At 44.6% G+C, this 134,765-nt stretch overlaps 4 protein-coding genes across 9 annotated transcripts; 2 read left to right on the forward strand and 2 right to left on the reverse strand.

Moving 5' to 3' along the window:
- Positions 1–11,200: 11,200 nt before the first annotated feature.
- Positions 11,201–14,609, forward strand: SNRPF (small nuclear ribonucleoprotein polypeptide F). Its single transcript, XM_006118289.5, has 4 exons — positions 11,201–11,334; positions 11,465–11,590; positions 12,381–12,445; positions 14,503–14,609. Exons 1-4 carry the CDS (start codon positions 11,332–11,334, stop codon positions 14,567–14,569), a joined length of 261 nt encoding a protein of 86 aa, XP_006118351.1. The 5' UTR covers positions 11,201–11,331; the 3' UTR covers positions 14,570–14,609.
- A 440-nt stretch (positions 14,610–15,049) lies between these two features.
- Positions 15,050–79,817, reverse strand: CCDC38 (coiled-coil domain containing 38). Of its 2 annotated transcripts, XM_089780423.1 has the most exons (17): positions 79,528–79,817; positions 76,127–76,199; positions 70,858–70,954; positions 70,447–70,541; positions 66,398–66,572; positions 65,450–65,517; positions 63,339–63,502; positions 63,159–63,239; positions 62,083–62,345; positions 60,986–61,069; positions 47,716–47,824; positions 46,146–46,209; positions 45,607–45,758; positions 42,506–42,641; positions 27,286–27,491; positions 18,759–18,852; positions 15,050–15,442 (listed from the first exon to the last, which is right to left on the reverse strand). In XM_089780423.1, the coding sequence occupies exons 3-17, from the start codon at positions 70,922–70,924 to the stop codon at positions 15,335–15,337; spliced, it is 1,866 nt and encodes a 621-aa protein (XP_089636549.1). In that variant the 5' UTR covers positions 70,925–70,954; positions 76,127–76,199; positions 79,528–79,817; the 3' UTR covers positions 15,050–15,334. The 2 variants fall into 2 exon arrangements, with proteins under 2 accessions (XP_089636549.1, XP_089636551.1); XM_089780425.1 differs by lacking the exons at positions 65,450–65,517; positions 66,398–66,572.
- A 136-nt stretch (positions 79,818–79,953) lies between these two features.
- AMDHD1 (amidohydrolase domain containing 1) lies at positions 79,954–94,511 on the forward strand. The gene is made up of 9 exons (XM_075933688.2): positions 79,954–80,198; positions 83,977–84,083; positions 84,730–84,794; positions 87,343–87,620; positions 90,150–90,375; positions 91,341–91,465; positions 93,188–93,281; positions 93,689–93,849; positions 94,235–94,511. Exons 1-9 carry the CDS (start codon positions 80,062–80,064, stop codon positions 94,338–94,340), a joined length of 1,299 nt encoding a protein of 432 aa, XP_075789803.1. The 5' UTR covers positions 79,954–80,061; the 3' UTR covers positions 94,341–94,511.
- An 8,894-nt stretch (positions 94,512–103,405) lies between these two features.
- HAL (histidine ammonia-lyase) lies at positions 103,406–120,930 on the reverse strand. Of its 5 annotated transcripts, XM_006118285.4 has the most exons (20): positions 120,638–120,928; positions 120,175–120,235; positions 119,977–120,004; positions 119,347–119,421; positions 119,186–119,258; positions 119,026–119,092; positions 118,782–118,819; positions 118,581–118,706; positions 117,152–117,291; positions 116,679–116,726; positions 113,879–114,026; positions 113,697–113,792; positions 113,520–113,578; positions 112,777–112,857; positions 111,902–111,967; positions 111,638–111,803; positions 106,683–106,817; positions 105,081–105,189; positions 104,909–104,978; positions 103,410–104,377 (listed from the first exon to the last, which is right to left on the reverse strand). In XM_006118285.4, the coding sequence occupies exons 1-20, from the start codon at positions 120,882–120,884 to the stop codon at positions 104,234–104,236; spliced, it is 1,977 nt and encodes a 658-aa protein (XP_006118347.2). In that variant the 5' UTR covers positions 120,885–120,928; the 3' UTR covers positions 103,410–104,233. The 5 variants fall into 5 exon arrangements, with proteins under 5 accessions (XP_014426574.2, XP_075789828.2, XP_006118347.2 ...); XM_014571088.4 differs by lacking the exon at positions 120,175–120,235 and having other exon boundaries at positions 103,406–104,377; positions 119,977–120,077; XM_014571089.4 differs by lacking the exons at positions 119,977–120,004; positions 120,175–120,235 and having other exon boundaries at positions 103,411–104,377; positions 120,638–120,802.
- Positions 120,931–134,765: the final 13,835 nt, after the last annotated feature.

Raw genomic sequence — 134,765 nt, forward strand, 5'->3', positions numbered from 1 at the left:
TCTCCCTCTTCTTTGATCGGCACAAGAATTCCATTTTACTTTTAATACAGATGATTTTGTTGTCCCCCTCCTATATAATAACAGGTCCAATTCTTTAATGTTAGAACTTAAAAGAAACAACATCATGTAACACAACAAAACTTTTCCAGAGGCAAAAGACAACAGATGATCATTAAAATAGTCCTATTATAACTTGGCACAGTATCAAGGGTTTTCAGAGGCATTTTAAAGGGCCTTCTTTTAGTGCAGCTGTAGCATTTGTGTGCAGACCATTTGCACATACAAGTGAAGGTTTTAAATATTAAATCAATATTTATGCATATTTAGTGTACAATACTCAGAATTCTGTTCCTTTCCTACCACATATACTCACATATGCTTCTTATGTAGAAACATTACTCCTGGAAGAATTCTGCACCATTGTGCGTGCACAGAATTCATGTCCCCCACAGATTTCTTTGCTTTCTGAAAAATGGCTTTCTGAATGGGGAGCAAAGGGAAGCTGTAAGAACAGCCACACACCATTCCCTTGCAGTGTAGGTACACTGTTTCAGACATCTGGGCTACGTCTAGACTGGCATGATTTTCTGGAAATGCTTTTAACGGAAAAGTTTTCTGTTAAAAGCATTTTCGGAAAAGAGCATCTAGATTGGCACGGACACTTTTCCGCAAAAGCACTTTTTGCGGAAAAGCGTCTGCGCCAATCTAGACGTGCTTTTCCACAAAAAAGCCCCGATCGCCATTTTCGCCATCGGGGCTTTTTTGCGGAAAACAAATCTGAGCTGTCTACACTGGCCCTTTTGCGCAAAAGTTTTGCGCAAAAGGACTTTTGCCTGAACGGGAGCAGCATACTATTTCCGCAAGAAGCACTGATTTCGTACAGTAGGAAGTCAGTGCTTTTGCAGAAATTCAAGCGGCCAGTGTAGACAGCTGGCAAGTTTTTCCAGAAAAGCGGCTGATTTTCCGGAAAAACTGGCCAGTCTAGACACAGCCCTGGAGCAGCCAGCAGAGGGATAAATCACTGCACGGCTGGGGACACCTCAACCAGGGACTTATACCCTGAGCTGGGATCAGCTGCTAGTTTGTGTCAGACCCAGCCACAGAAACCCCCCTCAGCTGCATGTAGCTTATCATCCCCCTGCTTTCTGCCTCCATTGCTCCTTAGCTGTGAGGGGATAGGTCATTGGATGGGGACTGCTACACCATCCACCCTGCCCCTATGCATCTGGATTCCCATATCCAGACATCCCTGCCAAGCCTCACCTAGTACATCCAGAAATAACTCCACCCTCTGTACCTGAACCCCATACCACAGAACCTCAACCCTGCATCCAGAGCCCCCCTGAACTCAGACCTCCAGCCTCTCGACATCCCCCCCATATGCTCAAACTACTCTCCAGAGTCTACTGTATACTTGTAGGCATGAGGGAGAACAGTGGGCGACCTTTTTCCCTGAAGTTTTCCAGAGTCTCTCCTGGGAGCTGTAGAGCTAGTGCGCTCTCTCCCAGAACTGCACAGCAACTGTCTGAACTTCCTGCTTTTAACACCTTAGTCCACCCTTGACATGATTGCCAGACCCAGAGGACAGCACCAACCTTGTCCTCAGCAGCTCTTTAACACTTTGTCATGCCTCCACAGCTAAAAATAGCCGTATAGACACAAGAGCATGTGCCCTGCATGGATTGAACAAGTCTGCCTGGAACCCTGTGTATGTACTCATGTTGCTAGCCCACAGGCAGGTCTAACTATGTCACTGCATCTTCACTGGTATTTGTAGCCATGCCGGCTAGATTAAAGCTTGCACAGGCATACATACACAAACTGCAGTCAAACCTTTGATTGCACTGTAGGGCCTACCCTAGGCCTAAAATTTGGTGATGTAGCTTACCTAATGGATGCACAACTTGAGAAACAATTACAAAACAGTACTTTTGCCAATTTAGCTTATATAGATTGAACCTCTCTAGTCCGGCACTTCTCTGGTCCATCAATATCCGTGATCCAGCATGATTCTAGTTAGTTAAATGTATACTAATTATGGGTGTGTCCAAGTTTCCTGCAGTCCCATAAAGTTTGTTTACAGTCACCAGTCTTGGCGCTCAGTGTTCTGTGCTGTTATTTGTCTCTAATTTACCCCCAAATGTCTTCTAAGAGCCCAGTAAGCAGTGGAAGTATAGGTAACACTGCTAGACAATATTGACCTCCCGTGGTCCAGCAAGTTATCTAGTTTGGCACCAGTCAGGTCCGGAGGGTGCTGGATTAGAGAGGTTCAACCCTGTATCAGTTTGGTGAGCAAAATAAGCCATAATGGCAAAAGCACGTATGGTGGCATAACCTTATCTGATGGCTGTTGCAGGTATAGAAATATTGCAAAGGAAAAAAAATCACACTCCTAACTTACACTGCTTGGGTTTTCCTTCATGGAAAGTTCCCTTGTCCAGTATTTTCAAGACCCAGGTTTTGAAACCTGTCAGACTTGCCGGAGGCAGTATTCCCAATTTGTGCCTCACTCTTGAGAAGTCAAAGTTACTTATTTACACTGATGCCCCATGTGAGAAAGGTGCAGGGTTGTTTGAACAATAAAGTTTCAGACCAAGAGTTGAAAAGGGAACTTGGGTGGCACTGAAGTGAGGCCATGGCTGGCAGAATGTGAGTGTTGTTCCTTTCTCAGCAAACACAGTTTCAACCAGGAAATAATACTGGACAGCTCAGCTTTCTCACAGCAGTGAGAGCTGAACAGGAACTAGCCCTCTCTGGCTGAGATTACAGGGTGATGGTGTGTGAGTGATGTCAGTCAGGGGCTTGCACTTGCAGAGATAACACAGTATAATGTATTTCTGCATTGAAGTGTCACTGCCATCGGATGTCCTGCTGCTTCATATGTTTCCTTAGGAACAAAATGTGGGCACTGTGTGTTAGTTTCCCATCCCTGCGCACAGAAATAAAATAGCATCCATCACATACGATTCAAGGGTTTGTATTAATCTAAAACAAAAGTGTGTTCCCAATCATTTCCTGTTGAGTGTTTGCCTAAAATACCATGACCTAAAGGCAGAAAAAAATGCAAGTTTTTACCAAACCAGGGAAAATGCAGGAAAATTCACCCCTTTGCAGAGGGGCTGAGAGAGGCCCACATAAACAAATTGTCCCCAGCTAACAATAATTTTATCCACACAGTAAACAGCAAATTGCTCACTGAGAAAAATGAGTCCAATTCCAGATCAACCAAGCTATCCAGTACTCAGAACAATACAAAGTATGGCATTCTATACAGTGATGCCTTCTATACTTTCAGCCAAACATCTCTTTCCGTCACCTAGGCTATGTCTACACTCGCGGCTTCTTGCGCAAGTACGGCTGTTCTTGCACAAGAATCTGCAGTGTCCACACTGCCCGCTCACTCTTGCGCAAGTAAATTGACAGTACGATGTGGTAAGAGAGGGCTCCTTGCGCAAGAGCTACGCTCTTTTTTAACAGGTGTAAGCCCTCTTGCATAGGAACTCTTGTGCAAGAGGGCAGTGTGGACGTGTGGCAGGGATTTCTTGTGCAAGAAAGCCCTATGGCTAAAATGACCATCAGAGCTTTCTTGTGCAAGAGAGCGTCCACACTGCCATGGGCGCTCTTGTGCAAAAGCACAACTCACACATGGCAGTGTGGACATTTTCTTGCACAGGACTTCTTGCACTAGAACACTTGTTCAAGATGTTCTTGCGCAAGAAGCCGCAAGTGTAGACATAGCCCTAGTGTTTCCATCAACAACACCATCCAAAAAGGCAATAGACTCAAAGTGCAATTAATGAGACTAATGAAATGTATTCTGATTATGAGACTGGGAGCCTACAGACACTGACTTCTATGGCTTGGGCAACTCACATAATTTTTTATCTTTGGTAAAATGGAGCTAACAATAGTTACCTATCTCTCAGAGGCAATGTGAGGCTCAAATGTGAATGTACTTGATCCCGAATTCCTTGCCCTCAAAACTCCTAATGAAATCAATGGGATACATGGGTGCTCAAATGCAGTAAAACCTCAGAGTTCGGCAAATGAGAAATGCTATGTAAGTGTTATTTATTATACTAGTATTAACAGATACATATTTATACTTAGCATTCATATCAGGAAAGAACTAAAGTAGCTTCCACAAAGACAATCTGTCTAAGCAACTGCTCCTGATCTTACAAGTGTTTTGCTACAATGTACTGTGTGGCAAATTCACTGATTTAAGGTAATCTGAAATGTTTGGTTATGTAATATTTTCCCCAATAATGGTCATGTTTACAGAGCTGGCCCAAGGGTTTTTGGTGCCCTGTGTGAACTATGACTTTGGTGCCCTTTCCCACATTCGATATAGAGAACAATTAGAAGTCTAGAATGAAATTTTACTTTTATTTACTTGGCATTAAAAATGAACAATGTAAAAATAAAAATAAATATTTTATTGCTTTTTCTACTTTTCATTAATCCCAACACAATTATACTGTATAGAGTAGACCGCCCAGCAGCTGACACTCATAGTTGTATTTGTTTTGAGTTGTACTTAGTGTTTCTGGTCAGCACTACAAACACGTGCATTTCTGGTTGTGACTGTCTTCCTTTCAAAGGAACTGATTTGTGGGAAGCTATGAAAATCTTTATTCCTTGATACTGAATGAAGCGTGGCGGGGAGAGGAGGGTTACCCTAGGCCCTGGGACAGTGCATGAGGTTGCCACACTCCCCTAGTGACAGCCCTGACTATTGATTACTGTAAACATTTTAAAATTTCCTATTCGTACTTTTGCTTTCACAATTTGGGCAATAAGTTGTTTGAGACAAAGTTTTGAAGCTATTTCATATTCTATCAGGATGGTGGCCAGTCCAACAAGTCTCTCTTTCAGCATGGAAGAATGAAGATATGTCAGTTCTTCATGGATGCAGCATCTTCAGGATCATGGCTCAGGACATGGCAGAACAGCTGTTGGAGGTCGTTGACTGACCTTCACTAAGGGTGTGTCTAGACTACATGGCTCCGTCGACGGAGCCGTGTAGATGAGTTTACTAAACATAGCAAAATGAAGCGGCGATTTAAATAACTGCTGCTTCATTTACATCAAAATGGCCACCGCACTGTGCCGATCAGCTGTTTGTCACCACAGCGCGGTAGTCTAGACAGGGATCAACCGACCCCAGATCCCTTTGTGAAATGAGGCTTACAGGATCTGACAACAAAGGGATCTGGGGTCGGTTGATCCCCATCTAGACTACTGCACTGTGCCGACAAACAGCTGATAGGCATAGTGCGGCGGCCATTTTGATGTAAATGAAGTGGCAATTATTTAAATCGCCGCTTCATTTTGCTATGTCTAGTAAACTCATCTACATGGCTCCGTCGACGGAGCCATGTAGTCTAGACACACCCTAAGTGACAAGCAACACTGACTCACTTGTATAACTGGCCAACACTGGGCTTCTGAGAATGACTGAACGGCCAAATCCCGACCCAGGCAATAAACACACGTGGTGCTCTTTTGAAGTTGTGCCATGAAACATTTTACATACACAGCCATGTTCCACAGCCATGTGAAATAAATATCACTCAACCTCTGAAATAGCAATGAAGCACAGATTTACAAGTACAATATTTGAAATTTTTGTGTTTGAGAGATAACATATTACAGTAGACTTCCGATAATCTGGAACCTATGGGACCGAGGTGGTGCCGGATTATCAGATATGCCGGACTATCAGGAGGTACTATAAGCTGGTTATATATATACTGTATACATTATATACTGTATATAAAGTGTTCCTAGCCCTTTTTATTGTACATACTGTATACAGTATACTGTAATGTTTTAGTTTTTTAAGCCTTTTTTACCCTTTTTGCTCAGTTCAGCTGCTGCTGCTGTTACCTTGTGACTCATTTTTTGCCGAAGCTCACTCACTAGGCTCTTGCCATTTTGATGCCGGACTATCAGGAGTGCCGGACTATTGGATGCCGGACTATTGGAGTTTTACTGTAATACATTTTAAAAAATTCATTTCCATCTAATCTGGAACCCCTTAAAGTCCAGCGACTGCCTATTTTACTTACATGGTTGGGTTGGCCCTCCATGTTCACGTTTTTACTATATAATATTTCTCCTTGTGTTTCCTGCTCTACAATTTATAATCCAATAAGAGTTGCTTTTTCAGTTGCCATGTGTTGAGACTTGTTAATAGAAATGTTAAAAGAATAAACTTGATTTGTCTGATTCTGATATTGCATCTGCTGTTCAATAGACATGGCCCAAGGGGCAATCACGTACATTTTGAGCAGTAACAAAAACAAAGAACTGAGTATGCTTTTGGTAATGCATAAATAAACATAATCAGAATCACACAAATCTTCCATCACCCAAATTCCCAGCAGCTGGGCTTGGCACAGGAGGCGTCCACAGGAGATGGTGGAAGAATACTCAGGGTAGCCATTCCTTGGTCACTACTACAGTCCTTTGAAATTCCAGCAGCCATAGTACACTCCTGTTGCCCCAGACTGTTGGAAGCAATATATAAGGGCATGTCTACACTTGGTAGTTATTTCAAAATAACTCTCTGTATTTCGAAATAACAAGGAGAATATCCACACTGCTGAGCTTGTTTTTTCGAAATAATGGGCTTGTTATTTCGAAATAGTAACTCCTGCTTGTGAAGAAGAATAAGCTTATTTTGAAATAGTTATTTTGGGAGTTATTATTTTGAAATAACTTAATATGAAATAACCTGATAGTGTGGACCTAGCTTCTAAGGCTAGGTCTACCCTACAGCTTTTTCCGATTTTTTTTTCGGAAGAGGCTTTTCTGAAGTTTGGCCCGTCTACACTGGGCCAAATTTTGGAAAATCCCCCTCTTTCGGAAGATCCCTTCTTCCTCATGGAATGAGGAGGACAGGGCTTCTGAAAGTGCGCGTTTGCACTTCCGCAAAAAAAAAAAGAGAAGAGCAAACGTGTTCCTGGACACAGCAGAGTTTTTCTGGGATAACTTCGGTCTCCTGGAAAACCCCCACAGTGTAGTGGGGTACTTAGAGACCCCTCTGTATTCCAGCCACAAACCATTCTATGCGGCATTCCAGAGGAACTGAGCATAGCTGTGCCAAAGGAGTAGAACTGTTGTACACACACTTCCAATCCCAACTGTTCACCTGTACAGTGATGAAGCTTCTGTCTCACTGTATGTAGAGATGTCTGTGGTCAAAGAGAAAGATATGTGATTTAGCTCAGTAATAATTAAATCAGGATTAGTTGTAGTATTTCTTTGAACAGTATGGAGACAGAATGAATTTGCCAATGATTTGAGGGGATATGATGCATAGGGGAATGGACGCTACTTGGAACTATAATTGTTTTCTGAATATACTCATTTTGCACACAAAAAGCTGAATATATTGAATATTAAGTGGAAGAAAATCATACTTACTGTGTACAGTAGCCTCAGTCTCAAAATAACTTATTTATATATTGGGGGAAGTACTTGTCTGATCAAATCCTGCTATGAGACTGCTGTGCTAACACATGGATTACTTAAATGTTACAAACTCAATATTCATTAGGGATGAAAGGAGTTAGGAGTTATAACTGCAGCAATACAGGCAGTCCCTGGGTTACGTACAAGATAGGGACTATAGGTTTGTTCTTAAGTTGAATTTGTATGTAAGTCGGAACTGGCTCCAGATTCAGCTGCTGCCACTGAAACTGACCAGGGGCTGACTACAGGAAGCCGGAGGCAGAGTTGCTCTGCCCCCAGCTTCCTGGAATCAGCCTGATCAGTTTCAACAGCTGCTGAATCTGGAGCCTGGGACAGAACAGCTGGGGCGCCGCCCGGTAGGTTCCCACAGGACCAACCCGGCAGCACCCCAGCTGCTCTACCCGAGGCGTCCCGCAACAAAAGCCTGGTCTGCTGGGGGGGGGGCACACTAGCTGCGCCCCCTCCCCCCCCAGCAGACCAGGGAGACCCGAGCAAAGCCGCACAGGCGGAGGGACCCAGGCGGCGGCTTTGCTCAGGTGTCCCTGGTCTGCTGGGGGGATCCAGCGGCTTTGCTGGACCCCCCCAGCAGACCAGGGGGACAGAAGCAAAGCCGCCCAGGCAGCGGGGGTCCCGCCGCCTGGGCGGCTTTGCGCCCGGGCAAACAAGCAAAGCCGCCCAGGCAGCGGCTTTGCTTGGGTGTCCCTGGTCTGCTGGGGGGGTCCAGCGGCTTTGCTGGACCCCCCCCAGCAGACCAGGGAGACCGGGAGAAGCTTTTCTCACCCCGGAGGACACGGGTGGCGACTCGCCGCCCGTGAGCTCCGGGGCGAGAAAAGCCCCATTCGTAAGTGCGGATCCGACATAAGTCGGATCCGCGTAAGTCGGGGACTGCCTGTATACCTAAAGTTCATTAAGTGTAACCAAGTTAGGAAAGGCATTCTATGAATTCTATTGCCAAGAGAAGTAGTAGTAGTTCTACTGTCTGAGAATTAAAACTTTACTGCAGCTTCTAATCATGCACCAGCACGGACACAGATTAGATGGCTTTTCCCCCAGTTTTAGTTTTTATAATGGTATGCTCATATTAATTAAAACATCCTGCCCTATCAATTACTCTGTTATACAGAAATCCAGGCCACTGTGCTTTGCTGGCTTTATATGAAGAATATAAAAGAGTTTTGTACCAGAAGGCTACCCCGTACATCTCCAGACAGTCCTTGTGCAAGATAAGCAATGCCACCTTGTGGATAAATATATACACTCACACTACATTCACTTCTAGGGGTATGTCTACACTGCAATGCTATTTGGGGGAAATAGCTATCCCCGGGTCTTTTGAATGTGTCCGCTATTGCGAAATATAGCAGACATACTATTTCGGCATCCCTGTAAACCTGTTTGCATGAGAGATAAGGAATGTCTTGAAATAGTGTTTTATTTAGAAATTTGGCACCTGTAGATGTGCCAAATTTTGAAATAGCCTATTTTGAAAAAAAGACTAAATAAGAATCTAAATACGATACGCAAATTGCGTAGCGCAAATTGCATTGCACAAATTGCACATCTTATTTTGAGCTAAGGGTGTAGACGCATCCTAGGATGAGGCTGAATCTGGTTTGCAGATTTGTAACCCTGTGAGTTCCCAGGTTATTACAGACAAGGAGAGTGGGGGGTGGAGGAATATCTTTTAATGTCTGGATCAGTTTCAGTGGACGAATTTCATGTCATCCAGAAATATAAAAAATGAAGTTCTAAGTTGGGGGCAATGACCACTTTACCCCCAATCCTGCAATGACCTTTCATTAAAAAAAATAATTTTTTTTTGCTCAAATGTAACAGGCTCATTCTCAGCTCAGTAATGAATTTATTATTTATTTGGAAATATTTGTAGGCAAAATAGTTCAGTAGTTTTCAAAACCAAAAAGAACAAAATAAATTTAGTACTGTTTGGGAGGCACTTGCCTGCTCTGGCCAGAACTGGAAAAATAATGGGGCATGAAAAAGTCTATGAATAAATCATCAAAGTCACAGGACTGCGTGGAGCAGCTCTGTGCACTGGGTCAGGATGACACTAGGGCTATGTCTACACTGGTGGGTTCTTGCGTAAGAAATATGCAAATGAGGCTAAGCATGGAATATCGCTGAGCCTCATTTGCATACCTAATGAGCCGCCTTTTTTGCGGAAGAGGCTCTTGCGCCAGAAGGAGCTGTCTACACTGCCCCTTCTTGCGCAAGAAAAACCCTCACTCCATCCCTAGCAGCATGGATGCAGCCAGGTGAATGCATTACAGAGGATGACTTCTGAGGTGTCATTAGGCTGCAGTAATGGGGGCCACTGTAAGTACATTAAAGCAGTGGTTCCCAACCACCAGTCCGTGGACCAGTGCCGGGCCATGAACCGTTGGCTGCCAGGCTGTGGCACACTGCCAGGCCATCCCCATGCCTTGACAGGCAGGGGCTACCTGGGGAGAAGAGAACAGGAGGCTGGCTTGCAATACCTCGCCTGCCCCACAGAGCATTAGCTGCCATGGCTCTGCCCCCGCAGCCGAGTGTTTACTTCAGCTCCTCTCCTCTAGTATGGAGCAGCGGCATGGCCAGGGTGGGACGGACCAAACTGTTGCTGGGGAAGCTGCGGAGGGATGGTCAGAGGGCCTTGGCTACTGACAGAGGCTCGCTGTGGGGATGTGAGACCTTCCCACCTGTCCCATGTGCGTCCCCTGGTCCTAGAGGCAGGTGGGAGCATCCTGGCTTCTCATGCTGCAGCAGCTTCTACCTTCTCCAGGGGTGCCAGGTAGGCTGCAGTTGCTCTGCCCAGTTCACATGTGGGACATGGAGACTGGGGGGGGCCTATGTGACTCCCTCTTTCTAGAGGTGGGGACTAGTTCAGTGTGGTGGGGATAGGAGAGAGTTTAGGGTGTCTAACTTCTTTCCCTCTGGGCAGCAGGCAAAACAAAAGGCCTACCTCATGACATTTGCATGTCCAAAAGTTTCAGAGGGGCAGCCAAGTTACACTGTAATAGAAAAAAACTTAAAAAACAACAAATAGTCCTGCAGCACTTTAGAGACTAACAAAAAGTGTAAGTGGTATCATGAGATTTCCTGGGCATAATTACATTTCAAAGAAAGTTTACATAGGTGTTAATCACTCAAGATAAGAAAGGATTCTTTTAGAGAATTTTTAGTGTTGTAGATAACTGCAAACTCTGATCCCTTCCAATGACGTGTATTGTGTGCATGTTTATGCGATGTAAAATAACACATGACCTCTTAAATTAATTAGCATAATAAATATGCAAATAGGCCAATAAAATATTACCAACCCACCAAAAGTTTGTGAACAGGTTTGTGGGTCCGCAGCATTAAAAAGATTGGGAACCACTACACCGGCCCCTGACTCTGCAATGGGCGCCACGTGCTTGGCTCCTCCCTGGGCCCTAGAAGACACTCTGGCTCCCTCCTCTGCTCCCCCATCATAAAGTCCCTAAAAAAGCGCAAATCGAACTCCAGCCCGCGCACACAGAGGATTACGGTAGGGAAAACCAGCTGCTACAAGAAGCCCCTATGCAAGGGAAGGGGCGTGGCCTTCTAGCTCCGCGAGGGTTGCGTCACTAGCCACGCCCCGTCGTTCGGTCTAGCCAATCAGCACCCGACTTTTCCGTTCGCGCGCTAGCCCCCGGGCCCAATGGGATTCAGGCTTTCGTGGGCGGGCAAAAGGCGGGAGGTCAGCGCGCACTCCCGGAAGCGAAGGAGCGGACGTCACTTCCTGGCTTTCTCTCAGACTCCGGCGGGCGCACGTGCGGCCCAGCGAGTAATTTTTGTTTTCAGCGCTGCCTTGTGCCAGGCCGCGTTGCCATGGTGAGGGGGGCCGCGCCGCGAGGCGGGTGGGATTGCCGGGGGGGGGCGCCCTGGGGTGGGTGAGGGGCGGCAGGTGCCGGGGGAGCCCTGGCCGCGCTCGCGCTGACCCCGCTGTTGTGGTGACTCGCAGAGCTTGCCCCTGAACCCCAAGCCCTTCCTGAACGGGCTGACGGGGAAGCCGGTGATGGTGAAGCTGAAGTGGGGGATGGAGTACAAGGGCTACCTGGTGTCCGTCGATGGCTACATGAACATGCAGGTCAGTTGGAGCCGGGACGCGCCCCCCTCCCCCGTTGGCCCCAAGGGCTCCGGGAGACCCGCCCCCCTCGCGCAGCCTGGGCTTGCGGAAGGAGTTCGGGGGGAGACGGGGGCGGCTCAAACGTGGGCGTGTGGGGTTGCCAGCTCTCCCGGACCGGATGCCATTGCCGCAAATGGTGTCCGGTCCTATCTTTCGGGAGAGTTGGCAACTCCGTTCCGTGGGGAGTCGGGGGGTGCCTATGACAAGGTTGTTCAAAAGGGGACACGGGGTCCCCTCTGCGGCGTGAGGGTTGTTCAGGGGCCTCATAGCGGGGTCGAGGGCATCAGAGGTGAGTGACTTGCCTGCTATCAAATAAGACCTGGCAGAAGTAGACCCAGATCTTACTGCTTCTGCACTGCCTAGTTCTATGTGGAGCCACCTACACCCTTGCTCCTGCAGTGCTCTGTGCAAGGCAGCAGCATCTCCAACATGAAGGTATGATTGGCTTGAGAACTGATGAAAAGGATTTACACAAAGTTTGGTTTGTAGACTAGTTCTAAAGCAACAGACCATATTTTGCTATATATGGCACACTCTTCTGGTCAGATTCTTCAATGAAAAGTGAAATATAATGAGCTACATGCATAATAAAAACAAAGAGTTCTAATGAGGTACAAGTTACTATTAAACAGACCCAGTTTCCCAAAGGGCCCAGTAGTCCTTGTAGAATGTCTTTAGCCTGACAATAGTTTATTGATTGCTGGCTGAGAATTTTCTTCAAACAATTGTGCTAATGTTTTGTTCCTTAAAGCTTGCAAACACAGAAGAATACATAGATGGTGCATTGTCTGGACACCTTGGTGAAGTTTTGATAAGGTAATTATCAAAATAGATTATTTAGTAAGTTATGTAGTGGATGTATTACATTTGTAGATGGACAGAACTCTTCAATTCCTTAATAGTCAGCCTAAAACAGTCTGAAAATTTGCAATATTAAATACTTTAGTTGCAGTTTCTAATTCTGTGCTAAGCAATTTCTGGCAGATCATAATAAAAATCATACTGGTTGCACCTCCCAAAACTGGAATTCTCTGGTCCAGCCAGACCATGGAAGTTCCTTCATCAGAGAACTCTGGTAGCCTAGTGGCAGGAGGGTAATCCAGGAGGAGCAGGGCTGAAGCAATGGGATGGGGCAGAGGTTAGGGCTGGCAGCAGCCCACAGCAGTGGAGCTGGAGCCAGCAGTTTCTGATAGCCTGTGGCACTGGGATTGGTCAGGGTAGCACCTGGCAGCGCAAGACTGGGACAGCAGCAGGCAGTCTGGCCGGGGCAGCAGGGCCAGCAACCCAGCAGGCAGCCCTGTCGGGCTGGAGGTAGTCCTCCATACCCGTTCCCCCCCCCACCCCCCCCTAAATCCCCAGCTGGCAGAGTCGGCGGCTGGGGGCTATGGTAGGAAACTTTTCTAGTCTGGCAACCTCCCTAGTTCAGGATTGGTTAGGTCCCAAATGTGCTAGATAAGAGATGTTCAACCTGTATTATCAGGGGAGGGAAGAACCAACTACAATACCCATTTCATAATTTCTCCTTTTTGTAACTTCTTTCATATACATAAATAAGATCCCAGATAACCAATGAATCTTTTGTCAATAGTTGAGAAAAATCTTACCAATAATATCAAGAAGTTAATTAGGCACTGAATAGTTTCACAGAAATGATGGGTCTCTAAATGAGGAGAGGTAGCAGAGACTCCAGTGAGTGTATGTGTCTGAGGAGGTAGAGTGGATTTTCAAAAGAGTATCAACAAATTTTTGCATATATATTAAGGTCCAGCTCCTGCAACTTTATGTGCTTGAATAGGGATGTTAGTGAGTAATTTGAATAGTTGTATAACTACATCAAATTCCAGTGGTTGCATGACTATTTGATAGTCCCCAGGGACTATTAGAGGCAGCAGCACTTGGTGGCAGCAGTCAGTGTTCCCTCTAAGCACAGCTTCATAGGTGATTAATAAGCTCTACCCAGGCTCAGGGAGCTGACTGAATGGGTGGGGATGATTAATCACCTGTAAAGATATGCTGCAGAGCAGATTAGAGGGAACACTGACAGCAGCCCCTGTCTGCAGGGGGGCTGAGCTCTCTTTGTTCACAGAGAGCTTGGACCTCCCGCAGATAGGGGCCACTGCTGCAGAGCAGCCTCCATTTGCAGTGAGCCTAGGTCCACTGTGGAGAGGCTGCTTTGTGGTAGCTTCTTCTGTGACACCCGCTCCTCCAGGTGGCTGAGCAGGTGACTCCACAGAGCGCTGTAGGAGGCAGCAAGAGTGGGAAGAGGCAGATGGGTCTGTGGATAGCCAGCCTAACAGCCTGCTCCCCATGCATACTGGCTCCCCTCTGCCCCCTCACCCTCTGTGCAAGGCAGCAGTGTGGGGGTGGGAGGGAGGAGGCGGATCCAGTGCTCATGAGGTGCCTGCTTAAAGCCAGCTCCCGTTCTCCCCCCCCCCCCCCCCCCATATTCCACTGTCTCTAAAGTGGGGGGAATACATGTAGTCAAAAGGATTAACTAATAAGCCCAGGCTTATTACTTAATCATATAGTCATCTGCTCATCGACATCCCTATGCTTGAAGTTAAGCATGGGCATCTGTTTATAGAATATGGGTGTAAACAAATGGATGTAGAGTATAATGATTTGCCATTCTTCATTTCTGTGTTACAGTAGACAGTTGCAAACTGAACTACTTGGAAAGCCTTTGGAGTGTGGGATCACCAGTAATATATGTTAACTGGTTGGACTGATAAAATTGGTGTTTGGAGGGTTTAAGTAAATGGCCCAAGTTCAATTTAAAAAACACACCACTTAGTTTAAAGCTAGTGCTTATGTGGGGAAAGTCAGAACAAAATATACATTTAAAATTAAAAGAACTTCTGATTTATTTACAGATGTAATAATGTCCTGTATATCCGAGGAGTAGAAGAAGAAGAAGAAGATGGGGAAATGAGAGAATAAGTTTGTATATTTCTGGAAAATAAAGATACATTTTTCACAACTTTTGTTAAGGCATCTTAAGAGTTTTATGGAAATTTGTACAGTAAAACTTAACTCGTTACTATTTAGTGTTTTCTCGCAGAGGGAAACTTAACTATATAAACCTATCTAATTTAAAGTCTAACTTTTTAAATGTTGTTGCAAGATTAATGCTAGAGAGGAAATCTTTTGCTCTGAAACTGAAATAAGATTACATAGATGATATTTTAAAATATTAATGTGTACTATATTCTATCCTTAAAGGTGAATTATTGCATCTAAGTGATTTCCTATGGTACATTTTATAGTTGTGCCACAATCCTGTTGATATGACATTGCTTCACTTTATGTAGCCTATTTCCCTAGTTGTACTGCAGTTATATTATATAGCAGTTCAAAAATGAATCAGGATTTTTTTGTGCACTTGTAAACTACTGTGTTTCTAAGCTGACTACACTGGAGTGTACTGCAGGAATTGCGGGAGTGGTATTTTTGTTAGCTGAATGTAGTAATAGGGTGTTACAGAACAAGCAGTGAAGACATTCTAGGGTTTTTTTTCCACATGTGATGTATTAAGTAGGCTTGCTACATATACTAAGGATCTCTGCATTTTAGTGATAACTCCTTTGTTACTAAGTTGTGTTAACTACAGTACAGAATATTAATCTTTGCTCTAGATGAATTGAATGGGAAGATATAGCTACAACTTGGTATTGCCACCTTTAAGGAAGTATTGCCAGGTTAAACTCAAGTGAAAAATAATATGTCGTCTTGATTTTTTGTGCTGGTCTCCTTCAGGCTTGTCTCCTTTTTGATCTCTGGAGGCTGTGAGCGAAATACCAGTTTTCTTCCCAACTGAAATATTGGAAAAGGGAAATGTTGAACACTGAAAAGTACACATCTATGCAGACTCATAGTTTTATAATAAAGTCTATTAGTAGACTATGAAGGCTGCATTTGAAATACTTCCATAGCTCCATGTTGGGTGTGAAGTTGCATTATTCCACAATAATTCCAGGAGTTGTTTTGCCTTTAATTAGGCAAAGCCTCCTGGATTATGTCTGCTGTGCTACCTATAGGGAAAATACAGTCTATAGATCCCAGTTGCTGAGAATAGTAACACAATAGAGATCATCCTCAGCTGTTGCACCTTTGCATTTTTCCGTGGAAGTCAACAGAGCTATGACACCTTACAGTAGGTGAGGATCTGTTTTAAGGTCTCCTCTTATCCTTAGGTCTGCCATAAGCAGAACTTTAGTTTGGTTTATAGCATCTAGATTGTTGCCTACAAGTAGAGCCTTGTAAATCTGCCAGTGTCTGCAGCTTTTTTTTTTTTTTTTTTTTTTTGCTGATATGGATGAGGATACCCATATTTGCATATATTTGTGGCTCATTTTTGTGGATACAGATGTGGATACAAATTTTGCATTGACGTAGGGTTCTACCAGAAGTATAACTAGATCAGTGGTGGGCAATCTGTGGCCCATTGGGGTTCTCTGTGTGGTCCATAAGACATTTTGTTTACTATTGCCCACACAGGGTTGCCAGATTCCACTCGTTTCCATCCACTTTTTTTTTTAACTGGTATTGCTAAAGTGACACGCATGTAAAGCATGGGCATGTGAAGCATGATGATTGCACAAACATTGACTAAGAGCCATGTGCTCCCTCTGCATCAAAGTGCTGCTGTAGTTCAGTTAGCATACTCCACAAACTCTCTGTACACAAGTGCAGTTAGAAAAACTGCCCCTTCCCAGAATGCCATCTTGATTATGAAAATCTTGCGATCTATTGCGATGGCAGGCTACTCATGCATCTCACTCACTAGCCTAGGTTTCCTCTTGCTGAAGTATATTTTAAAATGCAAAATGAATAAAACTGATAGTTGAGGCAGCTTTTTTTAAATCTAATGTTGTCCTCAACCCTTGCCTTCACTTTTTGGCAGAAGTTCACAGCTGCAGAAGACAATGGCCCTTCTGAAACTGTCATGGCACACTACATCCAAGAGTTAACTACTAGAGGAGAAGGATGTGAGAGTGCTCACACTGCCAGAAAGTACAACACATAACAGGCTATAAGCACCAGCTACTTGCACAATTCCCATGGCAGTAACACGAGTATGTAGTACTTATTTCCCCCTTTGTTGTGGTAGCATACTGCCTTTTATTCTGCCATTTACAAATGCCTTAATGAGTAATTTCCTAGCATGGGTCCCAGCTTCAGGCTACAGAAAGGATCCCTTGCCCACTTTGGCAGAAACACCTCCCAATCCTAGTTTGTCAGCAGGCCTGACGATACAGCTATTACTAATATTAAAGGTACAGAACACCGAGAAACTGGGATCTATAGACTGTATTATTAAAGGCACCCAACTTTAACAATATCCTCTGTCTCTGAAAGTTTTACCTGTTTTTGTTATATGTGCCTTGAAACAATTCCTTGACACATTTAGAAACCGTCTGTTCTTCAGTTTACTCTAATAACTTGTACTGCTATTACAATCAGTTAAGACTGGAGCTTGCAAACACATGTACATCATTTTACTTGTAGATGTTACCCTTGTACACAAGCTTTTGCAGGGCCTTAGTTTGTCCCTGTGAAACTCATTTATCAAAATAAAAAAGTGCCTGTTAAATCCCAAAAAGCAGAAGCACTCACAGCTATTACACCTGTGTAATTAAAAAACAATACTTCAAATTATGTCCCTCTGAGGCTGAAATTTAAATCATGCAATTAGGAAACCACATATTTTTATATATTAACAAAGGGTCACAAAGTCTCTCTCAATTGTAGCAATGTGATACAATGTAACTGAAAATTAATTACTTGTATATCATCTTAGATATGTGATTAGTGTTACTGCATTTGCTTCATTATATAATTAAGATATACAGTGAGAGAAGACTAAGGTTGGGATGGTAATGTTCACTCAGTTTTCTGATTTTACACTGGCTTTTGGCAAATTATATACTGTAATTGAACCCTACATTTACAGACCTACTCAGTTTGTGTAGTCCCAGGATACAGAAAATTCTAACCAGATAATATCTATCTGTCCGTCTATTTAGTTTAGAAGTGTGCTTCTGTGAGTCTGTTTGTTCAAGAACTCCTAAACAGTAAGAACTAGGACCACCAAATTTGGCATGCAGCTTCCTCTTATCCTAACATAAAGCAAGGTCAGGACTTTGTTGTGCCAAGAAAACAGGAAGTGCTGGGATGGTACCGTTTTCCATAACATAGAAAAGGAGAGAGGAGAGATGTGAAAGAGAAAGGCATAGAGAGGAGGGCCATGATACTGAGAGTGGCAGCTGATGGCAGGGAGAGCTTTATGCAGTGGTCAGTGGGGACAGCCACATGACCAAGAGTGGCCGGTATGGCTGGGGCTCTGCCATCTTGCCTGCCACCAGACTGGTTAAGCAGCCCCTTCACCCCTCCAGCTTGGAGGAAGAGAGCCCTGCCAGATGGGTTCCCCTGCCTTGAGCTCCCTCCCTCCAATCCTCACTCTCACATACCTCCATGCCTCCTCTGCCCCCTTGCCCTAGCTCTGCTCTGATTCTTCACCTTACCCTGACTCCTGCACTGTCCATACTGCCAGCCCCCTGCCCTGAGGGACCCAGGCAACTCTGGGTTAGTCTTCTACTATAATTTATATTGCAGTTGTGTTTAAAGCCATGCAAACAGTTCAAGTATCAGCCTCTTGCCTTCTGTGCTGATTTCTGACTACTAATGATGTGACCTCTGGATTATATAGTGAATACCTTAAATTCCCCTCAAACACTTGTAAGTACTATTTTACTGAAATACTCAATTAGTTATTGCTCAAAATAAGGGCTAGATATTTTCACTTAATCCACTAATTGCCTTCTTGCATATTTTAGTGTTTAATATTGAGTTTTCTCCAAATAATAGCTCTTATTCAACAAGGTCTGTCATCAAAAAATGATAGTGAATTAACTATTTTTAGTGATTTACTATTACTGCAAATTTTGTAAATTAATGATAAATAGTGTTTTTTGTTTTAGTTGTAATGACATGCAACTTTCTCTTCTGCACAGGAAAAGTAAAGCTAATACCTATGGGTAACTTTAAATGTGCTATAAAGGAACAGGATTTTTTTTTTTAAATACACATGATCTCGGACTTCTCAGAAAAAAATAAACTAAATGCAAACCTTCTTTTTCGGGGCTGCAGTTGCTCTTTCCATAGAACACTTCAGTCGTTCTTCCTGAAGTTTAATTTCTTCTCTCTTTTTTTCTTCACGTAACCTGCAGTGGTGAAAAGTGAATTTTCTGGTGACTCCGCAGGTGTTGATAGGAAGGAAAAGGCCTGAACCTTTAACACAAACTTTTTGCTTCCTTAAATTTAATTCCAGAGGCAACAAACAATAGTTTGAAACAGTGTGACTAGAGATTTAGTTGCACAAAATACCTCAAAACACTTGAAACTGAAAATTTGCGGAAAAACTTTGGGATGAGATGTAAAGTTTGTAAAAAATTTAAACTGCTCAATCTGAATATCTGTTTATACATCTGAGTCCATTAGTTCAAAAACTCCTAAAAGGTAAGTGCTAGGACAACCAAATTTGGTATGCAGCTTCCTGATAGTATAACAAGGTAAGGGTTTGGTTGTGCCAGGACATTGGGATGTGCCTGGAATTTGATAGTTTCTCTTAAAATGGAAAGGGAGGGGTCTGGTAGGAGGAACAGTTAGGCTATGTCTGCATTGCGCTCTCTTGCACAAGAACATATGCAAATATTGCACCTCATTTGCATACTTAATGAGCTGCCATTTTTGTGCAAGGGCCTTTCTTATTTTCAGGCAGAATGGCTCTTGCGCAAGACTGGATTTTTGTGCAAAAAGGAGCTGTATAGGTGGCTCCTTTTTGCGCAAAAGGCCCTTGTGCAAAATGGTGGCTCTAAGTATGCAAATGAGGCGTGGTGATAGTCACTGTTTTGCCTCATTTGCATATTTTCTTGCGCAAGAGAGCGCAGTATAGCCCTCATATTATAGAATGATCACAAGGAGGTGGTAAGGGGCCAGAAATGGGGACTAGGACAGCTATAACCTCATTGGGTCGGGAGGAAGCAGCTGTCCCTTTCTCCACCCCTGTCTACTATATATTTCAGAGTTTGTCTATTTGTGTATCTGTCCCCCAATTAGGGAACATGCATCCTTTCCCCAGCTGCTTGTCTTGGCTCCTGACTGGATCCTTGAAGCAGGGTGGCAGGTAGCTGTGCATGCTGCTGCCATCTGCAGACACTGCCCCCACAGCTCCCACTGGCTACAGTTCCCTGTTCCTGGCCAAGGGGAGCTCCGGGAGAGGAGGGGGGACGGTGCCTGCAGGCAAGAGCAACACACACAGATTGCAGGCAAGAGCAACACACACAGATTCCCTGTCCTCTCCATTCCCAGGGGTCACAGAGACATTCCAGGAGCAGCATGGGGCCACAGCAGGCAAGGAGCCTGCCTTAGCCCTGCTGTGCTACCAGAATGGTAATCCCACAAACTGGATTAAAAGCTGTGATGGGCTGGATGTGAATCATAGTTTTCCCATTCCCTGCACAGGAGTACATGGGAAATAGGGATGATACAATCAGGAGAGAGGGCTGCATAATTTCATGTACACATGACTTAATTAGCATAATTAATTTCTGGAAGCTGTTAACTGAACTTGAGTGTCATGTCAGTACATGTGAAATAAATTAGCTTATGTTGGGAGCCATACAGCCCAGTAGGTGGCTGCTTTCTGGAGAGGTGGGCTGTGTGCCACAGTGGCCTGGGGATGGTCTAAGGCAGAGGGACTCCACGGCAGGCTAGGGTAGTAGAGGCTGTGCTGCCCGTCCCCGGGGATGGGGTGCTTGCTGCCCCCCTTCATTTGTGAGTATAAATGTCCCTGCTTCCACACCCCTTCCTTTCCACTTTATGCGAAAAATCACATTTCATGCACGTCCTATTGTCCTGGCACAGCCAAACCTTGATTTTGGTTTAATTTATGATACGAGGAAGCCGCATACCAAATGTTGTGGTCCTAATTCTTGCCATTTAGGAGGAGTTCTTGAATAAACATACTCACAGATGCACAAACTCTCTAAAATATATAGCAGATGAGCTACGAACTGTATATAAAGGTGACAACTATCAGGCTAAAACCTTGCCTTAGCCAGGGACCTGAAGGAGAGGGAAATGCTGCAGGACACCTGGGAAGGTCCCGAAGCTGTGGCAACCACACCAGTGGAACTCCACTGGGTAAGAAAGCTAGCTACTGCCTAACAGTGGAAGCATAAGTAAGCTACCTATGATCACATGCTCACAATCATCAACAATGCTCACTGGTCTCAGATCTCCATCATTATTGGCCATCACAAGACAGGAAATGTTTTAACAGGATGACACACACCTCTCTCCATCTAAATTAAACTAATGCCACAGTATGGTAATAAGGGATATTTTGCTGCTGGAATTGCTACTTTTGAAGACATAATGCATGATCACAAGTGGTGAGGACCTTAAAGTTCTATTGCACTTTTTGCAAAACAGAAATGTAGTGAAACACTTACCTGTCCAAATCTGACTTTAGATAATTACACTAGGCTTGCCAGATGCTTTCACCAAAAATCCCAAACATGGCAAGAAAAAAACTTGGTTGAGAGCGGGAGGGAGAGACCAAACTTGTTGAGAAAAAAACACCACCACCCGGGAGAATAAAAAAGGTCGATGCACCTTTTGAATCCTCATGCTCTTCGCTTCCCCACACCAGACGCGGCAGGGAACAATGTCCCCACCAGCCTTCCATCCAAGAAAAACAGAAAATATTGAAGATTTTACATGTCTGGTATTTTCTTTTTTTTTTTTACTGGACAGGGGCCAGAAATAATGGCCGGTCCAGGCAAAACCCAGACATCAGGCAACCCAAAATTACACTGATACTTCAAAAGGCATTTAAGATATGCAGTATTAGTAACCATGTTCCACTCCACAAATGGCTCATTCAGTCTGATTAATTGATAACTCATGTTTAGTTGCGTGTCCCCCTCCTCTTAAGGTGTTTTATCAGGTTTTATGTCAGCCCTTCAGAGTCCTGTATTTTACTTTTACACACACACACACACACACACACACACACACACACGTGTTTTAAAAAATTTCTGTAAATCACTTTGGATATTTTAAATAGAGAGGCAGGGTAAAAATATTGTAAATAAATAAATATACATGTGTATAGATAACAGGCCCAAAATATATTAAATATTTTTTCCACTTCTAGGGTGCAACAGAGTAGCAGTTTCTCAGTGTACAGTGACATTATTTAGATTAGGACAGAAAGCAAACACTAACATATCCTCTTGAAAGATATATTGGGAGGGGATGAGAAGCAGTAGAAGACAGACAGAATGTAACTACTCAAATTGGGCTTTGATTAGAACAAGTTAAATTGAACTCATATTTTTTTTTGAAAGGGCTATAAAATATATATATCATGCTCAGATGTGGGGGTAGTTGGCATATCCACCCAAAAGTACAACCTGTCTCTTCACATAATGCTGAAGTATTAATTAGTAATGACTCAGAATAAAAAATGGGCACCCATCTACATTACCATCCTTGATTTTTTAATGATATTGTTTTGATATGGGTTTTATTTATTCTTTTATGTGGTGGGTGTACAGTAGACTGCAAATTTTAACTTACCAAATGTACAATATTAAGAGAAAACAAAGAGGCTTATCAAAATTCTAGTCAAACTAATGTAGCTAATGAATGAAATGTTTTATATATTAATTAAGTAGCTGATATAATGAACAATTCCATAAGGGGGCAGTACAATACAGCTATTCAAAATATCAGCCATCACACCATAGTGTTAATGCAAAAGTGTCACTTAAACAAGATGGTACTTTGCAACAATGCAGTAGAATTCTTTATCATTGTTAAAAACAGTGAACTCAAGTTTACTCACTTTACAACAGGCTATCATGTAGAGAATCAAAGCTCAAGCTCCGCATTTAAGCACTGGGTTCCTAAACGGGGGGGGGGGGGGCATGAAGAAATTCCAGGGGGTGCATGGGTGAGGCGACCCAACCCCCACTCCAAGTTATGCTGTTATTTTTTTTTCTACACGTTTTACTGCTATTGGGGGTGGGGGAGGGGCGTGAGGGTTTCTCAAAAATCAAAAAGGGAGTGTGATGCCGAAAAGCTTGGGAACCACTGCTTTAAACCCTTATGCATGTCTTATGAAGAAGTTTTTATGTTACCAGATATGAGAATGCAACATATGTGTTCAAAAGGGCAAATCAGCTTTTGAAAAAATGGAAACTGTTTGAAAAAATTACCAAAATAACAAAATGAGCTACTGGAGAAAAACTACTTGCATTACATCAGATATGTTTGTTCTTAACTTTCATACAAAACTCCTTAAATCAGTAATAAATTTTTGATGACTAGACATGATTGTCAAGGCAAGAACATAATATGCCTGCCAGGTCTTTTATCTGTTTTTGTGGGTAATTTAACACAGGGATAAAACATGCTGTAAGTGCTTTGATATTTATATAACTTTGGAATTCAGCTAACATTGATACCAGTTTCTCAGATAGCTATTTCCTTACGGCATCTTATGGTATCACACAATAGTAGTACCTTTATTAACGGATGTATTATCTATATGCCCACAGCCTAAGTCAATGCACTTGCACTGCTGTGGTCACTGCATGAATACTGTGTCTAGTTCTGTTATTCACATTTCAAGAAGGATGTTGAAAAATTGAAGAGGGCTCAGAGAAGAGCCCTGATAATGTTTTAAAGCATTAAAAATCATGCTTTACAGCAATAGACTCAAGGAGCTCAATCAATTTAGTTTAACAAAAAGAAGGTTAAAGCTGATTACAATCTATGTATATCAGAATGGAAAACAAATATTTAATAAATGGGCTCTTCAGTTTAGCAGAGAAAGATATAACATGATCCAATGGCTGGAAATTGAAACTAGACAAATGCAGACTAAAAATGTACATTTTTAACAATGAGAGTAATTTATCATTTGAACAACTTACCAAAGGTCATGGTACAGTATTACATTTTTAAAACCAAAATTCGATGTTTTTCTAAATGATCTGCTCTAAGAATTATTTTGGAGAAGTTTTTATGGGCTGTCACAATAGTCCCTTCTGGACTTGGAATCGATATGACTAGATTCTGAATAAAATGGTACCACTCATATGTGTTTTGGCAGGATCAGCAGGGCCTTAGTCCCTTGGCCCTGGTCTACACTAGGACTTCCATGTTGAAATCATCCCTGCGGAATTCAAAATCTGTACTACTGCTTTTCATCAGGAGTAATGCTAATTTTGAATTAGTTTTTTTTGAAATAACAGTAGTGTGGATGCTCTGGTGCTGCTATTTCAAAATAATTACTCCCCAGAGTAATTCGAAGTAAGTACTTCCTAGTGCTTCCTGAGGCTCTACGTCTGTGGCAGCGTGTCCACATTAATGGAGCCTGCCTCATGCTAATTACAAGGCATCTCCTTAGTGTGGACATACCAGTTTGAGTTTGTTAAATCGGGAGTTATTAAGTCGAATCCTAGTGTAGACATGGCCTTGCTTCTGTGAAAGTAGTGCAGAAAAGTCAACATGCTCAGCCCCTCTCATTAGGAAAAGAATTTCTGCCTTATGGAGCCAGTTCCCCTGCTGATTCATAGCAAGGAGCATATCTCCCTCAAATCCCTTCCATCTGGGTAGAAAGTGCTTTAGAGGTCTGACACATGCTAAAGGTAAAAATTGCATTCTTCCTCTGCTAGAAGAAACTTTAGTGCACCAGGGAGCCTTTGGTGCACTAAAGTTTAGAACAAGTGGAAGCACTGGGATTTGAAGGACATTTCCAGCTGCAAAGAAAAATCTGCTGTTATTTTGAAAAGCCAAATTGTGATTTTGTGTGTGATGTTCTGAATGTAGTTGACACACCCTAAATTATATGGGCTGTTGGTGTTCCCAAATAGCCATCCGGCATGCAGCTGGGGAGTAGCCATAGCTCCACTTTGTTGTTTTTGTAATAGATCATCTAAAATCAACTCATCATCCTGAAACATTTAAATGTAACCTTGTTTCAACAGACACACCTGCTACGTCTACATTGGCACCCTTTTCCGGAAATGCTTAAAACGGAACAGTTTTCCGTTATAAGTATTTCCGGAAAAAGCGCATCTACATTGGCAGGATGCTTTTCCGGAAAAGCACTTTTTCCGGAAAAGCATCCGTGGCCAACGTAGATGCGCTTTTCTGCAAAAAAGCCCCGATCATCATTTTCGCGATCATGGCTTTTTTGTGGAAAAGACTACTGTGCTGTCTACACTGGCCCTTTTCTGGAACAGTTTTTCCGAAAAAGGGACTTTTGCCCGAACAGGAGCAGCATAGTTTTTCCGGAAAAACAATGACGATTTTACATTAGATCGTCATTGCTTTTCCGGAAAAGCAAGCGGCCAGTGTAGACAGCTGGCAAGTTATTCCGGAAAAGCAGCTGCTTTCCCGGAATAAATGGCCAGTGTACACACAGCCCTGGTGTATTAACAGAAAAAAAAACCATTTAGCTGTTTGTATTTTTATTGTAATAATAATATGAAAATGTCAACTATGACATGCCAATATATCATAGTTAAATATTTAACCCTTGACTGAACTTCCTTAACACATAAAATAAAGGAAATGCAACATTCCAGAAATGCTTAGAACATAATAATATAATTGGGGACTTTTATGCTATTGGTGTTTTTCTAAAATAAATATTTCTGAAGGGTTTAGTCTATTAACCAGTTTCTTTTACAGTTTTTGAAAAATATGTGTGTGTTCACATTAAATGAACTGTTTTTCTGACCTGTGGTATACTCAGCTTTGGAACATAGTGACATCTAAAAAAGAAGTGTTTGGCGAGATGTTTGCTCCCTTCTGAATTCCAACTCTGTATTATCTCACGGGCACTATTAGCATAAAACATGCTATCCCTAACACTATGGGCTCGTCTACACTGTCCCCTTTTCCGGAAGGGGCATGTTAATTTCAGCTATCGTAGTAGGGAAATCCGCGGGGGATTTAAATATCCCCCGCGGCATTTAAATAAAAATGTCCACCGCTTTTTTCCGGCTTTTAGAAAAGCCGGAAAAGAGCGTCTACACTGGCCCCGATCCTCTGGAAAAAGCGCCCTTTTCCGGAGGCTCTTATTCCTACTTCGAAGTAGGAATAAGAGCCTCCGGAAAAGGGCGCTTTTTCCGGAGGATCGGGGCCAGTGTAGACGCTTTTTTCCGGCTTTTCTAAAAGCCGGAAAAAAGCGGCAGACATTTTTATTTAAATGCCGCGGGGGATATTTAAATCCCCCGCGGATTTCCCTACTACGATAGCTGAAATTAACATGCCCCTTCCGGAAAAGGGGCCAGTGTAGACGTGGCCTATCTGTTTATAAAAAGGAAGTAACAAGAAAAAAATTGCTGCCAGCATAGACCTAACTTCTTCCCATTGAAGTCAATAGAAATTTTAAGACTGATTTCTACACGAACACAGCTATGCCAACACTGAATGTTTTTGAAAATCCCACCTGTGGTTATGAATGCTAGTCTTTTTCTTTATCATTGCTTTTCTGGGTGAAGTGAGAAATCAACCACTGCTAAAATGTATTGATTATAACCAAGCCTAGGGACAATATATTACATTGCAGACAGAAAAACACATTACAGTGCTTGGAGGCATCTCAAAGGCTTTGTTTTCACTGCAAAATAAAGGTGTGTTCTTAACTCCAGTTAAATGCTAGTGAAGACACAGCAGTTTATAGTATTCACATGAGTTAGCAGGTTGAGGTAAAGACAATTGGGAGTCTAATGTTTAAATCAACCTGCTAATGCATGTGAAAACTACCAACTGCTTTGTTTTCACTATGGTTTTACCTCAAGTTAAAAACTCGTTTATTGGGGGCGAAAGGAGTATTGAAAATAAGGCCTTAGGGCTGTGTCTACACTGCACCCCTTTTCCGGAAAAGGGATGCAGATGAGACAAGTCGGAATTGCAAATGAAGCGGGGGATTTAAATTTTCCCCGCTTCATTTGTATAAACATGGCTGCCGCTTTTTTCTGGCTCGGGGTTTGCTGGAAAAAAGCGCCAGTCTAGACGGGGATCTTTCAGAAAATAAAGCCTTTTCCGAAAGGTCCCTTATTCCTGATTTTAAGAGGAATAAGGGATCTTTCGGAAAAGGCTTTATTTTCCGAAAGATCCCCGTCTAGACTGGCGCTTTTTTCCGGCAAAGCCCCGAGCCGGAAAAAAGCGGCAGCCATGTTTATACAAATGAAGTGGGGAAAATTTAAATCCCCCGCTTCATTTGCAATTCCGACTTGTCTCATCTGCATCCCTTTTCCGGAAAAGGGATGCAGTGTAGACACAGCCTAGATGTCTGATGTTGAAAACACAAAAGGTGCACAAGGCATGACCAGTCATTTTACTACGTTAAAAGTACAAAACATGTTGCTCCTATTGTCATGCTATGTAGGTAAACATCTATTTTATGCACAACCAAAATATGTAGAAACATACGTTGTCAGAACTTCCACATTTTGCAGGATTAAGACCAATATTGCTAGTCAAATACTCTGTCTGTACAAAGATTGTTCAGAATACAAATCAGGAAAGACCTTATTCATTTTAAATATACTTGGCATTTACTTTACCTTTGCCTTCTGTCTTTCAACTTAATTTTCTCAATTGCATCAATATTGTCTTTTGGAACTGACTCCAACAATTCACAGAGTTCTTCAATTCGATTCTCTATTCTTCTCAACATCTGAATGGAGTTAATGCTTGATGCGTCTACTTTTCCAACACTAATTCTGTACACTTCTGCAACCTTTTTAGTAAGTGAATGCAGCAGTTTATCCTGAGGTTAAACACAAGCAATTATGTAAGCACCTAAAAAATATTGTATGAGTGAAATCTGAACATAATAGGATTTCTGAAAATTCCTTGAAAGCAACACACAATAAACATGCACATTTATTATCAATGTGGCACTCAAATGTGATCACATCAGTAAGAGGAAGATTATTGTGTGATGCAGAAGCATTTTAAACATATGAAAAACAACGAATATGTAGCCATGGATTTCAAGGAAATCTCACCATAGGATTTTTGTGATAAATACATCTGTCTATCCTTTCCTAAGTTATGGTTCCGATTCAGCAGAGTACAGGCAGTCCCCGAGTTACGCGGATCCGACTTATGTCGGATCCGCAGTTACGAACGGGGCCATTCCTCTCCCTGGTCTCCAGCAGACCAGGGAGAGGAAGCAAAGCAGCGGAACACGTGGGCAGCGGACAGGGTTGTCCGCTGCCCACGCGCTCCGAGGCTTGGCTCTGCTTTGTCCCCCCCCCCCCGTCCCCCTGGTCTGCAGACCAGGGGGACGGGGGGGGGGCAAAGCAGAGCCAAGCCGCGGAGCGCCCGGCCAGCTGACAGCCCAGACGCGTCTGGGCTGTCAGCTGATCGCGCGCTCCGCGGCTTGGCTCTGTTTGGCTCTGCTTTGCCCCCCCCTTCCCCTGGTCTGCAGACCGGCGGGGGGGGGGGGCAAAGCAGAGCCAAGCCGCGGAGCGCGCGATAAGCTGACAGCCCAGACGCGTCTGGGCTGTCAGCTGGCCGGGCGCTCCGCGGCTTGGCTCTGCTTTGCCCCCCCCCCCATCTCCCTGGTCTGCAGACCAGGGGGACGGGGGGGGGGGCAAAGCAGAGCCAAGCCGCGGAGCACACGGGCAGCGGACAGCCCAGACGCGTCTGGGCTGTCCGCTGCCCGTGTGTTCCGCCGCTTCGCTCCCCGTCCCCCTGGTCTGCAGACGGCGCGTCTGGGCTGTCCCGCTGCCCCCGTGCTCCGTGGCTTTGCTCCGGACACCTGTGGTACAGCAGCTGGGGCGCTGCCAGTTGGTCCCGTAGCGCCTCTCTGGGCGCTACTGGACCAACCGGGCAGCACCCCAGCTGTTCTGCCCCAGGCGTCCTGATTCAGTCACTGCTGGTCAGATTCAGCAGCGGCTGAATCAGGATGCCTGGGGCAGAGCAGCTTGGGTGCTGCTGGGTTGGTCCAGTAGCACCGAGGAGCAGTGGCGCTACTGGACCAACCCAGCAGCACCCCAGCTGCTCTGCCCCAGGCGTCCCCAAGTCAGCCGCTGCTGAAACTGACCAGTGGCTGACTACAGGAAGCCCCTACCTCGGGCTTCCTGGAATCAGCCGCTGATCAGTTTCAGCAGCAGCTGACTTGGGGATGCCTGGAGTTCTTAAGTTGAATCTGTATGTAAGTCAGAACTGGCGTCCAGATTCAGCCGCTGTTGAAACTGATCAGTTTCAGCAGCGGCTGAATCTGGACGCCAGTTCCGACTTACATACAGATTCAACTTAAGAACAAACCTACAGTCCCTATCTTGTACGTAACCCGGGGACTGCCTGTACTTACACCTATGCATAAGTATTAGGAATGTAAAAGTATAACCACTTAAACAGTCAACCAATACGTATGAGCTTATCAATTACTGTAAAGGTTTTACACAAGCTCCTGGCCCTGCTCCTGGGGAGCTGGCTGCCACCTGGTGCTGTGGGCTCTGCAGTATAAAGCTTGTACTGCAGTGCAGCCAGTTTCCCGTTAGTGGGGTTAGCAGCTGGGAGCTGGCTCCCAGTGTACACTGGCTGTGCTCTAGGAGAGCCAGCTATGTTGTGCGCTCTGCAGTAAAAGCTTTATACTGCAAAGCCCACAGTGTGTGACCACTGAAATTTTCAGTGGTTACACGGTTACCTATTTAACTGCTTTTTAACATCCCTAATATGTATGTATCAGTGGGACTTCTCACATGCTTAAAATTGGGCATGTGTTTAAGTCCCTTGCTGAACTATGGCCCCTAAGGGCAGCCCAGGGGTCACTTGCAGCAGCTACACTGAGGTAAAAACTGTAGTTTATCCCATTTGCATTAGGATTTTATAATGTGTTATCTATCTGTTGAAATCTGCCTCATTATAAATCTTTTTTCTGGTGTAGACATAGCCTGGGACCTAAAATGTGGGTTTCTCTCACAAGAGATCAGTAGCAACAACAGCGACAGCCTCATAGTGGAACACCCCATCTGTTTTCTGTTTAAAGGCGGACGCCAAATGCTCTAAAATGTACAGTTACACAAATTGCCTTGAAATATGATGTGCTTCGTGGGGCATGGGATAGTGATCCAAATTTAGGGTTACTGGATCAACTGATTCCTGAAAATGGAAAATACAGCTTTTCTTAAGGTCAGCATATTTTTACCATACTTTTTTTCACCCTCCAGACCTAGGGATCAAACCAGGGCTCTGAGCCGCACCAAAATGATCTCAATCATTGGACATTTATGTTAGCTGGTGCATGGCATCCATAATCTTTGACAGCAAAACTGAAAGCAGTAGTGTTGAGATAGCTAAGCTTTCAAGTTAGGCACATGCCTAATGCACAGGTGCTAAATGGATTACACAGACTATATATGGACATAGTAACCAACAGGGTTTCTAGCTTGCCTGTTTTTTCTGCATGTGGGGAGCTGAATGGAATATACTGTAGCCACTGAACCTGACTTACCCCCCAGCCAGCTTCAGTTTGAGTCCAAGCATGGGCAAAAATCTAAGCAAGATTTTAGCACTGTGCCATCAGACCTTGCTCTGTTGGTGATGCATGAGAATGCTTGCTAGGAGGGAAGCAGTGGTTGGCCTCTAGAATGGTCTGCCAATGATACTATTAAACGGTCCATCTTCCTAAAGTCCCGCATTCTGTCAATGTAGAATGCCAAGGCTTTTCTTACGTCCAGCGCATGCAGTGTCGCTTCTTGCATTGAGGTATGGGGTTTAGGAAAGAAGCATGGTAGAACCAACGGTTCATTGATGTGAAATTCAGAAGAGACCTTTGGAATAAACGCTGGGTGAGCTCTCAACGTCACTGAGATTTAAAAAAAAAAAAAAACTGTATAAGGAGACGAAGCCATGAAAGCTGCTATCTCACTGACCCTACGAGCTGAGGTAAGGGCTAGGAGAAACAAAAGCTTGATGGTAAGTATGTGTAATGGAACCGTGTCTAGAGGCTCAAAGGGAGGATGAGATAAAGTTTTGGGTATTAGAACCACTGGGGGAAAAGTATACAACAGCGACCTTCCCCAGTGAAGAAGGAAGGTGTCTCCTAGTGAATGATGTCCTATTCCAGCTCTTGAACAATAGGTGGGGCATTTTGTGTTGTTTCCCGTCGCAAACAAGTATATTGTCGGAAACCCCCACCGAGCAAATATACGGCTCAAAACCTCCGTGCAGATTTCCCACTTGTGGTCGTGAGGGAAACGCCTGCTAAGTGAGTCCACTATTAAGTTGTTGACACCCAGGAGATAGGATGCTACTAAAATGGTGTTGTTGTGACTACACCAATTCCATAACCGGACGCTCTCCACGCATAGAGAACGAGATCGGGCGCCTCCCTGCCTGTTGATATAAAACACGGTTGCCATGTTGTCCGTCATGATTCTGGTAGTTGTATCCCGTATGTGGGACTGAAAATGCTTGCAAGCATGTCGTACTGCCCGTAACTCAAGTACATTGATATGTAACATCATTTCTTGAGTTGACCAGCGACCTTGAATTGTCAGGTTGTCCATGTGCGCCCCTCAGCCCACAAGGGAGGCATCTGTGGTTATTTGCCTTGTAGGTTGTGGGCAATGAAATGGGATGCCCGTGAGAAGATTGCTCGGCGTGGCCCACCACTGAAGAGACTCTCATACATGTTGAGGTACCACCACTGATCTGTGAACGCTGTGTTTTGCTAGACTGTAAATCATGGCCAACCAATGCTGGAGGCAGTGAAAACGTAACCTTGCGTTCCGCACCATGATGGGGGAAGCTGCCATGTGGCCCATCAGTTGTAAACAGATGCGTGTAGGAATTGTCGGAGCATGCGTCACAGTATGTACAAGGTCTTGGATTGCCACAAAACGTTCCGTCGGTAAGTATGCCTGTGCCACGGTTGAGTCTAGCCATGCACCTATAAAAACCAGGTCTTGAGATGAAATCAATGATGACTTTTTTACATTTATGAGAAGGCCAAGGGATGCAAACTTGCTGGATACTGCCTGCACCATATGACATGCCTCCATATATGTTGTGCCCCTTACAAGACAATCGTTCCAATAAGGGAATATTGTCACTCCTGTCCTGCGTAAATGGGCCGCCACTACTGCTAGGGTTTTGGTGAAAACCCTGGGGGCACATGCCAGTCCGAACGGTAGAACCCTGTATTGAAAATGTTTGTTCCCCAATTGGAATCGAAGAAAACGCCTGTGAGCCACGTCAATAACGACGTGGAAATAAGCGTCCTGCAGGTTGAGGACTGCAAGCCAGTCTCCTTTGTTTAATGATGGAATGATAGTTGCTATGGTCACCATCTTGAATCGGTGTTTTCGAAGGTGGCACTTTAACTTTCGAAGGTCTTAAATGGGTTTCCAGCCTCCCGACTTCTTTGGTGTGAGAAAATATCGGGAGTAAAAACCTTTTCCCCAAAACTGCTTGGGTACTCTCTCTATTGCCCCGATTGCGTGCAAGCGACGAACTTCTTGTCTCAGCAGCTGCTCGTGAAAGGGGTCCCTGAAAAGGGACAGGGTGCGTGGGGTGGGAGGGGGAATGGAGAGAAAGGGAATAGAGAGGCCGGATTGTACCACCTCTAGTACCCATCTGTATGTGGTGATGTTGGACCACGGATGGTGATATGATTTCAGTCGATGGGGAAAGAGATGAAGAGTTTCGTTTTCCGCATTGACTATGGAAGGCAAGCTTGCATCCTCGACAGAGAAGTCAAATCTGCTGATTGGCTGAAGATTGATTGGCTGAACAATTTTGCTGGGGCTGTTTCCACTGAGGACGTTGTCTAGGGCGCTGATTCTCTGAAATACGTGTCTGTTGTCTGGGAAAATTAAAATCATATTTTCGCTGATAAGGGTAATAGCACCTACGCTTAAAGGAAGGCATGTACATCCCCAGTGTATGTAGGGTGGTGCAAGAATCTTTGCCTGAATAGAGGACTTCGTCGGTGTTTGCTGCGAAAAGCTTAAGCTTTTCAAAAGGCAGATCCTCAACTTTGCTTTGCAGCTCCTTTGGTGCTCCTGCAGACGAAAGCCATGACGATCTCCTCATTGAGATACCCGTAGCTGTTGCCCGTGCCGCTGTGTCAGCCACATCCATTGCAATCTGCAATGCAGTGCTACATGCTGAGTATCATTCCTGTACTATTGCTTTTAGGAGTGGTTTCTTAGTGTCTGGAAGATGATGTAATAATTCCACTAGCTTCGAATAATTATCAAAATTGTGGTTTGATAAATGGGCTGAGTAGTTTGCAATGCATAATAGGAGTGTGGCTGAAGAACAGACCTTCCTACCAAATGTATCTAATTTTTTATTGTATTTATCGGGGAGCACACTTTTGTACTGCGGTGCTTTAGCCCTTCATTGTGCAGCGTCAACCAGTAAAGAATTAGGCTGAGGGTGATTGAATAGAAAATCCAACCCTTTTGCCGGCACAAAGTATTTCCTATCGGCCTTTTTACTCGTAGGAGTAGCCGATGTTGACATCTGCCATATCTCATCCACCATTTCCATGATAACTTCGTCAATTGGTAAGGTGATCCACGGAGGTCACTGTCCTAGGATGTGGGACTGTTGACCAGCCACTTATGGAGGAGGCAGTGGTGCAGGGTGAGCACTGGCAGCTGGTTACTTCCGGCAGCAGGCAGTGTTCCACCCCTGCTCCTAACCCTCCCACTGTGTTGTTACATAACCGTTACTCTTTACTTTCAGCAGGAGACAAGGAGTCACCCCCCACAGTGGAGGAGACCAGGCCTTGCACCACCAAGGTTGAGCAGTCTCCTGCCACCACTGCGAGGAGGAAACGTAGAGTAGTGGTGGTTGGAGACTCTCTTCTGAGGGGAACGGAGGCACCCATCTGTCGCCCTGACAGCTCATCTCGAGAGGTATGCTGTCTGCCAGGGGCCCGTATCCGAGATGTTACGGAGGCATTGTCGAGGATTATCCGGCCCTCTGACTACTACCCCATGCTACTCATCCACGTGGGCACAAATGATACTGCCAGGTGTGACACTGAGCGGATCAAGTGTGACTACAGGGCTTTGGGAGTACGGGTGAGGGAGTTTGGAGCGCAGGTGGTATTCTCTTCTATCCTTCCTGTCAAAGGTAGGGGCCCGGGCAGAGAGAGGTGCATCCTGGAGGTGAATGCCTGGCTGCGACGATGGTGTCGCCAGGAGGGATTCGGCTTCCTTGATCACGGGGTGCTCTTCCAGGAAGGACTGCTTGGCGGAGATGGAGTTCACCTTTCCAGGAGCGGGAAGGCCTTGTTTGGACACAGACTGGCTAACCTTGTGAGGAGGGCTTTAAACTAGGTTTGTCGGGGGCAGGTGAGCAAAGCCCACAGGTAAGTGCTGAATGTGCGGGACTGGGAGATGGGTTGGAAATGGGGGGGACTACGGCCTATAATGGCAAGGAGAAAGGAGGGTCAGGGCACAACAGGGAGGCAAGATCCAATCAGTATCTTAGATGCCTATATACAAATGCGAGAAGTATGGGTAATAAGCAGGAAGAACTGGAATTGCTAACCAATAAATACAACTATGATATCATTGGTATTACAGAAACCTGGTGGGATGGGACGCATGATTGGAATATTGGTATGGAAGGGTACGGCTTGCTCAGGAAGGACAGACAGGGAAAAAAGGGAGGAGGGGTTGCCTTGTATATTAAAAATGTACACACTTGGACTGAAGTGGAGATGAACGTAGGAGATAGCTGTGTAGAGAGTCTCTGGGTTAAGCTAAAAGGGGTAAAAAACGAGGGTGATATCATGCTAGGAGTCTACTACAGGCCACCTAGCCAGGTGGAAGAGGTGGATGAGGCCTTTTTTAAACAATTAACAAAACTATCCAAAGCCCAAGATTTGGTGGTGATGGGGGACTTCAACTATCCAGACATATGTTGGGAAACTAACACAGCGAGGCACAGGCTATCCAATAAGTTTCTGGACTGCATTGGAGACAACTTTCTGTTTCAGAAGGTTGAAAAAGCTACCAGAGGAGAAGCTGTTCTGGATTTGGTTTTAACAAATAGGGAGGAACTAGTTGAGAACTTGAAAGTGGAAGACAGTATAGGGGACAGTGATCACGAAATAATAGAGTTCATGATCTTAAGGAAAGGTAGAAGGGAGACCACCACAATTGAGGTTATGGATTTCAGGAAGGCAGATTTTGATAAGCTCAGAGAACTTGTAGGTAAGGTCCCATGGGAAGCAAGACTGAAGGGAAAAACAACTGAGGAGAGTTGGAAGTATTTCAAAGGGACGTTGTTAAGGGCCCAAAAGCAAACAATTCCGCTGTGTAGGAAAGATAGAAAATATGGCAAAAGACCAGCTTGGCTTAACAAGGAGATCTTGCATGATCTCAAAATAAAAAAGGAGTCATATAAAAAATGGAAACTAGGACAACTAACAAAGGATGAATATAGGCAAGCAACACGGGAATGCAGGGGCAAGATTAGAAAGGCAAAGGCACAAAATGAGATCAAACTAGCTACAGGCATAAAAGGGAAACAAGAAGACCTTTTATAAATACATTAAAAGCAAGAGGAAGACCAAGGACAGGGTAGGCCCACTGCTTAGCGAGGAGGGAGAAGCAGTAACAGGGAACTTGGAAATGGCGGAGATGCTCAATGACTTCTTTGTTTCGGTCTTCACCGAGAAGTCTGGAGGTGTGCCTAACGTAGTGAATACAAGCAGAGAGAGGGTAAGTTTAGAAGATAGGATACACAAAGAACAAGTTAAAAATCACTTAGGAAAGTTAGATGTCAGCAAGTCACCAGGTCCTGATGAAATGCATCCCAGGATACTCAAGGAGCTGATAGAGGAGGTATCTGAGCCTTTAGCTATGATCTTTGAAAAATCATGGCAGACAGGGGAGATTCCAGAAGACTGGAAAAGGGCAAATATTGTGCCCATCTATAAAAAGGGGAATAAGAACAACCCAGGAAATTATAGACCGGTCAGTTTAACGTCTGTCCCAGGGAAGATAATGGAGCAGGTAATTAAGGAAATCGTATGCAAACACTTGGAAAGTAATAAAGTGATAGGGAATAGCCAGCATGGGTTTGTGAAGAACAAGTCATGCCAAACTAATCTGATAGCTTTCTTTGAAAAGATAACGAGCCTTGTGGATAAGGGAGAAGCGGTGGATGTCATATACCTAGACTTTAGTAAGGCATTTGATACGGTCTCGCATGATATTCTTATTGATAAACTAGGCAAATATAACTTAGATAGGACCACGATAAGGTGGGTGCATAATTGGCTGGATAACCGTAGTCAGAGAGTTGTTGTTAACGGTTCTAAATCCTGCTGGAAAGGGATAACAAGTGGAGTTCCTCAAGGGTCTGTTTTGGGACCCGTACTATTCAATATCTTCATCAATGATGTAGATATTGGGATAGAGAGTACTCTTATTAAGTTTGCAGATGATACCAAACTGGGTGGGGTTGCAACTTCTTTGGAGGATAGGGACATAATTCAAAATGACCTTAGCAAGTTAGAGAAATGGTCAGAGGTAAACAGGATGAGGTTTAATAAGGAGAAATGCAGAGTGCTCCACTTAGGAAGGAACAATCAGTTCCATACATACAAGATGGGAAGCGACTGTCTAGGAAGGAGCATGGCGGAAAGGGATCTAGGGGTCATAGTGGACCACAAGTTGAATATGAGTCAACAGTGTGATGCTGTTGCAAAAAAAGCAAATATGATTCTAGGTTGTATCAACAGGTGTGTTGTAAGCAAAACTCGTGAAGTCATTCTGCCGCTCTATTCTGCACTAGTTAGGCCTCAGCTGGAGTACTGTGTCCAGTTCTGGGCGCCACATTTCAAGAAAGATGTGGAGAAATTGGAAAGGGTACAGAGAAGAGCGACAAGAATGATTAAAGGTTTAGAGAACATGACCTATGAAGCCAGGCTTCATGAACTGGGCTTGTTTAGTTTGGAAAAAAGAAGATTAAGGGGGGACATGATAGCGGTTTTCAAATATCTAAAAGGGTGTCACAAGGAGGAAGGAGAAAATTTGTTCCTCTTGGTTTCTGACGACAGGACAAGGAGTAATGGGCTTAAAGTGCAGCAGGGGAGGTTTAGATTGGACATTAGGAAAAAATTCCTAACTGTCAGGGTGGTCAAATATTGGAATAAATTGCCAAGGGAGGTGGTGGAATCTCCCTCTCTGGAGATATTTAAGAACAGGTTAGATAGACATCTGTCAGGGATGGTGTAGACGGAGCTTGATCCTGCCTTGAGGGCGGGGGGCTGGACTCGATGACCTCTCGAGGTCCCTTTCAGTCCTATTATTCTATGATTCTATGATTCTATGATTCTATGCTGCTGCGGACGGAGATTCTTTAAGAGGCGGTGCTTTTTAACCGGAACATCTGCCAATTGTATTTCCTGCGTCCCTGCTACTCATTTAAACAGGTCTTGGAATTGTTTTAGGTCATCCGGTGGAGATAATTCACCTGGGCATATTGCCTCATCTGGTGATGAAGATGAGCAGTCCGCCAGAGAAGTTTCTGGCTTGGGGTCCTCTGCTTCAGACAGCTGCCCCTCTTCTAGCTCGGACTGGTCTTGTTGGATAGTTGGACTTATCGATGGAAGAGGTGAGTTTAACTGTTGCGGCTGTTAAGGTAAGTATTGCGCAGTTGGTGATCAGCAGTTGCAGGAAGATCCCCTATGCGATGACAATACATGTTCACGGTGGGGACAATTGTCGTACGAGCTATAGTAGTGCCCATAGTAGCGCTCAGAACGTGACGAGGAAGAATGACGTGATGAGCATGCACTACTGTGTTGAATGTAATAGACACGTCGTGGAGAGCATCTAGAGGACCCGTACCTAGATGACCGGACCTGTACCTAGATGACCGTCTGGGTAAGCGAGATCGTGAGCGGGACTGGCACGCTTCTAAATATACCGTGTCTCTGTAATTGTGCCGTCTGTATGTGACGTGGACCAGAGAGACACTATAGTCACGATACCGTGTACGCCTTGGTGGCGATGGAGATGGACCTGGCGAGAAAACTGGGGAGGCAGACCTCTCCCTTACATGAGTTTTTGAAAGTGCTTTCCTAGGCACTGAGGCACTGTCAGTTTCCATGGCAACTGGAGAGCTCTGCACCGAGTGAAAACAGAGCAATGCCTGGGAGATCAGCTGCAGCTGCTCTGCTGTCGGTGCCGGCAGAATGCCTGGTGCTAGCGTTGCTAAAACTGCTGATGGTGCCATGTCAAGGACCTGCACCCGAGTCCGGTGCCGCCAAAGATAGTGGTCCTGAAGCTGGTGCCGTCACAAGCGGTGCCGCTGGAGCCCGCACCGCTGAAGCCAGTGCCACTGAAACCGGCGTTGGCTGGCTTGTCAGTTGCAGTGTTAGCGCTGTACTGCAAGCCGGGGAAGCTGAAGCCGGTGCCGACTCGCTTGTCAGTTGCAGAGCCGGAGCCGATGCCGGCAACGAAGCAGCCCGAGCCCTCGGCATTTGCGATTCCCTGTCTCTGGGGCTAGTAGAGTGTCAGGACACCGCGGGGGTCACTTTGGAGGCTGCCGAAGCCCTGGAGGCTGCCGGGGGGAGGGAGCGTGTCGGGGACGGCTTCGCCCTCTTTGAAGTCGCCGGTCCCGAAGAAGCCGCTCCCCTTTTACAAACGGAGGTTTTTGCAGTAGCTGAAGAGGGCATCGGGTCAGGCTGCAGTGCCTTGCCAAAGGACATCATTCGGACCTTTATCTCCCGCTCTCTGCGGGCCCTGGATGTGACCTTGCAACAGTGAATGCACTTTTGATGGACGTATGATTCGCCCAGGCACCTTATGCAAGCGTCATGGCCATCAGCTGCCGGCATAGCTTCCCAGCAAACTGAGCATTTTTTAAAACCGGGAGACCCCAGCATTGCTAGGAGCCGGTAAGGGTGGCTGGATGCCAACCATGCTTGATCTCTGTCTTTCACTCTTTGTCAGTTTCAGTTTTTTAGCGCTTAGCCGTAGCGTTTGAAGAAATTGATTTGAAGAGAAAAAAAATTTTTTTTTTAACCGAAGATCAATAGAAACTGTAGAACAGGAACACGACTAACACTAACTTTAACTATTTACAGTGAAAAAAAACTAAGATCGTTACTGAGAGAAGAGATATGAGAACACAGGGAGCTCCGACTGTGACCTGAGGTGGTTGAGAGGAACTGACGGTTGCCAGCCTGCGCGCGGCTGATCAAAGGCGCGAATGGCGCTTTGAAGGAGCCGCGCATGCGCGGGCTGGCAGAGCACGGCTATGAGAATTCTCCGAGCCGCGGCGCCAGGATGGGACCCAACACCTAGAGTGGAGTACCCACGGAGCCTCTCTAACAACAATCGTTACTTCACAGGGTGAGTAACTTATTTTTCCCGGTGCGCACTTTCACTTTCAGAACAGCTGTTCTGAAAGTGAAAGTGCGTTCCGGGAAGCATTAGTTCGAACCAAACCCCTTGGTTCGAACTAACGTTACTCCTCAAAAAATGAGTATGCCATTTGACAGACACCAGAAGAAGTGGACTAAAGGAGTCATGAGGGATGCAATGGGGGCAAGTAATCCAAAGGCACAGGAGGCACTTATTAGTCAGCAGACAACACCCAGAGAGAGCCTACAGAGATCGTTACACAGTGAAGAGACAAAGAACAACCTAGCAGCCAACCCCATGGGGAGGAAGGGGACCCCCCCCTCACCAACACACACAGAAAGATAGCTTACAAGACTCTGTCACAAATGACAGAGACACAGAGATGTTACCAGTTGAGGACACCAATCTATCTCAAAGACTATGTAATCAGCTGAGTCTGCGGTAAAAATGAGACTCTACGTAGGCTACATGCACACCACCTCTGGATAGCAGGGATCTAGGCACCAATTATTTGTTTTTAATGTTTCTATTAAAATATTTGTAAAATAAGAAAGATGCCTGACAATTGGTAGAACCAGAGTCAAAAGGCCCACATTCCCTGGAGGAGCTATTACTGGGGGAACGCAAGGGGAACGGGGAATGTGGGGAGTTAGGCTGGAAGCAACTCTCATGACAAAGAAGTAATCAGGGTTTAACAAAGTTCCAGTTGTTCGACTTAACCTGCATTCAGCTTCCCTCTTTGCTAATGAAACATATCTGGGCTGTGCTCAAACACTTTGCCTTCTCCAGAAAAAGAACACCTCAGCTGCTAAATAGCATAACCCCTTCAACTTCTTGTACAACCACATCACCTTTATGCAGATGATGCCCTCTAACACTACTTTCACTCACCCATGGTAAGGACTGGCAGCAGTAGGACAAGCAGAGCAACAGCCCCAGCTTGCTGCGCTCCTCTGGGCATGTTGCTCAGGGGAGGGATGGGACCAGCCCACACTCAATCACAGGTAGGGGAGCAATGTGGCTGGGGAAGCAAAGCAAGCTAGAGCCACATTGCTTCACTTGACCCACCCCTGCCGGTGAGTGTGTGTGTGGAGCAGCTCCTGCTGCCAGCTCTAGTCCCCTGGCCGCATCACTTAGGAAAGGTAAAGAGGTGGGATGGAGCAAAGCAAAGGTGGGGGAGAAGGCAGAGCGGGAGGCACAGAACAGAGGAATGAAGCAGGGGCAGAGAGGAGCTGGGCTTGAGGTGGAGGGGGGGTGTCCTGGCCCTTCCCTGGGCTGGGGGAGGGGGTGTCACATGACTGGTGGCACCTCTTGCCCTCCTTCACCAATAGCCTCTGTACTTATCCTTCATCAAACCACCTAATTTTTGACAAGCCCCATGGCAAGAAGATTCCTCTTGTGACACAACATACACAGCATTGGGCTGAAATGAGACATACTGATTTCCCAATGTACACATGCATCTCTTTCCTTTGATCACATACATGGGGGTCGCGGAGAAGGGATCACCCTCACAGACTGGTTTCTTCCAAGCTTCTACACCATTCAATGCAGCTGGAGTGCAGGCAGTTAATTCCTAATGTCTAAGGGGGGCAGAGTAAAGGTTACATAGGCCTATAATTTAATACTTCATTCACTGGTTTTCAGAAGTTTAAATTTTGCTTGATGAACTTTCTGAAAGATTATGCTAGATCATTGGCAGGGCTATCGACAGAACTGCTGGGCCCTGGGCAAGGGGTGTGTGTGTGGGGGGGAGGGAGGGATGTTTTCTGAGTCCTCAGAAGGGGCGGGGCCTCATGCAGAAGTAGTAGGGTTAGGGCCAGCCTCCCACAGTTAGTCTTTCAGTGCTGCCTGGCCCGTGCCACTGAGGCTCCAGCAGCGATTTAAAGGGCCAGGAGCTCTAGTCGCTGCCACTCCTGTTATAGCGGCAGTGGCCAGAAGTCCTGGGTCCTTCTAAATCACTGAGCCCCAGAGCAGCTGTCCTCTTTGCCCCCTGTTGGTGGCCCTGATTGCTGGACATCTTTAACTCCGCCTTAAAGTTTTAATTGTTTTTATCAGCCTCTTGTAACTTGAACAATTCACTATCTTTTCTTTCCTTTTTTATCCCCCTTTCCTTCCTCCTCTCCCCCCCTTTTCTTATTTATTCTTGGATCTGTACTTTCTATTCTCCAGTCATCTGAAGAAGTGGGTTGCACCCATGAAAACTCATGATACCATCTACATGTTTTGTTAGACTTTAAGGTGCTACTAGACTATTCGTTGTTTTTTAAGTTTTTTAAATTTTTTGTCAGTTAATTAGCATTATTATCCAAACGTGCATTTATTTACATATGTTCAATTCCTGAAAATAAGCTGTGACCAGAAAGGATTTTGAAAACCAGGTATCACAAATCAGGATTGCACTGAAAATAAAGCTGACATTTCTGTTACTGTGCCTTTTTAATCTCTATGTATATTTCACTACCTATATCATTTTTATTGTACACTCAGACCTCAGTCCAGTAAACATGTCTCATATTTATATGAAGTAATTGCATAATTATATATAATGTATGTTACATTTATCCACATTTGCACTCAAATACTTGAACTACATTGTTTGAATCCCTTTCTCCTGCACAATATCACCTAATCAGATTTACTGTACCACAGCTACAAAGAACTTGCTGACTTCTAAATCAGCAATTTGAATGGTTGCAGGTAGTATAATAAATAAATAAATAATAATTAATAAATGTATTAAACCAGTGGTCCCCAACCATTTGGGGTTGCCGGGCGCCAGGGGGCGTGGCCGTTCGCCCACCGGGCGCCCGGGGGGGGCGGCCCCCCCCCATAGCCGCATTCCGGGGGCCGGCGCTCTCTCCCCATCCCCTCCCCCAAGTGCCGCACACCCGGGGCCGGCGCTCTCTCCTCAAGCGCCGCGCGCCCGGCGCTCTCTTCCTCCCTCCCTCCCCCAAGCGCCGCGCGCCCCGGCCGGCGCTAGCGCTCTCTCCCCAAGCGCCGCGCGCCCGGGGCCGGCGCTAGCGCTTCCTCCCTCCCGCCCCCAAGCGCCGCGTGCCCGGGGCCGGCGCTAGCGCTCTTCCCCCCCCCCCATGCGCCGCGGGGGGTGAATCCGCGGCGCCCCCGGGGCCGGCGCTCACCGTGCGCCACGTGCCCGGGGCCGGCTCCGGCACCGCGCGGGCACCGTGTTGGGGACCACGGTATTAAACACTCCACAACTGATGTTGTTATTTAACAGGAACAGGTTAGGAAAGAGAGGAGGAAAAATATGGAGCACTTTACAGTACTGTTTATTTCAAGGCATAAGAAAATCTGCATCCCAACAGCCTTTTTTTTCCCTCTGAGACAAGAATAAGCATTTTTTTAAAAGATGTAATTGTAAAATATGTCCTCTTAATATAAAACATATTTTAAAAAGAATTACCTGGATTTCTGGATTAAACTCGCCAAAACAAAACATTTTAGCTCTTAGTACCAGATCTGAGTGTTTTTCCTCTTCACTGATGCAGGCAGCTTTAAGGATTTCTTTATGTCCTACAATAACACTTATTTTTTCATGTCTGTGGGGGGAAAAGAAATATAGATCTTACTTGTTTATTCTGTGGATTTATTTTGTTGTGCATTAACCATCACTCAACAGTTTAATTTTTTTTAAGAGAGCTGCTACCATTTTACAAACTGGCTTTTCTAGGCAAAGGAAGAATTCAGAGCTCCAAAAACTAGAGAAAAAAATCAGTTTACCCTTGGATGGTGAAAGAAAATGCTAAGTATCTTTTATTATATGACTTTACAGTTTGAAAATATGCATAGTCCTGAGGCACCTAAGCCCTGGTTGACACTAGGGAGTTATTTCAAAATAACAAGCAAAGCGTCCATATTACAAGCCCATTATTTTGAAATAACGGGCTGATTGTTTTGGAATAATAACTCCTGCTTTCCATGAGGAATAATGCTTATTTCAAAATCATTATTTCAGAAGTTATTATTTCAAAATCATTTCCTAAAGTAGGCATGCCCTTAAAGACTAACAAAAGTGTATATAGTATCATGAGCTTTCTTGGGCAAAACCCCCTTCCTCAGATGAGCTTGAGTGGGAAAAAAAAAGGACCCAAAATTTAAATTAAATTTAAATTTGGAGAGTCTCCCTTTTTTCTCCATTTGAGCTCATCTGAAGAAGTAGGTTTTGCCCACGAAAGCTCATGATACTACATATATTTTTGTAAATTTCTAAGGTGCCACAGGACTACTCATTTTTAAAGTTATAGACTAACATGACAATCCCTCTGAAACAGTTTGAAAATATTCTATGTAACAAGAACAAATTTAGACATTATTTATGACAGTGAGTATCAGCAGCCATCAATTGATACGATTGCAACCAGTCGGACACAGCACCTCCCCTTCCTCTTTACTGGACCAGTAAAGTTGACCAGACATATTCCTCTGCTTTTCCCTTCTTCCTTGACCTTGGCTTTCTTAGTTATAATTTGTTAAGCTTTTTATCATGCCTTTGGTATGTTATCTGTAGTACAATGCAAGATATTGTAGTTTCTTGTACCCAAGACCATGAGGCCTCATTTTGCTTAGAAATCATATTGCTTATGAGTATTTATGCAAACTGTGGAATGTGTGTGTGGTGTGAATAAGAAATATCCAACTAAGGATACTGATTGGATCTGTGACCTTTTAAGGAAGACAAAGACCCTACAAGCAGATAAATTAACTGAGAAGCGGCCAGGAACTTTCTCTTCTCCTTTTAGAAGAGATGTAACAGCATTGTGAAACCTGGGACTGAATCAAAGGCGGTAACCCTCCTGCAGATCCAATGGACTCCAGGGATAGCCATGAGGCTCCTGGTCGGTCTCCGGGAAGCTGATGCCTGGCTAGCTCAAGCTACCTGTGAAATTGGAAGTTTTCTATGCCACGTCTGCAGCCTATCTTCAACTGCCAGTATGAATGTGATGTATGTGTGTGAGTATCATCTTACCCTTAAGAGTCTGTATTAATAAACAAGCTTTAGTGCTGCTCCAGCTCACCCTTTGTCTGAGTTATTTCCTTGGCTGGTCCAGGGACCGGCAACAACTATAAGAGCACTACAGAAATTAGGCAATTAAAAAAATTGAAATTAATTTAAAAATAAAACACGAATAAGCTGTACATTTGTGAAAGGATATTAACAAGGCTCAAGTGTGCCATTTGACAGAAAGCCATAAAGCATCTCTGAAGTAATATCTGCAGGTCAGAGTGTGTCTTTCCTCCCACTTCACCTTGCTATGAGTTGGAACACAATAGCTTTTTAACAGCACTCAGAAATACTGCTCAACCTTGTGGGGCAGGAAGTGAAGAAGAATGTCTTATTCAGCTGAAAATGGGAACGTAAGTACATTAAATTATCCATGTTTAAATTTAGCAAGAATGCCATAATCACTACATTGCCTAAGGGGGATCCTGATTGCAAAATGGGGGCACAGCCCTGATTCCTCCTGCTCTCCTTTTAGGTTGAGATGTATCCCCAGAGACACTTGAATGTGTGTGGCAGGAAAAAAAGCACCTCCTTGTTCCCTTCTGTAAGAATATAGTCCCCTCATTAGATCCGAGCAAACTATAATTTTAAAGTGAGTTGGGATATTAGTATGTACAATAGGCCCAAAGCATGAGTCCAGAAAGAAAGAGATCCTGAAAAAGACTTGTCGTGTTAAACTTGAAGAGAAACATCAAAATATCTGTGTTGTTTTATTTAAGGTTCTGTGCTGAAGTAAGAGAAATAAAACACGGTTAATTGGGTATCAAATTCAAAAATAATTGCCTACATAAGAAACTGTTTCATTTGCCCTTGGCTAAACTCTGAGAATTGACAATGACATCACTTGTTTGTTAAGGGGTATAAAAAAGTAAAATTTGAAGGATTCCTTGCTAATACTTGCCTGACCATGTTGGAGCTGAGAAATGTGTGTCTAAGAACCCATGGGGTCAGCCCAATTATAAGTATCTTGATCAAACACTGGTAAGTGTTCTGATAGCACTTGGATGTAGTAAACTGCTTACTGTTTAGGCTTTTTAGGCATGTTCAGAACAGTTGTATAAATACCATTCTGCCTTTGTATTTCATAAAGGAATTTACGGTCAAATGAGCAATATCCTGGTAATACCCTCCATAAATAATCCCAACACCTTCTCTTCCACTCTACCACATTAGTGCCATGGACTATATAGTCCTTAGTAATTACAAATGGGACATACATATCATGGAGCATATTTTTCTCCTCAGTCTACCTATCAGCAACCCCAAAATGCTAGCATGTGTAGTGAAACTGCTATTTTCTGTTATATTATATATATATATGCCTTTTTCAGAAATTGCACTCCTTCAAAATACTTTATGAACCACACTTACAGCATGACTATATTGAAAATGTCTCTATATTGCTGTTCAGGGAATAGGTCAGGTAATCAAAATATCCAGTGGTGAAGAGGTACCAAATGACTTCTGAACAACTTATTGCTTTCTCTAATTCAGTAACTTACAGTTTTGCCCTTATAATTTTTGCCATGTGTTCAATTTCATCCAAAGTTTCATCTAAGTCTTGGTTATTCTGGATCAATACAAGATTTTGTTCCTCTAGCTCTGTGAACATATGTAGTAACTGTTTTGGATCTGTGAAATATATTTCTGGTACCTATGACAGAGAAAAGAAAGATACACTGCATCCACTGGAAGATAAGCTACACATTTTAGGTAACTTCAGTCTTACTGAAAAGATGTCTTTTTAAAATTTAAAACAACAGAAAAATGGTAATGGCATGAAAGGGGAAACCTGAAGGAGCAGATTAAGAAAGATCTATGGCTGATTTGAGCTGTTATTATAGTGATGCAAAGCAGCTGGAGCAGAGCTGAGAACATGGCCAATGGGTTCAATACGTGCAATCAAGCACACACTATTTGGCCCAGAATTTCTGCAGCTTTTGTATAAGAAAAATAAAGTCATTAAAGTAAAAAAATCCACCCCAGCAAACCCTCATTTTCCAGAAGACACATGTTCAATATAGATGTATAGTTTTATTACCATATCCATGTCCAAATCTTTCAAGGCATCTTCATGCATTGCACAGTCACTCTCGTTTCCCCACCTGATATAAAAAGGAGAGGAAAAAAGATTAAGCCAGTTCCTCATTCTAAGACTAAAATCAGAATCCTATAGGAACTTTTCAGCGGGTGGAAAGGGAACTCCCATCATTGCAATAGATGTTTTCAGCTCTCTGAAGACTTACACCAGTGGTCTCCAACCTTTTTAAGCAGAAGATCACTTTTCCAATTTAAGTCAAGCCAGGATCTACCTCAAACCCAAATACCCTTGCCCCACCTCTTCTCCAAGACCCTGCTTCACCCTATCACCAAGACCCCACCCTCCTCACTCTGTGAAGATGGGGTACAGGGGTGGGGCACAGAGTGGCATCAATGCCCCCCTACCTCTGTCTCCCTCACTCTGCAGAAGCAGGAGGCTCCCAGGGGGTGGCTATGGCCACAAGCAGCAGGGAAGTGGAGGGGAGGGGCAGGTGAAGTGCAGGCACTTGATAGCCTCCCAGTCAAACCAGTCAGGATCACCTGTCAGGAGCTTCAAGATCTATCAGTAAATTCCAATCTACTGGTTGGTGACCACTGACTTACACATTAGTCTTCTCCACATATGAAAAATAGTATTTTTTTTTTTTTGGTCCACAAGAAAGCATGCAAAGGAGAGAAGGGAGGAACTGAAGCTTTTAACTAACAGGATTAAATTGGATTTTACCCTGTAAGGAAACTATTTCAATGCACTGGCCTGTACTACAGAGTATTCAGGAGTCTATCATACCTTCAAGAATAGTTTCTGCCCTTTTCAATAATAGCTGCTGTGTAAGCAATCATTTTGAGCTCAATAGCTCGCACACTGCCTTGGATACATCTATTTTTTAAAATTGTGACAGCCCTTCAGCAGGCTCCAGCACATAATCAAGAGTAGAAACATGGCATAATGGATTGGCAAAACAGAGATGCTTGTCTGCAAAGAACAACATTAACTAAAAGAAGATGAAAAGGATGGTTAATTGTAAGATACTGAATTACAGTTCTCAATTCCCTCCTACACCACTCTTCTTTGTTTGTCCTCTTGTCTTTCCACTCAACCGCTTGGTGAACTCTTGTGGGAGCCCCAAAGTCAAGCCTAACAGAGAACCTTCAGATACAAGAGTGTTACTTTAGCTGTCCCATCACAGGCACTTTCACCTGATACTCATCTGGTTCCAGATATTCACAGATAAAAGTTTTATTCAGTCATCATACTGCTCCTGGTGTTAATTATCACGTCACAACAAACTCTTGGGCCTTCATCCACAAATCACAAAGTTGTTGGTTTATAGTTGCTCTCCCAATGGATTGTTAAATCTTTCTATCTACCAGATGTTAATGGCTTTGGCCATTTGTATCTCTACCAAATCACTACCATTATGGAAGTGGAAGAATTATTGATAAACTCCCTCACTTTGGTATGTAGGTATCTGTTATAATGGCATTTCTTATTTTAATTTGCTCTCTTACTTGATATATTTCCTAATGGCACATTGGCAGATGGAGAAAGCAGATTTTGTCTGATACTGTACCTTGGTGATGTCTTTTTTTTATCAGTCAAGATGGATTTGCACTCACTTAACCTTTTCACTTCACTCAAGTCTGCTTCTGTTAGCTTTCTAGAAAGTCTGCGTTCATTTTCTTCAACACGTGAAGAGATAAAAAGGATAAATTTGCAAGTAAATTTATAGGGAAATTACAATATTATCCAATTATATGAACATGAACTTACACATTATGGGGTATATTCTTATCCCGATCCTTTGAATGTTTTCAGCAATGGTCTCCAGACATTAAGGACATGTATTTTACCACTTTGTCTAGAACTATCATACAGTTTCTTTCTATATATATTTTAGATAAATACAAGGAAATCTTGTTTTCATAATTTAAAAATGAAAGAGGAACCTACTCACCTTGGTGCAGTAATGACGGTTCTTCAAGATGTGTGTCCCTGTGGATGCTCCACTGTTGGTGTTGGATTTGTCCTGGAGCAGCATATTGGAAATTTGCCAGCAGTAGTCTGCCGGACTGTGCATGTGCGTTATGCACCTCGTGCTGTTCGTGCCATTTCTTTAGGCACACAGTCCACCTCCTGCCAGTTCCTACTGATCGCTGAGTGTCTGAAAAACACAAGAGCAGAAACTCCAAACCGGGGAGGAGGGTGGGTAGTGGAGCACCCACAGGGACACACATCTTGAGGGACCGTCGTTACTGCACCAAAGTGAATAACTTCCTCTTCTTCTTTGAGTAGCGTCCCCGTGGGTGCTCCACTGTTGGTGACTTAGTAGCAGTGGCCAGATAAGATGGAAGGTGGGATTTGGAGTTCCCGTTTCACCGCTGTGGATAGTACTGCGAAGGCAACTGCTGACTCACTAATGAAATTGTTAGGAATAGCATAATGCTTAGTGAATGTGTGATTAGAGGACCATGTAGCAGCTTGGCAAATGTCACATTAGGGGTCCCCCTTGAGGAAGGCCGTAAAAGCTGCCACCTGGTAGAGTGGGCTTTTGGTTTCTGGAAGAGGCTTGTTCTGTATTGAGTAGCATCGGACTATACATGAAACAATGAGTTTTGAGATGCTTTGTACAGAGACAGATTCGCCTTTGGAATGGTCAGCCACAGAAAGCAACAGCTGTGATTTGCAGAAAGGCCAAGTTCTATTGATGTAGAAGTGCGCTGCATACATCCAAGGTGTGGAGCATAGCATCCTGTCAGGAAGAGTGTGGTTTCGGGTAGAAACATGTTGGTGGGTGCAGTCCACCAGACCAAGGACTTTACCACTTTTGGTGGCAGAGTTACATGTCTGTGAATGTAGCATGTGCCGGGAGTATAAACAGAGGCCATCCAGTGCTGGAGGCACCGCAGGTGCAGCCATGTGTGAGCCACTACGTATGTGGTAGCCACCATATGCCCCATGAACTGAAGGCAGGTAAGTATGGGAACCATGGGGCTCATAAAAAGGATCTCTATAAGCTCCTGAATGGTTTGGAATCTGTGTGAGGGTAAGTAGGCCTGGGCAGTAGTTGAGTCCAGATGTGCTCCTATGAATTCTAGGAATTGTTGCGGCGTCATAGAAGATTTTTGGAAATTAATTATAAGACCCAGGGCTTCGAAGACTGCTCTCGTTGTATTGATGGATTGGAGCGTGTCTGCAAAGGAATAGACCTTGATCAAGCAATCGTTGAAATAGGGAAATATGATGATCCTGGCTCAATGCAGATATGCTGTGATGACTGCAAGTGTCTTCGAAAACACCCTGGGTGCCGAAGACAGGCTGAAAGGCAAGACTCAGTTCTGTATGCTGGATGAATTGTGACATGAAAGTAAGCATCCTGCAGGTCAAGGGATGCAAACCAGTCCCCACTGTCATGAGCTGGGATAATAGATGCTAAAGTCACTATCTTAAATTTCTGTTTGCGAAGATGTCAGTTGTGTTGACAGATGTCTAGAATAGGCCTCCATCCCCCCGAACTCTTCCAGGTGAGAAAATAATGGGAATAAAAGCCCTTGCCCCTGAACTTTTTGGGTACTCTCTCTACCACTCCAATGTTGAGGAAATGCAGAACTCTTGTTTCAAAAAGGTCTCGTGAGAGGGGTTCCTGAAGAGAGACAGGGAGGGAAGAGGGAGAAAGGTGAAGGGAATCAAGCAGCCAGATGTTACTAGCTCTAGAACTCAGCTATCGGTCATGATGGCAGCCCACTATCGCTGGTATGGTCTTAGACAGTGATGAAATATATAGGTATCTTTTCAGCGGTGACCAGTAAGTGGGATGGCTTGCAGACCCTCGACCAGCATGTCACATTTGCTGCCGGTTATTCTGCTGATTAGATACTCGGGTGTTTTGGGGGCACCACTTTTGTGGACTCTGTCTGGGATGGTGCTGAGGTGCAGAATATGGGAAGGATACGGGACATAGCGTCCGCGCTAGTAAGGAGGCATGTACATGCCTAGTGTTCTTAACATAGTCCTTGAATCTTTACTGGTATGGAGAACCTCATCAGTTTTTTCAGAAAAAGTTTTTGTCTGTGAAATGGGAGGTCTTCCACCTTGGACTGTAGTTCTTTAGGCACCCTTGCTGACTGAAGCCATGAGGCTCTGCACATCACCACTGATGTTGAGGTAGATCGTGCGGCTGTATCCGCAATATCCAATGAAATCTGGAGGGCCGTATGAGAAGATGAGTAGCCCTCCTGAACCACCGATTTCAGTATTTGCCATTTGTTATCTCGGAGGTGTTCCATGAGCGTAGTTAACTTGGCATAATTGTCAAAGTTATGGTTAGCTAAGAGGGCAGCGTAGCTGGCCATCCTAAACGTCAATGTAGCGAAGCCAATGAGTAAACCTTTCTGCAGAAGAGATCAAGCCTTTTGCTGTTCTTATCATTGACATTGTTTTTGTATTGTGGTGCCTTGGCCCTTTGTTGTGCTGCATTGACTACTGGGGAGCTAGGTTGAGGATGGGTGCAAAGAAAATCCATCCCTCTGGCAGGGACAAAATATTTCTTATCTGCCCTCTTGTTGGTCGCAGGGATGGAGGCTGGAGTTTCCCATATTTTGTCCGCTACCTCCAAAATGACCTCGTTGAGGGGTAAGGTGACCCTAGATTTTTGAGAGGGCTGTACATTTTTTAGCAAGCAGTGCTGTTTCTCCTGCAGCTCTGTGAGCTGAATCTCCTGGCTAGCAGCAACTCATTTGAAGAGGTCCTGAAACTGCCTGAGATCGTCGGCTGGTGATGAATCTCCCGGAATTACTGCTTTGTCGGGTGAAGATGAAGATGGATCCGTCAGAGAAACTCCCTGTGGTTGTTCATGGTCGGACAGTTGGCCTTCTTCAGGGTGGGAGTGCTGTGGCGGCTGGGATGTGATTTGTTCGGGAGTAGGAGGGTGCATGTTGGCTGGGGTAGGAGAAGAAACGTGGCATCGTCTAGACCAGGGGTCTCCAAACTACGGCCCGGGGGCCGGATGCGGCCCGCGAGGCCCTCTCATCCGGCCCGTGGAGACCTTTTTGGATTCAAAGGCAGAAGAAGTGAGATTGTTTCAAAACCCATTTGAAGCAGATGTGGCCAGTTGCCCAGATGAACTGCAGCTGGAATTCATTGAGTTGCAAGCAAATGACCTCCTTAGGGACAAGTTCAAAATAGGACTGGTGGGTTTTTACCAGTTTTTGCCCAAGGAAGACTTTCCTAATGTCAAAACTTTTGCATCAAGGTACCTTTCAATCTTTGGAACAACATACCTGTGTGAACAAACATTTTCAAGAATGAAATACGTGAAGAACAATTTGAGAACAAACTTGTCCGATGATAATCTCAGGTCACTGTTGATGTTAGGGACAACAAATCTAAAGCCAGAAATGTCTGCTATTTTGGCATCCAGGAAACAATTTCACCATTCACACTAATACAGGTGTTCATGTGTAGTGTATGAATGTGTTATTAAATAATAACTGAATAAAATAATATTAAATAAATAATTAAAAACAACATCCATGTTTTGATTGTTTTTTATTTGGACCTCAAGTGTGTAGTCGGCCCCCGAACTGCTGTTTGATAGTTAATGCGGCCCTCGGGCTGAAAAGTTTGGAGACCCCTGGTCTAGACTCTGATTGATGACAGCAAGGCGACCAATGCTGAGAATGGCGTGATGAGATAGAGTGATGTGCTGGGCAATGATGTTCGTAGCAGGTGTGGCTGTGGTGGCAGCCACAATAGTATCTTGAAGGCAAGGAGTGCACGGAGGACAAGGTGCTCCTACAATCATCGTGATAGTAGCATACACTGACAGTATTGGGGATTTGAGTGATCTAGACCTGGGTCTTACTGAAAAAGGAGGAGAGGGTGAAGTGCGGGTGAAGTGCATCAGTACTGATAATAAGGATGAGGTGAGAGAGAACGCTGTGCTGTCGAACTATAGTAAGCAGTGCGGTGCCGCGGAGCGTCAGCAGGTAAGGCTGATCGGCACCAGTGAGGGAGAAGGAGATACCGGAGAGAAGGTGATACGTTCTGGGCTGGGGAAGGGGGTAGTGACTCTGTATGTTTTATGCTGGGATTTAGCCAGAGCCGACGTTGGTACTGGTGGTGCCTTGGTTGAACATTGGGCAGCGGGAACTCTGAACGGTGCTGACTAGTGATGCCAGTGCCAACTGTGGTGCCGGTGCAGAGTGGACTGCCGGTGCTGACAGCGGTGCCCGTGCCAATGGTGGTGCTGACGATGACATGGGTGCTGTTGGCGCCATCAGTGCCGCCCCATAGATCAATGGCGATTTCTGTGCCAGGCTTGTTTCTGGTGCCGGCGTACTGCGGCGCGGCTTGGAAGCTTTGGTAGGTGGAAGCTGTGCCCGAAGTGCCTGGCTTGTCACCAATGCTTACACGACCCAGTGGCAGAGATCGTTCCAGGGAGGCCCTCCTCTTTGTTGAAGAGCGATGGCCTGACGATGCAGCCCGCTATGAATCGACTCTTATAGAGACCGAGAGGGGTGAAGAGGGCTCCGTCTGCGAGGGCTGGAGTGCTTTATCAAATAAAAGCATCTGGAGCCTCATCTCCCTGTCTCTTTCAGCTCGAGCTCTTAGCTTCGCGCAATGGGGGCACTTCTCGGGAATATGCCCTTCGCCCAGACACTGAATGCAATGGGAGCGACCATCTCAGGAGGGCATGGGCTCCCAGCAGGAGTCATATTTTTTAAACCCAGAGGATCCCAGCATGGTCGTCTCTGCTTTTTATCTTCCTGTTACTCTTCTCTCTCTTTCTTTTCTTCTTTTTCTTCTTTTTTTTCTAAATGTGAGGTGTGTCCGGCTCCAACGTCTTTTTTTTTTTTACAGTTAGGAACTATCGAACTACTGCTAAAACTAACTATCAACAACAAACAACTAACAAACAGCTAATTCTGTTCTGACAGGATCTGATGAGAGGGAGCTCACTCTGTCTGCGACGGAGGACGGTTAGGAGGAACTGGCAGGAGCCAGACCGCGTGCTGGCAAATCTCTGATTTGGAGCTCTGGGAGAAGCCCAACGCCAACAGTGGAGCACCATGGGGACACTATTCGAAGAAGAACTAATGTTATTTTAAGGCTTTTGAATAATAATGACTTCTTACCCACTTTATAACAGTAATTAGTGATACGTTTTCCTTGTGTTGGACTCAAGGCACCAAGAAATTGTTCCTTTGTACTGTGGTTCAGATTAGGGATGTAAAATCCTGTATAATTAGTTAACCAATTAAATAGGGGGGTGAGGTAGGGGGCTCGTTATACTTATTTTAAAGATGTCCACAGTGAGGAACAAAGTATTTAAGTGATTTGCCCATGACCACATGGCAAATATCCATAGATTTGTAGAGCTCTAACTATGTAAATATGGGTATCCACATCTATGCATGTGGATGCAGAGATCAGCAGCTCATTTTTACGGATGCAGTTACAAATTCTGTATCTAGAACCCTGGAAATATGCAGATATCCTCTTTATGTCCGCAGGTATCAGCATCCGTGGATGTTGCTGCAGATATCCACATCTCACTTTTGTGGCTACAGATACAGATACAAATTTTGTATCCACACTAGGGATGTTAAAAACTGTTTAATACAGTAACCGTGTAACTGCTAAAAAATCTTAGTTAAGCTTTATACGGCAGAGCCCTCAGCAAAGCCTCCTCCCTGGAAGTGGAGCCAGAAGCCCTTGCCCGCCTCCCCGGGACCCTGAGTTTAACCAATACCATTAACTGATAATCATCAGTTTATCAGTTAAACAGTTAATTGGCTAAACTCTAACATCCCTAATCCACACAGGGCTCTACCCATAGTGAATCAGTAGCAGAGCTATGTAACCTAGAGTTCAAAGTTTCTAAGGCCAGAAGAGACCATTAGCCCATCTAGCCCAGAGGTGGGCAATAATTTTTGCAGGGGGGCCACTTCATTAATTTTGGTGGTGATCGTGGGTTGGCTCCCTGCCCCCTGGAATAGGTGGAGCCTGAAGAGGTTAGTTCTCTCTAGTCAGAGCCTGGGGGCGGAGGAGTGCGTGAAGTCCTTTGCTGTTCAAAATGGCTGGTGGCTCCCTCTTGGTGCCACGCTCCCCTGGTGGGAGGAGGGAGCTGCCGACTGCTTTGAACAGCGAATGACTTCATGCACTCCCCTGCCCCCGGGTCTCAATTGACTGGGAGCAGAGGGAGCGGCAGGATGACCACGGGCTGGATCAAACGGCTTGGTGGGCCGGATCTGTCCCGCAGGATGTATCTTGCCCATCCCTGATCTAGCCTGACCTTCTGTATGTCACAGGTCATTGAATTACACTCATTTACCCCTGCATTGAGATCAATTACTTGTGTGGGACTAAACCCTATCTTACAAAAAGATGGCTTTATTCACCAGTTGGTTACTTTAGCCACTAGAGAGCATTATCAATGAACTCCTCCATTATAGTACTTTTAACTAACCAGTTCTAAATTTTCTTCATATTAACTTTGTTATACATTTTATAAAACATAAGACCCTTGAAAAACACATCAGAAAAGATATCTCATCCAAGGTTAATTTCATCATGAAACTTAAGCCGTGTCTGCATAACCTAAGGAAATGTTTTCATATTATTATTTTCCATGATGTTTTACATTATTCTTATTTTCTTTCCCAAGATATGGAAAGACACAAAACTAATTTTTCTGTTAACTTATGTCCGATGCCGAGAATGGCTACTCATGTGCCTAATTAACATTCAGCAGTAGTCCCATGTACATCGGATTACAGGCAGTCCCCGAGTTACGTCGGATCCGCAGTTACGAATGGGGCCCTTCCTCTCCCTGGTCTCCAGCAGACCAGGGAGAGGAAGCAAAGCGGCGGAACACGCGGGCAGTGGACAGCCCAGATGCGTCTGGGCTGTCAGCTGGCCGCGTGTTCCGCCGCTTTGCTCTGCTCTGCTCTGCAGACCAGGGGGACGGGGGAGCAGAGCAGAGCAAAGCCACGGAGCATGCGGCCAGCTGACAGCCCAGACGCGTCTGGGCTGTCAGCTGGCCGCGTGTTCCGCCGCTTTGCTCTGCTCTGCTCTGCTCCCCCTCCCCCTGGTCTGCAGACCAGGGGGAGGGGGAGGAGAGCAGAGCAAAGCCGCGGAGCCCGAGGGCAGCAGGACAGCCACGGCGCGTCTGGGCTGTCCCACTGCCCGCGTGTTCCGCCGCTTTGCTCCCCGTCCCCCTGGTCTGCAGACCAGGGGGACGGGGAGCAAAGCAGAGCAAAGCCACGGAGCCCGAGGGCAGCAGGATAGCCACGGCGCGTCTGGGCTGTCCCGCTGCCCCCGTGCTCCGCGGCTTTGCTCCGGACGCCTGTGGTACAGCAGCTGGGGCGCTGCCGGTTGGTCCCGTAGCGCCGCTCTGGGCGCCACTGGACCAACCCAGCAGCACCCCAGCTGCTCTGCCCCAGGTGTCCCCAAGTCAGCAGCTGCTGAAAATGACCAGTGGCTGACTACAGAAAGCCCCTGCCCCGGGCTTCCTGGAATCAGCCGCTGATCAGTTTCAGCAGCAGCTGACTTGGGGATGCCTGGGGTTCTTAAGTTGAATCTGTATGTAAGTCAGAACTGGCGTCCAGATTCAGCCACTGTTGAAACTGATCAGTTTCAGCAGCGGCTGAATCTGGACGCCAGTTCCGACTTACATACAGATTCAACTTAAGAACAAACCTACAGTCCCTATCTTGTACGTAACCCGGGGACTGCCTGTACTTGCAGATATAAAGTTAAGTACATATTCAAGACTTTACAGGTTTGAGGCCATAAGTTTCAAAACAAGGAGTAGAGGCCATAAGCTGCAAAACCAAAACATGGTCTAAAATACACTTATAGAGTTTCTGATTTCCTATTGTTTGTTTGTATAATTAAGCATCTGATACATATACCATCATGTGTTGTCAATGTAATTTAGGCCTATATTTTGTAAAAGTTAGCTCATAAAAGAAAAAGTCCACTGACATCTCGTTCTACTCTGGGAAAAAAACTTTAAAAACTATCCTGGATATAAGAACAGCCATACCTGGTCAAACCAAAGGTCCATCTAGCCCAATATCCTGCCTTCCAACAGTAGCTAATGCCAGATGCTCCAGAGGAAGTGAACAGAACAGGTAATCATCATGTGATCCCTCTCCTGTCATCCATTTCCAGCCTCTGACAAACGGAGGCTAGGGAAACCATTCCTACCCATCCTGGCTAATAGCCATTGATGGACCTAACCTCTATGATTTGTTTTTTAACTCGGCTACCCCCTAAAGCGTCTGAATTTATCTAGTTCTTTTTTGAACTCTCTTAAAGTCCTGGTCTTCACAACAGCCTCTGGCAAGGAGTTTCACAGGTTGACTGTGTGCTGCGTGAAGAAAAACTTTCTTTTGTTTGTTTAAACCTGCTACCTATTAATTCATTTTGTGACCCCTAGTTCTTTTAGAATGGGTCTACACTGCACCGTAACTCAAAATAAGATACCCAATTTGAGCTATGCAAATGGAATATGTTATTTAAATGCTATTTTGAAATAGCTTATTTCATCATTTGGCTCTGCCTACACAGTGCCAAATTTTGAAATAAAGCGCTATTCCAAAATGTCCCTTACTCCTCGTAGAATGAGGTTTACAGGGACATCGGAACAGCGAGCCCGAAATAATGGGCTTGTTGTGAAGATGCGGGATAGCTATTTCGGGATATGCTAGTATCCCAAAATAGCATTGCAGTGTAGACATATCCTTATTATGGGAACAAGTAAATCATTTTTCCTTATTCGGTTTTTCCACACCAGTCATGATTTTATAGACCTCTATCATATCCCCCTTAATCTCCTCTTTTCTAAGCTAAAAAGTCCCAGTCTTTTTAATCTCTCTTCATATTGAACCCATTGCAAACCCCTAATAATTTTTGTTGCCCTTTTCTGAACCTTTCCAATGCCAATATATCTTTTTTGAGATGAGGCGACCACACCTGTATACAGTATTCAAGATGTGGGCATACCATGGTTTTATAGAGGCAATAAGATATTCTCTGTCTTATTCTCTATCCCTTTTTAAATGATTCCTAATATTCCGTTTGCATTTTTGACTGCCACTGTACATTGAGTCGATGTTTTCAGAGAACTAGCCACAAAGACTCCAAGATCTTTTTCTTGAGTAGTTATAGCTAAATTAGTCCCCATCATATTATATGTATAATTGGGATTATTTTGGATATGCATCTTACTTCTTCCTTTCTAGTTTTTGCTAAAGTTTGGAGTAAAAATGTTTACATGTTTTTGGAGAGAATTCAAAGAAGAGCCACAAGAATGATTAAAAGATTGGAAAACATGTCTTATAGTGACAGACTTAGAGTTCAGTCTGTTTAACTTATGGAAAAGCGGTTATGCAGTGACTTGTTTCCAGTCTGTAAGTGTGATGGACTGACGATATCCTGAACAAACCTTACAAAACTTAGATAAAAGTTACTGAATTAAGTTAAACCTTGTTGAAATTAGAGTTAATACTTTTTGAGTTCACTGCATTACAAGTGCAAATGTGTATGTACTATAGTGAGATTGTATGGAACTTCTTTAATGGAAAGACGAGAGTAATGCAGTCCCTAGAAAGTATGAGGAATTTTAAAGATCTTTTTTAACAATACAACCGAAGTGGATTTCCTTAAGAAATAGCTTGAGGTGAAGGGAATTCAAATTCTCCTCCTTCAAAGCCAATCTTTTGAAGACATCCCCTACGGAGAGAGATTCTTTGTACACTATCTAGTTCTGAAAACTCTAGTTCAAAGACTCAAACCATATAAGAGAACTGAACATGTTATGAAGGTGCTTGTTCTGTGCTGAAGCTCTGATGAACCTGTAACCATAGGGATGTCTCTAGGATGAGTATTAAAAGACTACACTTGCCAGAAGCCATGTGAGTTGGGATGAACACTGGTAAGCTTATTAGCAAGCATACAGATCTTTTGACTGTTTTTTATGTTTTCTCTGTTAGGTTTCTTACCTTATGGAAAAAAATGGGCTTGTATAGAGAACACAATGTGATAACTAATACGTGTAGCAATTACACTGTTATCTGTCTCTGAAAACAAAGCAAGCTAGTGCCTAGGGCATTAGTCTGTGCAGGGAATGACACAGTGAAGGCAGGGAACTGTTTAGTCTTGGAATGCCCTGGTCAGAAGGGAAAGACTTGTGTTTCCATTCAAGAGAGGCAACAAGTGGGGAGCTGAAAGCTGGGAGTGGTTGTCATTGCTGAATTACTGAGAGGAAATACAGGTGCAGCTGGCCTGAACTGTTGGCAGTATGAACTCACAAGGGGAACAGAAATTTGATAACAAGAGGGCTCTTTGACCTAGGGGACATAGTATTACAAGATGCAGTGGCAGAAAGCTGAAACTAAACATAGTCAAACTCAGAAAAAAGTACAAATTTTTAACTCTGAGGGTAATTCACCACTGAAATAACTTACCACGGCTTGCGATGGATTCTCCAACTCAGAAAATTTTAAAAGCAAGGTTGGATGTTTTTTCCAAAAGATGTGCTTTCATTCAAACAGGAATTAATTCAGGAAGTCCTATATTATGCAGGCAGCCAGACTACATGACAACTATGGTTCCTTCTGGCATAGGCACCAATCAAGTGAGTCCCTTAACTACCTTGCTCTTTTGAGTCAGGCTGTTTGAAACTAAGGCCTGGTCTACACTAGAGAGGTAGGTTGCCATAAAGCAGTTGTAAGAGGTAAAATACGCGTTGCTCCTGCTGATGTAAGTCACCCGCTACACCGACTTCATAAGTCCATCTCTGCAAGCAATATAGAACTTAGGGGAAGGTCATCAGGGCAAGGCAGGGCAGTTCTGGCGGAGAGGGGGGTTGCAGGGCCCAGGCCCCCCCTTCCACCTCAGGCCCCTCCCCCAATCCCATCTAACTCCTGCTCCACCCCTGCCAACCCCACTCCTTTTCCCAAGCCCTGCTTATGCTCTACCACAACCCTGCCTCTTCCTGCCCCCTGCTACGCTCCTACCACTCCCATTGCACCCCATCCTCAAAGACCCCTCCTTTGAGCTACGCAACCCTGGAGATTACTGGGGGGCCAGGTGTGGGGTGACAGCAGGAGTCAGGCCACCACACTTACCATGGCAGTAGAAATTACAGAAAGCGGAGGGAACCAACAGCCTGCATAGGCTGGGGCCGGGGCACTCTGCCATGGTGAAGCGGAGCGACCTGGCTGGGAGATGGGTGGCAGAGAGGAGTAGGCTGCTGGGTTGCTCTGCTTCCCATGGCTCCTGCCACTGCAGTGAGTGCATGAGGGAAGGGGGGAACCCCTGCTGCCACCCCACATCAGCACCCCCAGGTAATCCCTCAGGCTGCCCTGGGCTCTGCAGGCTAATCTCAGTATGCGAGACTGTCCCATCCATAGGACAGTTGGGGCAGCTGCCATAGGGCCTCCCAAACAACAAGACCTGGAGTGGCCGCCCCAAAACATCCATGGGTGGGATAGCTCCATATCAGAGTGACGCAGTATCTGTGTAGACACTGCGTTACTTTGCTTCTTTTCCAAAGCCGGCGCCACCTCCACCTCCACCTCCATTCACCCTGGGGCTGACAGTCTGAGCTGTCACAGCGCATGAGGCTCACAGCTGCAGCCCCTACATCCACAGTTAAGTTGGTGAAAGCTCTCCTGGGGTGTGTCTAGACTACATGCCTCCTTCGACGGAGGCATGTAGATTAGCCAGATCGGAAGAGGGAAATGAAGCCGCGATTAAAATAATCGCGGCTTCATTTAAATTTAAATGGCTGCCCCGATCTGCCGATCAGCTGTTTGTCGGCAGATCGGGGGAGTCTGGACGCGATGCCCCGACAAAGAAGCCTTTCTTCATCGACACAGGTAAGCCTCGTGAAACCAGGCTTACCTGTGTCGATGAAGAAAGGCTTCTTTGTCGGGGCATCGCATCCAGACTGCCCCGATCTGCCGACAAACAGCTGATCGGCAGATCGGGGCAGCCATTTAAATTTAAATGAAGCCGCGATTATTTTAATCGCGGCTTCATTTCCCTCTTCCGATCTGGCTAATCTACATGCCTCCGTCGAAGGAGGCATGTAGTCTAGACACACCCCTGGTGAAGACATGCACCACTGTCAGAGGGACTACTAGGCTACGTCTACACTGGCCCCTTTTCCGGAAGGGGCATGTTAATTTCAGAAGCCGTAATAGGGAAATCCGCGGGGGATTTAAATATCCCCCGCGGCATTTAAATAAAAGTGTCCGCCGCTTTTTTCCGGCTTTTAAAAAAGCCGGAAAAGAGCGTCTACACTGGCCCCGATCCTCCAGAAAAAAAGCCCTTTTTCGGAGGATCTTATTTCTACTTTGAATAAGATCCTCCGGAAAAGGGATTTTTTTCTGGAGGATCGGGGCCAGTGTAGACGCTCTTTTCCGGCTTTTTTAAAAGCCGGAAAAAAGCGGCGGACATTTTTATTTAAATGCCGCGGGGGATATTTAAATCCCCCGTGGATTTCCCTATTACGGCTTCTGAAATTAACATGCCCCTTCCGGAAAAGGGGCCAGTGTAGACGTAGCCCTACAGTAATTACTGCATACTGAATTCAACTTAGGTCGACTTGATTTTGTAGTATATACTCACATCTCTGACTGCTTCATCTGTGTACCCTCTGCCCCTGCTCCTCACAGACACAGCTCTACCAAGGAGAAGACTTCATACATATCTGCCAGGACTATGTGAATTTTACCATATGTGAAGAGGAATAGCTTCCCCATCCTATCGCACAGACCTCATGCCTTTGTTATTATGCACCGCTGTTCTCAGGTGAACACTCTCACCTGCAATTGATGTTTTCCTAGTGGATCCAGCACTTTTCTCACTGCTACTGAAGCGCCTGTCTGTATTTGATGCGTAGTTTCTGTCTAAAGATATAAGCAGAACTATAATAGAAGAGCCTTCCTAAAAGAAATGTACCTTGACAGCAGCAGCAAAGTTAACGCTCTGATTTGCTGTAAAAGTGGAGAACATAATGGGATCTAAATAAAGAACAAAGTAAAGGAGCTTTTTAATCTGAAGTACAGCTCAACCAAGAAAGTTATTCCAGTTGCTACACGGAAAAACAAACAGAGATACATAAAATGATCTTTAACAGTAAGGTCTTATCTGCAGAAAAAAACTTGCCCTAGTAAAGCTGAGTTTTCAATTTGATTTAGCTTATCTGGTACAAATCTCTGTGTAGATACCTCTTATACTGATTTAAACCTGATTTATCAGATTCCTTACCAAATTAAGCTACATCAGTGCAAGACAGGTTTAAACTGAGTGTCCACACAGAAGTTTGCACTGCTTTAACTAAATCAATTAATTAAATGTTGAATATAAACAAAGCCTTAGTGAGAGATCTAGAGAAAAATAAATAGTTACTTCAGAAAGCAAGCCTAAATATCAAGCTTCAAAAGACACATCTCACTAATGGGAGCTTATTTGAGCCACGGTAATAACCCTGAATTGCCAACCTTATATGTTCAAAAAATCATGTTAAGACCCCAAAATTATGCAACTGGCTTAAAAATCAAGAGTTCTCAAAAATGAATGTAGGGTACTTTCTATTTGTCTTCTGATTTATGAGTCTTTAAGGTGCATTTAGTTTCATTTGTGTCAAGCTCTTATCTATAACCATGGGGGTCTAGAAATTTAGTTTTAAAAAACTGAAAGCTGAGCTCTCATACAATCTCTGAATTCCGGTGGGGCTTTAAGAAAAATAACACTGATATTGTAAGACTTCTGGTAAAATTATGAGTGATGGCAACATTGTATTGGAGGAAATGAAATCAGCATCTGACCACTTCATTTTTTAAAGTCCTGACTGATGTGTTTAAATTTTCAGTCTTAATCACATTTATATAGATTGCACTTTACATTTCCAAACACATACTTTGCTTTACAAAAATAGAACCATGTCGTGATTGACGTCGAAATGAAGGACTTAGCCTTTCCTTGCGTGCACTTTCTTTTTCTTGTTGCGAAGTTAAAGCACGTGTAATCGTTTCTCTCTGCATGCTTTCTCTCTCTCTGTCTATTTTTGCTTTCAGTTTTTTTGTTCTCTGTTCTTCTTGCCATTCTTTGGGAGAAAGTTTCATCAAAAAATCTTCATAATATAAACTCTGCACAAGAAGGATTTCGGCATTTGCAATTTCACTACAAAAATACATTAAAGCATACAGTTAATATACTAGATATACAAATAAAATGTAAAGTTTAAATTACATCTACTTAAAATGACATTATCTTAGTCACATATTACAATGGCATTTTTCAAAAGGTAGCTTACTAAGAAATCTTCTCATATCTAGGTCAGGAAGTTCCTCCTCACCATATGGGCTCATACTTACTACAGACACTGCGGTGCAGAACTAAAAAAAGGACCAGTTACAATGATAGCCTTTCTATGAAACAATGAACGTAAGTTCTTTCTGTTGATCTCTAAGGAAAGTGAATGAGAAATTTCTTACCTGATAATTTGCTTTCTGCTAGCCAACTCTCTCTACATTTATCCCTAGCAGGAGGAATTTCTCTACATTTATCCCTTGCAGGAGGAATAACGGTAGTTCAAATTAGGAGCTTTAATTCGAACTACCTAGTCCGTGCTGTGTGTAGCTGCAGGCACGTAGTTCGAACTACGGGCATTTAAAAATGGCGCCCGCCCAGAAACATGCAAATGAAGCCCGGGATATTTAAATCCCGGGCTTCATTTGCAAATTCGAATGCTTACTTTAGCCACCCTAGTTTGAACTAGGGTGGCAGTGTAGACATACCCTGACATACTTAACTCACTTCATGGGGGTCAATGGATGTGGGGGACGGACCCAAACTAAGCACCTACACAACAGCTCAATGTGGCAGTGGGTGAACCTCAAAGATGAGTTCCCCCCAGAGTGTTCTTCAGAAGAGGAGAATCGGCACCACTGTTACCATAAAAAGAGGAGTTTATTTGTAACATAAAAGTCTCACCTTTTAATAGCGAAGAGTTCATTAATAGCAGATTTTACATCTGCCACCATTTCCATTTTAGATTTTGTTTCTTGGGCTGCACTAAAAAGTAACATAGAAATATTACAGAGATGTATGTATACAGTTTTTGGTAGAACAAAATATAAACAAACAAACATTAACTATAACAGAAATTCTAACATTTTAAGTGCATCTGTAGAACTCCGGTCATTTTCTTTCAGAAATTCCTCAAATGCAATTGTATCTTCTTCTAGCTTTGCTTCAGCAGAACTGGCCTCTTTCTCTTTTTGCGTTGCTAATTTCTCCAGCTTCTTTATAGTTTGTTTTTTTACTTTTACTGTGTACTAGGAAAACAACAGAGTGGGGAAAAGTTACATACAAAATGCTGTCTGAATTTATTTTGCATCTGTATTTCATTATTTCAGGGAGCAAAGTAAATGCCGTAAGATGTGCTCAGAGAAATAGGAATAGTCATCCAAATTCAGACAAGGAGACACAGCATGAATTCATGTCCAAACTACATTATTTCAATGCTAAGATTTAAACATAATGTTAAGAAATGCAAAATAAAAAATCCCATAATTATATTTTCCACCCCCACTGCATATACCAAGCCTGATTCTCCATTGTTCTAAGATCTTTTTATGCTGTTTTGGCACCAGAACAAGACCTTTGAGGCAGCAGAGCTTTCCCCAGGGACTATCCTCAATGTAAGGAAATTCCTCAGGAAATACAGAGCTGGCAGTGTGACTCTGTACTGGTCCCTAACCCAGGGGGCAGAGCTGAAGTGATACTGGAGGCATGCAGCTAAACATAAGTTAAAAGTGAATGGTATGGAAAAACTTGCACTGTCATAGAATTATAGGACTGGAAGGGACCTCGAGAGGTCATCGAGTCCAGCCCCCCGCCCTCAAGGCAGGACCAAGCTCCGTCTACACCATCCCTGACAGATGTCTATCTAACCTGTTCTTAAATATCTCCAGAGAGGGAGATTCCACCACCTCCCTTAGCAATTTATTCCAATATTTGACCACCCTGACAGTTAGGAATTTTTTCCCAATGTCCAATCTAAACCTCCCTTGCTGCACTTTAAGCCCATTACTCCTTGTCCTGTCGTCAGAAACCAAGAGGAACAAATTTTCTCCTTCCTCCTTGTGACACCCTTTTAGATATTTGAAAACCGCTATCATGTCCCCCCTTAATCTTCTTTTTTCCAAACTAAACAAGCCCAGTTCATGAAGCCTGGCTTCATAGGTCATATTCTCTAGACCTTTAATCATTCTTGTCGCTCTTCTCTGTACCCTTTCCAATTTCTCCACATCTTTCTTGAAATGTGGTGCCCAGAACTGGACACAGTACTCCAGCTGAGGCCTAACTAGTGCAGAGTAGAGCGGCAGAATGACTTCACGAGTTTTGCTTACAACACATCTGTTGATACAACCTAGAATCATATTTGCTTTTTTTGCAACAGCATCACACTGTTGACTCATATTCAACTTGTGGTCCACTATGACCCCTAGATCCCTTTCCGCCATGCTCCTTCCTAGACAGTCGCTTCCCATCTTGTATGTATGGAACTGATTGTTCCTTCCTAAATGAAGCACTTTGCATTTCTCTTTATTAAACTTCATCCTGTTTACCTCTGACCATTTCTCTAACTTGCTAAGGTCATTTTGAATTATGTCCCTATCCTCCAAAGAAGTTGCAACCCCACCCAGTTTGGTATCATCTGCAAACTTAATAAGCGTACTCTCTATCCCAATATCTACATCATTGATGAAGATATTGAACAGTACGGGTCCCAAAACAGACCCTTGCAGAACTCCACTTGTTATCCCTTTCCAGCAGGATTTAGCACCGTTAACAAGCTCTTATCAGCTCTTCAAATGTACTGAAGAATTTATGTCTCTTGTTGGTATCAGTTTGGCAACATTTAAAAACAGCAACCCACCCAAACACTTTTATGAGGATGAATGTAAGTCTTATTCAACTTTTTCCCAAATTCAGGACCAAGTCCTTTAAATACTTACAAAGATGAGTAAAGTTTTACTCATATAAGTATTTCCAGTGACTGAGATGACACAGAATAATCTTACTGTGTTTGCAGGGTCAGACCTGCAGACTAGTGTGGAACTTCAGGCCCAGGTATAATTTTTAAATTATAAAAAGTCAGACTTAGAGATAAACAAACATTCTAGTCTAATTACGTGGACTATTTTTATTTCACTTTGTGCATTTTTATAACTACATTTTTTTTAAATGCCAGCCTTAAGAACAACATTTTAGGGTACCTGCAGCAGAAACAACTCCTTCTGTTCCTTGATATACTCTGTTAATGACTGTTTGTCACTTTGGCAACCTTTCAAGAAAATGTAAATGCTATTAAAATTAATGTTACTATTACTCCTATACATGTTTGTATCTTTTCAGTTTGATATGCAAAAAATGACACAATAAGTCTTACTGGGATTAGTTTAAAAAAATTAATGGATTGAATTTCCCAAAGTTATGATTTTGAAAACAGCACATCAAATAAAACAACAGTTCTTTGCAGCACAGTACTGTGGTCCCCAAACTGTAGGGCACAAGGAATACAGATGACCATTTCAGGGGGAGCACATGGTGGGGCTTAGGTCAGCCCCCAAAGGGGATAGGGAGGGAGTGCCACCCAGCTTCACCCTGTCCTCGCTCCATCCCAGCCCAGCTCTGCCCTCAATCCCTCTCTGCTCTCAGATCAGTTCCACTGTGAACCTCAGCTCCTGCCCCATGCCCAGTTCTGCCCCTTGCTCTGCCTTCAGCCTAAGCTCCTTTGCTGAGGAAGTAATGGGAAGGAGGCACAAACAGATTCCATTACTGGTAAGGGGGGCACAGTAGGAAAAGTTTGGTGACCAGTATATTAGTAACAGTCCATGGTGGTGGCAAGAAGAGGAGCAAAGCAAAGCGATGGTTTATCACAAACATTTGCACTTTCTTCAAAACATGGATGCAAGTCTAAATCCCTATCCAGAATCCTGAAAACTGCCCAGCAGTCAGATTCTGCGCCTAATCCTTTTCCCTATATGGAGCCCCATGGAAATTCATGTGGTTCTATGCAGGTGCCGGGGTCTAGCTACAGGGATCCAATTACAGAATCTGGTCCTAAATGACAGATTTTAGGGTACAATTAGATGAAAATCTGTGTCACGGTGAGCAACTCTGACACTGTTTAACAAAATGTTAAGCTAAAAAAGTGTACTCACATTTTGCAAAAGTAAGAGCCCAGTTGGGACTAGAAGTAATATACCCTTTATCTATTGTAGCCCTGGTCTCTCTTTCAATGACTGAGTCCATCTTTTTCATAGAGTCTCGAGACTTTGCTCGTGATGAAAATGTGCTTTTCTCATGGACCTTCAAATTCTGTTGAGCTATTTTATCCTGCATGTACAGATTTTCATGTAAGTGTGTTTATTAATGACACTAATTAGCTCTTTGAGTATAGGGACCTGTCTTTCTGTAAAATACCATACATCTATGGCACTGTATAAATAATAACTCAGACAGGGCTCTATTCTGCTAACAGTATTCCATTTATTACCAAGTGCCGTAAAGATCTCTGAGTGCATTAACTTTACAACCCTGAGTAGCTCCTTTGATTTAAATGGAGCCACTTATGGTGGAAATGTCTAGTACATGTGTAAGTCTGCAGGCCTGGGGCTTTAGTCTGCAAGTAATCCCTTTGGTCTTAATGGGACTTCAATATATGTAGAATAAGATATTCATTGTGATCAAGGGTAAAAGAATCTGGCCCTTAGCTTATACACAGTAATGATCATAAAATCAAATATTTGAAATAAGCACTTTGCTGAAGCAGTCCAGAAGAACAGAGTTTCTGTGAATATTCATGTACATTAGAGTTGTATTAGATATACATATTAAGAAACAATGTGAATTGGTCTTTGAAGTACATTGCATTAAAATCGCAAAAAGAATATGCTTTTATACATTTTTATTTATTATTAGAAACATAGACATTAGAGATGAAAAATTAGTAGCTCGTTTCATCAGTGCAAGATTATTCCCTACAATATATTATGTACTATATGCTCCTAACAAATAGGACCTTTGATTTAGAAAGTTATATAGTTAATATCCAGTAAAACATAAGAGTTGTATTTGTGTATTTCTTTGTTTTCTCCTGTTTTCCACCCCCCCCCCCCCACTCCCCCCCGGCATCATTGACAATCTATAACCAATCCTGGAAAACGATTCCTCACTGTCACAGAAAACTGGCTAGTCCTCACCTATAATCAGCCCCCAACCTATATAAATACTTACCAGCAGCCACATCATCTCAGAAACACCTATTCAGGGACCTACCCCTGCAACAAACCCCATTGCCAACTCTGTCCACCTATCTATACAAACAACACCATTACAGGATCTAACCACATAAGCCACATTAGAGGCTCATCTCTCTGCACATCCACTAACATGATATTTGCTATCAAGTGCCAGCAATGCCCCTCTGCCATGTATATTGGCTAATTCAGTCAGCCTCTACACCAAAGGATAAATGGACACAAATCATATATCAGGAATGGTAACACATATAAATCTGGAGAGGTACCCTTTAACCACCCTGGACATTCAGTAATGGATGTGAAAGTATCCATCTGTCTACAAACGAATTTGAAAAACCGGTTATGGGGAAACAGCTGAACTGGAATTAATTTGTAAATTCAATGCTATTAACTCAGGTCCAAGTAAGGATCTCAACTGGTTAACGTATTACAAAGTCAATTTCACCCTCTCTAGATATTCACATCTCCACACCAAATGCTGCGAATGACCCACTTCTAACTTGTTTAGCTTCATTACCCTAACTTGTTTAGCTTCATTAACACAAGCAACTTCTTCCTTATACATACCCTGCTTCTGTAACTTCCACTCCAATTCGTCTGATGAAGTAGGATTTACCCACAAAATCATATGCCCTAATAAATCTATTAGGGTACGTCTACACTGCCACCCTAGTTTGAACTAGGGTGGCTAATGTAGGCATTCAAACTTGCAAATGAAACCCGGGATTTAAATATCCTGGGCTTCATTTGTATGTTCCCGGGTGCCGCCATTTTTTAAATGCCGCTTAGTTCGAACTACCTGCCCATGGCTACACGCGGCACGGACTAGGTAGTTCGAATTAAAGCTCCTAATTCGACCTACTGTTATTCCTCCTGCAAGGAGGTTTAACGGTAGTTCGAATTAGGAGCTTTAATTCGAACTACATTGTCCGTCCCGTGTGTAGCCACGGGCAGGTAGTTCGAACTACGGGGCATTTAAAAATGGCGGCGCCCAGGAACATGCAAATGAAACCCGGGATATTTAAATCCCAGGCTTCATTTGCAAGTTCGAATGCCTACATTAGCCACCCTTGTTCAAACTAGGATGGCAGTGTATACATACCCTTAGTCTCTAAGGTGCCACAGGACTTCCCATTGTTTTTGCAGATACAGACTAATATGGCTCCCCCTTTGAACTCATGTTACATCCCACAGTGTTTAGCAAATTTGCATTTGTTCTCTGGATTGGTTCCAGAAATTTAGAAATCAGTTTAGTTAAGTCAATGCAATTTCTGAATCAAGATCAGCCCAAAAGCTGTGGGCAGCCCTGATGGGCCAGTGACTTACAATACCTTTGCAATTAGGACACTAGATTAAATGTACCATTCGACATAACTCAAAAAAACCAATTCTCAGTATTCCTATAGTCTCCTCCTCAATAAGCACATTTCAGATCATTTTGCAAATATTATTGCAGTAAGTCCATGGTGTCCATCATGCTAGCCACTGACCACATGTGGCTATTTGTCCAGTTGAGTGTAGCTAGTTGGTTTGAACAATGTGGCTATTTGGCTGGTCGAGCGTGGTTAGTTCACTATAGCAGTAGCCACTATAGAGCTTCAGAACTGGTTGGATATCATGGCAGAAAGCCAAAGAACAAACAGTACAGGAAGTACTATGAACCCCATTTTACAGATGAAGCAACTGAGGCACAAAGCTATTACATGACTTACTCAAAGTCACACAGGAAGCCTATGACACAGACTAATAACACTTGACCCCTTCTCCCCAGTTCTGTGTCTTTCACATTAGAACAGTGTTTCTCAATCTTTTTAAATAAAGTACCCCTTTAAAAAAATTAAAAGTACCCCCAGTACCTACAGTTTCAGACACACACTTTTTTCTCTATCATTCCAACACATTTGTTTAAACAACTTAATTGTAGCTGGGGGGGGGGGGCAATGACATTTTTGGGTGTAAAAAGTACAAAAATAACAAAGCAAACAAAACAAAAATTCAGTTTTCTCCATATTTCAGTTGTGTTGACGTATCCCCCCCCCCCCCCAGACATCTCTTGAGTACTCCTACTGGTACTCGTACCACTGGCTGAGAAACACAGCACTAGACCATACTTCACCTCCTAAGATGAACATTGTCTACTGGATGACTATGTCTGGGACAGCCTGATTTTTCCACTCTTTTGAAAGCATGTCCTCCTGAAACTATTGCAGAAATATTATATATACACACCCAGCATCAGCAAAGAAATTTAAAATGTGGCATTTACCATCACAAACGTTTTTAACACATTGTACTAAACTGATTTTCTCTCACATTATCCCTAATTTGGTGGGAAACTATTTATCTGCAGACTTTTCACACTTTCATTGTTTTGTTTGGTGAAATGAGTTCCTTTCCCCCATGGGCAGTGGGTATATTAGGTGGGGGAAGGCACTGCCCTCCCAAATCGCCAGCCTGGCCCCACCCATACCTCGCCTCCAGAACACCTACTGTAGGCATACTGAGGGCAGAGTGTTGCTGTCCCCAAGCACCCGCCCTCCCTGTGCTTCAGGGCCTGGGAGGCTGGGACCACACGTCACCCACCCTCCCCTGTGATTCAGGATCATACAGGCTCAGGCTGTGCGCCCTCCACCCTCCCTGTGCTCTGAGGCACATGCTGCCCACCCTTCCTGTGTTTCAGGACTTCATGTGCCACCTGCCCTACCCATGCTCCAGGACTGGGTAGGCGGGGGTCATGCACCCTCCTCCCTCCCCACGATGCTGGGGATAGCTTGGCCCATTGGGGGCGGGTCTGGGAGTTTGCCTCCCGCAGCCCTACCTTCACCTACCACCCATGCTTTCTTCCTAAACAGATGAACATGACAGTTATAGGTAAAGTACAGTAAATTAATAACATATGTAGACTTAGCATGGGGTCCTTGCTAATTAAACTCCACATAAACACATACCTTTTCTTTGGCCCTACACTCAATGTCTCTGTAAAGAAATGGTTTGCAGTCCACAATTGTAAAGGGAGTCCTCTTTTCATGATCAGGATCATAGACTATAAATATGAAAGGAAAAAAATTATATTCTGATACCTTTTAGAACACCACTGTGTAAAATTCAGTCCAAAAAAGCTGGTTTAGGGGAACAATAAGCTTGTAATTCAAACCCACCAAACTCTGGAAAGTAGAGTGTGCACTCCTTTGGCACCCTTCATGCTATATTCTCATGTATATATAATTCATAAGCGCTGTACAGCAAATATTACTATTAGAGCATAACAAACCCCCTCTCACAGTTGTTAAGCATTACACAAAACTCACAATGGTGTTTTTAAATTTATTTTTTAAATCTTAATCAAAACATTTTTTTACCAAAATTAATGCACTGAGATCTAGGAGTCTGGGACTGGGATGCTGAAAATAAGGCTGCTGATGCCATCCTTACTTTCTGAAATTCTTTCTGGAACTGCTGAAATAGACAAAATTAAAGGGAAAGCATTATTGTTAGACTAGAAAAACTGATAAAAGCTTGAGCCCAGCTTGTCATTTGGTCAATGCAGAGCCAGACTGAGTATATGTTGAACCTCTCTAGTCTGACAGCATCCGTGGATCAGAGAGTCCTGGAAGGGAGCAGCTGGCAGCAGAGCCCTGGGGCTGCAGAGTCCCAGGGCTGGCTGCAGAGCCCTGGTAGTCCCAGGGCTGGCCCCAGAGCCCAGTGGCTGCATAGCTGGATGCCTGGTGGCCAGGAGCAGGGGAGCCTGATGATCTGCTGGCAGACCCTAGAAGAGCTCAGAGTTCATCAGCAGAGGGGTCAACCTCCCCATATCTGGCAAACTCCCTCATTTGGACCAGTCAGGTCCCAAGGGCACAGAACCAGGGAGGTCCAACCTGTACTAAGGCACATAATTAAACACTAACATGCAGAATTACTGCTTTGGGTTTTATGCACATACATGGGTATACATGCAAGTTTTCTGTGAGCACACTATGGAGGCCTGTTTAATGCTGGACCCAAAATATCTGTGGACTAACTGAAGCAGCTTTTACAGTACATATGACTGTGGGGTCTCTCATCAATTTCTATTAGTGTCACTTGAGCCTGCTAGAACACCCAATGAGAAATCATGGAACAGATCAGGCACATAGGGTGGCATTCACAAAGTTACTCAGCCCTGGTCTACACTGGGGCTTTATTTCAAAATAAACCCCCCTTCAAATTTTTAAGTGGAGCATCCACACTACCAAGCCCATTATTTCGAAATCTGTACTCCTGCTTTTCTCTGGGAATAACACTAATTTCAAAAGAGTTATTTCAAAACAGCAACAGTGTGGACATTCCGGTGCTGCTATTTCGAAATAACTACTCCCCAGAGTAATTTGAACCAATTACTCCCCAGGGCTTCCTAGAGCTCTAAATTGAAGTAGCGCATCCACATTAATGGAACCTGCCTTCGACTAATTTTGAGGCTCCCCTGTAGTGGGGACATGCTATTTTGATTTTGTAAAATCAGGAGTTATTAAGTCAAATTTAGTTATTTTGAATTGGTTTCCTAGTGTAGATATGGCCTCAAGTTCCTAACCCTCAGGTTAGGCTTTACTGTGATTCACAAAATTCAAACTCACCTAACCTCATATGACCCCAACATTCTTGCCTCTGAACATGAGCACTGCTACCTCACACTAAGGCTATGTCTACACAGCAACGTTATTTTGGAATAATTGACATTATTCTGAAATAACAGTGCACATCTACACTACAAGCCTTTATTTTGAAATAATGTCAAGATGGAGGACTTCTTACTCCAACTCCTGTAAGAGGAGTAAGGGAAGTTGAAGGAAGAGTGTTCTTCCTTTGACTTCCTGTTGTGTTGACAGCACCAAAAGCCGAATTAAGCTATTTCCACTGAAGCTACACAATTGACGTAGCTGAAGTTGTGTAGCTTAATTTGAGTTTTGCCCTGCTGTGCAGATGTGCCCTAAGTGCCCAGGTTCTTCTCCCACCAAAGCCCCAGAGTGATTCTAAAATGCATATCCCCACTTGTCTTGTGTGAAGGACCTAACCTGGTAGGTGTGCTTAGATGCTGCCTACTAGCTTGGGTCACATTCAAAATCCAGCCAGAGGAGAAGGTGATGGTCTTGCCACCCACTTTCTAATTTTTGGCTCAGTGGCTAGAGATTCAAGCAGGTTGGGGGAGACCCAGATTCAACTTTCTCCTCTGCCTGAGGGGAAGAAAGGATTTAAAGGGTGGGGACTCACATCTCAGGAAAGAGTTCTAACCACTGACCTATGGCATAATCCCCGATCTCTCCTGAAGAAGCAGTTTCCCTGTGGATAAACAGAGTCACTGGAGCACCGGGACCTTGGGTCTCCCATGGGGGTGCCCTAGCCACTAGGCTACAGAGTGAGTCTCACTCTCTCTTTTCCAATGACTCTTTAATTATTTAATCTACAGTGGATTGAACAGGGGAGATTTAGGGTACCCCCATCAGAATATCCCATACCTTGGTGGTTTGACCCCTCTCCTGAGAAGTTGGAGACCCCCTTTCAAATCCTTTCTCCTCATCAGACAAGGCAATTGAACCTGGGTCACCCTCATTGGAGGTGAGTGCTCTAACCACTGGGCTACAAGTTAGAAAGCAGCAGCAGTACTTCCTCCTCCTGCCATGCATGTGCAGCTAGGGTGTGTCTAGACTACAGAGTTTTGTCAACAAAAGTGGACTTTTGTCGACAAAACTATACCTGCATCTACACTACCGCTGAGTTCTGTCGACATAACGTTGACAGAACTCAGCAGTTTTGTCGACGCTGGTAAACCTCATTTTACGAGGCATAACGCCTTTTGTCGACAGAGTTCTGTCGACAGAAGGTGTTATTGCATGTAGGGTTGTGTCTATACTACAGGGTTTTGTCGACAAAGCAGCTTGCTTTGTCGAAAACTGAATGTGTCTAGACGCTCTTTGTCGATAGAAGTTTTGTTGACAGATAATGTCAACAAAACTTCTGTCGACAAAAGCCTGTAGTCTAGACGTACCCTTAGGTACCTATCTAACCCAGTCTCACAATGACAGCGGCTTAAAAAGCCTCCCGACTCAGGAGAGAGGTTTTGGTATGTGAATTGCTAGCAAAAATAAGTGCTCAAGTCCAGCTGCAGGGAGTTGCCTATCTTTGAGAGAGGGACAGGGCTTTGGCTTGTTGGCATCACTCATTGGCTGGCTTAGACAGCTTCCTCCTAAGTAAGCTGGCTTTTCTGGCTCACAGTCTAAAGCAGCTCTCTCTCCTTGGCTACGTCTACACTGGCATGATTTTCCGGAAATGCTTTTAACGGAAGAGTTTTCCGTTAAAAGCATTTTCGGAAAAGCGCGTCTAGATTGGCAGGATGCTTTTCCGCAAAAGCACTTTTTGCGGAAAAGCGTCCGGGGCCAATCTAGACGTGATTTTCCGCAAAAAAGTCCCGATCGCCATTTTCGCGATCGGGGCTTTTTTGCAGAAAATAAATCTCTGCTGTCTACACTGGCCCTTTTGCACAAAAGTTTTTCAGAAAAAGACTTTTGCCCGAACGGGAGCAGCATAGTATTTCCGCAAAAGCACTGAAAATCTTACATGAGATCATCAGTGCTTTTGCGGAAATTCAAGCGGCCAGTGTAGACAGCTGGCAAGTTTTTCAGGAAAAGCACCTGCTTTTCCAGAAAAAGTGGCCAGTCTAGACACAGCCCTCGTGTATTGATTAGGGAGACTCAGTGCCTCACTAGGCACCTAAAAAGTAGGCCTTATGACCCTGAGCATCATAATGCTAAAGACCCTTTGTGAATCTAATTCACACTTCTTTAATTCTCAACCAACCCAGCAGCTAATCCTCTTCCTGCTTCATGTGGGAAAGTGTTTACAAAATGTTTGCCCTCACCTCACAGCGTGTCTCATCAGAAGTGTGTTGATATTATAATATCTTAATGTTACAAGAAAAAATTGAGAAACTGGAGGAGTTTAGAGACCAGCAACATAAATACTCAGGATAATGGAAAGACCATTGTATAAAAAAAATTAAAAGAACCAAGCAATAACTAAACAGGAGAATGCAATTGTAGTCTACAAACATTTTATGGGCATGCATAAATGATGCAGTGTGATAAATAAGGGTCTCCCTAAAAGTGAAAGGTTGAAATGAAGAAATGGAATATTTAGGATGAATATCAGGAAAATCTTCCGTACAGCAAGATGTGTTGGGCTGTGAAATAGCATATTTGGGACAGTTGTGAAAGCCCAATTGTTCTGCACTTTTAAAAGACTGGACAAAGCACTAGTGTAGGGTTATATAGAACAATCATGCATTAACAGGGAGGTGGGATGGACTATCTAATAAGCCTTGTCCATCGTTTTGAGAATGTTGTAGAATCTTGGAAGATGATTGGCTTGCAAGAAAATATAGTAGACTTCTGATAATCCGGCACCTTTGGGACCTAGGTGGTGCCGGATTATCAGATATGCTGGAGTATCGGAAGGTACTCTGGCGGGGGGCTGTGACAGGTCTGCCGGGGCCCGCACTGCATCCGGGGGGTGGGTGGAGATGTTGCAGCGAGGGGCGAACCCTCCGCCATTTTGCAGGAAGGCGGAGGAAGCCCTGCGCCGCTGCCGAGAGTTTCCGGGAGGGGAGCAGGCTCCCCACGCCCCAGACTGCAGTAGTTATCGCCGAGCAGGGGGGTGAGGGGCGGCCCTGCAGGACCAACCCGGCACCACCCAAGCTGCTCTGCTCCGCCCCGCCGCTTCCCCAAGTCCGCCGCTCATCAGTTTCAGCAGCGGCAGCAGCGGACTTGGGGAAGCGGCGGGGTGGAGCAGAGCAGCTGGGGTGCTGCTGGGTGCCAAGCAGGGGGGTGAGGGGCGGTGCTGCGGGACCAACCCGACAGCACCTCAGCTGCTCTGCTCTTCAGTTTCAGCAGCGGCAGCGGTGCACTTGGGGAAGCAGCTGAAACTGACGAACGGTGGAGAAGCGGTGGAGCAGAGCAGCTGGGGTGCTGCTGGGTTGGTCCCGCAGTGCCGCTCCTCACCCCCCTGCTCAGCTATAACTACTGCAGTCTGGGGCGTGGGGAGCCCGCTCCTCTCCCGGAAACTCTCAGTGGCAGCACGGGGCTTCCCTTGTCTTCCTGCAAAACAACAGAGGGTTCGCTCCTCGCCACGCCGTTCTCCGCCAGCAGCTCCAATTGTCTGGCTGGCCGGAGCACTTCTGGGTTCCAGTTGGTGCTGGACTATCGGGAGTGCCGGACCACTGGATGCTGGACAATTGGAGTTTTACTGTACATTTTTATTGACCTTTTTGCGGATGGCCTTCTATTGTTTGCTGAGTTCCTTGCCATCCCATTCATGTTGCACTGAACAAGATATAATCATAGCTATATGTCACATGGTTGGAGGCAATCATTTAAGGTCTCTGACTACCAATAGTACCAGTAGAACATGTCCAAAGATTTCAAATTTAAGTACCTAAAGATAGGTTTATAAATCCATATTTTGGCACTTAAATAAAAATTGACAGATTTTCAAAGGTGATGAGCACATACAAAGATCAATGGGTGTTCTGTAGGTGCTTAACTCTTCTGGAAATAAGGCCATTTTCATCTAGGTATTTAAGTACGGAATTAGCAATCTAACCTTAGACACCAAGGTTAGAAGATTTTCACCACCACGTTATACTGTTCTCTTTTCTTTGAAGAGAGGAGAAAACCTAAAGTAATTGAGAGTAAAAATTCCTGTTAAAACTCTCCTGTCTCCGACTCTGTGAGGGCAGTACAAGGTAACATCATTTCTCTGACTTCCAGCAGGGCCGGCTCCAGGCACCAGCACACCAAGCAGGTGCTTGGGGCGGCACATTGGCAGGAGCGGCATTTTGGCCTGTAGGAGGAGCAGGGCGGCAGGGAGCCCCGCGGAGTCCACCCTGAGCTGGGAACCCCGTGCCTCGCAGCTCGAAGCCTGCACCTGGTCTCGGGACACGGCGCTGGGAGGGTGGGGTGGGGCACGGCGGGGTGGGGTGCTAGGAGGGCGGGGCGCCTAGCCCTGGTGCAGGGCAGCAGCAGCTGGTGACGCTGAGCCTGGCAGGGCAGGCCGCGGCCATGGTGGCTGCTCCCGGCTGTCAGCTCACTGAACCGTAGTTCAGGTGCTTGGCGGGGGTTGGGGCTCCGCTGCGGCAGGGCCCCATCCCCCAAGTGGGGAGCCCCGTGCCCGGCTGCTCAGACTCTGCGCCTGGCCTCGGAGTGCTGGGAGCGTTGCGTGGGCAGCTCTGGGTACTTCCTGGGAGGAGACTGATGAGGCTGAGCCCCGGGGGCCTCTTTTTCACCTTTCAGAGTGTGCCCCTCCCTCCGGCCGGCAATCCCCTTCGCGTGCGCCCTTACCGCAACTCTCCCTCCTCCCCGCCTGTGTTCTCTCTCCCGCAACTCTCCTGCCTGTGAACCCCCCTTGACAGGCTGTCCCTCTCCCCCTCCCCTCCGGACTGTGTGCCCCTGCCCGCTATCCTGCGACCCCTTCCTCCCCCCGCTACCGCCCTCCTCTCTTTTCCTCCTCCTCGGCTCGGCCTCTGCCCAGCAACCCCACCTCCTGGCCCACTGCAACCCTGCTGCCAGCGGCGGATATAGGGCAAGGCGAGCGAGGTGGCTGCATTGGGTCCCGTGCTTTAATAGGCCCCACACCAGCACCGGTGTTTTAAACCTCTCATCCACCCTGCTTAGAGCAGGGTCGGCAGCCTGGGGCCCACGAGGGAGCCCGATGTGGCGCTTTGGAAGCTCCCTGCCCCCACCGCAGCAGGCAGCCCACGCAGGTGCTGCAGTGGCCGGAGCAAACCCCGCGCTGGTCGGGTCCGGCCACGAGGCAGCAACAGCCCCACCCCCATGCAGAATAGAGCAGCACGGCAGGGTCCTTTGTGGTGCAGGAGCTGCGAGCCGGCAGGGGAGGGTCCCTTATGGCTGCTTCCGCTCTCCTCTCCCCCACAAGCCCATTGGCCAGACCTGGACAATGGCAGCTGTGGGAACCCACCAATCACCGCTCCCCTCAGGCTTTTAATACCCGAGCACACGGCCAGGCAGCTCTTGTGGGAGAAATGGGCGAGCAGTGCTTCTAGGTAAGTGTCCGGCCCCCCAGCTACTCCCACTCCGATATCTTCACCCACATAACCCTCCTCCCAGACCATGCACCCCAATCCCCTGCCTTGAGGCACAGTCCAAACCCCTGGCCAGACCCACTCCAGGCCTGCTGGTCCCCAGCTCGCTTGCATGGTCCCCAGCTGATTTTTCTGTAGGGTCAGTGTCCCCTAACCCAAGAGAGGTTTCCCACTCCTACCACAAATACAGGAGGCCCCTGCTTTATAACAGCCCGCTTTAAGACCCTCTTCTCCCCACCATTATGACCTTTTTCCAAAGTGGGTAAAGGGCCAAAATCCCCCGACTTACATCCTTGGCCTATTGTAAATGCAGGCTCGAGTTACGACTAGGGTTGCCAGGTGTCTGGTATTGGCCCTGACAGTCCAGTATTTGTGGCTTCTGTTAGGTAAAAAAAAAAAAACCAGAAAATACCAGACCAATAAAATGTCTGGTATTTTCAGTTTTTCTCAGCTGGAAAGCCACTTGGGACATTCTTGCCCTGCCATGAATGGGGATGGGGAGTGTGAGATTTAAAGGTGCCATGATTTTTTTTTTTGGGGGGGGGGGGGGAGGGAAGGGCACTTTTTCTGCTCAACATTTGGACATCCCTCCCCTTTTCATTACTGCAGAATTTTGTTTAAAAATGAATTACAATATAATTAGAATAAAAATTATCCAACTAAATTAAGTTTCTATCAATTTTACCCAATTCAGATTTAATATGAAAATAGCCTTCAATTTGTGCATTTGATGCCTTTTTTCTATTTTTTTCTTCAAAGGGGGACCCGGAGAAATTGTGCTGTCCTGGGCCCCACAAAACTCTCATCCACCCCTGCTTGCTGGGACTCCGTCTCCTCTTCTCCCCCCTCCTCCCACCTGGATCCCCATGTCTGGCTCTCTAAACAATCCCCCCTCCCCCTACTCTCTGGGCCCTGTACTGTTCCCTCCCCCCCCACACACACACACCTTCCCAGGAACCCAGCCCCCTTGTGCTGTGTCCTGACATCACCCCTGCCTGGGACAAAGGTGATTCTCCCTCTCCCAAGCAAGGGGAACTCTGGTGTTCGCAGTGCCCATGTCCCCAAATCCCTCCCTGGACAAAAAGGGGGGGGGGGGGGCAGCCAAAATATTTTTTGCTTGGGGCAGCAAAAAACCTAGAGCTGGCCCTGACTTCCACCAAGATTTAAAATAAACAATTCCCTAACCAAGTTTGGCAAGGGGCATCAGGGTGGGGATGGATTCCTCTGACTAGTGGGCAGGCCCAGAACTTTATGGATCAACATTCTGAATTAAGAAACAAAACATTCCAGGCACCTCAATCTAACTGTAACATGAAAATAAGCAGATGACATCTGCATTTCCACTCACAGCACCAAGCAGGAGTAACTGGCCACTTGGGAGATTTGCCTAGCAAAGAAAAATCTCCAGCTGGCACAGAGCCTGTTCAGGACTTGTGGTCAGAACTGCACCTGCACTCCAGTAAAACCCAAACATGCAGATTGCGCCCCCCGGGATATAACAAGGCAGCCCCATTTGTAGCAATCCTTCTGGTGGTGCTCTAAATTGCAGCAGGTGAGCCCATCCAAACCCAAGCTTGAGAGCGCACAAAAGGGACCAGACACCGTATGCATCCTGGGCAACACCATTAACAATCATCAAGCTCCCTAGGCCACCCCCATCCCCAGCTGGGCCCGGCCACTCCTGAGGACTGGACCCAAGCTTGTTGATGGCGCTGAGGGTGGATTTTCTCTTGCCCGTGTTTAAGAAGGGACGTGTAGCTACCCCACAGGCTGCTGGGCACCAGCGGCTAAGGCAAAACGGGAGAGTCGGAGGGGGACAGCAAGATCCGCCCATGCCTCCGCACAAGCCGTGTGGGCCCTTTACCCCCAGCCCGGGGACACACTCGCCCCGGCGCGCTCTCACCAGGGGGGAGGAGCCAGACCGGGCGCAGCTCCGGGGCAGCAGCACCACGAGCACTGGGCCGGCCGGGAGACTGTTAAGCTTGGAACAAGCAGCAAGCCCCGCCCCCGCCGCGCGTGCCTCAGCGGCCCTCTCCCCGCGCGCTCGGCCCACGCGCCCTCGCGAACCAGGCGGAGCCCGCGCGCCCTTTAGCCAGCGGCCGCCTTTGCACAACGACCGCGCGCGCGCGCGCACAGCCCGGAGGCTTGGCACTGCCAGAGGCTGGCCCTCCTGGACGGTTGCCAACTCTCCCGACCCGGACGGGCCGAACGCAACTCACGACAGTTGTACTCCGTCCCTCCGGTCCGGGAGAGTTGGCAACTCGTAATTCCGCCCCCTCCGCTCGCAGGATGGCAGTGCTGGGGCTGGGCGGCAAAAGTCCAGCCTAGAAACCCCGCGCTCGGCCGCTGCCCAGGGGACTTTGAGCTGATCTCTGGGCTGTTCCCGGCCTTGCTCGCCTCTGGCTGGGGCTGCAGCTGCCCCTGTCCCTGCTCAGGCATGGCTGGCGAGCACCGGCTCTTGCTGCGCAACGCCCAACAGCTGGTGCTGGTCTGCACCGAGGGCGAGAAGTACCTGCTGCAGGCGGGCATGCACAGCCTGGCCGTGCTCAGTAACGCCAGCCTGGTGATCGGCACGTAAGTGTGCGGCGTGTGCACCTGTCTGCCTGCGCGGCTACAAGTCTCAGAGGGGGGGGGGCCAGTTAGAGACTTAACAAATCTAAACTAATCTGATCTAATCTTATCTGTCCATCCCCACACACCCCATCCATCTCTCTCTCTCAAGATCAGCTCATCTGAAGAAGTGGGTTTTGCCCATTAAAGCTCATGGTACTATACAATAGATTCTATCTATGTATGTCTCTAAGGCTACGTCTAGACTACAGGGGTTTTCCCCGGGAACGGGAACGCATCTTTTTTTCCGACTTTTTTTTTTTTGTGGGAGAAGACCAGACAAGCTCTTTTGGAAGCCCTGTCTTCCTTGTGCCACGAGGAAAAAGGGTTCTTCTGAGAGGAGTTTTTTTTCCAAAATTTGACCCAGTATAGACAGGGCAAATTTCAGAAAAGCCTCTTCCAACAAAACTATCGGAAAAAGGTATGCAAATTGCAGAGTGCAATTTATGTACCTTTTTCCAATAAAGAGTGGCAGTGTAGACATAGCCTAAGGTGCCACTGGATTACAGTCTGTCTGCCCCCAGCAGGGCTAAACCCCATACCAGCTCTCTCCCAGCCATGGGGCATCTGCTCTCTTTTCTCCTCAGAGCTTAACAAAATAGAACCTGTTGCATACAGCTGTTCATTCCGTCTTTATAAAAGGCAAATTTTTCAGGTCTGCAGGCTCTCTTTTGGTGTTGTTGGATGCCACCTGTAATTCCTTTGAAAAGTTGTCCATTTTTATTTCAGTCCATAATAAGATATTCCCAAATGCTAATTTATTCATTGCTTGTGGCTAAAGATAAGAAAAAATACACATGATTCTTCATGTTCCTGGATTAACTCGGGTGCCAAGAAAAGAAGCTGCAGACTGGAATCTATCATTTTTTAATCAGGGTTTCCAGTTGAGAAACAAAGTTACTTTTTTGTTTTAAAAATAGAGCCCTTGGCTTAAGTGTGCCAATAATACACATGCGACTTAGGCTATGTCTACACTACAAAGAAAAGTCAGAAAAAGAGACGCAAATCGCAATTTGCGTTTTTTTTCCACTTTTTTTTTCAGAAGAGGCTTTTCTGAGATTTGGCCCATCTTCACGGAGCCAAATTTTGGGAAAACCTCCTCTTTCAGAACATCCCTTATTCCTCATACAATGAGGAATACAGGGATGCTGGAAGAATGCATCCACTTTTTCAGAAACTGTTCTGAAAAAGCAGATGCGTTCCTTGGACACAGCAAAGCTTTTCCAGGATACCTCTGGAATCCTGGAAAAGCTCTGCAGTGTAGACATAGCCTTAAGTTGCTGTGCCATAAAACTTCAGTGTCACAGTGCTTATGGTGAGACGTGACACACAAACTCTTTAAATGAGTATTCTGAAAAGTTATTCTGCAATCATTATATTCTTGGTAGTTACAAAATGATTTAGTCTTAGAATCTACAAAAACTTAAACAGGTAGTATCAAAGGCAGTAACGGGGGCGCGAAGAGTAGGCGGGACGCTGGCACAGCATCTGTCTGCAGCAAGGCCGGGCTTGCTGTGGACAGAGGCTGCTCCGTGGGATGCCGGAGCAGCCTCTGTCCGTAGGGAGCTCAGGATTTTTAAACTGGATTTCTTCGCAGACTGGTTCCTCCTGCCACTCCATGCTGCTGCTTCTGGTACAGAGGCAGCAGCACTCGGTTGCAGGGGGCTCCCAAGGAGTGGGGATGGGGAGCACACTAGCTGCCAGCCCTGCTCCCAGGGAGTATTTTAGTAACCGTGTAACTGCTAAAAATTGTTGCAGCTACACAATTACTAAAATACATGATATCTAACATCCCTATTGGAAACCATAATCCCAACTATACTTACAAAATGGTGGGGTCTTATTTAGCAGTTACCATTCACAAAACAGATTTTGGAGTCATCTTAGATAACTCTCTGAAAACATCAACAGAGTGTACAGCAGCAGTCAAAAACAAAAAAACAAAACACAAAACAAAAACAACCACCCCCCCAACCTAACAAAATGATAGGAACCATTAGAAAAAGGCTTGATAATAAGACAGTAAAGTATCATAATGCCACTACATAAATCCATGGTACATTCACCCCTTGAGTACAGCATGCAGTTCTGATCTCCCCATCTTAAAAAAGATATACAGGTTGGACCTTCTTGATCCGGCACCCTTGAGACCCTACCTTTCCTAGATGAGGCATTTTGCTGGAGCAGAGACAGTCATTTCTGGCTCCTCTACCACCAATGCCCCCAGACCTGGCCTGGTTGCTGGCTGGAGTCTGCCACCAGCACTGCTGCCCTGTTGACCCAGACAAGCTTCCTGGCCCCACTCGGCAGCCCTGTTGGGACACACCAGTCTCCCAGCCCCACTGGGTAACCCAGCTGGGGTACTCTGGTCTTCCAGTCCCGCTAGCAACTCACTGCCGGCAGCCCGCTGCTCTGCCAGCCCATAGGACTCCCAGCTGCCAGCCCTCCACCAGGACTCTCAGGTCCTGGAATATCACCACAGATGTTGCCAGACCAGAGAGTTCCGGTTTACAGAGGTTGGACCTGCAGTAGAAATGGAAAAGGTACAGAGAAGGGCTACTTTTCAGCTTCGAAAGAGACAACTAAGGAGGAATATGATAGAGGTCTATAAAATCAAGAATGATATAGAAAAAAAAATAGAAAAGTGCTATTTATCCCTTCACATAACACAAGAATCAGGAATCACCCAATGAAATTAACAGGTGGCAGGTTTAAAACAAAACATGGAAGTATTTCTTCATACGACACACAGTAAAGCTGTGGAACTTACATGTGTGTCCGGTATGTTAGGCAGGGGAGGGTTTTGCCTTCCCAAACCACCAGACATAGTACTGCTCACACTCTGCCCCCAGAACTCCTGCTGTAGGTGTTCTGGGGGCAGAGTGTTGCTGCCTCCAGCGCCCACCCTCCCAGTGCTCTGGGTCTGGGGCCACGCCACATCCCCTCCACACTTCTTGGGGCTGGGCCGAGCCACGCGGTGCGATGTGCCCTCGTCCCTCTCTCAGTGTGCCAGGGTTGGAGAAACTGGGTTGGGCTGGGCCACGTGGCAGGGCACGCCCTCCTATGGGGCTGAGGCCATGCCATGCGCCCTCCGTCCCCCTCAAGGATGAGGCAAGTGCCTGCCTACCCACTCCCCTCCCTGTGGTTGGGAGGGGGAGTACACATGCAACGTGCTGCCCCACCTCCCTGTGAGGAGTGAGGAAGGAGTGGGGCCTCAGCATAAGGGGTGAGGCTGGAGGTGGGGCTGAAGGCTTGCCTCCACCAGCCCGACCTTCACCAACTGCCCATGGGAACTCATTACCAGAGGAGGGTGTGAAGGCCAAGACTATAACAGGGTTAAAAAAAGAACTAGGTAAGTTTGTGGAGGATAGGTCCATCAATGGCTATTAGCCAGAGTGGGCAGGGACACAACCCCAAGATCTGGGTGTCCCTAAACACCTGACTGCTAGAAGCTGGACTAGACAACAGTTCAGTTATTGAGTGAGATTGGGTGGCTCTTATAATAGTTAAAAATAGCATGTTTGAAAATTTGAATAGAAAACAGAAGAAACTTGAATGAAAAGTAAGAAACTTGAAGAAAAATGTATTCGTATGAAAGAGCTATCACATCTCTGAAAAGGTGATAGAAAGAGCTATCACATCTCTGAAAAGGTGATGCCTCAAGAGCTCCTAAAACAACTTCCTGAGTTTGCTTTTTAAACAAACTCACTGAGGCCTGTTTGTCCATTGCTTATTTTTGCAGAGATGGCTGTGTAAAAGCGGTAGGCCATGCAGATGCTATTCACCAGCAATTTTCAGACGCATCATTTGAAAAAATAATTGACTGTTCTGGGAAATGTGTATTGCCAGGTAGGTGTAGTTTCTTAACGCTAATGGTGTAAAACAGAATGGTTGGACAAGTGTATAGAAAAAGAACAAGTTCCTCAATTACACACACTCCCCAAGTTTCTGTTCTCTTTATAGTGCAAGCCATGAAGAAATTAGGCCCTTGGTATTTAAGCAACTAACCTCCTCCCTTCACATCGTTCCCAATCAGTGGAGACCATTTACAATGTCATAAGACCCAAGATATGCAGCTTGCACTTTTAAAGAGACATCAATATGAAATCTAGTCAGTTGTCTCAAAGTGTGTTGAAAATTTTTCCCAGTACTGCACCTCTTGATAAGAGGCTCTGCCCAATTTCTTGTATTTGAGAAATGTTTTTCTCTCACCTGTTGCTGTGCAAAAGGCCCAGACAAACAACATGGGAGATTCTCTGACACATATTAAAACACCCTGAAAAATATTTTCTTGAATATCTTCATAATAATCATATGTATTTTTTGCAGTAATATAAGGTAAAACATTTTTCAATCAGAAATATCGAGGTCATGAGTTTTTTTTCTTCAGTTGACACTGTCCCTTTAATTTGCTTGCACTTTCTCAAGCTTTTCCTTTTCCCAAACAATGAAATCTTACAGTGTACATTTATTTTATTGTTGTTGGGTTTTTTAGGTTTGGTAGATGCACATACTCATCCAGTGTGGGCTGGTGACAGGGTTCATGAGTTTGCAATGAAGGTAATTTCACATAATTACAGCTGTTTTTTCTCATGATGTTTGCTTTCATATACAACCATCTCCACTTTCTCTGTACCCTTATTTCTCATCTCTGGAAAGTAATATCAGCTATTTCGTATATAAAATAGCATCAGAAAAGAAACAACAGCTTTTGGAGACTCAGGACAAAGCATGAGAGAGAGGGCTGGAGTCCAAGGAAAAGAGATGGGGAAACAAGGAGAGAGAGAAAGAAGGAAAGAGAGAGGAAGTGAATGGCAGAGAGAAAATGAAACAGGAAAGAGACAGAAGTAAGAGAACAATACTTATAAAAGGGAGGTAAAATGGCAGTGAGGAAAATGAGAATGAAATTGGGAGTTGGAAAAAAGAAAATGAAAGGATTAAAAAAATGAAAACATCACCACATAAAGATAAACATTATTTTATTTACTCATACACCTAGAACTTGTTTCTAATGTAACCCAAATGGGGGAAGGTTTGAAATAAGGGCCTCAGATGGAGAGCCAGAAGAAGGGGAAAGGGTAAGTGTATTGAAGAAAGGATTGAAGAGGATCTGAATTTGAACGGTGAGGTTGGAAAGTCCAAATGGACATGGTCGAGCCTGTAAAGGATGGAGGGAAGAAGGAGATGCAAGCACCTGAATGACTTTGGAATAAAAGGTTTTCACTTCGGCAGTGCTTGTTGTTTCTGTGGCATATTTTTTTTAATATCAGTGTGTGATATCAAGTTGGGTGAGGGAGGAATTAATTTATGACTATATATTGCTGAGATTGTAAGGTCTTCGGGACAGGGACTGTCTCTTATTCTACTTGTATAGCACAATGCAGCTCAAAGCTTTGTTGGCCACAGGCAACAGTGTAATAAACATGATGGCTGTGTCTAGACTGGCCAGTTTTTCTGGAAAATCAGCTGCTTTTCCGGAAAAACTTGCCAGCTGTCTACACTGGCCACTTGAATTTCCGCAAAAGCACTGACTTCCTACTGTAAGAAATCAGTGCTTCTTGTGGAAATACTATTCTGCTCCCGTTCAGGCAAAAGTCCCTTTTTGTGCGAAAGGGCCAGTGTAGACAGCCATTTTCGCGATCGGGGCTTTTTTGCGGAAAAGCGGGTCTAGATTGGCACGGACACTTTTCCGCAAAAAGTGCTTTTGCGGAAAAACGTCCATGCCAATCTAGACGCTCTGTTCCGAAAATGCTTTTAACAGAAAACTTTTCCGTTAAAAGCATTTCCGGAAAATCATGCCAATCTAGACGCAGCTGATTAGTAATAATAGGAGTGTTTGTTACGTGATGCTGTTAAAAGAGAGATGAGAATTGCTATGTAATTTATCTAGCGAGAGTGAATGAGAGGGATAATTTAATCATGATATAGCCTGGCATCAGAACACAGTGAAGGGGCCCTCCTGTGATTTTAACCCTATTTGTGTTTCCCTCCAAAATGCTAAAGCTGGTCCTGCTAAAAAATGATAATATTCAGGTAATGCAGCTCCTGCGTAAAACTGTGTCAGTGGTAAAACAGACAACAAAACCAAAAGTAATAACTGCTTTGGGTAGGACAAAGTCCAGTTCATTGTGTCTTGTTTCTTCCTTCTCCTCTTCCCCATGTCCCCTTTTTTAAATAACACAAGTTACCTGCAGATAGAAATTCCAGATTATGCCTTTAAATCTGTTTTAAGAAAGGGGATTTGATCTTCTAAAGAGGTGTTTCTCAACTTTGTTGATACCTGAGACCAGCTTACTTCCTTCCTAAACTGTATCAGGGAGATCTCAAAGACTGGCCATTGAGAAACACTGTTCTAAAGGACATCACTCCTTTCTGCAAATCTCCCACCTCTGAAGATGGTTCTGTCCAACCAAACCATCAGACACAATGCTGCCCTCCTCAGTAGACACTCTTATTCCATTTTTCTGGCTGGTGGCTTCTACTGGAACGTGTTGTGTAAAATCCAACTGAATGCACTGCTGGGAGGAAATACTTCAGCACTAAAAGATTTTTTTGTGGCATGGCAGCACTGCTAGAGCCCTTTGAGGGCCAGATTCAGCACTAGTACAGGGAACTTATCTCCCTGTTTAGTCCCTTATATGATCTAAGGGAACTCTAGAGTATCATGCCTCGTGCAATGGCTGTGAGGTAGAATTCCCAGGTCATCAACCCATCCCAGAACCCCAGCTGTTCCAGAGGGTGCAGTGGTTCATAGAGTAGTCTCTGAAGCTCCTACACACAGTCACCTGCCATGCAGGAATTCCTTTGCATTGGTTTGGCTTACATAAATGGGCCATGGCACAGGGATGAATTTTACTGATACCTTTTCTCATCACCTTCAGCTCCCCTTCACTTTCTTTCATCCTATGGAAATGAATCTGTAAAAGCAGGCCAGATCTAGGGCTAGTGACCTCTTCCAAGGTCAGGAGAAGTTTCCCTTACATAGTTCCATCACTGGGATGGTTTTTTGTCTTCCCTCCCCACTGTGAATTAGGCCAGATACACCTTGTAGAATCCCTTGAAGAAGATGGATAGTATTCTCTGGTTTAAGAGAGAAATTTGTTTTTAGCTGGCAGGTGATTCCTACATGGACATTCACCAAGCTGGAGGGGGAATACATTTTACTGTGGAACACACCCAAAGAGCCTCAGAAGAGGAGCTGTTCAGTACTTTCAAACACCGATTGCTGCGTATGCTCAGAGCAGGAACCACTTTGGTCGAATGCAAGAGTGGATATGGTTTAAACCTAGAAACCGAGCTTAAAATGCTCAAGGTGATTGAACGGGCTAGACGGTTACTGGATATCAACATTTCCTCTACATACTGCGGAGCTCATTCGGTGCCTAAGTAATGTTTATTTTTTCTTGTTCTTTTAAATAGTCCTACTCTCATATTATTTCGTGAAACATGAATGCAACTGCTATGTGAATAAACTATGAATTGATGACAGATTATTCAGAAATAAATGAAGAGCAGCAGCGCCTGGTGGGGAGCGAAGGAGGCTGGAACAAAATTTGGCTACCTCACCCAGTTTGTTTTGGGGCTCATTTTTTGTTTCCCCAAAATGGCAACAAAGAGTATAGCATTAGAAATTACAGCATACAACAAAGCAATGCTTTCCTATACGGAAAAGAGAAGTGAAGGAGCATAATGGTGCGGTGGCAGTCAGTTATGAAAACTTCCAGGCTATTAGTTTTCATACAGAAATTGATTGGATTTAGCTAATGGGGATGTAATCATCATTTGCAATTACTGACTCCATGGAACTCCTTTTCAGAAAGTCTCTCTGCATTTGCTACTGCCATCGGACCGCACAAGCTGCCTGTTTTTCATTTTAACTAGTTAACAGAAAACAGTATTATAATACTTAATCATCAGAAGTTTTAATAAAATAACAACTTGATATACTTCCTCTCAATCAGCTAATAACTGCATCCTATGTGTGTGATCCCAGGATTCAGGTACTATTGGCAATAGGAACCACACTCTTATTATCTAAATAATTAGACTATTAGCGAGCATTCTGGTTGGTCAAGAGGGATCCAACTGTAGTACATTAACAAAACCACCCACGCCTTCTTCTTTCATATTTAATCAATTATTAACCTATTATTCTCCTAGAGCTATAGCTTTTAGATTTTTGTGGGGTTTTTTGACAAAAAAAATTCAGTTTCTTTTTTGTTTGTTTGTTTTTAAACCTGGAGAATTTTGATCAAAATGGTCAAAAAGCCATTTTTTATCAAAAACAATTTTTAAGCAAAAACATTTCAAGCCGTTTTAAAAACTAATCCATTGGCATTCCAGATAGCAATAGTTTACCTCAGAGTACACCAGGTGTTATGCAGATATAAATTCCCATTCTCAACAGGTGCAAAGTTCCAGCCTCAGGGTCTGATTCTGCTTTCTGATGATGTAAATCAGGTCTAACTTCAGAAAAGTCAGTGGAGATAGTCTATAGCAACCCACATTTGGCTTTTTTAAGAGTTTCCTCAGTTCTGTCTACAATTCAGTTGCCACCTCCTGTAGTGTGCAGGTCTTCTCAGGTCCAAATCTCAAAATCTTTACACCATCTATATGCACATAAAAGGATACTATGTGATTTTTAAACTCTTATCTTCTAATACCTCTGTCTCAGTACAAGTCCTGGTTTTTTTTCACTCTTACAGTCCACAAAAAATGGTGTAGTTAAATTACATATAAGTTACAAAAGCTTCACAATGGCTGAATTCACGGCAGAGATGTCATTGCAGATCTTTAGCCTCAGTTGTTTATTATTTTTATCTCTCAAAGATATAAAGAAATAAAAAATCTCTATTTAGCTTTCTTAAAATAGCACTTACTGACCTCCTATAGGCAATCTTCATGTATCAATGATAGCTCAAAGTGGCTGAGACTATCAAAGCAGTATAGTATCTTGCTAGAATGCCTTGGTAAGACAAAACCAGCTCTCCATGGGTGCATTTACACAGCACCCTAAACTTGAAATAAGATACACAATTTGTGAAATGCAAATTGTGTATCTTATTTCAAATCTATTTTGAAATGGCTTCTTTTGAACTTTGGTGCATCTACACAGCATCACATTTTGAAATAACATGCTATTTTGAGCAATCCCTTAACCCTAGTGCAACAAGGTTTACCAGGATGGTGAAATAGCATGCCCATTATTTTGAAAAATATTTAGAAAGAATGGGTGGCTTGTGTAGATGCGGGGTAGCTATTTCAAGATACCAAAGGTATTCTGAAATAGCCGTACAGTGTAGATATAACCTGTGACTATGAAAGACTGGGGAAAAATGTGTATGTGAAAGAGAGAGGTAAATTTAAAGTCAATTTTGTGCTGAATGCCCCTATTAGCTTTCATAATTAGGGAGCTACCACCCAAGTTAATGTTTTGGGTTTTTTTTAAGTGTCTGAAAGTCAGTTTTGAGCATAAAATATAAGCAATTCAGAATGTATAAATAGAAAGGTAGAAGAATGCTTTTTAAAAGGCAAAAAATGGTTGACATCTAAAGAAATCTAGTTTACAAATAAGATAGAGATAGCATAATCCTTTTAAAATGACATAATTAAATCATGTTTGTTTTATATGAATTACAATATTGTCCCTTTTGTATTTTGTTTTTAAAATTTAAATAATTGGGTTTTAAAAAAAGGCAGCAATTGAAGTAAAATCAGTGATTTACAAATGCTCAGAAACATCAACAAAGATAAAAATAATATGGTCAAGTGTGCTTTTGTCATATGCTAAATGTCTGGGAGGGTTGTATATCTACTTTTTAAACTAATACAGTGTATTATATGCATGAATTTAGAGTTCTCCAAGGTTCAAAAATGAAATCATTCTATGTCTTTGTAAAATTTTCTTTACTTTAGAGGGAAAACTGCTACTGAAGCCACAGATGACATTATCATTAACCATCTCCCTAAACTGAAAGAACTGGACCTAAATAAGGAAATACATGTTAATAATATAGATGTGTTCTGTGAGAAAGGTGTCTTTGATCTAAATTGTACCAGAAGAATTCTTCAGGCTGGAAAAAATATGGGGTTACAGATTAATTTCCATGGTGACGAACTCCATCCAATGAAATCTGCAGAGGTACCTCTACATTTCATATGTATTTAAGCCATTTTTGCTTTTGACTTGCCTTTGGGAGAACTGATGCTTTAAGAGACTTACAATATTCCAAATCAATGTATAAAAGAATAAGTAGGTTGTAAAATAAATCAGAAGTGCCACTCATGTGCAAAGTGCATGAGTTACAGTTGTGGAATCTTTGACCTTTATTGGTAACTTTTCTATTGGCTAGTCAATATTGACTTAGCTGATCCTATGAAGTAGCAAGGTAAATAGCAAAGATAAATATCTGTGACCCTCTCATTACTGGTACAAAGTATAGGTTTTGATACAATATTTTAAAAATATTTTGTCCTCAGTCATGCAGTTCATTTCTTTTCAACAGTACTGACATTCCCACTGGCAGCAGCAAATAACAATTCTGTAGGGGGAATCCGAGTCCATACTTCATCATTTGAGAAATGCCTGCTTTAATCCCACTTCATTAATCTGCCAATTTTTGTTGCAGTTGGAGAGGATCAGTCTTGACTAACATAGCATTTTGTACCATGTGTAACTCCAGCATTTCATAGTTTCTCTGTTTGCATAAGAATATCAGCTTCCATCATCTCTCTTCTGCACAAAACCTGTTTATAATTTTATCCTTAATTGTACAGTCATTTATATTCGAGTCATTAAAAAAAAATACTGTTTAAGGCATCAGTCAGACCAAATTATTTTGATTAAATTTTAAAAACGGTTAATAGCTTTAACTTAATAATTTAATAACTTCATGAAAGTTTTACCTGCAGTAAATTAGCAGATAATTCATCTTTAAATTACTTATTCTTTACAGATCGCTTTTTTAAAAGTGTTTTGCAAATAGGTCTTAGGTAACATCCTAAAGAGTCGTCTGTCCAGGCAAACTGATAATAAGAACAAAGCTTCAGGGATTCATTGGTATGGTAGTAATTTTTCTGTTAAATCTTTCATTATAATCTGTTTAGCTCGGAGCGGAACTAGGAGCCCAGGCGATAAGTCACTTGGAAGAAATAAGTGATGAAGGTATCTCTGCCATGGCAAGGGCCAAGTGTGCAGCTGTCCTTTTACCAACCACTGCCTACATGCTAAGGTAACGTCATGTTGATGGATTGGAAATTACAGCCCAAACTAACAGCAGGAACATTCTTTTGACTCAAGAATCTCATATTTAAGAAGATTCTTGTCTTCCTTAACTCAGTCTTGGGGACCATGGAAAATCCCCAAACATCTTATTTCCTAGGGGATCCCATAAAAGTCTAGACAATGCCCTTTTCCTCAGATGCACTCAGATGGGTCCCCAGAAATCCAGTCTGCAATAGGTCTTAGCCTATCTGATGCATTAACTACTGTAAAGCAGCCAGACATTAACTCAAGATGTCACCCTTCAAACTAGATTTGTTTTCACTAACCCAGTTTATAAGTGCATTATGTACATTTACTTACATGTGAAAGCTTCTCCTAGATCTGATTTTAAGGAAATGAACTGCTTGTTTGCCTAACAAGCTGAAAAGGTTAAATATCAAATGTTAGCAATTTTGTTTAATTTTTACCTAGGCAACATCAGGTATTTTCTGAAAAGCTTGAGGTGCATTTGACAGCTAGATCACATACAGATTGATAAACAATTAAATGGGTAACCTCTTTGTGTCCACACTGCAATTGGGAGGTGTGACTGCAGCATGTGTAGGTAAGCACAAGTTAGCTTTTGACTGAGCTAATGCACTAAAAATAATAACTCAGCATCTTATTGGAGGTACTCGCCACTTCTCAAACCCTTAGTCTAATACAGGGTTACTCAACTTTGGAAGCCCCAGAGGCCACAATGATACTCACAGCACATGCCGAGGGCCGCAACTTAAGTGAGGTTGCATATACATATACATACAAATATATATGCAAATACAGTAAAACTCCATTAGTTTTACTGGACTGTCATTGCTCATTAAAAGTGCTGACATATGGATGGAAATCAGGTATATATTGCATTTTATGAATATCAGCAGAACTGACTTAAATGGCCTGTGTGTTGTGTAGTCTTGCCTTAATTTTTGTATGCATGCTCGTCAGTGTGAAAAAAGCTACAGTAAACTTCTGAAAATCTGGCACCTTTAGGACCCAGGGGGTGCTGGATTATCAGATATGCTGGACTATCAGAAGGGGGGGCTATGAGGGGTCTGGGGTGGGGTGGGGGGGATGCCACCCCAGGCCCCTCATAGCCCCGCCTTCTGATAGTCCAGCTCTGCCCCAGGTATCCCCAATTCAGCCGCTGCTGGTCAGTTTCAGCAGCGGCTGAATCGGAGACATCTGCGGCAGAGCAGCTGGGGTGCTGCCAGGTTGGTCCGGTAGTGCCACCCCTCGGCGCTGCGAGACCAACCCGGCAGCACCCCTGCTGCTCTTGTGGACGCCTGGGACAGAGGAAAAATCTCAGTATAATAATGGCCAAGGATGATAATGTGTGTAGAATAGGTACTGTTTTCTCATCAATTTACTTAGAAATACAGAGGTCCTATAGGCTGATGTAGAGCAACGAAACAGTGAGACAGCAGGTCTTCATTCTCACTACCCTAGTTTGAGTGGCTGCCACCAAAATTATAGCTGCTGCAAAAGTGCTAGATACTAGATCCCAGCTATAAAATCAATGGAGTTGGAGATGTGTAGCTGAGATCAGAATTTGGTCTCGTTTTCAAAATGGTTAGTGAATCTGATTACATTTGATATAAGTATGTAAGTACAGTAATACATGGACCTTTTCCTGGTGTAATTCAAAGCATAATAGCTAAATGTACCGTACTGACAAATCTATTTTTTCTAGACTGAAGCAACCTCAAGCTAGGAAAATGTTAAAAGAAGGGGTTATAGTTGCTCTTGGCAGTGATTTTAACCCTAATGCATACTGCTATTCAATGGTAAGTCATTTTTAATGTATATGACTGAACACAAGATGGTTAACTCTTCTTACTGTCACAACACAGGGGTAGTGCTTGCTCACTTACAGGAATTTTCTTCATAAGAAAAAGAATCAGACCCTTATTTCCACCAGCTGAATATATGGCTCAGAGTATTTTCTTCAGAAGTGCCTCCAAGGCATAGCGGCTCACTTTTTTCACCTTTGCTTTGGGAGGTTTGGCTGGTTACATAGGAGGAGGGGGCTGTGTTCCCAGCTTTTGTTTTGGAATGGGCTAGCTGCAGGAGACCTGTTACCTGTGTCAACCTGCTTAGGGGCTTTTGGCCTGACCTCCCAGCATTACAGAACAGTCAGCTGGCCTGTTTGCATTATTGGTAACTTCAGTTTCCCCCTCTATTTTTGTATTAGCCCATGGTAATGCATTTGGCCTGTGTAAACATGAAAATGTCAATGAAAGAGGCTTTAGTAGCTGCCACCATTAATGCAGCATATGCTCTTGGAAGATCCAATACACATGGCTCCATAGAGATTGGTAAAGAAGGAGATATCATTATCATTAATTCATCAAGGTATGTACTTAAATTGTTGTTTAAACCCTAATTTAACATAAAGGGCCTGATTCTCCACTGCATTGCACCTTGCGGAGTCACGTGCACCTGTACATTAGTAGCATTTTACACTGACTTTGCATTTGTTTTTAGTAGATACAAATAACTCCAATGGAGAATTTGGACCAAGCTTATTAAGACTATATACTCATAAACCTAGTACCACAACTGTTTGGAAAGCACATTAATGACTTATTACATGAAAACAGTACTAGGAATTCTATACTAATTTGTATATCTGCAGCTTTTACTGTCTTATAATACTGAAATAAAACTTGCTTCTTGTGATTCAGGCTCACCCATTTGAAAATATTGATATTTTATAAATGTTTTACTGTCTTTTTAGATGGGAGCACCTGATTTATCAGTTTGGGGGACATCAAGAATTGATTGAGTATGTTATTGTGAAAGGAAAAGTTATCTACAAAAATGAAAGGGTTATGGGCTACTAAGCACTTCTTGAAAGAGGATGATTATTTAGAATGATATTAACATCAAAATTATATTGAAATGTTTCAATTACCCAAGAGCAACAGACAACTTGGATTTATATTTACTGCTACATTATTTGTATGCTCAGTGTACTTGCTCTTATGTTGAAATAAATTTTACTAATCATTTCACTCTTGTTTGTATCAAATCCACACCTATTTATACTTCTAACATTAAGCATTCTTGAAACAGAGATGTGACTCAAACAAAACAAAAGAATCTACAAAGGCAATGAGCTAGTGTTCAGATTCTGGTCAGATATATAGACTAGAGTGGAAGCCTAAGGGTTAAAGTCAATGCTGCCAAAATCTTGCATGCAATAGTTAACCCCCAAAGGCAGGAGTCTTGTAAGCTCTGCTGAGGTCTGGATATTTGTCATGTTGAAAGTCAGAAAAAGATTTACACAGTATTAGGTCACACTTTCAGAAAAGAGCTGCTCTCTTGTGCTTTAGGCTGGATCTGAGCTGAAAGACACATTTGTGAATGCTGACCTTAGTTTATAAGCCTTTTATGATAGTGGGTTGATCAGGATCATGGGTTGATTCTCTAACTGAGACTAATTTTAGGTGGTTTCAAGATTTAGATTTTGTTTGTGGGGGCATTTTCCCCCTTCTTTGTATTTTTCTGTGGCTTGCATACTCACTTGCAGGTATTTACTAAATATTCTATCCTATCATATCTCCACAAAACCCTTCTGGCTTCTCCATATAAAAAATACACATTTTCTATGTTCTGTCCTTCACATCGACGACGTTACAGTATGGAGAGGAAAGGGCAATACAGCTAGCAGTTTAAAGCCATCATATGCATAGCATGTGGTTTTCTTCCTTTCAACACTTGCTATCACTAAGGCGCTACTATTAATTTGACTGATCAAATATTCAGTATCTGCAGACTGAAAAGGTCTGACCTTTGTTAATAAGATAATGTATGAGAATAAGTGAATAGCTTACTAGTCTCTGTTGCTATAGTGCTATTTATAAAGGCAATCATAGCTGGATCAAGGACAGCCTTTCAGAGACTTAGCCCCATTTTAATGAGGTCAGTCCTATTTGGGCAGCCTGTAAATATTTGAAATGCACAACAAACATGAATACAGTAAAACTCCATTGGTCCAGCATCCAATGCTCCGGCACTCCTGATGGTCCGGTACCATCAAGAACCCGGAAGTGCTCCGGTGTTCCCAAGAGCAGCTGTGGTGCTGCCGGGTTGGTCTTGCAGCGCTGAAGGGCTGCGCTACCGGACCAACCTAACAGCACCCCAGCTGCTCTGCCCCAGGTGTCCCCGATTCAGCCGCTGCTGAAACTGACCAGAAGCGGCTAAATCAGGAACACCTGGGGCAGAGCCGGACTATCGGAAGGGGGGACTATGAGGGGTCTGGGGTGACATCCCCTCCACCCCACCCCAGACCCCTCATAGCCCCCCCTTCCAATAGTCCAGCATATCTGATAATCTGGCACCCCATGGGTCCTAAAGGTGCCAGATTATCGGAAATTTACTGTAGTTAAACCTTATTATGAACCTCTGATCTGTCGGAGCCTTGAACTCTATCTATTTACGTCAAAAAATTCATAAGCATGTGTCATATTTCTTTGTCCTAGTTTTAAGCAAGCCAGAAAAGCCAACCAAATGAGCTTGTGTAATAATTTAAAGATGTGCCTGTCACTAGACATTCTTCTTTGCAAGCAGATGTTATATCAGCTGCAGGTATGGATCTAAGTGTGCTTTCCCATAGTCAGTTCTTCCCTAAACATCACTCTGATTGCTCTGCTAATATTTATCCAGGCCGCTGGTGAATGTTGGAGATCCTAGTTCACTTTTTTTTTTAAATGCAATTCTGCTCTGAGCGGTGATGCTACTCCAGTATGCTCCAGTCACAAGGTAAAATTGTTTTTCTACCTGTCGTCCCTGAAAAATCAAACTGGAATCTACAAGTCAAGCTGGTGTCTTTTCTCACCTATCACCACCTCCAATAAAGGTCCTAAGAAGCCAAGCTTATGCCCTCAATGGCACTGGTGTAACACTGTCACCTTCACAGGGGTAGTAAAGACATAACTAATTAGTACTTAATAAAAAGATTCTTCTGAAAATGCCGAGGAGGAACAAAATCTGGCTGTGTCAGCTGTTAGAGCCAAAGAAGCGAAGCCCAGTTTAAAAGAATCCCTATTACCACAAGCGGTATATCTGATGACAAACAGGGTGCAGAGCTGATGAGGAGGAGAGTATCATTTTTACACAGCCCCTGGCAGAATTACCATTTTGTTGAAGTTGACACAATAAGCCTGTCAAATATATTTGAATCAGGGCCTGGTACCCTGTGGGGCTGAAGCTCTATGCATCAGGAATGGGGATGAGTGGACAGAGAGGTCCACTCTGCAGCAACATCAGCTCCCCACTCAGGGGTGGAGTAAGAATATTACAGCAGAAGTTAATGTTTACCTTGTCCTATTTATGCGGCTGCCTGCATAGAAGGGTTGTGCTGTCATGGCCACAGGAAGCACTGAAAGCTGAATGTGTGGCAGCACTGAGGCCTGGGTCCACAAAGGGACTTGGGCTTCCCAAAGCCGAGCACAGAAAGCCTAGATGATTACAAGACCACCACTGTGCTGCACAAACCTCGCATTAGGTGCCTCAGCTTTATCCGCAATGAATGCAGGGAGAGAGAGAGAGAGACATCTAAAAATGTGATCCACTAACTAGGGAGGGCCTGCATTGGCCAATGGGAGATGCTGACCAGGGTGTGTGTGTTATAAGCTCTGCCTCCTCATGGAGCTAGGTGCCCCGGTGAGGCATCTTTCTCTGTTCAGTGAGCTCCCTAGTTATTTGTTGCAGGAAGGAGTTAGGTGTCGGCTTCGCTCCTCGCAAAGTGACTAGAGGAGGAGGAGGAGAAGTAGATGCCACCCACCCCTGCCTCACCTGATTAACTTTTAGCCTAAGGTGTAGAAGACTTGCCTTGGATGTGGGAGATTCAGGTTCAATTCCATCTTGACTGGGAGGAGGGAGACCTGCTGCCCCATTCAAATCCCAGAGAGTGCAATAGGACATTCTGACATGGGAATTCCTCACCTTCTCTTGCTGAAGTCAATGGAGCAGAGGGATTTGATCCCAGGTTTAACACCTCTGAGGGGATACCCTACCCACCAAGCTGCAGTCATGTTTACTCTCTCTTTCTCTCGCTTAACGACTATTTATACAGAGTGGTAGAATACCTCAGTGGATCAGAGACTGAGTCTCCATGTGGATGTCTGATGAACCATGGAATTTCAGATCTTGGACTTGTAAAGCTATTGATGGCTCAAATCCCTTACTCACACCACCTTCCCTTCCAGATGGACAAACTGTGATCTCTCTCTCACACACACTTAAGAACACAAGAACGGCCATACTGTGTCAGACCAAAGGTCCATCCAGCCCAGTACCCTGTCTGCTGACAGTGGCCAATGTCAGGTGCCCCAGAGGGAGTGAATCGAACAGGTAATGATCAAGCGATCTCTCTCCTGCCATCCATCTCCACCCTCTGACAAACAGAAGCTAGGGACACCATTCCTTACCCATACTGGCTAAAAGCCATTGATGGACTTAACCTCCATGAATGTATCTAGTTCTCTTTTAAACCTGTTATAGTCCTAGCCTTCACAACCTCCTCAGGCAAGGAGTTCCATAGATTGACTATGCGCTGTGTGAAGAACTTCCTTTTATTTGTTTTAAACCTGCTGCCCATTAGTTTCATTTGGTGGCCCCTAGTTTTTATATTATGGGAACAAGTAAACAATTTTTCCTTATTCACTTTCTCCACACCAGGCATGATTTTATAGACCTCTATCATATCCCCCCTTAGTCTCCTCTTTTCCAAGCTGAAAAGTCCTAGTCTCTTTAATTTCTCCTCATATGGGACCCGTTCCAAACCCCTAGAATCATCGAATCATAGAATACTAGGACTGGAAGGGACCTCAAGAGGTCATCGAGTCCAGTCCCCTGCCCCCATGGCAGGACCAAATACTGTCTAGACCATCCCTGATAGACATTTATCTAACCTAATCTCAAATATCTCCACAGATGGAGATTCCACAACCTCCCTGGGCAATTTATTCCAATGTTTGACTACCCTGACAGTTAGGAACTTTTTCCTAATGTCCAACCTAAACCTCCCTTGCTGCAGTTTAAGCCCATTGCTTCTTGTTCTATCCCCAGAGGCCAAGATGAACAAGTTTTCTCCCTCCTCCTTATGACACCCTTTTAGATACCTGAAAACTGCTATCATGTCCCCCCTCAATCTTCTCTTTTCTAAACTAAACAAACCCAGTCCTTCAGCCTTCCCTCATAGGTCATGTTCTCTAGACCTTTAATCATTCTCGTTGCTCTTCTCTGGACCCTCTTCAATTTCTCCACATCTTTCTTGAAATGTGGTGCCCAGAACGTAACACAATACTCGAATTGAGGCCTAACTAGCACAGAGTAGAGCGGAAGAATGACTTCTCGTGTCTCGCACACAACACACCTGTTAATGCATCCCAGAATCATGTTTGCTTTCTTTGCAACAGCATCACACTGACGACTCATATTCAACTTGTGGTCCACTATAACCCTTAGATACCTTTCTGCCGTACTCCTTCCCAGACAGTCGCTTCCCATTCTGTATGTATGAAACTGATTGTTCCTTCGTAAGTGGAGCACTTTGCATTTGTCTTTATTAAACTTCATCCTACTTACCTCAGACCATTTCTCCAACTTGTCCAGATCATTTTGAATTATGACCCTATTCTCCTGATTAGTCGCAACCCCTCCCAGCTTGGTATTAGCTGCAAACTTAATAAGTACTTTCTATACCAATATCTAAATCGTTGATGAAGATATTGAACAGAGCGGGTCCCAAAACAGACCCCTGCGGAATCCCACTTGTTATGACTTTCCAGCAGGATTGTGAACCATTAATAACTACTCTCTGAGTACAGATATCCAGCCAGTTATGCACCCACCTTATAGTAGCCCCATCTAAGTTGTATTTACCTAGTTTATTGATAAGAATATCATGTGAGACTGTATCAAACGCCTTACTAAAGTCTAAGTATACCACATCCACCGCTTCTCCCTTATCCACAAGACTCATTATCCTATTAAAGAAAGCTATCAGATTGGTTTGACATGATTTGTTCTTTACAAATCCACGCTGGCTGTTCCCTATCACCTTGCCACTTTCCAAGTGTTTACAGATGATTTCCTTAATTACTTGCTCCATTATCTTCCCTGGTACAGAAGTTAAACTAACTGGTCTGTAGTTTCCTGGGTTGTTCTTATTTCCCTTTTTATAGATGGGCACTATATTTGCCCTTTTCCAGTCCTCTGGAATCTCTCCTGTCTCCCATGATTTTCCAAAGATGATAGCTAGAGGCTCAGATACCTTTGCCTTTCTAATCTTGCCCCTGAATTCCTGTGCTGTTTGCCTATATTCATCCTTTGTAATTTGTCCTACTTTCCATTTTTTATGACTCCTTTTTTATTTTTAGATCATGCAAGATCTCGTGGTTAAGCCAATGTGGTCTTTTGCCTTATTTTCTATCTTTCCAACACATCGGAATGGCTTGCTTTTGGGCCCTCAACAATGTCCCTTTAAAAAACTGCCAACTCTCCTCAGTTGTTTTTCCCCTCAGTCTCGATTCCCATGGGACCTTACCAATCAGCTCTCTGAGCTTACCAAAATCCGCCTTCCTGAAATCCATTGTCTCTATTTTGCTGTTCTCCCTTCTACCATTCCTTAGAATTGTGAACTCTATGATTTCATGATCACACTCACCCAAGCTGCTTTCCACTTTCAAATTTTCAACCATTTCCTCTCTATTTGTTAGGATCAAATCTAGAACAGCTTCCCCTCGGTAGCTTTTTCAACCTTCTGAAATAAAAAGTTGTCTCCAATGCAGTCCAAGAACTTATTGGATAGTCTGTGCCCCGCAGTGTTATTTTCCCTACATATATCTGGATAGTTGAAGTCCCCCATCACCACCAAATCTTGGGCTTTGGATGATTTTGTTAGTTTAAAAAAAAGCCTCATCCACCTGGGTAGGTGGCCTGTAGTAGACTCCTAGCATGATATCTCCTTTGTTTTTAATTATTTTTAGCCTAACCCAGAGACTCTCATCACTTCTGTCTCCTATGTCCATCTTCACCTCACTCCAAGTGTGTTCATTTTTAATGTATAAGGCAACACCTCCTCCCTTTTTTCCCTGTCTAGCCTTCCTGAGCAAGCTGTACCCTTCCATACAAACATTCCAATCATGTAGTATCCCACCAAGTTTCTGTGATGCCAACAATGTCTTAATTGTACTTATTTATTAGCACTTGCAGTTCTTCCTGCTTATTTCCCATACTTCTCGCATTTGTATATAGGCATCTAAGATCCTGATTTGACCTTGCCTCCCAGTTTTGCCCTAACCCTCCTTTTTCTCTGCCATTGTCTCCCACGCTCCCTCCCATTTCTGACCCATCTCCCAGGTCTCCATGTTCTCCACTTACCTGTGAGCTTTGCTCACCTGTCCCCGTCGAACCTAGTTTAAAGCCCTCCCCACGAGGTTAGCCAGTCTGTGTCCAAATAGGGTCTTTCCCCTCCTCAAAAGGTGAACGCCATCCCTGCTTAGCAGTCCTTCGTGGAATAGCATCCCGTGGTCGAGGAAGCCAAAGCCCTCCTGGCGACACCATCTTTGCAGCCAGGTATTCACCTCCAGGATGCACCTGTCTCTGCCTGGGCCCCTACCTTCTACAGGAAGGATCGAAGAGAATACCACCTGAGCTCCAAACTCCTTCACCCGTACTCCCAGAGCCCTGTAGTCACTCTTGATCCACTCAGTGTCACACCTTGCAGTATCATTAGTGCCCACATGGATGAGTAGCATGGGGTAGTAGTCAGAGGGCCGGATCATCCTCGACAATGCCTCCATAACATCTTGGATACAGGCCCCGGGCAGACAGCATACCTCCCGAGATGAAATGTCAGGGCAACATATGGGCACCTTCATCCCCCTCAGAAGAGAGTCTCCTAATCATTTTAGTTGCCCTTCTTTGAACCTTTTCTAATGCCAGTATATCTTTTTCGAGATGAGGAGACCACATCTGTACGCAGTATTCAAGATGTGGGCGTACCATGGATTTATATAAGAGCAATAAGGTATTCTCCATCTTATTCTCTATCCCTTTTTTAATGATTCCTAACATCCTGTTTGCTTTTTTGACTGCCGCTGCACATTGAGTGGACGTTTTCAGAGAACTATCCACGATGATTCCAAGATCTCTTTCCTGATTAGTTGCAGCTAAATTAGCCCCCATCATATTGTATGTATAGTTGGGGTTATTTTTTCCAATTTGCATTACTTTACATTTATCCACATTAAATTTCATTTGCCATTGTTGCCCAGTCACTTAGTTTTGTGAGATCTTTTTGAAGTTCTTCACAGTCTGCATTAACCTGAACTACCTTGAGCAGTTTAGTATCGTCTGCAAACTTTGCCACCTCACTGTTTGCCCCTTTCTCCAGATCATTTATGAATAAGTTGAATAGGACTGGTCCTAGGACGGGTCCTGGGGGGACACCACTAGTTATCCCTCTCCATTCTGAAAATTTACCATTTATTCCTACCCTTTGTTTCCTATCTTTTAACCAGTTCTCAGTCCATGTAAGGATCTTCCCTCTTATCCCATGACAACTTAATTTACACAGGAGCCTTTGGTGAGAGACCTTGTCAAAGGCTTTCTGGAAATCTAAGTATACTATACTGGATCCTCCTTGTGACCTCTTCAAAGAACTCTAAGGGTATGTCTACACTACCCTCCTACTTCGAACTACCCTCCTATGTCTACACTAGCCCGCTAGTTCGAACTAGGAGGGTAATGTAGGCATACCGCACTTGCAAATGAAGCCCGGGATTTGAATTTCCCGGGCTTCATTTGCATAAGCGGGGCTCCGCCATTTTTAAAACCCCGCTCGTTCGAACCCTGTGCCGCGCGGCTACACGGAGCACAAACTAGGAGTAACGGTAGTTCGAACTAGGAAACCTAGTTCAAACTACCTAGTTCGTGCCCCGTGTAGCCGCGCGGCACAGGGTTCGAACGAGCAGGGTTTTAAAAATGGCGGAGCCCCGCTTATGCAAATGAAGCCCGGGAAATTCAAATCCCGGGCTTCATTTGCAAGTGCGGTATGCCTACATTACCCCACTAGTTCGAACTAGCAGAGTAGTGTAGACATACCCTAATAGATTAGTAAGACATGATTTCCCTTAAGAGAAACTATGTTGACTTTTGCCCAACAAATTATGTTCTTCTATGTGTCTGACAATTTTATTCTTTACTATTGTTTCAACTAATTTGCCCAGTACTGATGTTAGACTTATCGGTCTGTAAGTGCCCTAGAGCCATTTTAAAATATTGGCATTACATTACACTTCCTCCTCCTTCCGCAAGCTACATTTCTCTCACATACACCCCTGCCTTTCCTCCTCCTTTGCCCCAAGGTAATCTTTTGCTTCAAATTTTGAACAAAAATGTGCAAGGAAGTTGGTTCTGGGCTTGACTGTATTTTATCTTCTATCCCTAGGCCATATTCTCTGGAAAACTGAGTTAGAGATGTTCCATTGGTAATGACACTGCAGGTATGCTCTGGACTCAGAGCTAAAATCCATGTACTGCACTGCAATGCAGGGGCATTGGAACAATTTTTATAGTAGCGGTGCTAAAGGCGGAAGCCATGTGTTTGGTTATTGCTACTTCAAGCTGAGGGGTGCTGCCGCCCTCCTACTCCTAGCACCCCTGCTCCAGTGTGCATATAGTGTGCAGTAGCTTTTCTGGTTTCTAAAGAAGCTATTAGAAACTCTCATCACACAAGACTTTTGAATTCACACTTGATGTGTAGAGTGTTTGAGGTGCATGATACACAGATTGAGATAAAACTATCAGACAGTTTTGCTCATGCTGGAATGCAGCATGTTTCAAAGGTCTAACTCAAGGAAGACAGAAGGAGGAAATCTAGCTTGATATGTTCCAGCCCTCAATTATTTCAACAGTGACAAAGGGAGAGAGAAATAAATAGCCACATTCATATACAAAGGGTGGTACAAAATGAAAACAATGTGTAAATAGAACAGAATCAAATATGGAATCCAATAAATAGCGAGCAGTAAGTTCCCTCTTTAATTTTGGGGTGGGGGGAGGTGGAATTTAGCAGCACTGCCCCCTCCAATGGACATGAATGCAACATTAATCTTGCCAACTACAACATGAGAATGGATTATATATTTATAAACAGCTGGTTTAGTCACACAAACAATTTATATTTTATAGGCATGCCATTGTTTGTTTGCTTTTTAAAATCCAGAAGGAAAAGGTAATCCAGTAATATTCTACCATTGCACTATGGAAAGTGTCCATTCTACATACTTTTAGTAAATAAGAATATTAGGCTAAATCAGACAGTGCTTTGCCTAAACCTTCACTGGCTTTAGTGGAAGTTTTGCCTCATTAAGGACTGTATGATTTGATACATTTCTAATGAAACTGGTTATTTCACATTTGATCTCAGTTGGCCAAATTTAGGGCAAGCATTAGCAAGTGCAAATCCACTGATGTCAATGGAGTTGCACCAATACAGGTGTATTTAGACCATTATTTTTAGCCTTTGGTGCGTCAGAAGTTGGTAAATTCAATCTAATCACTCAACAATTTGCCACCATATTTTTAATAGATGAGACAGCTACCCACACATGCTTCCTTTGTATCCCAGGAAGATACCATGTTGTATCATAATAGAACAATCTCCAATGAACACAGCATAGGAAAGAGTTTTCTCTGTACCAGATTTCATAGAACATTCAAGTTAGTCCTGGTCACTGTGATCAGTCCCAACACATTTATTCATTCTCAGTGAATCCAGGGAAAAGGCTGTGGGCGAAACAGGCCTCGATTCAGGAATGTGCTCCCTTCTATACTTTTCAATGTAAGGTTCAGCTACTTCCCAAACCTACAAGACAAAAAGAGCAACAGCAGAGTCAGAAGTGAAACCTTCAGGTTTAATGGGTTAACTGGTGGGGCTGGAACAGTCCCTCGCCTGCCAGGCAGGGGGCTGCTCCAGTCCCACAGGGAGTCCGTCATGGACAGGAGCTGCTCCCGTGCAGCCCCTGCCTATGGCAGACATGGGCACCCAACATACAGGGGCTGTTCTGGTGTCCTGCTGAGCAGCCTCTGTTTGTGGTGGGCCCAGGCACCCCACAAGCTGGAGGCCCCTTCCACTTGTCCCCTTTTAATTGATTAACTAGTTAAACAGTATGTTAGCCAATTAAACAGGATTTTACAACCCTATTTTAAATTAAAAGTTTCCTTTCCAAAGACTACAACTAAAATCACCACATATTTTCCTTCCAAGAATTAAATCATGCATGTGAAGGAAGGAGCTGGTTTGCCCCTGAACCCAATAGTCAAGGACCATTTTAAAAGAACAGCAGAGCTCTCCTTAAGGAGTGCACTGCTGCTCCAATGCTAAACCAACACCTGCCTTCTGCTCCACAAGCAGCCTGTGAGCTGCCTCAATGTCTGGGGCCATGAAGCGATCCTTTAGCCAGGGCCTGAAAGGAGACAAATTGATAATGTTAGCCAAACATTAACCAGCATCGTAGTCAGCAGGTCTTCAAAGCTGCAACCTCTGGGACAACGTTATTTGATTTTACCTTACAACAGAGCGCACAAGGTCATAGACTTTCTCCAATGGGGTGGTTGTTCTCAAGGGGCGTAGAAACTCAATGCCCTGGCAAGCTGCAAGAAGTTCAATGGCCAGCACTGGGAAACCAAACAGTGAAAGACAGGCGAGTGGGTTTTAGAGTGTACAACTCATTGTAAGTTTACATCTGGAGAATCTCTGAAGGGAGCTAGTTACACTTAACAATAAAGTGCTATGCAATGCTTAACTGAGGCGGTTGAATAGAAGACCCATTTAATAGATGGGAGAAACAGAGAGAGATTCAGACAGATACTTAAAACCAGTCTCTAATCTTGGGTGCCAAGATGTGCTGAGCCTGACTTTTCAAAGTGCTAAGTTAGTGATGGGCAATGTAGGCTAGTGAATGGCCCTCCTTCATCTCAGTGGGTCGCACGATTGTTGTAACCAAGACAGTCTCCTGGGATAGATTATTTTGCTAACTGCACATGTGTGAGTAGGATTTGCAGAGGGAGCCAATTGAACCGCAGAAGCACTTTGATTGGATGCAAAGGGAGCGCATGGCTGGCTGTCAATGTTGTGTGCATTCAGCACATACCTCACTTCACGTGCCCTGGCTCTCTGTGTGTGCCACGTTAGTAATATTGGTGGGAAAAACCTAGGCAGACAGAAACCAATGGAATCTGGCAACTCTGTGCATGGGCAAGAGTAAACAAAAGGTCTCAGCCACACATAGAACCCCAATGGGCTGCATGCGGCCCACAAGACGCAGGTTGTCCACCACTGTGCTAAGTGCTTAAAGTGCCCATTGTCTTCAACTGCCATGCTGGTTGCTCAGCACCTATGAAAACACCTCTAAAACTATAGCCCAAAACAGAGACATCCTAAATCAAAGCCTTTTTCCAGAACTAAATTAGATGTAGCAATGGGCCTGAGCTGTAGATTTCAGATCCAGTTTTGCAACTCCCCGGTGAACTAGGGTGTATGTCCAGAGCTGGAGTAATTCAGGCCCACCTCTCGTTAGTATAACAACTCTAGCAGAACTAAAAGATCTTGACACATATGTATTGGAAAAGCTTGCACGGTATCTGCCTGATTAGCCAGTGGCATTTATCCCTCACACAAGGGCCAAATTCTCCTAAGGAAAATATTATCTAAGATGCATTGTTTTCTCCAATTATACCTTCACTTTGCAGAATGCACAAAACGATAACACTTAGTATTTTTATAGATCTCCACAGCTTCAGAGAATATATAAACCCAGGTAAGAGCGAATTGTACATATTGGTTTTCATGGTACGTATTCTGTTCTTCCAACAATAGCTGAAATTTGTTATTTTTAAAAGTTCAGCTTTCACCTTTCAAGACAACGAAGAATGGAAGAATTTAGGCTTTGATAAGGGGTTTTGTTTTGGTGGAACACACTAATCTATATTCATCTCAATCATATTTCTGCCAGAAAGAAATTTAAGTAACTACTTAAGACAATATCTTAAAAGACTTCCTTAAAATGACTGAAGGGCCCTTAAAAAAAAGACTTCTAGAAAGAAAGGCATGTCATTTTAATCTAGTTCCAATATTGTAGATTTGTCTAAAATCAATGTCTTAATTTTACCTTGTTCAACATGTTCAATAACTTTCAATGCTTTGCGTGAAGCCCATCCGCCCATGGACACATGGTCCTCTGTAGCAGCACTGGTTGAGAGAGAATCCACAGAAGAAGGGTGGCACAAGGCTTTATTCTCAGAAACTGCAAAAGTCCAGTGTGAATAAATGGCGCACTATATGGACAAACAGACGCTAGAAATATGAGTCACGTCTAAAACCCTGCGATGAAGGAACCCAAACCATCTACAGTGAGTGCATGCCCCTGGGATGTCTTGACTGAGCCATCTGCAGTATCTAACACTGAAGTCATTTTGCCTCTAAAGACAGTAATATACATTGGTCATCAGATGCTGATGATAACCCAACTATATAAAGTTAAACATTACAGTCAAAGAAAAGGATTCATTTAAAAATCAACCAAGGGTCAGATCTTCAGTCCAGCTGCTCTGGGAGTGCAAAGCAGCTGCAACCCCCCCCCCCCCCCCCCCACTCCTCTGCTCTTGGCATCCTCCTGGGGACTCCCCCCAGTGTCAGAACATTCCCAAGAGAAACAAGGCATGGCCGGGCAACTCTAACACCCCTGAAATCCACAGCTGCTGGAATGGAGTCTTAGAGCAGCCAAGATGCCTTAATTTATGTCAGACCAGCCCCCAGCCTGTGACCAGGAAGTCAGGATGGAGGACTAGGAAGAGAAGCAGTCTCAGGGTATGTCTACACTACAGCGCTAATTCGAACTAAGTTAATTCGAATTAGCACAGCTAGACCTAAAAACTAGTTCGAATTAGCGTTTTGCTAATTCGAACTAGCATGTCCACATTGAGTGGACCCTGAACAGCGGTTAAGGATGGCCGGAAGCAGTGCCGGCAGGGTATCAGAGTAGGACTTAGAGCGTGGAGCTGCTGTCTCAGGCTAGCCGAGGGCTGTGCTTAAAGGGACCTGACCCCCACCCAGGACAGACAGTTCTCAGGGGTGCCCCGCTTGCAAAGCAGTCCTGGCTTGGATTGCCCGGAGTACCCACACTGGGCACATCACAGCACTCGGCCATCAGACCGGCTGCACTTGCCGCAGGCTGCCATCTGGGGAGAGGGGGTAATTGGGGGGCTGCAGGAGAGGTTCCATCCCCAGAAGCCCACAGAGCCAGCCCAGTCCTCCCCATCGGGGGCTCGTACCCCATTCCTCCCTCACCTCCTTCCACTTACCCCTCCCTAGCCCCCCTTCCTGATGTACAAAATAAAGGACAATTGTGTTCTAAAATAGAATCTCTCTTTATTGAACAAAACTGGGGGAGACTGGGAAAAGGAGGTGGGAGAGAGGAAGAGAGAGGGTGGCAGAGGGGAGGGCAACTACAATGATGAGGGGTTTGGAACAGGTCCCATATGAAGAGAGGCTAAAGAGACTGGGACTTTTCAGCTTAGAAAAGAGGAGATGGAGGGGGGATATGATAGAGGTCTCTAAAAGCATGAGTGGGGTGGAGAGGGTGCATACAGAAAAGTTCTTCATTAGTTCCCATAAAGAAGGACTAGAGGACACCAAAGGAAATGAATGGGTAGCAGGCTTCAAACTAATAAAAGAAAGTTCTTCACAAAGCAAATGGTCAACCTGTGGAACTCCTTGCTGCAGGAGGCTGTAAAGGCTAGAACTAGAACAGAGTTTAAAGAGAAGTGAGATCAAGTCATGGAGGTTGGGTCCATGGAGTGGTATTAGCCAGGGAGTAGGAGTGGTGTCCCTGCCCGAAGTTTGTGGAAGGCTGGAGAGGGATGGCACGAGACAAATGGCTTGGTCACTGTCTTTGGTCCATCCCCTCCAGGGCCCCTAGGGTTGGCCGCTGTCGGCAGACAGGCTACTGGGCTAGATGGACCTTTGGTCTGACCCAGTACGGCCATTCTAAGCTCAGGGCTCAGGGTCAGGGATCTCAGTGGACCACCTTGATTTTCATGCAAACCTGCTCCTGGGTGGCCAGGCTGGCAGCTCTCCTGCCCTGGACGGCTGCTTTCCTGTGCCTAGTGCGGAGGTCGTGGACGAGGTCCACGATGTCTGCACTGGACCAGGTGGGTGCCCGCCTCTTGCGGTCCTGGGCAAGCTCCCGGGAGTCGCCAGCCTGGTCCCGGGAAGAGGGAGAGGGCTGGGGGGCATTGGGTGGCTGGCTCGAGCCGTGCCAGGTGCAGGGTCTGCTGGCTGGGTGCTGGCAGGCTTGCACCTGGCACGGGCACCGTAGCCAGCCCGTGCCCCTTTTAAGGGCTCCGGGGCCGGGAGGGGGGCATACGAGTTTCCCTGGTGGTGCCCAGAGTGGCCACCAGGGAAAGCTGGGGAGGGCTAGCCTCCCACTAGTTCGAATTAAGGGGCTACACACCCCTTAATTCGAACTTGTAAGTTCGAACAAGGCTTAGTCCTCGTAGAATGAGGATTACCTAGTTCGAACTAAGCGCTCCGGTAGTTCGAATTAAGTTCGAACTAGCGGAGCGCTAGTGTAGCGCCTATCAAAGTTAATTCGAACTAACGTCTGTTAGTTCGAATTAAATTTGTAGTGTAGACATACCCTCAGAGTTACTCTGTGCAGTAGAAGGGGCGATAACCATTTTGCCTCTCTCAGTCAGAAGGCCGACCCAGTATCTCTAGCTCCAAACCAGAGAGTCTGAGGTCCAAGATGAGGCAGCACCATTGAGGACTGAAAGCCACCTGAGCCTGTTAAGGCCTCATCTCCAGCACTGTTAGGCATGCTAAAGTCTCACCAGAAACCAAGCTGGAATCAGCAGTCTCATCTGATACACGCCGCCAGTTGAAACACTAGCCGCTTGCCTAACCTTCTCAGATTTGATCAAGAAGTTCACCTGTCTTTGGGTCACTTTTTGTTTCTGCATTTCTGCAGATGGAATCCTATCTGAAACACGCCTTCAATATACTACCCAACTGAGAAAACTGTTCTAAACTGCACAGCACCAGCCCGCTACTGCTCCACAGAACTATCGGAATAACAAAGCATGCTGTGACCAAAGGGCCAGAGATCAGGAACTGCATGGTAGAAGTCAGAGTTTTCATCAGGACTCTGGGCATTCTTGGGACACACAATATTGAAGATGCGTAGAAGGCTGAGTCCTACCCATAGACAAAGTTTCACGTCTGTCATTCTGCTGATCCAAGCTAGTGAAAGAAGTGGGCTCCTGCCTCTGGGGACTTGCACAGGAATCACATCCTTTTAACAGGACTAGTGGTGAGGTCTGCGAGAACCACCTCACCTCCAGTATACACCATTTGACAGATAAGTGGTCAGCAACAGCCTTCTAGTATCACTCCTTTTCAAAACTTTATCTATTTCTGAGAGGTCAGAAGACCACAATTACCTTACACTGCAGCTCTTTTTGGCTTAGGCCTTGTCTGCATTACTGCAGACCATCAACCTAAGTTATGCAACTTCAGCCACATGAAGTCAATGTACTTGGGCCTGCTTGCCATGGTATCTTCATTGTGCTAAGTTGACAGCTGACGCTCTCCCATCAACTCTGCTTACTCTTCTCATTCTGGTGGAGTACTAGAGTCGATGGGAGAGTGCTTGGCAGTCAATTTATTGTGTCTATATCAGACATGATTAATCTAGCCCTTCTGGATTGATCAGTGCCCCCTGATCCAGCCTACAGTGAAGACATGCCCCCAAAGGGAGAGGGCAACATTGGGGATCTACACCAGCAATTTACTTTTAAAGTATCAAGTCCAAGCTCTCTGAACAGATTGGTTCACACTAGAGTGCAAACAACCAGATTCATATTCCAGACCAAGGTACAGTTGACCAGTTCATGAAGCTATCCCTGGTCTACCCATTGGGTCACCCTACAGTGGAGAAGAGACTGTCCAAGCCATTCATGGCGAAGAAGAAATCAATGATTCCGGTTTAGAAGGTGGAGAACATGACACAATGGTCAGAAGAATTATCAAAGCCTCGACAGGTGAAGCCCGCCATAAAGTTATCTTAAGCGTCCCTACAGATGTGGTACATAAATTGATATCACCCCAAAAGGGCTTTCTTATGACCTCTTGGACAGGGCATAAGGTGTGTGATACCTGGTATGCACCAGAAGCAGTCTCATGTATGCACCTCTGTATGAATCAGGGGTCATACAAGTCTGAGATAACAGTGCCCAGAAAAGCATTTACTGTATTTTGGATGTTTGCATCTGGTTTGTTTGCAGGGTATAGATCCCTTGGTAGGCTGGGGACGTCAGAGAAACAGCTCCCAGCAGCTCCTACCTAGCAGAGCACAGACTCAGACTGGAACTCCAAAGGAGACTGCCTGTCCTTGGGGAAGGTGGGGGGAAGGACAGCCTGTGGAGTCTGTCTGACATGTCTGGGATAGTAAGAGCAGACCCTGGGAAAGCTTGCACATGGGCTGGGCCACGTGAGCTGAGCCAGGCAGGTACCCGTGACCAGGATGAGAGCTGGCTGCAGGGAGTCTCCTCCTACCTGAAACAGTCTCACATTTGCTCTGTGCAGCAGAAGGGGAGACAGGCAGCCATTTTGATGCTCCCCAGGAGAAAGACTGAGCCAGACCTGAGTCCTGAGATACTGCTGCCACCGTGAGCAATGAAAGCCAGCTAAGCCCATAGGCCTCTCCTGCATTGGGATCACTGCTGTTGTGGGATTGGTGAAGGCCTCATTCATTTAACATCCTTTATTCCTTTGCTTGCTCTTGACCGCTCTTAATTTACTCCCCTCTCGTCTGCGAGTAAATGGCTGTGTGATGTGTTAGACTTACTGCACCTGCCAATTGTAATAAGCTAGGACTCATAGGGCTTGTTATTGGTTTCTGTACTGAAGGGGAACTGATTTAATGTGGGACTGTGGTGCTTAACCCTTCCCAAACTCAGACTCCAATCCTATGAAGATTTCAATAGGATTACTTAAGTGCTTAAATCAGAACATCATTTGTAATAAGCTCTCTTGTTAGTATTGCTTAGGCCTTCATGTACTCACCCAGGGCTGCTGCTGTGCAGTGCGCAATCATGAAGCCAGAGTTCAGACCGCCCTCTGTTACTAGAAATGCAGGCAGCTCACTGAGAGATGGGTTGCAGAGTCTTTCAATCCTTCTTTCACTAATTGCAGCAAGTTCATGAACACCAATTGCCAGGTAGTCCAGAACCTATGAGAGAATCTCTTGATGGAATCAGCTGTTTGAGGGGGGAGGATGGCTTTTTAGTTTCAGAAAATAAGTTAATATTTCTCCAAATGCTTAGTTACCTTTGCTGGGTATTCACCATGAAAATTTCCTCCAGAAATGGTCTCACCCCTTTCAGCAAAAACCATCTTTAAAGACTTGTTAAGGTGTGAACATGAATGAAGAATTGCTGAAATACCACACGTCTCTGGGTAACCAGAATATCCTATTTGAAAGGAAGAATTGATGCACAACTGCATATGCACATAGATGCAGCTCGCACTTCTGCATGGTCAATTGTCAGAAAATATCGAACAGTGCCCAGCTCTTCCACCATACAGACACAGCTGAATGGTGTATTTTTAAAAAATAGACTGGCCAATCAGCAGGTGAAGCTTGTAATAAATGCAAAGTCCCTCTGAACACAGTTTCTAATATAATTTTCAATTGCTGGTGGAGTTCTCGCCAATGCAGGTGAAATTTTATATATAGTGAGCAAGATGACACTCGGTTATCAGCTAACACAAAGGAGCATCTGTTGCACATATCTTTATGATTAAAGAGTGGAATTCATTGTTGTTCAGAGCACCAATACAAGGTATATACACAGAGCTCCTGGTGCATAGCTCTTGTACTTACCCTTTATAGAATTCAAAATGCGTTCTAGAACACAAGTTTTACTACCCATGAGCCAATCTGGTGTCAACTGACAAGTCACTGTCAACCTTCAAATCCAGCTGCCTGCCAAAGTTTCAAGTTGTCCCTATAAACATGGAAGCCTTAATCCAGCAAAGCACTTAAAATGTGTGCTTAACTTTAAGGAAGAGTAGCCCACTGACTAAGTACAAAGGTAAGCGATTACATGGATCAGGCCCATACTTTCTGCTTTATGAGGTAATAGTTATTTAGGAGGGGGAAAGTGACCAAACAAAATTTTATTAAGAAATCAGAAAGATACAGGATTGTCTGTTGCACTGTTAATTTCAGTTGTTATTATGTCCTTCACAAAAGCTATTGTGTCATTTACCACGCCATGGACCTAAAAGAAACAATAGCAATTAGCCACAAGTCACACATATGCGTAGTTTGCTCTCAAGACACGTATCTAATTCTCCTTTCTGGAAGCATGCTTCTATCTTGTCCGCACTCTCAGACTTTGCACCCTCACAGGGATACAGACCTTGATTTGATGTGATAACCAGGGAAATTGCTATTGTGGAATGTTGGGAGTACTGCATTCATTAAAGATTTGTCTTACTATGATGATGGCATTATACAAGAATGATGGCAATATAAATGTATATTTCTTTATGTGTTTGGGTTGTGTCCCCTCATGCTTCAGTCATGTGTACAACCTCTACCTGATCCAATTATTCAAAGTTCAGCTAATTGCTCAGTGTACAGTAGGTATTAAGGAATTGTAACTTAGCTTGGGAACCCTAATTCTTTAGTGTGTACACAGGCAAATCTCCCACCAATTTTGCCTGGTTTGCTTGAGTTGATATAAGATTGAATTCCTCAAAAGTTAAAATTACTGCTGTATACAAGATCTAGGAACTACTTATGTCTCTCTCAAGCCTTGTGGAAAAACATAATTGCATTATTTAAAAGGAGACAACTAACACTTAACTGACTGGGATTGGGATACATTTCACTGCTCCCAGTCTATCCCTATATCAGGGAGTGGGAAACTCATTTTACCTGAGGGCAACAGCGTAGCGTATAAGCATCCTGAACTCTGTCACAAAATCTGTGACTCTCTGCAAAAACAAAAGCAAGATTTCTTATAAGAAAAGGCCACATATCACTGGTGTAATTCCCTGTTGGTCTTGGAAATCAAACAGGTGACCTGCAAGGCAGGAAGCAAAGCTGTTTCACCTGCTATTTCTGATGGATGGTGGTCAGAGTCTAAAAGTGACCTAAATCGGAATGCCACTTCAATCTGTCCCCGATGTGCACGTACTTCATGGATATCTATTAAAACAAACCAAAGGGCATTACTCTTGCTTTCCCCTCTCCAAAAGCTAAGAGAAAGCGAACACAGAAAAATCAGCACCAACCCGTGTCAAAGGCTCTAGTTGTGCCCTTCAGGACTTCAAGTGTTAGTGCAGCAACTATGTCAGCCTGCCGAGCAATAGCACTGGCTCTTTCCACTGCTTCACATCCCAGAGAGGAGATCATCTGGGTTCCATTAATAAGAGCCAGACCCTTCAAAGAGACAGCATGTGTTTATTTTAAATGAACCGTCACATGCCATTGTACTTTTCATAATTACATGAGTCAGTTAAAGAAAAGCCTTTCCTAACATGCCTGGATTGCAATTAAATGAATCATTAAAAGGGTCGGAGATGCTTTGGTTTCTGCTATTTGGTTATTTTTCGATACAGTTAAGCCATCAGTTACTTTGAAGCTGTTATGTCCCCATGTCGCCTAACTAGGAGTTGTTTCCCAATAGGTAGTTTCACTAGCAAGCCAGTTACAATGGCTATGACTGTTGCTCACCTAAATGGGTTTCTGGCATAGGTTTGAAAACCTAGAAAAACTAGATATACAGCTAAGGTCTGAAGGACTTTTCTGGCCATCCCAACACGACTCTTTTGAAAGTCATCTGCATGTTGTGAGTAGTAGGACTACAGGAGAAATCACTGGCAATAATACACATTAAGGATTGTCATGTGAAAAAGGACATGGCAAACACTTTCATTTGTCCCCCATGTGGGTCCTAGGACAACTATATATAGGTTAATATAAACATTTACGTTACTGAAGTAAAAGTGGAGGTACTTTTCCTACAATAGAACAGCATGTGACATCATTGCTCTAAGGCAAACATTTACTTTTAACTGTTAGTCACTATATAAGATTCTACCATGTGTGAGGTTTATTTCATGTTAATTCCAACTTTTTTAAGGCTACAGGATAGCTTTCTTTTTTCTTGTTATTTGTCTTTGTAAGAGTAAGCCTTTAGCCTTCTACTGATTTTTGACCAAAGAATTAATTCAGCTCTAGACATGAAGCAGCTGAGGTCAGGAAAAAAACCCCACCAAAGCAAGGAAACTTTAAATAGAAGGTGGAGATTCTGTTTTAACTCCCCTTGTTCTAAAGCTCACTCAAGATATGGAAATCTCCATTGGCTTCAGTAGGCTTTGAATCAGGCATCTTGCTGCATGTACTGTAGATATTACAATTACTATGGTTCAATATTAGTGGTCTCAAGAGCACAGGAATACCTACATACCCACATAAACTCACATGTAGATTCTTAGTAAGATTTTATCAGTGTGGGTTCTTATTTAACAGATTAATACACCTAGGCTGTGTCTACACTGGCCACTTATTCCGGAAAAGCAACCGCTTTTCCGGAATAACTTGCCAGCTGTCTACACTGGCCACTTGCTTTTCCAGAAAAGCAATGACGATCTAATGTAAAATCGTCATTGTTTTTCCAGAAAAACTATGCTGCTCCCGTTTGGGCAAAAGTCCTTTTCCGGGAAAACTGTTCCGGAAAAGGGCCAGTGTAGACAGCCCAGTAGTCTTTTCCGCAAAAAAGCCCTGATCGCGAAAATGACGATCGGGGCTTTTTTGCGGGAAAGCGCGTCTACGTTGGCACGGACGCTTTTTCGGAAAAAGTGCTTTTCCAGAAAAGCATCCTGCCAATGTAGACACGCTTTTTCCGGAAATACTTATAACGGAAAACTGTTCCGTTTTAAGTATTTCTGGAAAAGGGTGCCAATGTAGACGTAGCCCTACATAAATAAGCATTTGTACCAAATTGATGCTAGTTACTGCTTATTAAATATCACAAAATGTGTTTCTTTCTGACATCTACCAACACAAGAGCATTCTGATCCCTACAGTGCAGGATAAATCCATTTGAATTACAAAGATTTCACATTAATAAAAAACAACAAAATCCATCTTATGAAATAAGGACTTTTCTGAACACAGTATTTCTGATGACAGCCAGCTGAGATGAGCCTCAAGCAGTATAATGTCAGTTTAATGGAATAGAAAGCAGACAGGTCAGTTCTGTAGACTTTAGAGCAGTGTACTACAGCAGGAGGAGGATTATTTTCACTGGTTTAGTTGCCATGGAAATGGGATGTGTCCATACCGGCTCTACACCAATTTAGTTTCCACTGATGCAGACTTCCCTAATATGGGAATAGGGATAATTTCCATCAATGAATGTTCAGGAAGCCACTGATAGTATAAAGTATCTGAGGATGAATGGCAGTTCCCAGTGGAACTTTCATATATAAGCAAGAACTACATTTTACCCTGGGCTGAAACTTTGTACACAGCATTTCTATAAATTGGCACAGTTGAACTGAATCACATGTAAACAGGAATTGAAACGGAAACGTTAACATACCCTTAGAGACTACAGTAGAGGGTATGTCTACACTACCCCGCTAGTTCGAACTAGCGGGGGTAATGTAGTCTTCCGCAGTTGCAAATGAAGCCCGGGATTTGAATTTCCCGGGCTTCATTTGCATGAAGCCGGCCGGCGCCATTTTTAAATGGCGGCTAGTTCGGACTCCGTGCCGCGTGTAGCTGTGCGGCACGGAGTCTGAACTAGCCGGCATTTAAAAATGGCGCCGGCCGGCTTCATGCAAATGAAGCCCAGGAAATTCAAATCCCGGGCTTCATTTGCAACTGCGGATGACTACATTACCCCCGCTAGTTCGAACTAGCGGGGTAGTGTAGACATACCCTAATGGACTCCCTGTAACCAATCAAGAATTGGATAACCTTCTAGAATTGGAGTTAAAATAATCATTCATTCATCTCACTCTTAAAATACAGGCAACATATGCATTAAGCAACTACTGATTGGCTAGGCTTGGTTTTCATTACCTCCTTTGGTTTCAAGGTAATTGGTTTCAGGCCATGGGCTTGCAGCACCTGTAAAGCAGTTTATTCAACAGGGTGTTATTGAAAAATATCTTTCAATACATCGATTGGACAAGTTTGCTGACTGCATACAACAATCTGTTTGATTTTATGCTAATGAGCATTTTGGAATATTTCATAGTAAAGGGAGAGTGCTATGCACTGACATTTAGAACACTCTTTTGACTTGGCTGCCTGAACTAATGCTTGCTCTGTACTGTCATACAAGATACCCAGCCTTCAAAAGTCCAATGCTGCCAAATATTCGCATTACAAGAAAGAGGCATGCAAAATCCAAAAGGATAAAAAATGTTTTGAATCCATTGCACAGTTCTGATGAAAACATTTCCCTTTGCTCTCATAACACACTTAGCCTACCCAAAGCCAACTGAAAGAGATGGACAAAGAAGTCCAGTAGACAGACACATTAATCTTACATATTTAGCATCAGCCCAGCCACTCTTTGGGGACCACATCTTTCCTTCTCCTATTAACCCCAAAGCAAGATGAGATAGAGGGGCTAAATCTCCACTGGCTCCAACCGTCCCTTTCTCAGGGATATAGGGCAGGCAGGATGCTGGGAAGAAATCAGAAATCAGATTCTGGTTAGAGCCTCTCCTTGAAACACCAAGACACAAGCATATGAATCTGCCCCACTTGTCTTGAAGTGACATAGCGGAATAGCAATGGGAAAGCATCACCTCCCTCCCCGTTGCAAATGGGCATTTGTCAATAGTTCCTAAATTAGCTGTAGTTTAAAAATAAACCATTTGTTTCTGGCCAACCAATCAAAATGCAGTAAGCCTGCCATAGGATTAAATGTTTAGTTTGACTTAGTCCCCCAAAGGCTCACAGTTAAGGTTGAAATTCCAGCTTCACTATAGGAATGGGAGAATTTCAGCTGTGGCACTACATCTGACAGCCATTGGTGAGGTCACAAGAATGGCTCCCACTTAGCTCATCTTAGTTAAAATAGAAATGGAAGGCTGGAAGATACTTCAAGAAGTTTCCGGGACTCTCTTGCTATATCATTTCCAAGCCCCTCCCCAGATCTCTAAGAGCCCCTTCCTGTGCCCCCCCCCATGTCCCAGAGCCCATCCATGTCCACCCACCTCCCAGGGAGTCCTCCAGCCTCCCAGATCCTCTCTCTTTTTCTTGATCGTCTGAAAGAGAGGTCTCAGTGCAGGGAGGGTTGGGATATTTCAGGGGTCAATTCTTCACTATCGCCACCCATCCTAGCTTCCTCCAGTTTATTGGAGCATTTGCATATTAACCTCCTGCATCCATAACCCACCTTGCCTGGGGCTGGGCAGGGGCACTTGAATATTGGAGATGCTCATTAGTGTGGGGAGAAAGCTACCCTTCTGGAACCCTCATGTCATTGTCTCATTGGTGTAAGGTTGCAGGGGGACAATCTGTATTACTCTAGTCCCCTCTTCTCCTTTCTGAGGCTTTCAGGTCACCATGCTCCCCTGCTACAAGTCCTCCGGTGCCCTCCTGTCACTGCTCCTCTCCCTAGGCTACTAAACCCTTGTGGAGAGCCCAGAGAGGCACTGGGGGCCAGGGAAACAAGCGGGGAGGCTGGGGAGGCTACAAAATGCCCAGGGGCACTAAAATGCAAGTTTGCCCAGGGAGCAATTTTCCCTAAGGCCAGTCATGGCTTTAGCGCCTATGCTACTACAGCTGATATTATTGAATATTTGGAGACTCAAGTATCTCAGATCACTTTAAAGCATGACAAACCATTCCCACCCCTCCAGCCCCAGCCCTTCTTGGCAAACTTTTTGGCTTGGCCACCAAACTGAAACTATTTGTTCAGCAAAGGATAAAGCAATAGCTGTATTAATTTCTAAAATATCCTTTTACCATTAAATGCTTCAATAACTTGCTGGAGAGTTTCCAGTGAAATTCCACTGTATCCTTTGGCTAAGACATTGATCCTGAGAGCTAAAAGCATGCGAGATCTCTCTGGGCTCAAAGGTTTCCCAACACCTGCAGTGACAACAGTTTCAAGGTTACAAATCCTAATTCTAAGAGTTGTGGAAGAGAAATCAGTTTTTTCATTACCTGCAGAATGTGACCGAACTAAATTCACTTGAAGTTCCCTACAAAGAAAGAAAAGTCATTTAAAAACTAAACAATTTGCAGTGTTCAAAAATGGAAAAAGTTTTTTACAAAATTGAGAAAAAACGTCAAAATATTCATCTCCTCTTAATAAGAAAAATGTACTAAAATGTACACTGTGCAAATAATAAAGATCTACGTTGTACACCCATTTTCTAAATTAAAGAAGGAAACAGATACAACATACTTGAGTTTGCTAGTTGGAATAACAGTTCGAGCAAACTTCCCAAAGCCAGTGGTTATTCCATAAACAACTGAAAAAAACAACAAAAAATATTTCAGATAAAGAGGCTAAATAAAGTAATCTAAAACTGACAAAAATGGAGTTAAAAAAGAAAAAAAAATACCAGTCTGTTCTTTTACAATTTTTTCAATCACCTCTCTTGATTGTCTAACTTTATCTTCAGCTTCAGGAGTGAGCTAGAAAAGCAACATTATTAATATTAATTCAATGTGAAAGCCAATTAAATAAAATGTGTTGAGGATTGGATTCTTCCAAAATCTTTACCTTGATTTTGTAGAGTCCCTTTCCTAAATTGACCAAGTCCTTTGTTGTTAAACTGCGCCCATCTAAATAAATATACTACGCAAAAGAACTGCATATTAGTGAATGACATCTATATGTAAGCCGTTTCCAACAATCACATCTAAATAAAAATATAGTGAAAGCTTAATAGTGAATTTTGTTAGAACAGAGTTCAGTCCTGTTCTCTTTCATACAAACAAAACTCTGTCAGAGAAGTATTAACAAAATATAGGTAACAACTAAAAACTAGAGGTAACTACTTAAGCAGTGATTATGGACGTTCCTGCAAACAGTGCAGAGCATAGTACTTATGCCGTAGTTCACTGAGGTTACTCACAGCAATAGGATTTACTACCAAATGTAGTACTTGTTTGCAGGAACTTACTGAATCCTACTGAAAACATAAATAGCATATGTCACAAACAACAATTCCATTTGAAAAGTTCTGTGGGGTCTCCCTCTGTGTGATGGGCAAATAAAAAAAAATAGGTTCTCTCTGGATACTGCCATTTTCCCTGCTCTGACAGGATTTCACTCTACTTGACCTTCTAACATGAAAAGCTACTGAAATTGGAGCACATTTTAATAAGATCATTATTATTGGAGCCATACCTTTTCTGGTTCTTGATATTTGCTATATCTGAAAGGAAAATCAAGGGCATTCAAACCACACACAAATAGCTGCCATTTGATTAGAGTTTGTGAAGGCAACCCTTTGAAGTAGGGGAAAGTTATGAAAGTGATATGTATTTTCAATTTTTGCAAACTTAATTACAAAAAGTAAACAAAATAATGCTTAATAAAGGATACAAATAAATTCCTTCTAGCTTAGATAGAATGAAATCTGGAGACGCTACATCTCCTTCTATAACTAGGAGAAATAATAGGAAAACAAACAGAATGAATTTTTTTCCCCATAGAAATTTCTTCATTAACCTCAAAAATCAGTGACCAGAATTCTAAATTGCTGCCAAATGTATGTAAATGTCTTAAACATACACTAAAATAGTTTGCATACATAAAAATCCTAAAACGTCTTTACAAAAATCCCAAACCTGTAGCCTAACACTTTGTATAATCTCACCCAACAGTATGACACATCATAAAACGTAGAACGCTTTCTTCTAGAATCTGAGTTTTGCAAGTTAGTATTTTTCTTAAGTCTTTTTGATCCATCACAGAAATATAAAATTTCAAGATAATAAACCCACACACTTTGGGTCTCCTGTACAAATGCAGTTACCATATCATTTCTCATTGCACGTTTGCTTACCAACTTCAACAAACTCATTGTCTTCTAATGTATCTTCCAAAGTATCATCATGATCCAGCAAGCCAAGGCCTTTGCACCTTCGAACACAGAATTTCACTTCTTCCACAGAGTTAAAGCCCCCATTATCAGGCTTGTTTTTCATGTAACGTCTCACAGCTTCTTTCCCCAGCCATCTCACTGTGTTAGTGCCTGTTTGGCAAGGCACAGCCAGCCATTCTCCTCGGACATGCACTGTGTACCTTGGCATGCTTCTGTCTACAGTTGTCTCTCCACTGAAGGCAACTATAGCTTGAAAAAGCTTTTTGTTTCTCACATTATAGCCTAAAGAACAGCACCTGACTGGATTCTAACGTCCCAATCAGAAAAAGGCAAAAATTCCCTCCCCCCACCAAAGGTCTGCACTTTTACAAATAAGTTAGTATATTTAACAAGTTTTATCTACTCAAAAGCCAAACCTGGCAGCAAACTTTTTCCTAGACAAGGGATGGAAAACTGCTGGCACAGGAGTTATCTTTCGAGATTATGCAAAGAAAGTAGGCCCGGCTCCTTCAAGGTATCATGGTACCTCTATACAGGCAGTCCCCGAGTTTCGCGGATCCGATTTATGTCGGATCCGCACTTACGAACGGGGCTTTCTCGCCCCGGAGCTCGAAGGCAGCAGGACCGCCCAGAGCGCAGTGGTCCCGCCACCTCGACCTCCAGGGCGAGAAAAGCTGCTCCGGGTGCCCCTGGTCTGCTGGGGACCGTCTCCAGCAGACCAGGGACACCTGGAGCAAAGCCGGGGAGGCGGAGGGGTCCCGCGCCTCTGAGGCTTTGCTCTGGCAAAGCTGGGGAGGCACGGGACTCTGCCGCCGCTGCGGCTTTGCTCCTGGTGTCCCTGGTCTGCTGGAGACAGTCCCCAGCAGATCAGAGGCACCGGGAGCAAAGTGGCAGCGGCGGCGGAGTCCCGCGCCTCTGAGGCTCTGCCAGAGCAAAGTAGGAATAAGATCCTCCAGAAAAGGGTGCTTTTTCCGGAGGATCGGGGCCAGTGTAGACACTCTTTTCCGGCTTTTCTAAAAGCCGGAAAAAAGCGGCGGACATTTTTATTTAAATGCCACGGGGGATATTTAAATCCCCCGCGGATTTCCCTATTACGATCTCTGAAATTACCATGCCCTTTTCGGAAAAGGGGCCAGTGTAGATGAGCCCATAATGTTTATATGCCATGGTTTCAAGTTCCATGCACAATCAACTTTTCTTCCAGGATTATTCTAAAAACTGAACTATTTGAAGTCAGCAAGAAATAACTATTGTTATTTGTAACACTGTTATTTGTACTTTCTATAAAGAGTGTGTCTACACTGCACCCTTACCTTGAAATAAGCTATGCAATTTGTGAGTTACAGGAATGCCAGAAGAGTATATACAGGCAGTCCCCGGGTTACGTAGAAGATAGGGACTTGTAGGTTTGTTCTTAAGTTGAATTTGTATGTAAGTTGGAACTGGTACATATTGTAGGGGAAACTCTAGCCAAACATTTCTCCAGAGCTCAGTTTTATTCTCCCACACCTCACTTCCCTCAGTCCTTTATTCTCAAGCTGAGGTGTCTGCTGAGAAAGGCCGCTCCACGTCTCCCTGGTCTGCTGGGGGGGAGCTAGCTTCGCGTCTCCCTGGTCTGCTGGGGGGAAGCAGCTGGTGCGGGATTGACTCGCCCCGTTTGTAAGTAGGGATCCGATGTAAGTCGGATCCATGTAACCCGGGGACTGCCTGTATTTCAAAATAACAGGCATGTTTAAAGACGCGGAATAGCTATTTTGGGATACTTCTAGTATCCCAAAATATCACCGCTGTCTAGATGTAGCCTAGTTGAGTGTGGAAACCTAGTTAAAAATTAGAACACAGACAAGTTTGTTGTTTTATAAAAAGATTTTATTTAAAAGCTTGTGCCAAAAATAGCTGACTTGATTTCATCCACAATTTCTAAACAAAACCACAAAATGGACAAACAAAATGCATCTCGGAAAAAACATCTTTTTCTTTAAATACTTTATCATTTGTTTGTACTAGAGAAGAAGGCGGTCCAAGCTATGACCGGGATCCACATCCAGCCCATGGGGACCACCTCTCCAGCCACTGAGCTCCTGCCAGGAGAGCCTCGCTGGGAGGAGCCACCCCTACTCCCAGACAGTGTGGTGAGCAGGATCTTGTAGTTGGTGATCTGGCCATCTGTGGAGGTTAGTCCCTGGCCCCTTCTCTTCTGCTCCACCTCCCCTTGCTGCATTAGCTCAGCTTCTCCAGTGCCTGGGTGGTGTGGTTGCCGTGACATCAGCCTGATACTCTGAGTGGCATGGTAAGAGGGTGGGGAGCTCTTCAGGGGCTTACCAGGTAAACCTTACGCTGATTTACCTTCACTGCTTTCCCCAGTATTAGCCTTATAGACTACCCTACCACCATGAATCCCTCTCCTCCACTTCAGTAACATCTGCATTCATGAACTTCCATGCAATATCTTTGCCCACCCTTGTACTAAAGCCATTCATCTCTCAAAGATTTACCAGTTTTCTGAAGTTTCATGCAAGGTACAAGACTGAAGTTTTTTAAGTTCATCTTGAAGATCCATTTAAGCCAAACTGTTGCCACCGTAGCAGAACATGAAGTGAGATAAGTCATGAAGCATGCACATTAGCACAATTTGGGTATGTTTACACTACCACCCTAGTTCGAACTAGCGGGGGTAATGTAGTCATCCGTAGTTGCAAATGAAGCCCGGGATTTGAATTTCCCGGGCTTCATTTGCATAAGCCGGCCGGCGCCATTTTTAAATGCCGGCTTGTTCGAACCCCGTGCCGCGCGGCTACACGCGGCACGGGCTAGATAGTTCGAACTAGCAAGCCATTCCGAACTATCTGTACACCTCGTTCCACCCTTTGAGAGTTATAATTCTGTTTCAGTAGTTTGCCATAGTTTTTTGAAGAGACTAAGCAGTGTGTTCTTGATCCATTTTCAAGTCTTTGGCCACCAGCATTGCAGCCACTGGGTGCATGCATGCTCTCTGCTGCATGAAGTGCTGGTAGCTTGATCATGAGATTTCTCAAAGCTGTAAAGATCCCTGCAAAAAAATTTCATAATATAAGTATGAATCAGAAACTTGTCTGAATATGGATTTTCACCTGAAAATATTTTTCTTGAACTGAAGACTTTATATTAAGATTATCCTTTATATCTGAGAGACAACTTGAAGTTCCTATATTGTATCTTTTAAAAAAAAACATACATGCCAAAAGGAACTTAGATTACAGCATGGAAAGCCATTATACAGAAATATATAGTAGCCCAATGTCCGTGACTCTGTAACACTGAAATGCTGGCTGTTCCCTATGGGCGGCATTGTTGCCTGAGTCATGTCCTTCACCTCCCACCGTGGCACTCGGCTGACTTCTGCGCCGCTCAGCTGGGCCGCCGCAGAGAAGCCCAAGTGGCCGCTTGCGCTGCTTGCTCCCCTGGCTGAGCAGCGCAGAAGTCAGCCGAGCACCACGGCAGGAGGCAAAGAGGGGCAGGGCGGTGACGTACACGGCCAGGGGGCGGGGCCCAGTTGTGTACGTCACTGCCCCACTCCCCTTTGCCTCCCGCCGTGGCATTCGGCTGACTTCTGCACCGCTCAGCCAGGCTACCACAGGGGAGCCCAAATGTCCGCTTGCTCCTGTGCGGTGGCCCGGCTGAGCGGTGCAGAAGTCAGCCGAGCACCAGGGCGGGAGGCGAAGGGGACCGGGGTGGTGATGTGCGGCGTGACAGCGGCTCCAGACCCCACACCCTGGTCGTGAATGTCATCGCCCCACCCCCTTCGCCTCCCGCAGTGGGGCTTGGCTGACTTCTGTGCCACTCAGCTGGGCCGCCGCGTGGTAGCAAGTGGTGCAAGCGACTGTTTGGGCTCTGCGGTCCCCTGAGTGAGAGGCAGGAGGGGGAGGAGAAGAGAAAGAGAGACAGAGAGAGAGGCAGGAGGCAGAGGAGAGCTGGGGGGGGGGGAGGCAGTAGGAGGGAGGGAGAGAGAGAGAGAGAGAGAGAGAGAGACACGGAGCGAGCGACTAGAGGCTCAGGAGAGAAGACTGACCTGGAGGAGAGACCTGAAAATCCCGTCTTATGACAGGCTAATTGGCTAGTATAGAAATATTCATGTTCAGCATGCTCTGCAAACTCTATGTCACTTAGTTTAGAAGGATGCAGGTTGTATTTTTTTCTAACAGGTCTGCTCTAGTTGAAACAGAAATTAATTCAAAGGAGTCCTATGGGCTATGTTACATAGGAGTGACCACAATTTAAAAAAAAAAAAAAAAAAAAGCACTCTTTTATAAGTTCTGCAGGTGATTCTTACCTAAACAATGGACAAATAAACTTCAGCCTGCCTTGTTCTATAGCCATTTTTAGAGGCGTAACCATATAAAAAACATAAACATTAATTTCTCCTTCAAGTTGCCTGCCTGTTTCTGTTTGTAGCGATTTCAAATTTATGATCACCCACTACTAGTATCCTTCATGGTGTTTCCTAGCCACCTCATATGAATGGCAGGATCATGCTACCATACATGCAACAAGACAGTAAAATACTAAATCCTTTAAATTCATAATGAAGTTAAACTGGGTCTCTGGGTTTCCCCACACTGACTTTTGGAATTATTGCTTTTGTAATGATGTATATATTTGTATTATGATAATAGGCAGAAGCACTGATCAGGGCCTCATTGTTACTCCTAGGAGGATTCTGCGCCACTGTGTGAATGCATATTTCATGTGCTGCACAATCTTAATTTTTTGCTTCTTCAGAAAATAACTTCTGCTGAAAAACTGCTGCAGTTCAGCCTTTTCCACACCACCAGAGGGGGCTGGGGCTCTAGGACAGAACAGAAGCTCCCAGGAGAAAATAACTTCTGCAGTTCCGTGTTTTGCCTAGTAGAGTGTGTTGTAGCACTGGAAAACAGCAACCGCTCCTGGACATCCTTAGCTAGGATAGGGAAAAGAAAAAGCCTGCCTCCTTATTAAGATTATCCTTTATATTGAGGGATAAATCAAAGTTCCTACATTGTATTGTAGTGCCTGTCATGCCAGGTCAGGAGACAGACAGTGTGGGGCTGCTGCTGCTGGTGGTGGTGGTGGGTGGGAGGGTGTGTGTGTGTGTGTCAGTCAAGAGAGGGGCTCAATACCTCTAGTGTGGGAGAATGGACTGGGGCAGGGAATGGGACTGAATGGAATGGAATGGGAATGGAGACACAGGGTCTCCTGGGCAGACGGGGAAGGGGTGCAGAGCTACAGGGGGAAGATGGATGGCTGAGTGGGGGCACAGACACATAGGGACAGAAGCAGATGTGCCTGACTAAATGGGAAAGGCTGGTGTCAGCTAGGGTCTGCATGAGGACTCCTCCTCCTTCCTCGTTCACCCTGTTCCATCTTTTCCCCACCCATACCCAACAACCCTTCAAGTTCTACCTAGGCTCCTTCCCAGCAATTACTTCCCTTTTTCTCAGCATCTCTGTTACCCCTGACTCCCCCACGCCTTTGCACTGCTTCTGAGGGGGTCGGGAAATACAGTGCTGTACTGAAGTTTAAATGAATTATTACTCAGAGTTCTGGATTAATATATCTAGTAAGGAATCTATCGGTGTGTTAGACTGCACCCCTCTGCCAGCAGAGGGATGCAGATTAGGCAGGTCGAAATTGCTAATGAAGCGGAGATTTAAATATCCCGTGCTTCATTAGCATAAAAATGGCCACCGCTTTTTTCAGCACGGAGCTTTGTTGGAGAAAAGCAGTAGTCTAGAGGCTGATCTTTCGCTAAAGAAAGCCTTTTACGATAGATTCTGTATACCTCGTATTTTCATGAAGCAATTTCCAGTAAGTAATTTTCATGAAGCTATTTCCATACTATTACTAATCTGAATCTTATTTCAGAATTGTTTACAGCACTGACGTTACAAACTTCCTGCATTCGCTTTACATGTGACACTGGAAGTGGTGCGTCGAAAGAGGTGCAAAGTTAGAAGAATAGTAAGATGTATACTTCAGGTCATGGTGTCTGAAAGGAGGCAAGACCTAGAAAAAAGATTTAGAGAGCAAGGGAGAAAAATGTTCACACAAAAAATCTTAGTTGCTACTGAGCAACTTAACCCTGGAGCAGCCCAGCCAGTCACAGGCCAGTACTGTGACAGAGCACGATGCCAGGGAAGGCACCTTTGGTGAGTATGCAACTCCAAACAAACTGTAGGGCTTACATGCTCCTGTTTCTTACGTTCAATATGAAAAAAAACCCGAGACGCAGTGAGTATCTGGTTCCCAGGGATCGCTCCTGCCGTGAAGAGGGAGCCCTTGGAAAAGATTGTTTACGTGCACAGCGATAGCCCAAGAACCTTTGATGGAGATTTCCAGGAAACTTGGTGGTAAATGGTGAATTGCTGCCAATGGGGAGCCGCAAGGCTCCGTGGTTGTGGAGCTGTTAAGTAAATAAACCAGAGTGGCCCATTAGCAGCTCTCTCAAAGTGGGCCCGTAGTCCTCCTTGAGAAACACTGGTATGAGGTTAAATTCCTTCCCTGGTCTTTCAGTTTCTTTATGTTTTTTCAATAAAAATAAAGATTTTTAAAATGAAATACTTGAAATTTACAGGAAAATTGATGCGGGGGGGAGAGGGGGGAATGGTTCAGGAAGACACAAAATACATTTATGCCTCTGCTTGCATTCTGAGGAGGTCACCCTAATCCTAGCCTGCACTTACCTCCAATAGCAACAGTGTCAGGAACTCAATCAACTGATGGGATGACAAATCCTTTAGATCTGCTGAAATGAATGAGCACAAATCGCTGTCTTTGGTCTAAACAAGTGAAGAAAAACAACAGTTTATAGTTGGCTTTATCAAAGACATCATCTGCCTGCTTTTGATTTTGGACACCTGCATTTAAATTCAAGTATCTTTTACACAAAAATATTACTTTTTAGGGTTTCAGTTATGAGGTTGAAGAAAACAAAGAATCCAGAAAGTAGAAAGCCATGGGGTTCGTTTAGTGTGTTTTTGTTTCCACCATTTCATTTCCTATTAAAGATGAGACAAAATGTAAGGTAAATTTAAGAGATTCTTATTAATAAAAACCAAACAGTTAAGTGCAACAATTGCAATGTTGACTTTTTTATAATATGAACCTTTGTCAAGAGGAGATTTAGGTTGTAGTAAATGCACAGTAGGGCCAACGCACGCACGCACGCACGCATGCGCACACACAAAAAAATGGCAAAAATAAGGATGTTACACAGGATACATTACTCATTTTGTGCACTTTCGTGGAAAACTAAAAAGCAAATTATTATAAATATTCTGATTTGTTGTAATTTGCTTTGTTTAGTTTTTACCAACGAGTGTATGCCGCCTGCTTTACAAAGGAAGGTCAGTATTAGTATGATGATATAATTAGTAATGGAGAATTATTTCCATATCCGTACCCATCAAAAACCCCTGACATTTTGAAATTGCAATCCTTAGGCATAAGGCAAAATATGCACAAGTATATTCTCATTTTGCACATTATCCATATGCACTAGACAGCTGTTTAAGTACTTAGTTTACACATACAATGCAGTTTCTCATTTCAACAAGTTGCAGCATAGTTAAAACATCAAAGTAGGAATAAGACCCTCTGGAAAAGGGCACTTTTTCCGGAGGATCGGGGCCAGTCTAGACGCTCTTTTCCGGCTTTTTTAAAAGCCGGAAAAAAGCGGCGGACATTTTTATTTAAATGCCGCGGGGGATATTTAAATCCCCGCGGATTTCCCTACGACGACTCGTGAAATTTACATGCCCCTTCCGGAAGAGGGGCCAGTGTAGACGTAGCCACACTGTGCTTCACTCTAATCTCCTGACCCAACACAGACGTGGCAAGAGGCTGTTGTGACTTCTGTTACTGCTTGCAAAGTGGGTTATTTTTGGTTTTTGACTGGCCTGTGCATTTTATAATTTTCATTTCTATCTTATACTTACAGTTAAGTATTTAGCAGTGAGTTCTAAAATGCCTAACCCATTGTGGCTAGAGTAATTATCCACATAGTAATTGCTGCTCCTGGAAGTGGACCTGGCACATCCCTGCAGCCCTTGAGAAAGGCAGAGCAGGGAGTCTCCACATGCTGTCCTGGCCTGCAGACACCACTCCTGCAGCTCCCATTGATCAGTAATGGGGAACTGTGGCCAGCAGAAGCTGTGGGCTCGGTGCCTATAGATATGGGGCAGTACATGGCAGCATGGAGCCATTGCTGTACATGCCAGCTGCTTTCAGGAGTGGTGCAGGGCCAGGGCAGGAGTAAGCCTGCCTTAATCCCACTGCTCCACCACCCGGAAGCCAGCTCAGTAAAACAGTGCCCAGCCAGAGTCTGAATTGTGAACACCTGTTCCAGCCCTGAGCCTCATCCTGCACCCAACCTCCTGCCTCAGACACCAATCTTCCTGCACCCAAACTCCTTCCCAAACCATGCACCCTTAACCCACTCCTGGACCTCAATCCCCTGCCCTGGGCTAACCCCAGAGACCCTCCCACACTCCACACCCCTTGGCCCAAAAACCAGAGCCTGCACCCAAACCCCCTACCCCAGCCTGGTGAAAGTGAGTGAGGATGGGGTGGGTGGGTGAAGGGGAATGGAGTGAGCAGGGTGAGGCCTCTAAGAAAGGGTAGAGCAGGGGCAGCGCCTTAAAGAAGGGGTGGGAAGGAAGTGGGGCAAGGGTATTGGATTTGAGGTAGATCTTACATTGCACTTAAATTGAAAAAGTGATCTTGTGGTTAAAAAGGTTGGAGACCACTGCCTTATACCCTTATTATCCTCTACATCAGCAACAGGCAACCTAGGCTAGCGAGCGGGCTGCAAGATTGTCGTTACCAAGAAAGTCTCCTGGAATAGGGTAATTTTGCTAATTTCACTTGCGTACTAAGGATATTAATATTCGTTTACACAGGTAAACGTGTATCCGCTGAGAAATTTCAGTGGTTACATGGTTACACGTGGGAGAAGGAAATAGGCATATGACAGTGTAAACTAGGGGTGGGGAACCTAAGGCCCAGAGAAGGGATGCAGCCCCCAGGTTGCCTGAATCTGGCCCCCAAGGCTCTGGACTCCCCCCCAGCATTGGGGAGTCTGAGCTGGTGCTCTAGCCCTCCCCCCACTCCCTTATGGGGGCTGGAGCACACAAAAATCTAGTAACCTGGCTCCCCTTAGGCTCTGATGTGCAATGGGAATTTGGGGGGTGTCTTTCTCATTCTCAGTTGACCACGTCAGTGAGGGTTTGGGTTTTTTGTTTTTGCTTCTCATTTGTGTGTGGCCCCCGCAACTGACTTTTCTGTGGGTTAGCAGCCCCCAACCCAAAAAAAGTTCCCCATCCCTGGTGTAAACGATTAACCAATGAGCTTGGGCTCATTAGTTAACCTTGAGAGTTACATGCAGTCTCCCCCCCTCCCCCGACTACGCTACTGCCTCTGTAGGCAGCAACATAGGGGGAAAGGAGGCAGGCGAGAGCCAGCGTTCATAGGGAGCCAGCTTTTAAGACAGCTCCTTGCAAGCATGAGCACCACTTCTCGCAGAGCTGCCTGTCTTCTTCCCCACCCCACCCCAACTGCTTCATGGCGGGGGCAAGCAGGCAGCTGCATGGGAGTGGGGGAACAGGCAGCTTAAAAGCTGGCTCCCTGTGTGCACTGGCTCCCACCTGCCCCTTCCTCCCTGCGCTGTTGGCTCTGATACAGAGGCAGCAGCCAGAGGGAGGAGAGCTGCATGTAACTATGAAGGTGTCATGATGAGCCCAGGCTCATAGGTTTACCATTTACACTATCACATGCCTACCCCATAGCTAGAATGTACCACACATAGAAGCCTGATGAGCTGCAGTCGACCCATGGGTTGCTAATTGCCAACTGCTGCTCAACATGCTATAATTCCTTGGGTCCTCTTTGTTTTTCTTTTTAAAGGTATGTTCTATGTTTTCCCTTCTCCAGTCCTCTGGGACCTTACCAGTCCTTATTGAGTTCCCAAAGATCAGTGCTAGCCAAGATTGCTTGAGCTATTTCCTTCAGTAGCCTAGGATGAATTTCATCTGGCCCTGCCAATTTGAATACATATCACTTATCTAAATGTTCTTTACCCCAGTCTTTCCCTAATTTGGCTTGTGTGACTTCCCCCTAATTATTAATATCAAATGTGCTGAATATCTGGCCACCATTAACGTTTTTAGGGAAGTCTAAAACAGGGGCATTAAACACCTCAGTCATTTTGATGTTTTGAGCTCTTCTTCCCTGCTAAGAGGCCCTACATTTACTTTATCTTAAAGTAAATTAAAAATAAGAAAAGGTCTGAAAGAAGCGTATGCCATGGTTGCCATCATACACTAGTTACGGAAAGCTAACCTTCAAGTGTATTGCTCATGTCAATGGCTCTCAACTTTTCCAGATAACTAGTCTGATTTGTCTTTGCATTCCTCCAAGTTTTACCTCACTTAAAAAACTACTTGTTTACAAAATCAGATATAATAATACAGAAGTGTCACAGCACGTTACTACTGAAAATTTGATTACTTAATTTTAGCATATAATTATAAATTAATTTGAATATAAATATTGTATTTACATGTCAGTGTGCAATATACAGACCAGTATAAAAAGTCATTGTTGGTAATAATTTTAGTTTGTACTGACTTCACTAGTGCATTATATGTAGCCTCCTGTAAAATTAGACAAATACCTAGTTGAGCTGATGTACCCCAGAAGACCTCTGTTTATCTCGAGGGAGACACATCCCTGGTTGAGAACCGTTGGCTTGTATCATTTACATGTGCACAAAAGAAGTGTTTCTTGCTGGTGCTGCACAGTTGCTAGGTATCTAGATAGTGTTGATTTCTCAGCATGAGAGTGTGTCAGCCCCAAGGGCCCAAAGTACATGGGTCACAGACACCAGGTGTGTCACAAGAAAAGTCCTGTGCGTAGGAGGGAGCGCACCAGGACCTGTGTGTGCCAAAGTAACATGGAGCCTGTGCTGCATGACACCCTGAGGCAGCCCAGGCTGACAAGAGACCAGGGCAGGGAGCCAGGGGTGGCAAGCTGTACAGGTGCATGGTGCCCAGGCTCCACCAAGGTTCAGGACTGGGTCTCTTCCCTAGTCGTGCCTGCCACCCACAGGTGTGTCCCAGGGAGTATTCCTGCCTGCCTGGGCAGCTGCTCTCACCTTGCAGCTCTGTGCTGCAGGTGCTCGCCAGCTGCTGCTTGGGGAGGAGGGCAGAGGGGTGAGCTCTTCCTCCAGAGCTCACCTCTCCTGACAGGGGGAGGTTGAGAGGAGTCCTCCCCCTGCCCCATCCCTCACTCCAAACTCCTCATCTCCAACCCAACCCATGTCCCACACCCCAGCCCTGAACCTGCACCCCAAACACCCGCCCACATCCAAACTCCCTCTCAGAGCCTGAGGCAGGTGTGTGTGGGGGGATGGAGAGGGGGGAAGGACAGGGACCTGTTCTGGGCATCACCGAAAATATACAGAGCTCTGCCTGGAGCAGGGAAAAGGGGCACAGCCAGACCCCACAGGGTCAGGGGGCACGGACCCAACCAAATGTGTTTTCCAACTGCTTAGGCCCAGCGCCACCTGGAAATCCCGGGGGTCCCTCCCAGTGCCGGGCCGGGGGGAAAGGCGGCCCCGCAGCAGCCCCCCCTCACCAGGCAGCGCAGCCCGTCCCGCTCGACCCGCACGGTGAGGGCCGCGGTGCCCCGCAGCGAGCGGCTGGCGAAGTCCACGCGGCAGCGCAGGTGCAGGTGCTGCGCGCGGTGCTGGGCGGGCGCGGCGACGGAGCTCGGGTCCGGCTCGGCCATGGCTGCGGCTCGCACCTGCCTCGCAGCCGGCGGAGAGAGGGAGGGGCGGGGCCGCGCCGAGGGGAGGGGGTCGCGGTTCAGCCCCGCAGCGCTCCCGCCTTGGCGGCCCGAAGCGAACACGCGGGCTCGGGGGCCGGGACGTGGCTGCAGCGGGCGGCGGGGCAGGGGCGCAGCGCTCAGCCCGCTCCTGGGGTGCTCGGCGCTGCACCTCGCCCGCCCGCTGCGCCCCCTCTGCAGGCTCCCGGCCCGAGCCCCCTTCGCTTGCAGCTTCTCATGTCCCCTGGGGCCGAAATTCCGCCTGCCGTGCTATGTCTCTTCAAAGGGGGGATTTTGAAAAGTCCCCCGCCCCCGAAAGCTGAACTTTAAAAACCTCCATGACAGATCACTAGCAGCAAATGTATAAAGTTTTTGTTGTTATACATACTTGATACAATTCCAGCTGTGACATTAGTGTAGCTAGAATCCATGCACCTTAAATTGAATTTCTGGGATGGCTCCACTGTAGGAGGTCTATCGGGGAAAGAAACTCTCCCATGCAGGTCCCTTACTCCTTGTAACCCTTGGGCTGTGTCTAGACGGACAAGTTTTTCCTCAAAAGCAGATGCTTTTGCAGAAAAACTTACCAGCTGTCTACACTGGCTGCTTGAATTTCCGCAAGAACACTGACTATCTCATGAAAGAAATCAGTGCTTCTTGCAGAAACACTATGCTGCTCCCATTCGGGCAAAAGTCCTTTTGTGCAAAAGGGCCAGTGTAGACAGCTCAGATTTGTTTTGTGCAAAAAAGCCCTGATCGTGAAAGTGGCGATTGGGGCTTTTTTGCACAAAAGCGCATCTAGATTGGCCACGGATGCTTTTGCACAGACACATCCGTGCCAATCTAGACACTCTTTTCCGCAAATGCTTTTAACGGAAAAGCTTTTCCATTAAAAGCATTTGTGGAAAATCATGCCAGTCTAGACGTAGCCTTGGAGTAATGGGGTTGAATAAGATACCATCAGCCTTTGATTTAGGGAGTCCTTATCAGACCTGCTAAATCACTTGTCAGAAAATCAATTTCAGCCTAGGTATAGACAAGGCCAAAAAAGTTTTTAAAATACAGGGTTGTGTGTATACACAGAAGAAAACATTAAAATGTAGCTGCCTACTTGAAAATTGATGAGTGATAACTAGAGGTGTGTACAGGTAGTACATTTTGCCGGAATTTATCAAATGCAGCATCAGAACGATAGTAACATAGGAGGAAAGTAGTTTCTTATCTGAATAAGAAACAATGGAATAGACTTTAGATAAACTTTCCAGAAACATTTGCCTCTTGCTTGAAATCAATCTTGGAACACTCAAAAGGGAACTTCTGAAGCAGTTACAAGTTACTGAGAAAAGGAATATGAACTTGGAATTCATCCTTAATAGAGATTATAATTGAAATGATAAAAACTGTTCCCCAAAGTCTCATACTGACCAAATTCTGGAAATAAAAAACTTGTGAGACAACAAATATGGATTCCAACCTCCCAGCCCAGAATGTCCTTACCACCAGGGAAGCTTTTCCAGGAAAAGTTTGCTAACATGCCTGGAGATGGAGTGGGGAGCCTCCCTGCCCATTACTACAAAGCTACTAGAGGTACTCCTTAGTCCTTCTCACAGGGTTTCTGTAGAGGCCAGCCTTATTCTGTCCTCTATGGGGGTGCCGGATTATTGGATATGCCGGAGTACCAGAAGGGGGGCTATGAGGAGTCTAGGGGGGAGGGTGTCAGTGGGGGAACTGCACAGCATGGGCAGCACTCCACCTGTTCTGCCCCACGGCTTTTCCAAGTCCACCGCTCGTCAGTTTCAGCAGCGGCAGACTTGGGGAAGCCGGGGGGGAGGGCAGAGAAGCTGGAGTGCTGCCGGGTTGGTCCCGCAGCGCCGCTCAGGTGAGGGGCGGTGCTGCGGGACCAACCTGGCAGCACCCCAAGCTGCTCTGCCCCTGGGTTCCCCAAGTTGCTGCTGCTGAAACTGACCAGAGTCGGACTTGGGTAAGCCTGGGGCAGAGCAGCTCCAATTGTCCGGCTGGCCCAGCATTTCTGGGTTCCAGTTGGTGCTGGACTATCGGGAATTCCGGACCACTGAATTCTGGACAACTGGAGTTTTACTGTACAAGATTGGATTGTGTTAATTTGTTCACCATTCAGCTATTGTGTTCTAGCTTCCATTTTAGAGACATGTATCAGTAAAAATGGTTATTGCTAGGGCTGATTAAAAATACACTTCAGAAATTGCAAACTACTTTTATTTCAACCGTTCTT

This window comes from Pelodiscus sinensis, chromosome 1 (assembly GCF_052426305.1).
Source record: "Pelodiscus sinensis isolate ZL-2025 chromosome 1, ASM5242630v1, whole genome shotgun sequence".
Classification (NCBI taxonomy): Eukaryota; Metazoa; Chordata; order Testudines; family Trionychidae; genus Pelodiscus; species Pelodiscus sinensis.

What these genes read in the sequence shown, in the direction of transcription:
- SNRPF (XM_006118289.5), top strand. An exon ending in ATGGCTACATGAACATGCAG is followed by an intron (nt 11,591 to 12,380) that starts GTCAGTTGGAGC and finishes TGTTCCTTAAAG; the next exon opens with CTTGCAAACACAGAAGAATA. An exon ending in CTTGGTGAAGTTTTGATAAG is followed by an intron (nt 12,446 to 14,502) that starts GTAATTATCAAA and finishes ATTTATTTACAG; the next exon opens with ATGTAATAATGTCCTGTATA.
- CCDC38 (XM_089780423.1), bottom strand. Translation starts at nt 70,924, where the DNA reads ATGGCATCAGCAGCCTTATTTTCAGCATCCCAGTCCCAGACTCCTAGA. An exon ending in GGCTCTTACTTTTGCAAAAT is followed by an intron (nt 65,518 to 66,397) that starts GTGAGTACACTT and finishes TTTTCTTGAAAG; the next exon opens with GTTGCCAAAGTGACAAACAG. An exon ending in TAGGAAAACATCAATTGCAG is followed by an intron (nt 47,825 to 60,985) that starts GTGAGAGTGTTC and finishes CACGTGTTGAAG; the next exon opens with AAAATGAACGCAGACTTTCT.
- AMDHD1 (XM_075933688.2), top strand. Translation starts at nt 80,062, where the DNA reads ATGGCTGGCGAGCACCGGCTCTTGCTGCGCAACGCCCAACAGCTGGTG. An exon ending in TTCATGAGTTTGCAATGAAG is followed by an intron (nt 84,795 to 87,342) that starts GTAATTTCACAT and finishes ATTTGTTTTTAG; the next exon opens with CTGGCAGGTGATTCCTACAT. An exon ending in ATTATCATTAATTCATCAAG is followed by an intron (nt 93,850 to 94,234) that starts GTATGTACTTAA and finishes CTGTCTTTTTAG; the next exon opens with ATGGGAGCACCTGATTTATC.
- HAL (XM_014571088.4), bottom strand. Translation starts at nt 120,884, where the DNA reads ATGCCAAGGTACACAGTGCATGTCCGAGGAGAATGGCTGGCTGTGCCT. An exon ending in AATTGTAAAAGAACAGACTG is followed by an intron (nt 119,093 to 119,185) that starts GTATTTTTTTTT and finishes TGTTTTTTTCAG; the next exon opens with TTGTTTATGGAATAACCACT. An exon ending in ACAGTGCAACAGACAATCCT is followed by an intron (nt 111,968 to 112,776) that starts GTATCTTTCTGA and finishes AAGTCTTTAAAG; the next exon opens with ATGGTTTTTGCTGAAAGGGG.